This window comes from Lissotriton helveticus, chromosome 7 (genome assembly GCF_964261635.1).
Source record: "Lissotriton helveticus chromosome 7, aLisHel1.1, whole genome shotgun sequence".
NCBI classification, from domain to species: Eukaryota; Metazoa; Chordata; class Amphibia; order Caudata; family Salamandridae; genus Lissotriton; species Lissotriton helveticus.
This window is the reverse complement of record NC_136068.1, coordinates 1,568,289,418-1,568,433,596: the sequence shown is the minus strand read 5'-3', so window position 1 is coordinate 1,568,433,596 and position 144,179 is coordinate 1,568,289,418.

Here is a 144,179-nt window from a genome sequence, read left to right as displayed (position 1 = left end):
CCTGCTTGTCACAAGTGCATACCTGTGCCAACCAGAGACCCCCAATTCTAACATTGGAGGCAGCGGAAAGGATTTTCGAATTTGCATTTATGATTTATGTACAGTAAATTATTGATCATCACATAGTGAGTGCAGATCTATAATGCAGCCACAGATTTATTGTTTTTAAAAAAATTTGCTGAGAGATCTCCTATTTCTGAAGTCATGCCTGGTTCACTCCCTGCTGGAAGGGCAGCCTCTATAATCTCTGGAGTGGTTGACATAGATTGGGGAGAAGAAGGACTTGAGAGCTACAAAGTGGAGCAGTTGAAAGGTTTCTGCTTAAAGTTCAGAGTCTCCCAATCAGGATGTAGAAATAAAACCCAGCTCATAAAGGCGCTGACGGCCTGGAAAGAGTCAAGGGAACCAGAAAATGCGGTGGCAGTGGAACTGCCAGAGAGCATTGTTGATTTGAGCAGAGTCCTGTCGACAGAGGAGTTGGCAGACAGAGCAGGAACCAGGGCACATGACGTGGAGATGGCAAGATTAAATGGACAGATGGAAATGGAGAAACAAAGATTGGCAATGGAGGAGAAAAAGCTCCAAATGGATCATGACATGCGATTGAAGGAGTTGGAGCTGAAAGCTAAAAGTTTAGAAACAACTCCCTCTGGTGGCAGCACAACGCCGGTACAGGTAGAGTCAAGAGTGTACATGCCAAAAGATGTGGTAAAGGAATACTTTAAGGGGGATGACATAGGGCAGTGGTTCAAGGCCTATGAGGTAGCCATGTCCTCCCACCGGGTCCCTGAGAAAGTTTGGGGAGCGGGGTTGTGGGGGCGGTTCCTTAGCGAAGGGCGGGACACCCTGCTAGATTTGCCCTCTGAAGTTTACAATTCCTATCCCCACATGAAGGAAGCCTTGATGACCAGGTTTGGGTTAACTCCTGAAATGTATCGACAGAGGTTAAGGGGTTGTACTAAGATTCCTGGGGGTACCTATGTGGAGTATGTAACCTTTTAATGCAGAGCACTGGATGGTTGGGTGAAGGGTAGCAAAGTGAATGATTTTCAAGGGCTTCTTGATTTAATGGCGTGGGAGCACTTGTCTAGTAATTGTTTTGCAGAGTTACGCCAGCACCTGATTGATAGCAAGCTGACTAACCCTAGGAAGTTTGCTGAGGAGGCGGACCGCTGGCTCAGCACCAGGGTCCACAAGGGTCCAGTGGGAGACTCAGCCAAGGGTGGGCAGGGTCCCCAGCAGAAGAGTGGAGGGGAAAGGGGTAAACAGAAAGGGTTCCCCTGTCACCTCGCCTGCAACGGAGCGCGCTGTGCGCACCTCACCCCCTCCCGCCGGAATCTGCACGGAGCGCATTTGGTAGCCCCGGACGGCACATACGTCGACACGTACTCGGCCGCCCCGCTCTGCCCTCCTGCAGTCAAAGGTCTGTGCCACACCTCCAGCGAGCCTCTAGTATGTCCCGTACCAGAGGCCCCGTGCTGCACCTGCCTGCCCATGAACGCAACGCCCCCACAGACCCACAGGTACGGTCCCTGCAACCCGTACTGAAGAAGTACAGCTCGTACGCCACAAACCCGAAGGTAAGCAGCAAAATCGCAAGCATACGCAAGGAGTACGCCACATAGGCCTGAATGACGCCTCGTCCCTTGAGCCGCACATAGCCCCGGACCGCCCGCACCTCTCCTCACCGTCCCGCTTGTCCGCCTCGCACCTCGAGGGGTCTTCGAGCCGGACAACTACGAGTAGAACCACCCGGCCCCGTCCTGGGTCCGCCCTCACCAGTGACCGCATCTGCAACGCCTCGGACTCCACGAGCACGGTACTGTGCCACGCAAACTCGATCAAGGGTTCGCATCGGATCCAGGGTCCGCAACGTTTGTTTTCCCTGTCGTTTTAACAATCTAAGCGGATCGCACCACCGGCGCGAAGCAAGCAGGACGCACAGTTTACTCTTTTTATGAAACGCTAAAGAACTCGTGAATTAAGTATTTTTAAGATCTTTTCAAGAACTCTCCTGACTCCAAAGTACTGTGGCCTCATTTTTCTATCGTTATTATGGTCTTGTGATAAAATTGCATAGCGACTTATTTTTATATAAAGTACACGTATTTTCCTAAATACAACCTTGTGTCCATTTGTGGTGGGTCTTTGATATTACTGTATGTGGTCATAAATGCTTAACTGACTTAGCGCCCTGAGGATTAGCCTTGTCTGCTCGCACCACGCAACCTAAAGGGTGAGCAGGGGTTATTCTGAGGAGTGAGTCCCTTACCCTGATTAGAGGAGAGGGTCCCTGCTTGTCACAAGTGCATACCTGTGCCAACCAGAGACCCCCAATTCTAACATTGGAGGCAGCGGAAAGGATTTTCGAATTTGCATTTATGATTTATGTACAGTAAATTATTGATCATCACATAGTGAGTGCAGATCTATAATGCAGCCACAGATTTATTGTTTTTAAAAAAAAATTGCTGAGAGATCTCCTATTTCTGAAGTCATGCCTGGTTCACTCCCTGCTGGAAGGGCAGCCTCTATAATCTCTGGAGTGGTTGACATAGATTGGGGAGAAGAAGGACTTGAGAGCTACAAAGTGGAGCAGTTGAAAGGTTTCTGCTTAAAGTTCAGAGTCTCCCAATCAGGATGTAGAAATAAAACCCAGCTCATAAAGGCGCTGAGGGCCTGGAAAGAGTCAAGGGAACCAGAAAATGCGGTGGCAGTGGAACCGCCAGAGAGCATTGTTGATTTGAGCAGAGTCCTGTCGACAGAGGAGTTGGCAGACAGAGCAGGAACCAGGGCACATGACGTGGAGATGGCAAGATTAAATGGACAGATGGAAATGGAGAAACAAAGATTGGCAATGGAGGAGAAAAAGCTCCAAATGGATCATGACATGCGATTGAAGGAGTTGGAGCTGAAAGCTAAAAGTTTAGAAACAACTCCCTCTGGTGGCAGCACAACGCCGGTACAGGTAGAGTCAAGAGTGTACATGCCAAAAGATGTGGTAAAGGAATACTTTAAGGGGGATGACATAGGGCAGTGGTTCAAGGCCTATGAGGTAGCCATGTCCTCCCACCGGGTCCCTGAGAGAGTTTGGGGAGCGGGGTTGTGGGGGCGGTTCCTTAGCGAAGGGCGGGACACCCTGCTAGATTTGCCCTCTGAAGTTTACAATTCCTATCCCCACATGAAGGAAGCCTTGATGACCAGGTTTGGATTAACTCCTGAAATGTATCGACAGAGGTTCAGGGGTTGTACTAAGATTCCTGGGGGTACCTATGTGGAGTATGTAACCTTTTTCTGTAGAGCACTGGATGGTTGGGTGAAGGGTAGCAAAGTGAATGATTTTCAAGGGCTTCTTGATTTAATGGCGTGGGAGCACTTGTCTAGTAATTGTTTTGCAGAGCTACACCAGCACTTGATTGATAGCAAGCTGACTAACCCTAGGAAGTTTGCTGAGGAGGCGGACCGCTGGCTCAGCACCAGGGTCCACAAGGGTCCAGTGGGAGACTCAGCCAAGGGTGGGCAGGGTCCCCAGCAGAAGAGTGGAGGGGACAGGGGTAAACAGAAAGGGTTCCAAAAAGGCCCCCAAAGTAATCCCCAAGGGAACTAAGGGAAAGGTTCTCAGCCTCCCCCGCCCCAGAAACAGACCTGGGCGCCGACAGGTAAGCCTGTTCAGAGAGGGCCCATCAACTGTTACAGGTGTGGTGACCTGGGTCATTTTGCCACTGATCCTAAGTGTCGCCTGTTTGGAAAACCCGCACCCACTGGTGCTCCCCCCCCGGCAAATAGCTAGTGTACATTTTGGGGAAGAAGTAGCAGTCCAAAAGGGGGGATCCTGTTCAGATGACCCTGGTCTCTTTAGGAGACAGTGAGATGGTCCCTGAAAACTACTTACCCTCCAACACTAAAAAATATGGGCAAGTAGTGACCGTCAATGGAAAGAAGGTTGAGGCTCTTAGAGACACACGAGCCAGTGTGGCTGCAGTCCAGCTGCACCTGGTGTCTCAAGGGCAGGTTGTACCCCATGCCTACTGCTGTGTTGTCAATGCTGACAACTCAGAGAGTCGTTGTCACAATGGCTCAGGTTCCCTTTGAGTAGGGGGGTCTCTGGTACTCTTCAGGTTGCTCTGAGAACTTCCATGCCTGTAGACTGTTTGCTAGGGAATGACTTGGAGAGCTCCCCTTGGGAAAAGGTGGAGAAGGCAACTCACCTGAGGATGGTGGGTTTACCTGACTGGGCGTGCGTGACTACCCAGTCAATGGCAGCCATTAGGGGTGCTCAAGAGGTCCTGGAGCCTGAGGAAGAGGCCCAGGAACCGGCCTTAGAGGGAGGGCACAGGAGGCGCGGGAAACTGGCCCCTGAAGTTCCCATGGCCCCGGAGGAAGCAGACCTTGAGGGGGATTCCCTGGAGCCTACCGGGGAACAGATAGCCAAACTGGGGGACCTGCCTGAGCTGACCCATCGGCAGCAGGAAGAGGCCCCTCCAGGGAGGCATTCTGCAGGGAGCAGAAAGAATGCCCTTCTCTCGAGGGTCTGCGGCGGCAGGCTGCAGACCAGGCCAATGGTGATCAGTCGGTACACATTTCATTTACTGGGAGAATAACCTCCTGTATTCAGAGCCTAACGTTGCTGAACCTGAGTCAGCCCATGTGCTGGTGGTACCCCAGAAGTTCAGAGCCTTCCTACTGGGGCTGGCGCACGACGTACCCTTAGCAGGACATTTGGGGCAGGACAAAACCTATGACAGGCTTTTCACCCTCTTTTATTGGCCCCAAATGCACAGGAGCTCAGATGCTCACTGTAGGCCATGTCAAACTTGCCAGACAAGTGGGAAGAGTGGGAGGAAGCAGAAGGCTCCTCTCCAACCCTTCCCTGTGGTCAGTACACCATTCCAGCGAGTGGGAATTGACATTGTGGAGCCTCTGGATCCCAGGACAGCCATGGACAACAGGTTCATCCTGGTCCTGGTGGATCATGCCACCCGGTACCCTGAAGCCATCTCTCTGAGGACAGTGACGGCCCGTGGTGGAACGGGCACTGATGGGTATTTTCTCCAGAGTGGGATTCCCTCTAGAGGTGGTGTCTGACAGGGGCACCAATTTCATATCAAAGTATATGAAATCCCTTTGGTAAGAGTGTGGTGTAACCTATAAATTCACCACCCCTTACCATCCCCAAGGAAATGGGTTGGATGAAAGATTCAACCGAACTCTGAAGGGCATGATTATGGGTCTGGAATAACCCATGAGGCATAAGTGGGACGTCCTCTTGCCATGCCTTCTCTTTGCATACCGTGAGGTGCCACCGAAGTCTCTAGGGTTCAGCCCCTTTGAGCTTCTGTATGGGCACCCAGTGAGACGACCTCTGAGTCTGGTTAAGGAAGGCTGGGAGCAATCTCCCAGGAAACCCCCCCAGAATGTATACAGTTACATGCTGGTCTTCAGAGACCAGACTAGGCGATTCAGGCAACTTGCTGAGGCAATTCTGGAAGCCAGCCAGGAAGAGATGAAGCGGTGGTACGACCAGAATGCCTCTCTGGTAGAGCTTCAACCTGGACAAAAGGTGTGGGTCTTGGCCCCAGTGGAGCCTTGTGCACTTCAGGATAAGTGGACAGGTCCATTTGAGGTTGTGGAGCGCAAGAGTCCTGTCACCTACTTAGTGGACATGCAGTTTTCCAGGAACCCCTTGAGGGTCCTACATGTTAACCGCCTGAAGCCCCACTTGGAGAGGTCCGAAGTGGGCATGCTCTTGGCAACCGATGATGGGATGGAGGAGGAGACCGAGCCTTTTCCTGACCTCTTGGTAGCCTCAGAACGAGATGGGTCAGTGGATGGAGTTAACCTCTCACCCACCCTGACCCCTGAGCAACAGAATGACTGCCGCCAACTGCTGGGGCAGTTTTCTGATCTGTTTTCCCTGGTTCCTGGTGTCAGAGATTGGTGCGTCCATGATGTGGACACAGGAGACAGCTTGCCTGTAAAGCACAAGGCTTACAGAGTGACTGACAGGGTCAGAGCCTGCATCAAGGAGGAGGTCTCAAAGATGCTTGTTCTTGGGGTGGTTGAGTCCTCCAGCAGTCCTTGGGCCAGCCCAGTGGTCTTGGTCCCAAAGACTGCAGCGCCGGGAGCCACATCTGAACTCCGGTTCTGTGTGGACTACAGAGGACTCAACTCAGTCACCAAGACTGAAACGCACCCCATCCCCACAGCTGACGAGCTCAGAGATCGGTTAGGGGCTGCCCGGTACCTCAGCACGTTTGATTTGACGTCTGGGTACTGGCAGATCGCCTTGACCGATGGGGCCAAAGAGAGATCAGCATTCTCCACACCAGATGGGCATTTGCAGTTCCGGGTTATGCCTTTTGGGATGAAGAATGCCCCTGTTACCTTCCAGAGGTTGGTCTTGCAGGTGTTGGCTGGGCTGGCTGAGTTCAGCGCAGCCTACCTGGATGACATCGCAGTGTTCAGTGGTCCTTGGAAAGAACACCTGCGCCACCTCTGGGAAGTGTTGAAGGCACTGCGCAAGGCAGGCCTCACGATCAAGGCAAGCAAGTGTCAGATCGGGCAGGGTTCCGTGGTGTACTTGGGACACCAAGTGGGGAGCGACCAGGTGGGGCCTCTCCAACCCAAGATTGAAACCATCTTGGCTTGGGAACCCCCAAGGACCCAGACAGAGGTGAGGGCCTTTTTAGGACTCACAGGGTACTACAGGAGGTTTGTCAAGGGGTATGTCAGCATTGTTGCCCCCTTGACAGAGCTGATTTCTAAGAAGCAGCCCAGGAAAGTGATCTGGACTGACACCTGTCAGAAAGCGTTTGACACCCTGAAGACTGCCATGTGCACGGCGCCCGTGCACCTGGCTCCTGACTTCTCCAAAGAATTCCTAGGGCAAACAGACGCTTCAGAGCATGGTGTAGGGGCTGTCCTCTCACAGATGACTGAGGAGGGCTGGGACCAACCTGAAGCCTTCATCAGTAGGAGGTTACTTCCACGGGAACAAAGATGGAGTGCAATTGAGCGAGAAGCATTTGCTGTGGTCTGGGCATTGAAGAAACTAAAACCCTACTTGTTTGGGTCTCACTTCCGGGTTCAAACAGACCACAGGCCCCTCAGATGGTTGATGCAAATGAGGGGTGAGAACCCAAAACTGTTGAGGTGGTCCAATTCCCTACAGGGTATGGACTTCACGGTGGAACATCGCCCTGGCACAGATCACGCCAATGCTGACGGTCAGTCCAGATTTTTCCACCTTAGTGATGAGGAACTCCCTGGGGTAGGGTAGTTCTCCCCACATTTCAACTGGAGGGGATACGTGTTAGACCTGGCACCTTGGCGTGAGTCTCCCTTCCACTTTTTGCTGATGTGCCTCACGCGTTTTGCTGGTGTTAGTTGCTCAGGGCACTGTGCCACTGCCAATCAGTGCCACAGTGCAAGTGCTCCCTATGAAAAGTGTATACATTGATTGGTTTCCATGATTGGCTTATTTGGTTTACTGTCAGTCTCCAGTAAAGTGCACCAGGAGTGCCAGGGCTTGTAAATACAAATACTGCTGGTGGGCCTGCAGCACTGGTGGTGCCACCCACAGTGGCCTAGTAAAATGTGTCTAAGGTCTGCCATTGCAGAACCTGCGTGCAGTCTGGTACTGTCATGCTGGCTGGGCAAGTGCACCCACTTGCCAGCCCCTAAACCTTCCCTTTACTTCATGTGAGTCACTTCTAAGGTAGGCCCAAGGGCAGGGTGCATTGTAAGCATAATTCAATTTTTTTCAATTTATTTTTTATTTATGATCTTGGAACTCCGAAGAGATCCACATAAAATTTGAAATTTACATTTTCGAAACATTCAATTATAATATACAAATGTTTTAAATATAAAAAAAACATCAGAGTAAAACCAATTTTCACTAAAATACCCAGCATATACATGCTTCAATATATATCTAAAAAACACTTAAAAAAGTTAAAAATTCTATGACAAAATATTGTATTTGGTGGTACATAGATGGAATCTGTCAGAGCCCGGGCAGAGAGAATAGATAAAGAAAAACAAATAGGCCTTATCCATTTACGACGACATGTTTCAATATATATCTAAAAAACACTTAAAAAAGTTAAAAATTCTATGACAAAATATTGTATTTGGTGGTACATAGATGGAATCTGTCAGAGCCCGGGCAGAGAGAATAGATAAAGAAAAACAAATAGGCCATATCCATTTACGACGACATGATAGTAGAGCAGGAGAAGTAACTAATACATGCATAATGTCCTGGACAGGATTATTGCACAAATGACAGGCTGAAGAGGAACCATACCATTTAGATATTAAGTTGTTTAAGGGGAGTAAACCTTGCCTCAATAATAACCAAAAACGGCGCACTCCATGAGGCAGATTCCAAGTAATATATGCCTGTGCTTTGTTCATCATACAGGAGTCAATAGACGGATCAGTGCCTCTCTTTAAGATGCGGGCTTCCCTATCCCTTGAAAAACTTAATTTCCAGGTAGCCTGTTTCAGAGTCGCTTTTAATTGATATGGTGTTAGGGTGAAAAGCGCAGTTACATCTAGCTGGAGTAAGTCTACCGCAGCTCTAAAATGTTTAACAATTAGAGAATGCTCATTTAGACTTCCCAGTAATTCTTTCCGAATAAGACATCTTATTGTACCTATCTCACCCTTTACAAGACTTATAACACAACGTACTATCCCCGCAAGGCCCTGTACCCAGGTACTTCTTAATCCAAATTCCAATCCTAAAGCGGGCACGGGACAAGCAGAGTTAACTGAGGCTAGGCTCCGTAAAATTTTGTCTTCTGTTGTATTTAGGAAACCCCATTTTCCTAGGTCAAGTAATTCCATACCATATAACAAGGAGGCAGGAATTTTAACACGAAAGACCTCCAATAGCATTCCAAAGTGTCTCCTTCCAGTTGATCTGTAAAGGGAGTCCAAACTTTTCCCCTGTGTAATTGCTTTAAGAGAACTATTTGCTATGTGTGCTTTATCACTTAAGTTGCTACACACCGTTTTCCCCAAGAAAACATAGGATTTTACAAGTTCTAGTTTTTGCCCACCTACAGACCAAACAAAGTTTCCATACTTCACCTTTTTTCTACCATGCATGCACATTACTTTGCTTTTAGTTACATTTATCTTTACAAAATGGGCCTCTGCATATTCATGGAGCACCTGAAGACGACTATTTAATCCCCTCGGGGTCAGATCCAATATTAAAATGTCGTCTTCATAAAGTAAACAAACAATTGATTTTCCCCCCAATAATGGAGCAATGCCTTCACTTTGAGACAGAACATAAGGAATGTCAGAGATATAAAGGGAGAAAAGTAGGGGGGCCAATAAGCATCCCTGTTTTAGGCCATTTACAGTGGGAATTATTTGGGAGAGACCTCTTTCCCCTCCCAATAAGACTCTACACCATGTATCTGTGTAGAGGGCATGGACCAACTCCCAGAGGATGGCTGGCATACCCAGGTTCGACAATGCTGTGGAGAAGTCTATAAACGCTGTGTACACTCTTCCACCTCTGACCCTAACATATTTTTCATTTATTACCTGTAAAGCCGTTAGATTATCCATAGTTCCATGTTTAGACCTAAACCCTGTTTGTTCACAAGGTAAAATTTCAGCCCCGTTTACCCAATCATTTATTTGCATCAGGAGGCATTTGGCAAAAACTTTACCTACTGCGTCTAAGAGGGCAATTTGACGATATTTTTTTGGGGCATCTCGGTCTCCCTTCTTAAAAAGGAGGACCACTATACTCCCCTTCCAGGATGGAAGAATCGTTTTGTTTACATAGCAGTAGTTAAACACCGGATAAAGGATTTTACTCCACATTTTACTGTTTTGTTTGGAACCGTAATCGAAAGCTCATCCGGGCCCATCGCCCCGGAGGACCGCATCCCCTTGATCGCCATTTCAATATCTTTTTCAGATGACGAGCCATATAAAGATAGATCTTCCTTTAATGCAGTACATACCATTGTAGCTGCATTAATCGCATATAGGTCCTGTATATAACTAACCCATTTATGCTCCTCAATAGCAATTGGGAGAGGACATGATCTAGCTCCACATCCCTCCCCAATGAGAGACCAATACTGGATCCTGGAGACATTGGGATCAGCAAGGTATTGTAACACTTGGGCAAATAATGGTGATGGATGTATGCAGATCATTGCCTGATTTAAGGCTGCGTTATTCACTACAGGAAGGGCAAGAATATAAATATCTTCAGGTGGTAAATACAATCAGATCAGTAAGACCCCGAATTAATTTGGGGAAAAGGAGTAATCTACTGGATTATCTGAAGGGAGGCGGGCGAAAAATTAATGGACTTTACAAAATCCTTATGGAAAGCTCTGCAGATGACATGCTTAAGACCGAGGAAGCTTGGGCTGTAAAATTGGAGGATCCAGAGATTGATTTGGATAGAGCTCTCACCTTCGACAAGAGATTTCTGCGCTCCTCCAACCTTAGAGCTCAACATTTCAAAACCCTATTTAATTTGTATTATACCCCATCCAAGCTGTTCGATTGGGGGATGAGGGCTGATAGTTATTGCCCCAGATGTGGCAAAGGTCCTGCAGATATTGTACATATGTTTTATGGGTGCGAGAAACTAAACCCAATTAAAACGGAGATAATGGCTTTCTTAGAGGGGCTCCTAGAAGTCAAAATAACTCTATCCCCAACCCTATTGATTATTGGATGCGATATCAATTTAAAATTAAGGATCGAGGAGGAAGCTTTAATTTTTATAGCAGCAGCGGTACTCCGGATATTAATAACAGCCGCCTGGAAAGATGTAGAGGCCCCAACATTTCAAATGTGGCTATGTAGGCTGCTGGGCATCCACAACATCGAGGTGCTCTATATGAGCTTAAGGGCTTAAAAACAAGAGAGATGGGGCTACGGCTGTGGGCACCAGTGGCCAGATGGAGAACTATAAGGATGAGGGGTCAGGGGAACGAGAATTAATGGTGTTTCTTATTCTCCTTTTTAGTCTCTTCTCTCTATAATCTCCTTCACCCTAGTTTGATGCCACCAGAGATACTGAATATAAGAACCGGTTATGAGTTAAAATGACTCAACAATGAAAGTTTTTTCTCCTCTTGCATTCCCTGTTTTATTTATATGTCCATACATGTTTATAATCTGTTTAGGTTTGCTAGTTTTGGTATATTGTATGTTTATATCTGGAATGAAATGTATATTGGTTTGTGATATGCATACACGTACTCTCAATAAAAAAAAAAAGAGAGACCAATACTTTCTTACTTGGCGTTTAGACACAGCTTCTCTCAAGCTTATCCAAATTTGATCTTCCCTCTCTTTTCTTAACTTTGCCTTTGCCCTAGTCCTCCTCCTCTTTAATAGCAATATTGTGCGATATCTATCAGAGGAGTAGTGAAGGTACTGTTCTCTAATCAGCTTATTTATTACAAGATTAAATGAATGTAAGGATTTAGGGGCTACTTTAATACTTCTTTTTTGATTATTTGACTTCCTAGCAATAGCTATCAATTTCATCATAAAATCAATAAAACTAGCAACGTCTGATCCATTCCAGTTAGCCAAGTTCTCCACAGTAGCCTCTAAGATAGCATCCAAACCCAAAATAGCCTTGGTATCCCAATAGCATTTCCCGGAATTCTTAGTGAAACTATCTGCTTTACCTTTTAGTGACCATGGGTCACACCAGAGAAGATCTAAATTTACAGTAAGAGTTAATATCTTATGGTCACTACAGAGAGAATTGGAAACCTTAAGATCCTTCAATAAGAAAAAGGATATACTTCCCACTGCCACATAATCTAAAATAGATTCTCTGTTATTAGATTTACAAGTAAAATTCGCCGGTGTATCAGAGGGAAGTCTTCCATTTACTACAATGCCATCAATTTTTGATAACTCATCCAAAAGCATTTTTCCCCTCTTATTTGTCTTAATATTTTGTGGGAGAAGAGCTTGTGGGATCTGTAAGGATTCTTTTTTTTCCTTTTTTCGGAATATGTCCAAAGTGGAATTCGAAAATTTACAGTTCAGATCCACTACCAAAACTATATGAGAGGAGAGTTCTGCTTCATTGACTTTTTTAATATAAGAGAAAACCTTCCTCAAAAGTGTATCATGACAGGCGTCAGGAGGAATATAAGCATTTATCAACGTCAATGGTTTACAATTTACATCATTATCAGAGTTATATAACGTTATTGCCAGAAAAAGGTTACTAGGATCTTTATAGCAGTTATAGTTCCATTTTATCTTATTTGACAACAGGCATGCCATTCCTCCCCTTGCATGTCCTCACCTAGATGGAACTGCCAAACAATCTAAAGTAAAATAATCCTTACATGGAAATTCCTCTTGTAAGCATAAGGTAGGACAAACCCTGATGTGTGTGGCAGGTCCTAATAGTGAATTACATCCATTTTCGTTTTTCACTATTGTAAGGCTACCTGTTCTCATAGGCCAGAATGGGCTGCTGGAATTATTACACTCTATAATCCCAGCAGGCTCAGGGAATATGGTAGAAAGTCAAGTTTAGTATGCCTGAACTCAGAATAATAAAATACTTATTTTAGTAAAGTTTATTTTAATATCCTGTGTTTACAAATGCTAATTTTAGAAAGTTATTAAACAAAAGAATTGCCAATACTGTACTATGATTTGCCTCTCAGTAAACTCAAAACATACGAGTTAAACAATATGCTTTGTTTTCAGACTTATGTTTGATTCAATCTTTTTTATTATTTTGCAAAATTTCTTTACTTCATGATTTTGGTTATTATTTCACCAATTTTCACAATTTTCAAGACCTTCTGTACACAAATTATACAATCACAAAAAAAAAAAATTTAGACATATTACCTTATGTACATTTTCCATTCATCATTCATTCAAACATACCCTCTCATTCACCCACAGACATCAAACATTATTATATTTACACTGGAATCACAATATTCACAGAATGCCATAGAAAAATCCTTTTCTTAGATAAGACAATTATTTAGAGCAATTCAGAATGACTCCTTGTGATTTAATGGCTCTAACAGTCTACGCGTTTCGAACTTGCGATGTTTTTGGAGTTCTCGTCAGGACTAAAAGCTCTATTATTCAGAACTTGTATGGTTGCTTTGAATCAACCCGGCGCAAAACCAGTCTAATCAGGATAAAACCAATTTGTGTTTGTAAATGTGGAACTTTCAAATTGAAATGGCTGCCTGGATTGTTTTATTAGTGCAGGCTGCTGTGTACAGGGCATTCTTGTGGGCGGGATCTGCCCAGGAACGCAACGCCCCCACAGACCCACAGGTACGCTCCCTGCAACCCGTACTGAAGAAGTACGGCTCGTACGCCGCAAACCCGAAGGTACGCCGCGAAGCCTCGTCCCGTGAGCCGCACATAGCCCCGGACCGCCCGCACCTCTCCACACCGTCCCGCTCATCCGCCTCGCACCTCGAGGGGTCTTTGAGACGGACAACTACGAGGAGAACCGGCGGCTCCGTCCCGGGTCCGCCCTCACCAGTGACCGCATCTGCAACGCCTCGGATTCCACGAGCAAGGTACTGTGCCACGCGAACTCGATGAAGGGTTCACATTGGATCCAGGGTCCGCAACGTTTGTTTTCCCTGTCATTTTAACAATCTAAGCGGATCGCACCACCGGCGCGAAGCACGCAGGACGCACAGTTTACTCTGTTTATGGAATGCTAAAGAACTCCTGAATTAAGTATTTTTAAGATCTTTTCAAGAACTCTCCTGACTCCAAAGTACTGTGGCCTCGTTATTATGGTCTTGTGATGAAACTGCATAGTGACTTATTTTTATATAAATTACACGTATTTTCCTAAATACAGCTTTGTGTCCATTTGTGGTGAGTCTTTGATATTACTGTATGTGGTCATAAATGCTTAACTGACTTAGCGCCCTGAGGATTAGCCTTGTCTGCTCGCGCGACGCAACCTAAAGGGTGAGCAGGGGTTATTCTGAGGAGTGAGTCCCTTACCCTGATTAGAGGAGAGGGTCCCTGCTTGTCACAAGTGCATACCTGTGCCAACCAGAGACCTCCAATTCTAACACGCAGATTAAAGATGTATGGGGTAAGAATTCAGTACTCACGTTTGAATCCCTTGTACAGCAGTATAGTTTACATCACAAGTACTTTCGTTATCTGCAGGTTAGACATGCCCTTACCACCGATGTTCCTAGGGGTATAGAGATTCCGGAGGACCGTGTGCTGGATGGTCATATTCCCGAGAAAACCATCTTGTTGATCTATAGGAAATTAGTTAATAACTCGGATGACCCATTGGTGCGGCTTAGGGCTCAGTGGAGTGCAGATGGGTTAGAACTTGATGATGAGGTTTGGACCGAGGCGGTGTCGTCCCACAAGGTAGTAGCTAACCAGATGCGGCTCTGGCTGGTGCAGTTAAAGATATTGCATAGATCCTACATAACTGGGCCTCGTCTGGTACGAATGGTGAGAGCGGAGAGTGGAGTTTGTAGAAGAGGTTGTGGAGAAGTCGGTACATTGATACATATCCCTTGGCATTGTGATGGTATCCAGAGGTGATGGACAAAAGTCCACGAGGAGTTGGAAGAAGTTCTGGGTGTTGAGATGCGACCGGAGGCCCGTAGATGTCTGCTGAATGTGTTGGGGCCAACTGACTTGAATGTGTATCAGAAACAATGGGTGACTCTGACCTGCATGGTGGCCAAACGTAATATTGCTCAACTCTGGGGTGCCAGTCAGCCGCCCCGAATTAATAAATGGACGGAAGATCTTGATTGGTGCATGTTCCGGGAGAGATCGGTGTATGTGGCCAGAGGTTGCCCGCAGAAGTGGAGGAAGGTTTGGGGTGCGTGGAATAGTCACAGAGGAGGAATTTGTGAGCCACCAACGACGAGATTCGACTTAGAAGCACAGGAATCCCCTTGACCCAAGTGTTGATTGTTGATATTTGATCCTGTACTGTGTTGATTTGCTCCATGCTTTGAAATTGAACTCACTCACCTGAGAGTTGATTTCTTTTTTGTAATGTCCTTTTTGTTTAATAAAAAGATTTTTTTTTAAAAAGAATATATTTTCCACACGATGTACCTAAATGTAGGACAAGGTAAGAAGTAGGTTCTGTATTCTATAGAAATAGAATGGTATGATATAGTTTAGTTATAGTTTGTGTGCCAAGAGTCCCTCTAGGTTCTAGTCAGCTCCATACCTTAAGAATGAGAGAGGTTGAAATCTCTTACCGGGTCTCGAACTCTAACACCCCGTGAAGGGAGTCAGAACACTGGAAGCTGGATTCTCTGTGAGCAGGACTGACAGCTTCTTGTCAGTGCATCAGGCTGGGACACGGGCTCCTCTAAGTCGAGGTCTCCTCCTTACTTGCTGTACTTGCCGTAGCTAGGGAAGTTATATTTATACCTGGTAGGTGGCTAGGAATGTTAGCATTGATGTAAAGTCGGGTAGAGGAAGATGCCAGGAATGAACCCTTAGGGTATAGCGGTTTATGCATAATAAATGAGTTCTTGGAGAAATCAATAATCCTGGGCTATAGAAACTCCCAATAGCTTAAGGGCCTGTTTTCTAAGAACTCGTTGTGACGTTGGGGTGGACAGATGTAGGTGACCATGCCTGTATTTGGACAGCATGGATAATGCCTAAATAAGGATTGGTATCTTATGCCTATATATGGGCAATGCGAATTGTGCCTACATAAGGACATGTATCGGGAAAACCTATATACGGACACCTAAGGCGGAATACAACACCCACTCCATTTTCAAATGAACGATTGTACTAAATGCTAAACATTAAATGCTAAATATTAAATTGAGTACCACATGTTGCCAAAAACATTCGTAAAAGCATACTAAAAGAAGTTAAAACATTTTTTTCTAAACATGTAATGCAAAAGTACAGTACATTTTAAAGCAGTTTTTTCATTCTAAGCATAAACCGGAAATATGAATGAATAGAAACATGTACATATGACTAAATGGTTGACAATTATTAGAAAAAAACAAAGCCATTACATAACATGGTACTAAATAAATTTGTTGTAAATAGGGTGACAATGTGTCCCTGGAAGTATTCAAAGAAGTCCGTTCTATATGAATAGTTCTACTGTAAGCTGATTGAATTGAATTGCCATGTATTTTCAAATTTAGAACAAAGTCAATTTTAGGCGGAGTTCCAAGTTTTCGTTCTGTTTTGAAAATATGGAGGCCAATTTCATAGCTTCCCAGGTACACTGTGAGCCGAATCAAAGTCAGTGTAAGGGTCTGGTGAAAACATGAAATCATCTACTTCTGTAGACCAAAGGTCATCTACCGATGTTGGTGACAGTTGGAATACCTTGTTTAGAAAATTAACTGCACAGAGATGTGAAGCATTAACTTCAGCATCAGATGCCGCAGCAATGTTCGCGTCCGTTGTTAACGTTGTTACCTGTATGCCTGTTGATCCATTTCGTACCTCAACAGTAGCATTTTGCATCTGTGAGATCTCAACGAATGCCGTCATCAGGATTGGTAGCCTCTGGGGACAAAACAGAGTATGGGCCATTACCGGGTCCAGCATAGTATTGATATCCGTTGGCTTGACTGATGGGAGTGTTAGACAGATGTCTAGCACGCATTATTTACCGCAAACCAGGCAGCGTAGAACAGGTAAGATGCAATCTTACCAGATTGGTCTAAATGACAGAAACCAAGTATTTAGTTTCTGTAGATGAAGTATGCCCAAAAGTTTGGAAAGGAGGAGACCTCTCGGTCACCCCGAATGTATGGCCGGGTCCCCCGACCGCCCGGGAAACCTTTGCAGGCGGGGGGCGTGTTCCCGGCTGGTATGCCCGAAGTGGCGTGGTTGGAGCACGCCCCCGCCGCCTAAAAGGGTTGTCCTAACCCCCGCCCGGAAGTCCGTGCACTTTTGGGCGGGAGGGGGATGCCGCCCCGCCTCCCCGTTGCAAGTTAAAAGGCGCGGGGCCCCAGGCAGGCGTCCTCTTGTTCCCGCGCTCTGAAGGCTGCACCACTCGTCGCTCGTGAGCCCTCTAGGGAACAAGCAGCAGTTTTGATTTGAACGTGGTAATCGTTGTTTTTTCTGTTTCAGTCGTTGGGGCGTATCTGCAATCCGAGGAGCCGCGGGAAAACAGGATAGAGGAAAACAGAACGTCGGATATGCCTGGAAAGGAGAATGGGAAGAGCTCCGGGATGGAACGGATGCTTCGCACACTGGTAAACCGAGTGTCGGCGATGGACAGAAAATTTGGTAAAGTAGACCGATTGGATCGCGGCTTAGCGGCGCTCCAGAAGAAGGTGGAGGCTCAGGCGGGGCCCTCAGGGAGGCCTAAGAGGGTTGTGGGGCCCGCGTTGCCGAACGTTACTACGGGGGGGGGGGACAAGGGGAAGAAGAGGAAAGAGAAAAGGGGTCCTAGAGAGGCCCCGGTCCCGAGGGAAGTCCCGCTGGCCCCGATAACCCCAGCGGCCAACCTGGTGCCCGCACCGAATGGGGGATTGCCAATCCCTGTGATTATCACACCACTAGATGAGGGACAGGTACCCCCTGAACTGGCGATGAACCTAGCGGCGGTGTTGCCCTGGCTGAAGAAGGGAGCGGGGGGATCCGCGGGTGCGGAGGACCCAGCTGAAGAGGCCAGGCAGATTATCGACCAGCTCAGGCGGGCGAGGGGCTCAGGGGCAGGGAACATGCCTTCTATTCCTCTGCAGGTGGCAAACCCGGCCGCGATCGAGAACCAGAATAAGGCGACGGACACGACCGGAGATACGACGGAAATTGGTAAGAGGTCGCTCCCAATAAAGGGGGAAGGCGCTGTGCCGTCAAGGCGGGAATGCCTGGCGCAACATGTCCTGATGGCCACGAAAGAGATGGTGTGGGCCAACAAATATATCAATATGTTTTCATTGTTTACGGACAACCGAGAGTTAGAGTATGCCAAAACCCAGAAGGAATGGTTACACCCAAGTGAATGGAGGGCCAAAATGGCGGAATTCAGGGTGGAGGAGTCTATGATGAATTGGATTAGGGCTTTTTCTGTGTTTGTGGCAATTATGGGTGAGCGAACACCAGACTTGTTGGGAGACCTTGCTTGCTACCAGAGCAGGATCACAGGCTTCCATGGGAAATATGGTGGGGACGCATGGAAAGGGTACGATGTGTCGTTTAGGAAAGCGAAAGAGTTTAATGAGTCATTGACTTGGGATTGTTTGGACACTATATCTTGGCATGCGCAGTTCACGCCAGGCTCAGCGGCAGGAACTGGGTCGAGTGTGAATGGTTTCAGGGTTTTTCAGCAGAAACAACCGCAGCCCTTTCGATCAGCCCACGGGGGAGAATCGCAGCCGAGATCGGGTGGGAACGGGAACAAGCGAGGGGTATGTTGGGGTTTTAACAAGGGAACGTGTGTAGTAGGCCGCAGGGCACATGCAGGTTCAGGCATGCCTGCGCAGGTTGTGGTAACACCTCCCACCCCGAAACCAGCTGCCGATCCAGAGGCAATGTTACCGGGGGAAAAGGGGGTACCAAGCAGGATTGACACGGTGGCCCGGATGACTAAGCAATCGCCCGTGGAGATTTTGGCTATGACCCCCTGGCTGAGCAGATACCCTGATCGTGTGTCCGCCGGGATCCTGCGGGATGGCTTCTCGTATGGCTTCAGGATCCCGGCGGGTGATTTTCGGGGGCCCCCCTTCTGCAGGAACCAACTGTCCGTCACGCACAACCCGACTGTGGTCGCCACAAAAATTGCAAAAGAGGTTCGCTTGGGGCGGGTTGCGGGACCGTTTTGGGAGATACCAGCTGCCAATTTTGTGTGTTCCCCATTAGGGGTAGTTCCCAAGAAGGAGCCCGGCGAGTTCAGGCTCATACATAATCTGTCTGTGCCAAAGGGGGCTTCCGAGAATGAGGCAATCACGGGGCACTGTTAGCAAAATCGGATATTGAATCCGCATTTAGATTACTGCCGGTTCATCCTGAGGATCAACATTTGTTGGGTTTCGCATTCCAGGGAAAGTGCTACATGGATATGTGCATGCCGATGGGTTGTTCAATTTCCTGTGCTTACTTTGAAATGTTTAGCTCATTTCTGGAGTGGGCATTCGCAAGGGCCTCAGGGCACCAACATGTGATGCATTATCTCGATGATTATCTGTTTCTCGGCCCGGCGGGCTCTCAGGACTGTGCACGGGCATTGCAGGAATTTTGCGTGCTCATGCGGAGTTTCGGGGTTCGGTTGGCGCCAGGTAAGACAGTGGGGCCGACTACCCCCCTGGAGTTTCTGGGTATTGAACTAGACTCCGTGGAGGGTTGCTTCTGTCTGCCGGCTGAAAAAATAGCCAAATTCAGGGCCTCCTTGATGCAATGTCTTAAGAAAGACAAGGTGACACTGCATCAACTACAGCAAACAGTGGGACAGCTACATTTTGCGCTGAGGATTATACCGATGGCCCGCCCATTCTCACGATCCATTGCCCAGGCCATGGTTGGCCTCAAGGAAGGGCACCATCGCACGAGCCTCATCAGCGGAGTTAGGTTTATGGACTGACTCTGCGGGCAGTGTGGGGTTTGGCGCAATCCTGGGTAACCGATGGTCGGCCCAGAAGTGGCCGGCATGGTGGGCGGCAAGTGGCTTGACGAGCAACATTGGTTTCCTAGAGTTAGTCCCGATCTGGGTAGCATTGTCGGCCTGGCCAGAGGAGTTCCGAAACCACTCGGTGATATTCTGGTCTGATAACATGACTGTGGTAGAATGCATCAACCAACAGGCAGCACGCTGCAAATGGATATTGCGATTGCTGAAAGAAATTGTGTTGAAATGCTTGAAGCTAAATGTACAATTCAGGGCAAAACATGTGCCTGGAGTACTGAATAACGCAGCTGATGCGCTCTCTCGTTTCAAAATGCAGGCATTCAGGGATTGTTTACCCTCAGCAGAGCTAGCGGCAGCGCCATTTCCCAAAGCACTATGGCAGGTCGGTGCTCCGGACTACTAAACCTCGTGGCAGCCAGCCTAGTGCACAGGACAAGGAAAGCTTATGAAGGGGCGTTCCGCTTGTACTGCGCCTTTTTGGGCCCTGCATGGGAGCAGAGATGGGGTCATGAGGGGTCCTTTACCCAATTTTTAGTGGCACTTCATGAGGAGGGCCGGTCGGCAGCAACTGCCAGTCAGTATAAGGCCGCCATATCGTTTATGGCGCAGCTTCAAGGGACCGGGGATCCGACGGACTCCTTTATAGTCAGAAAGGCGCTGCGCGGCTGGCGGCGCCTAGAGGGGCGCAAGAAGGACACCAGGCATCCGATAGGATTTGACAGATTAACCGCCTTGCTGGCGAAGCTAGAGGAGACATGCTCCTCTCCTAGTGAGGTTGTCCTATTCCGGGCAGCATTTGCACTGGCATTCTATGGGGCCCTGCGGGTAGGCGAACTAGTGGCTGCCAACAAGAGGGATACCGAAGGGGGTCTGCGTAGGGACTGCACGCCAGTGAGGGGGTATTCCCTGCTCATCACGGTTGCCAGGTCAAAGACAGACCAGGAGGCCCAGGGGAGTAGCATTGTGTTGCAACGTGCTCCGGGTAGTCCCTGTTGTCCAGTGATGCACGTTGAGGCCTACCTACGACAGAGGGGGTCGACGTGGGGGGGGGCTTGCTACGGCATGCTGACGGCACCCTGTTAACAAAGTTTCAATTCCAAAGGGTGCTGGCAATCACGATTGCAGCTGCGGGCTTGAACCCGGGTGATTTTGGAAGTCATTCATTCAGGATAGGGGCCGCTACAGAAGCGACGGCCGGGGGTCTGCAGGCAGACAATGTTAAACAGTTGGGGCGATGGTCTTCAAACTGTTTCAAACGTTATGTGCGGTTGCACATGTTGTGACTTGGTGAAGATGTGCACTCACGCTTGTTGTCTTTTGTTTGGATTACAGTTTCACGAGCCTGTGATGCAGGGCGGAAATTGGGACCGGCCCAGTATCAGCTAACCACCACGTCTGGAGCGAGGAATGGACGACGAGTGATCTGGGTCATGGGCCACTCATACGTGAGACGGCCGCGGACATATTCAGGGCAGGTGATGCGATCCACACATCTGAGGAATATGGTTTCAGGGTGTCCTTCCATGGGAAGGGCGGTTTGTGTATTGACCAACTACACGGTTTTGTCGAAGAATTGTTAGGGCGGCACAGGTCACCGCCATCAGTAGTCATAGTGCACATTGGGGGCAATGACTTGGTGAGATTGGGCAGACGGGCTTTAATCGAACACATACTTTCGGCAGTCAGTTGGTTGGCAAAGACACTCCCGGGGTGCACAATAGCTTGGTCACACATGATTCCGAGGAGGGTATGGACGGGGGGTGGTCCACGACAGCGTTGAACCATTCGGTAAAGAGGGTCAACAAAAAAAATGGAGAAATTGTTTCGATCTAACCACCTCCAAAGTATACCTCACGGGTGCATCTGGGGGGACCGTTGTTATTCAGACGATGGGGTACACCTGTCCAGGGTGGGGAATGACATATTGATAGGAGACATTATAGCTTGGCTAGTGGGATTGAGGAGGCATGACCTATAGGAGTTGTGGGGGGCCAGATAGTCGGTCAACTATCTGGCCTGTGGCGGTAAGGTCATGATCGGTGAGCAGTGATTTCAAGGTCCCTAGTGGGGGCGCCACCCATTATGGATGGGAGCGCCCGGGGGGAGGCGGCCATTGGCGCCTCCCACGGGGGGCGGCACCCATTACGGATGGGATCGCCCAGGGGGAGAAGGCCATAGGCCCCTCCCAGGGGGAGATGGCTATATGCCCCTCCCACGAATTTCCCGGGGGCCGGATATCCGCTGCGGCGGAAGGGAGTGCGGGGAAAGGGGGGGAGTCCACGCTGTCCTTCTTACGGTTACCCCGCACGGGAACTCGGACGACCTTAAGATGGCGCCGAGTGGAAGGGGGCCCCCATGGCAAGGGAAGTTACGGTTGGCTACGAGGGTAAAGTCCTCTGCGCATGCGCCACTCTCACGAGAGGGCGGAAATTTGGTGATAGGGATCTGACACCAGTTAAGACCTTGCCGTTGGCCCTTAACGATAGGATGTACAAAATTCGTATACAATGCATGATGTCATGATGTTAGACTCGGTTAGGAAAATCTTTGTATTAGAGATTTGTTAAGGTTAGCCTGGATACCTGTCTTCATCAAGTGTAATGAAAGTTGAATTTTGTACATGATAAATGAAACGTTTTTAATTTAAAGTTTTACATTTTGTTTCATATTTTAATAAATACGGCCGGGGTGTCGTGAGGCCCCCCTGCCTTCCAAAAAGTCAAACTGTGTCTGTCTCCTACCATTGGGAAGTCAAACTGTGTCTGTCTCCTACCATTGGGATTGGTGTTGGAAGGGGTGGCGGGCATCCCGGACCATAGCACTATGCACTCACAGCACTTCCGTTCTAGGATTCTAGGAGAGCTTTCTCGAAGTTGCAGGGAGTGACGCAGGTAGATGGGATTGCCATAGTGTAGTAGTAGGAATAAAAATAGGATTTCTGCAATGAATGCAAGAGTTAAGGGCAGACCACCAAACACCGAATGCACAAAGTTTTGAATGATTCCGAGGACAGCCTAAAAAGGTGTTAACAGTCCTGAACATATGCTCTTAAATACATGTACAATGCCGTTCGTATCAGACATGTTTAAGATATGTCCCATCATTTCTATGAAATGTATAGGGCAGTTTGTACTTATTAAAGCCTGTATGTCATCCGAAGTCCTTGCAATTTGTAGATCATAGGTTTCATCGGCCGAGGTCAAAGGCACAGTTTGTTGCAAAAGCATGGCTTTCATTCTGCTTAAAATATCAAATCGTATAAAAGATACATTCAATGAAGGCCATAGAGGCGACTCCCTGACTGTGTCTATTTGGCTGAACAATACTTGCATACAGCAAGTAACTCTGGGCTCAACTCTTACCAGATATGGGAATCCTGTCAGCATGCCACAGCAGCTCTGATCATTCAACATGAGGTAACTCCCATTTGAAAGTTGTCCAAACGTTAGATTAATCACAGCAACGGGTTTACCCTGCAGGTGGCAGGACAGGTTTGCCACAGAACTGTTACAGGCCCCATGTAAACTAATGTCTTGACAAATGAGTGATCCGCTCAGTGCATTTTCACAGTGTGAACCGCTAAGAAACACTTCCCGACCCCCACTCCAACATCTGTATTCGTAAGGTAAATTCCAGGATGTCTTAATGTATTCTTTACCCAACCTTTCATATTTGCCTGCTTGCATTTGTTTAAGGCAATACTGAAAATGAAAAGTAGTGACAGGCATAGATATTTTTCCATGTATAAGCCATTCTGTAGCTGGTTTTTCTGCTAAATGGTAATTTTTCCAGTTTTTCAATGCTCAGCACTGTATACTTTGTTCCCCTTTGTTCCAGTTTGATCTGTTTATCAGTGAAATTGTATTCTGTAAACAGATACGACGTGTTGAGAAAATGCCAAGGCACCTAACCGGGAAACATCCTTTACAACGCAACTTTTACCACGCAGTGCCTTTACGACGCAACTTTTACAACGCAAACCATTACAACGCATTGCGCTGGGGGGCGCTCTAGGATAGGGAATAGGTTTAATTTACTGTCCAACACCTTCCCTACTATCCACGGGGACTGGAGTTGGAATAGTAAATTAAACTATTCACTATCCAGCGCCCCAAAGCACTATGCGTTGTAATGGTATGCGTTGTAAAAACCGCGTTGTAAAAGCATGCGATGTAAAAGCATGCGTTGTAATGTCATACATCCAACATGGCAAAATAATGTTCCAGTATGTTAATAGCAGAGAATACAATGTTGTATAGGGAATATATCCTGGATGACAAAGTTGTTAAACCATTGTCGACCACAGTGAGAGATTTCTCTAAGTTAATACTATCAAGTTCACGTATTCTTTCTGTGGCCGCTGCCTGTGAAGCCTTCCATATTTCATTATAAGCAGCATAGATGCCGGCATATATGAAAAGTTTTTGATGCGGTTTTCTTGGTCCTAGCAAGAAATCCCTAAGCTCTGAGCCTTCTTTAAGTAAAGTTAAGTGTTGTTTCACATCCTCGAGTGTAGATTTTTGTAACCAGTCGAGGTACAATTTTCCTACACTGTATGTTTTTACTACCCCTGGATGCTGTCTTTGAACATAACGTGGGTCTGGACTATTGATAGTAAAGCCCTGTATTCTATCCAGGAATCTTTCTTGACAGATGTTTGTGTCTGTGGGCCTGAGCAACTATTTCTTCCATTCAGGATCTGATCTTTTGTGTTGTAGTATGGTGTCTACTGTGACCGCTTCCTGTGTAGTGCTATTACTTGCAGGTGTTGGTACAGAAGGTGTGTTCATGTCTTTGATCTTGGCTAATCCAAGGCAAGATGTTTGTTGCACAGTGTCATTCTAAAGCATTATTTGCTGTGGGATGATACAGGCACTAAAAAAAGTTTCTATCCCCTGCACTTGCCAATCTTTAGAACCCCAGACAGATTTCGTGTTAATTGTGTCTTTCCAAAAGTCAAACCCTTGTCTAGACAGTTGGGCAATAAAGGCTGCAGAATAAATCTGTTTTGTAATCGTTAACATCATTTTCTGTCCTGTTTTGTTTACATTCTTATAGAAAAATGTTTCTGGATCAGATGTACTGTATCCTGAAAAATATGGAAATTTATTTGCAAATGTTTTTGAACTACACTTTGGTGGTGTAGGACAATGTTCCCATTGGTTAAACATAAACACATTTCAAGGTGTTGCAGATTTATGCTAGAAATGATGACCATAATGGTTATAACATTAAAGCTGTTCGTAGTCTGATGAACCCTCTAAGTTTTCATTATTAGAAAATGCAGAAGACCTTTCTAGATCAGACATCATGTTATTAACTGCCTCAATGTCCCAATCATCAGAATAGGTACTAGAGGTAATAAAGTCACTTAATGAAATTTTAAATAAGTGTGGAATCTTCAAAAGTTCCGACGGGCCGAATATATCATGATCCGTTTTACCCCAAACCATCATGTACAGGACCGGCTGTGATGTTCACTGCTGACAAGTCTTTTGCTTCACAATGGAATGATTTGTGTGGCTTTAAAAGTAAGTTCACATTTTTACTTTCAGTGTCCAAATAAATATATCTGCCATTCAAAAGCATGCTAACAGTCCTTACTAAAGCTAGCCAAAGCAGAAAGAAAAATATTCCAGAAATAATCCATAGTTCAATCCATGGTGAAACCAGATATGTCTCGTTCAGAAAATGAAAAAAGTCTTGTACTCGTTCCTTGAAAGTTTTTTGGGCTGGCGTTGTTTCGGGCTCACTTGGATCCTCAGAAAACATATCAATGTTAATGAAGTAGCCAGAAGCAGTTCGGTAAATTGTTGGAATTGCATCAGGATTCGTTGAAATCACAGGAACCAGTTGATCACGTGTTACATTGGTGTAGACAGGTGTATCTGGACGAACTGTTACTTGAGTTTCAAGAGGGATGAGTTCCATAGCATTGTTGCTTAGTCCTTCATCTGTTACTGCTGAATTCTCGATGGTTATGAGCCTTTCAGTCTGAACCTCTTAGATAGTAGCTAGAGGAGTGCTTCTGCTACTAGTTCGGAGTCCACGAGGCCTACTGTTCAGTTTTGGCCACATAGTGGGGTTTGTAGAGGTCGATTAACACAAATCTTTTCTCCTTTCTCAAAGGGGAGGCAGAAGTATTGTTCTTTTTCCGTGGATGGCTAGGACAGGTACTGGTTGTCTGTAAGAAGGCTCAAATTCCTTATTGTCCGCAATTTTCTCTCTGACTAGATCCCCAAGCTTTGGGATCCAGACATGCCTCGCTGGGACAGCTGGTTTTCCCCAGTGGTGGTTGGCTTCAGTAACACGTTGCTTTGTTTCGATCTTAGTTCATTTAAGTCCTGTAAAACAGCCAAGCGATCTTTGATATCAAAGGGCTTATTTTCCACCACTGTGCCTTTTCATTCGAGATCAGGAACCCACATTCTTGTCCCAAATATGACCTCATATGAAGTGACCCCCCTAGAGAACTTCTTGGCAAATTATTTAATGAGCGTTGGACCCCATAAAGGTGTTTGACCCACCCATCACCCGAACCTAATACTCCAGCTGTTATAGTCTGCTTTATGTCCCGGTTTTTCCTTTCCACAACAGAATTTTCCTCAGGATGAAATGGAGAGGAGTACCGCAATGCTATGACCAAACTGGCCATGGCTTCTTTGTAAGCCAGAGAGCTAAACGTAGGGCCATGGTCAGAATGTAGTGTGCCAATTGGGTATGCGCCGATAAAGACTCGCAAATCTTTTATAACAGTTCGAGCATCAACCGAGCGATGAAGCTACATCCATAGGAACCTTGAGCACGAATTCACTGTGACCATGATATATTTATAGTTCCCAACCCTTTTCAAGGGACCACAGTGATCCAGGTAAACACAAGCTAAAGGTTTATCTGAAATTAACAGGGGCGTCTGCGCAGGACGTTTCACTGTGGAGACTTTCATCTGTTGGCATAGTTCACATTCCAAAACATAGCTTTTGGTCTCTTTCCTAATGACAGGCCACCGATATCTTTGTTTTAGTAAAGATACAGTTGCAGAAACACCTGCATGGTCAGAGGCTATCCTTTCATATGCTGCTAGTATCAGTCCTAATCTGTGTTCCTTGTTTGGAATTACCCTATCCGCCACACCAGGGATTCGAGCAAAAGTACTTGAGTGGAAATTGTTTCAGTAACGCTGCACCACTGCCTTTGCTTCAAGCATTGACAGCCAACAATATCTCACGGTTTATTCTCGTTTTTGAACGAGTGATCGCAGCTACGGAAGCCGTTTACATAGCCCCCTTTGCGGCTTCATCAGCCAACGAATTCCATGCAACGTGAACGCCATCACGTTGATGACTCAGCGTGTGTATCACGTGAGTGTTTTGTAGTCTGTTTCGCAACTGAACTACTTGTTCCCAAAGCATTATATGCTCTATTGTGCCACCTTTTGCATCTTTGAATCATTTTTTAAGCCAATTCTGCAAATATTCATTATATGACTGAACACAGTAAAAAGAATCGCACACTATAAGTGTGGGGAATTCGTGATCCGTATTTTCATGTGCCAGTTTGAATGCTTGTAGTTCAGCTCGCTGAGCTGTATAATCTCCTAGAGATTGCGTTTTAGTGACCGTAGGTCAGAAGATACCATCTCACATGCGACCTTTAATGATTGCGCATGCTGCACTGTAAGCTTGCTTACTCCTTACAGCGGGTTGTTCTGATCTGTCAGTATAAATTATAAATTTGTACTGATCAAGAGGCAGAATTTCAGTGGGCAGAGGACATTCATGTTCATATTGCAGGAATGTTTGTGATTTTAAATCAGGATCAAAAACAGATTCAACATCTGTTGCAGTAAGAGAATTAACCCATTGTATCTATCTAGGATGTAAAGATTTGGATTCGGAATGCTCGCTTTTGTAACTGCCTCTAAGGCTGGTACTGAAGTCACGACAATAATGTGTTTCCCCTGAGCTAGAGCTCTTTCTTTTGCTACAGCGGTTTGAACTGCTGCCAGGATTTTTTCTGTTGAAGTAAAGCGCATTTCTGCTTGTGTATACAAATGTGATTTGTATGCAATTGGTACTTTTTAAGCCTCATTAAATGTTAAATAGGTGAAGCCGCATTGACCTGAAATTATTCGGATCACTAAATTTTGTGTATTTACGCATGTTTGTAAGTAATTTGTTGCTAACATGTTGGCTTGGAGTGAACACAATATTTCTGTGTGTTCTTGTGACCAAGGTTTGATTGAAAAATCAGGTTTGATTAATTCGTAGAGAGGTTTAATCCTTTCTGCAAATTTAGAATGTAAGTTCTTCCAAAATTTAGGAAACCTAGAATTGACTGTATATTTTTCAGCGTTTTTGGAGGTTGGAACAGAGCACACCTTTCTATAAAGTTAGCTGCCAGGCTTTTGCCTTCACTTGAAAGCTCATATCCTAGGAAAAGGACATTGACGTGGGCAATTCTGGAGTTTTTAAAGTTGAATTTATAGCCCTCAGATGCGAAGCCCAGTATAATGGTACTCACCCTGTTCAAGTGCCTATCTAAGTCATCGCTCGCAGATAGATGTCATCGATATATGACAATGCCTCGTCATCATAAATTTGTAGCAACTCTGTTACTCTTGCTGAGAATAACCCCGGGCTGTTCTTGAAACCTTGTGGGAGTTGACAAAATTGATTCTAGTTCCTATTATTGAAAAAGCTGTCAAGTACCTGCTTTCAGGTGCTACGTTTTGACAAAAGAAACCATTTGAAATGTCTAATGTGGTTTTATATTTTTTACGCATAATGTTATTCATTAATGCTGTACTATGTGCATTTTGCATTGCAAATGTTTTAGAACCAGTGTTCAAGTGTCTGTAATCTAAAACTAAACAATATGTATTGTTTGGTTTGGATACAGGAAACAAAGGATTGTTCATTGAGGAGGTGCATGTTTCAATCACCCCTTGGTATTCAAGTTGAACTAAGATCTCCCTGACCTGCTTTTTAGCTTCTTGCTTTATTGGGTACTGCCTTTGTGCAGTAGGTTCATTTTTTTAACTGTATTTTGTGGTGAGGGGAGTCCTCATCCCATCCTACATGATTTTTAGGTCTCGCGCATAGCATTGCAGTGCACAGCATTGCTTGTGCAGTGCGAGACATTTAGTAGGAGAAAAATGGGGTTTCAGCACTGACCTAGGAATCGCACATACTCATGCGTGTGCTTTTCCTTTTGTGCAACACCATTGGCGTTTGCGTGCGTCTTTTTATAAAAGGCTGTACGCAATTGGCCAAATTCGGGCACATTGCTCCACCCACGGCCTATTGGTGTTTGTTACAAGCACCGGCCGTCATGTGGTTTCAATTCTCAAGCCCAGACACGGGCACGATAATTGAAAGCACATGCCTCGCTGTGGGGCGTGCGCACGCACCACTCACGGGATTGTTGTCTTTTTGGATCCATTTCATAATGAAGCAACGAAATGAAAGAACCGCTGACATCTTGTTTTCAAATACTAGTTTCACTAAATGGATTGCTTTCGCGAAATCCTGTGTCAATTGTTTGCAGAGTGCCTTGTGTCTGCGTACTACGGACGGCACACCTGGGATCTGTCTTTGGGGTTTGTGGTTACAGGCATGGATAAACCTCCTAGAAATGGAGGCTAGAAAATACAGAGTCTGTCTTTCCGCACCTACAGGCTAGCTTTGAACCGGTGTGGGGTGGGGGGTCTGAGACTTAACTCACCCATAGACAAGAAATGTGGTATAACCCGCTGATCTATCCACATTCCACATCCTGAAATAGAGCTAATTCTCACTGCACCGACCTACCGCCCTGTCCCCTCTATCCCACTTGGAGAGAGGTGAGGATAAAACATCACAGGGGGGAGGCCCACTGCTCTGGTGCTTCTTGCCTCCTCTGGCTTGCCCCTACTCATTCTGGCTTTATCTCCTGTCGACTGGGTGAGGGGGTGTGGTGGTGGAAGTGGGAGTTCATAAGGCAGCGAGGGTCATGCCGTATCTGGGTATGACACAATGATGGGGCACTGGAGAAGGAACCATTTTCGAGGGGGAGGTGTGTGGGGGTGGGCAAGGAAGGGGTGAAGATAGGTGTGTGTCCTAAAACCATAATAAGGAACGACAAACTGGAAACTAGAACTCAGCTCTCAAGCGACTTCAGCACCCATGGTTACCGCAGGGAACATAGGTACAGTAGCTTGGGCAAACCCCGGTACATCCTGAAATTCTATACTTTCTGATGACTGTCAGTTTGGTGCGGATACCAGCGTAATTTGCACCACATTTACACCTGAATATTAAGGAATAAAACAAAATTGGTCAAAACTCTGGACATTCCGTTCAATTTTACACCAGCACAAAACATAGAGATGAGTAATATTTCCTACTGGTTTTAAAGGGAGCAAAGCAAACACATTTTGCTCCACTTTTGAAATGCGTTGGACAGGTTTACAAAGGAGACAAATTCAGCTTGCTTTGCGAGTACTCGATAATCACAGAGCAGAAAATACAGCACAAACTGTATTTTCTCATTTTTCGCCAACCGGCAGACGTAAAACAAAAGTAATCAAACTCTGTTTGCTGCACCTAGGCGTTCATAAGGCGGCCCAACGCTGCTTATGCCACAGAAGCGTATCCATGTTTGCCTGTCATTTGATTTTGTTTGTGTTGCTAGCGTTCTGCCTCTGTCGTTTGTTGCTTTCAACTTATGGTATCCATAGGTCACAAGCTGAAACCATGAAAAGGCCAACTGAGCTTTTCATCCTTCCGTGGTCAATAAATTAAATACTTTTCAATTAGGCAAAAGGAATGCCAATTTACAGCGCTTACAATCAGAAGCAACTGCTCCCTCACACGGCAACCTGTCCCCATAAAACATCACAACCTACCTTTGCATTTCATGGACTGGAGAGTATTCCAATTAATGCTAGAGGTGGAAATCGAGAGCTCATGTTGAGACAGGCAGAAGTGCATTGGATAATTAGATTGCATGCAGTAGAAAAGGGCATAAACATTGACAATGAGATGCAGTACTTTCTGGGATGAAAATATAGCATTTGGGATATAATGTTAACAGTAAAGGTGTGAAAATGTTTTTTCCATCTCCAGTTTATATACTTATAAATGTTTTTCATGAACTAACTTTAAATCAAGGATGTGTGCATCTACAATTTTGTCTCTTTCAAATTAATTATCTGAATGTTCACATAACACATGATGTGAGAATAAAATATAGGAGGATAAAATAACTAATAACCAGTTATCAAAATAAGGATGTATTACAAGAATGAATTGTGTACCGAACTGTAAGTCTTCATTTGCTTGATTCACTTTCTCCTTCTTCACGATGGGGCTTTTATCTTTCCCACGTTTGCTATTCAAGTATAGGACCTTTTTGGAATATTAGCAATTGTTTCAGGATCATCACTATTAGAACTTAATATAATTACGTTATATACACATTGATAAAACCCTAATTCATAGTGTTATATTTACCTAATGAAGATTTAGTTATATTCAGGAATTCGGGTAGAGACTGTGTTAAATAGGTTGAATAACACCATTCCAAGATGGCGTCCAATTTCTGAACGATAGTCCTTCTTCCCTTGCAATTAATGATATAATTTTTAATTTTAAATGAATGATGAATACTGTGATATAGTAGGTCCCGGAAAATTAAAACTTAAATATAAACAATTGTACTGTTTGATAAATAATTATAAGGGATAAATGTGGCGATTTAAGATATAACTAAAAGTTAGAAAATATGTCGCGTAAATAGAGTTGGGGTGAGGAATAAGGTATTATATAATATAAGATATGGATAACAATGAACAAAGGTATGAGAATATGGAAAACATTCAGAGTTTTATAGTTATCGATAATCGCCATGCAATAGTCCTCTTTCGTTAGTTAATGGTGAAGGTATAAAAGCGTAATTCAAAATGGCGCTGTTGCAAGACGCCGAGATACGAAGGGACCGATATGCAAACAACCAGTACATTAACGGCTAAGTCTGCAAAAACTGAGGATTAGGAATTGATGTAATCTAAGTTAGAGGTCATTATTTTATAAAAGTATCTTAGCGTTAAACTTCATGATAAGTTGTTGTGATTTATTGCAGACGAAAATCCTTTTGTGAACTACAATTAGCCGGAAATATACTTAAACGGGAAACCCAGAGGACGTTACACCTCGAGTTGAGGTAATTGACTTAATAATAATGATGTTACAACTAGATGCTGGTTCTAGGTTCCGCTTTTTTATTAAACTGTTTAAAAAAAAATATATAAATCTTTTTTATTTAAAAAATGGGATTTAGCGACCGCAACGCGGAAATCAGTCAGTCAATGTGGGTCAGTAATAGGAGACCCATACAATATATTTAATATTGGCAACACTAGCCAGATGACTAACTTTTGCAAAACTGGATGTAGTTAGATTGCTCCCCCAAGTAATTATTAAAAAAGGAGGGTAATAGTCTGTGATAAGAAATGCATTTTAGAATAAACTGCTCATTGCATTAATGAATATTTATATGTGTTAACGCAATGTAGAAAACGGGATGTAATTCTCGATACCAAATAGGATTAATATTTTAATTCTTAGAATGAATAGAATTAGGAAAATTAGTGCATCTCGTTTGACACTGAGCAATAATATATTTTATAAAACAAATAAATAGATTACAGTTTCTATATACTTAAGGTATTATATTTAAAGGTGAAGAGTTTTAGTTTGTGTATGCTAAACATGTAGCTTTCGGAATCTAACTGAATATGGTATATCCAACTGTAATGAACCAGCAATCTTAACGGTATACTACTAAACTTCTCCCAATAGGAATTTGATATTGAGAATATCATCTTTTAAGAGATCTTATCTAAAAGATATTGAGATTGGTAAGTTACGTATAAATTATGTTAATAGGAATTGAAGAATCGGTCTCTAGTCACGCGAGAATGGTGTAATCACATGATCTAGAAAAGTTTTTTGTTCACACTGCTCTATTAAAATCACATCACAGCTTTCTTCCCTATTTTAGGGATTTCTCTAATTTATTTCTTCGGTGGAGGTATTATCTGATCTATCATTTCATCAGTTGAATTTATTCTACTATTTCCCCTTCTTATAAAGTCTGAATGAAATATCACTACGATATCTTAGTAACTGGGAGTCGTAGGGTTCTTTCTATTTATTGATTAGTTTTCATCACTAGACTTCACTTCCCTGTAAATCTATTCTAATCATAATCAGTTGCTCTATTTTTCATCTCTATTGTCATCTGTACTATTCTTGTTAATCAAGAAAAAATGTATTATGAAAAATTAGGCGTTGTACTTACAAAAGGTAATAGAATGTATATTCTATCTGTTTTTAGCCCTGGTGAAGTCACTTGGCTGTAAAGCCAGACGAAACACGTGTTGGCAAAGATCAGTTGGCTGTTTTGTATATGAAGATGTTTGATGATTTGTACCCAGTGTACCCAGGGACTGGATCTATTTTGGAGAAAATAAAGAAGATACAGAAAACAACATAATCTTTGGAAAACTATTTTGATTGGACTTTGTATATTCTCTAGAGTTGCTCAGGTTGAGTGTTGTTGTTGAAAACTTTATTGGCATACTTCGTATACCTTTTGTTACAACCCATGGCAGTAGTTGTATCTCTACCTTAGAGCATATGGTAGATTGGCTTACAAGCAATAGATTTTGATGCACACTAACTTTGCGCAGCGTTCCCTACTGCCATCAAATTGTATATAGTTTATATATTATGGGTCTATGCCACCACTATTGCTTTGTGGTCATCAAATTTGCTTTGGGGTGTATGATTTTCCCACTCTTTTTTCAGAGTTTTCTCGGGGGAGAACCCCCTAAACTCCCATTGTGACGGTCATGCCCACTAGCCTAGCTCGCTCGTGATGCAACACACATCAACGGTTTTTGCGCCTCACTACTTTCCAATGCAACCAGCCACCACTGATCACCATAGCTCTCTTATCTCCTATTACAGACCACTAACAATTTTGAAATAAAAAGAGCCATTTTTTTGTGAGTTGGGGTGTAACATTAAAAAGGTGTAAAGAGAAATGTGTCTCATTAGAGGCCTTTCCTTGAACCTCATTGTATCAGTATGTGTCTAGATTTATAGCTCATTTTTCTCCAGAAAGCCCATCCGTACATGTCAACAGTGTTGGAATTTCCCTTTACTATACAGCATATACTCTATATTCTAAAATGGGCCACGTTCGCCCAATTCTCAAGAACCCAGTGCTGGCACTATTGTACTGGACAACTGAAGACCGATCATGGCCCTCCCATTCTTCTCTAAGATATTCTTCAAGTGTGTCGGCAACAGTTTACTGTTTTATATGTGATTCAGCAGATTGTGAACATGGAACAACCTGGTAGGGGGAGCAAATGGAGGACTTTGAGGATACATGAAAATCTATAAAATGTACTAGTGGCTTGATCCATCGGGCAGTGGCGTGAAGGACGATCATATGTGATGCTTGGGCACCAGCAAGTGTGGCATTGACCCTGTTCAGCAGAGAATGGGCCAGGCTTGGGCAGATGTTTTGAAGTCTAATCAGAGAAACTTGCCTTCATTAACCCCTCCCATGCTCATGACGAGCTCAGCTCGTCATGAACCACGGTGCTTCGGTGCTCATGACGAGCTGAGCTGGCCATGGCCCGTGGAACGCTCGCACGCTGGGCTAATTCCCCTGCTGTACTGAGCGTTTCATTAAATGGGCGTGGTCATGACGAGCTCAGCTCGTCATGAGCACACGAGCGCCGTGGTTAATGACGAGCTGACCTCGTCATGGGCACCATAGCGCTGTGCGCGCCCCCCAGCACAGCAGGGGAATAGCCCCAGCAGCCAAGGGGTTAAATGTGTCCTTTCCAGAGATAGTGGTACTAGGAGAACCTTATGCAGGAATTCTCACTTTCTGGGCAAGTCACACAAGCTATGCAATGTACCTTATTTATTTTTTATATGCATTAACAATTGCTTGTGAGTCTTTTTAGCAGTCCTGTTCATCCTCGGGTGACAGCCGACATAACCTGATTTCCTCCTTTCATCAGGAATATCATGTGTCATTGAGCACTGGGGCTCTATGAACCTTTTATTATCTTTCTGCACATAAATAAATGGCTTTGTGATTTACAATGCCAATAGCTCAAACTCTAATAAATGCGAAACATATTGCATTGGAAATGCTTGTTGTATAATGCTGGGGCCTAGGCAACTGCCCATTTCCTGCCATATGTATATTTTATGTTAATTGGAATATAGTTGGAAAAGGCTTGCATAATGATGTCCTCACCATGTGGGCTATCCCTGACAAATTCTGGTGGCCAGTCCCTTTCTGCTAGAAGTATATCATAACCCCTTGAAAGTTTCTCCCAAAAGAGTGCTTTCACTTTTCTTGGTGTGTCTCCCTCCATTCAGAGTGTTATTTCATATAACCTTTGTGGAGAACTAATCCTGGTGTCTACAGTCTCTACTGTAATGTACTCATTCAAGTCCACTATCTCCAGAAGTTCCTTCAGGTTCTGGTGAGCTATTGTTACTTCTGCTGAACTGATCAGCATTGTCTGAGCCCATTCTCCATTCTTGAGCTGTGTTCTCAGAATTCCCTGCATGTCTGATCTTCAGACCTGCTACCTTCTTCTTGATGAATTGAGGTTTTGATTTATTTTTCTGAACGTGTTGATCGTCTTTGGACTTCACGCGTTCTTCTTTGTGGTCTGACCGTCCTCTTCTTTCGGATGTCTGTGACGATATCTGAACGGTATGAGAGGAACATGTACCAGTATCCTGATACCTGTCAGGTTTTCTCAAATTATCCTTATTCCTGGGGTTATACCTCCTTTCAGAGGGCTCCTTTTGAGGAGACCTACCTCGGGATTGAGAACGTTTCTCTTTTGAATTTTGTTTATTAGTTTCCCACTTCTTTTTAGAAGATGTAGGAGTTTGTTTATTAGAATCCTTTTCAGGACAGTTATGTCTCTGCCTAATTCTGCATAAGATTTTTCTATTATTCTTGGTAGTTCATGTTGATGTTCTGTTACGTCAAATTCCCTTAAATGTTGGCGGATCGCCACTGATGGTGCCTCCCCTTTAATACTAGATAATATTATTGTTGAGACCTAGTCAAAATCTTTGAGTAATTTCATATCTAAATTCAGAGCAGGCTCTGCCCGTATTCGTTTGGAATTTGTTTCAGGATATCTGGTATTACCGCAATTGACGGAACACCATGTGTTTTAGTATAGATGGCAGCAAAGACTGTGCCCTAAGTGGTGCAGTCTTCCAGTTGTGGTGTGATCCCCATTGGTAAACAGATTGTTAGAATTCTGTGTTTTCATAAGGGCTAGTAATACTTCTTTGATTTGAGTAATTTTTTGAGCTATCCAGAATGGAATTTGTTCATGTTTTGTGGGCATTTTACCCATGACTGCGTGTAAAGTCTGTGGAGTAATTTTTAGTGTATTACCCTGTTGAGGAGTTTGATTTGGACTGGTCAATGGTGGTTTGACTGTGAAAGTCTGCATAACATATTGGACTAATTGTCTGTACATTTTTATTAACTCTTTTAGATGAGTAAGTAATTAATCCATTGACATCTCTTCGATGTCAGGGTGAGGTGTGAACCCGGCTAAAATCGGCCATGTTGCTCCTGGTCTACCTAGTGGACCGAGCCTAGTAATGTATTTGTGATGTTTTAGGGCGCCTTTAAACCAGAGCTCATGCTCCTGGTATGAGAGTGGAATTTCAATATCTTCGAAAGGAGCATATTCCTCAGGTGGTTCATCTTCTTTAAAGAAGTGAAACACTTTTGTTATTGGATTTGATTCTAGGAATACTATCCATGAATAGAATACCTCTGTCTGAAATGATTCATGTGTCTCTATCACGAGAACTGCTGTACCACCTCTTGGTGTTAGGCCATGTTGTATAGGTTTTAGAGTGATGGCTCTTCTCATATTCGGATGGATGTGTATCGCATCCTCATTGGTTTTATTTAAACCAGTAGAATTTACAGCGAAATGTAATGCTTCGTCGACTGGAGTAGCCTCAGCATTAACCCGTTTATTGGACATTGTTTTTTGAAAAATGTAGAACAAGTTTCAAGGAAACAAAGATAAGGTGCACAATCTTTTGGCACACTGTACCCTTCAACGTTGAACAAGCCAAACAGCCAATATAGGATTTTTGTCCTATTCAGTTTTGGCGGATACTTAACCTTACCCACTCCAGACCTCTTATGGAGTATGTGAGTAAGGGTCTCTGAGAAAAGCACAACTGAGTTACTTCAGTATCTAGCGTTCAATTACTTGCTTACCAAACTGTTGGGCACCATGTAGTGTAGTTCCTATTTCCCTAATAGGCTCTGCGCATTGAAATAATATACACTATAGTTTTGGCATAGGACTGAGGTCAGTATGCCCCTTTTGAGTAAATTAAATTTAATTGCCAATTAATTCAGAGGCCACTAGAAACTCCTTGTAAACAAGAAGGGAGTAGTTTCTGGCAACTGCATAAACATGACAACTTTGTTTCCCTTTCGAATCGGAATACTCTCAGAATCGTGGAAACAATAGATAACAGTTTCACTCAGCTAATCGTGCCTTCTCTGTTTCTGCCGAGTTACAGAGAAAGAATAGACGGGCGTTTCAATAAAAAGGATTCATTGAACAGTCTTATTTCTCGTGTAAGAGATATGTACTGTTACAATCATAAGACAGTATGCAAGATATATTATGTACAGCGTAAGAAGTAGAAATAAATAATACTGCGCTAGCATTATCTTTTAGCTATGACACATATATTCATATACATTAATAACATAGGCCACAAATGGGAGTACTCATACGATGCGTTCTCTAACTAATTCTACCCCAGTGAACCTAAGTGTAGGACAAGGTAAGAAGCAGGTGCTATATTCTATAGTATGGTATGCTATAGTTTAGTTATAGTTTGTATGCCAGGAGTCCCTCTAGGTTACAGTCAGCTCCATACCTTAAGAATGAGAGAGGTTGGAATCTCTTTCCGGGTCTTCAACTCTAACACCCCGCGCAGGAAGTCAGAACACTGGAAGCTGGATTGTCTGCGAGCAGGGATGACAACGTCTTGTCAGTGCGTCAGGCCGGGACACTGGCTCCTCTAAGTCGCGTTCTCCTCCTTACTTGCCATACTTGCCATAGCAAGGGAAGGTATAGCAGTTCATGCATAATAAATGAGTTCTTGGCGAAATCAATAATCCTGGGCTAGGGAAACTCCAAACAGCTTAAAGGTCTGTTTTCTAAGAACTCGTTGTGACGTTGGGGTGGATGGATGTAGGTGACCATGCCTGTATTTGGATAGCATGGATAATGCCTAAATAAGGATTGGTATCTTATGTCTATGTAAGGGCAATGTGAAGTGTGCCTATATAAGGACATGTATCGGGAAAACCTATATACAGACACCTAAAGCGGAATACAACACTGGTTGTGGTGGTGGTTGTACTGGTGGGGTTGGTACTGATGGTGGTACTGGTGGTACTAGCGGTGGTACTGGTGGTGATACTGGTGGTACTGGTGGTGGGACTGGTACTGGTGGTACTTGTGGTGGTGGTACTGGTGGTGGTACTGGTGGTGGTGGTACTGTTGGTGGTGGTACTGGTGGTGGTGGTCATGGTGGTGGTGGCACTGGTGGTGGTACTGGTGGTGGTACTGGCGGAGGCACTTGTGGTGGTACTGGTGGTGGTAGTTGTACTGGTGGTGGTACTGGTGGTATTGGTGGCAGTGGTGATGGCACTGGTGGTGGTACTGGTGGTGGTGGTGGTAGTGGTACTGGTGGTACTGGTGGTGGGAGTACTGGTGGTGGTGGTACTGGTGGTGGTGGTAGTACTGGTGGTGGTGGTGCTAGTGGTGGTGATACTGGTGGTGGTGGTACTGGTACTGGTGATGGTACTGGTGGTGGTGGTACTGGTACTGGTGGTGGTACTGGTGGTGGTGGTGGTACTGGTGGTGGTGGTAGTGGTACTTGGGGTGATGGTATTGGTGGTGATGGTGGTACTGGTGGTGGTAGTGGTGGTGGTGGTGGTACTGGTGGTGGTGGTAGTGGTGGTGGTAATGGTGGTGGTAATACTGGTAGTGGTGGTGGTACTGGTAATGGTGGTACTAGTAGTGGTGGTGGTACTGGTGGTGGTGGTACTGGTAGTGGTGGAGGTATTGGTGGTGGTACTGGTCGTGATGGAGGTATTGGCGGTGGTGGTGGTGTTGTTGTTATCAATAAAACAGGCTTTTGAAAACAAGCCGTCAGGTGGCTTTAGTACAGATGATATGTAGCACAGATGTGCTGTTGTAAGCTTTAGCCCATTAGCATACGTTTATGTGCTACCTGGAATTCACAGTACTGAATTTGCTAATCCTTTCTAAATCCATGTCACTGGGGGGTTGAAAACAACAGGAGATAATTCAGGTTAAAGTTATTGAAAGCAGGCGCCCGTGGTATGGGGCGGCCCTGCGGTTTAAAAAAACACAAGCATTTGCAATGCAATAGGTCTCAAATTTATGCGAGTTTAAGCTATTGGCATTGTAAATGCCTGGAGAAGATTCCGGTCACGTGGTACGCAGAGCGAGTGAACCGGGTGAGCCGAAGAGCGGTCGTGGCGACTGCCATGATGTTGCTGCATCGGAGGGCTGCAATCCAGAAAAAACCTGGAAGCCACGGTGCAGTGAATGGTGGAAACGGCTGCAGGGGGCAAGTGTGTTTGCAGAGAGCGCGGCCGCCATGAGCAGCGGCTGCTGAGTGTGAGCCCGGTGAGTCAGCGGAAGCAGCCCAACTAGGTTGGTTGCAGATTGCACAGGGCCAGACTGAGAACCAAAACCGGCCCTGGCAAAGTGCTCGGCCGGCCCCTTGGGTAACATCCTCATCCAAGCGGCCGTACCACATCTTAATACCTTCGAACTACATTTCAGATCCTTGGCCATCCAACTTTCCAATTCCACCAACTGTCTCCCATACTCTCCACCTCCTCTCTCCCCACCTCCCCAGCCCCACCAGCCCACCTCTCCCGCCCCTGACCTTTCAACATCCTATGACACTATGCAAACGTTATCACCCATCACCTCCTTCCTCACTATGACCCCCCTCTCCCCTTGATCCTCTCCTCACCCCCTCACTCCCAATCACCCTTGCACCCAATCAGCCCACCCATTCCCATCCCTATTACTCCTCCCTCCTGGCCCTCTTTCACAGTCTCCCCTTCCATTCCTCCTCCAACCCCCCTCACTCCTCCTCTCCCAACTCATCCTCACTCCCACCGAATCACAATACTCCTCACCCAGATTCCCCTTCCATTCCTCCTCCAACCCCCCTCACTCCTCCTCTCCCAACTCATCCTCACACCCGCCGAATCACAATACTCCTCACCCAGACTCCCCTTCCTTTCCTCCTCTACCCCCTCATTCCTCCTCTCCCAATTCAGCCTCCCACCCTCTGAATCACACTACCCCTCACCCTTCTTCTCCCAACTCACCCTCTCCCTCCCTGAACTACACTCTTCCCATTATCCCCCCTCACTCCTACACCAATCCGCAACTGTACCTCCTTGCTATCTCCACACTTCTCATCCACAGAGGTCTCATCTCCCCCCTACCCCGACATGCCACTCCTTCTACCCTTCAACTACAGCCCTCCCTGCTCTCCTGCCTGCATCGGCTCATCTCCTCCTCAGAACAGGCCTCCTGCCTGCATCTGCTCACTGACTCCTCAGAGCAGACCCCCCCTCTGCAGCTAACTCCGAACCCCATTTGTCCTCCTCCCCCACACCCTACTTACCCCCTCACTCTTATCTCAAATTCCCTTTGCAACATCGAACTTAACCTCTCCACTCTTACCAGAGATCTCTCTCGTCTTAGGAACGATTTCTACAACCTCAAATCCAGCGACCTCCATCCCCAAAGAAACACCGCTAGCCCTGGTCTAATAAGCCCCACCACCTCCAAACCGTGGAAAACAACGCCCTTGCTCTGCCGGGCTCAAAGACCACTCCGCACCACTTGCACCCTCTCTCACCGGGAGATTTCCGACCTTCAAAATTCCTACTCTCCATACTCATCAACCATGAACACACCTCCCCCCTTCTCAAGCATCCCCGTCATATTGGGGACTAGTCGTATTCCCCTCTCACCTGTCTCACCTAGACCCCCTCCTCATCTCACCTCCATCCATGCCCGCCCATCTCCCAAACCCACTCCCAAACCCCTCACCTGCATGCTTGACATGCTATAGAAATCTCTGAAACCATCCTTAGCGAATCCATCGACATCTCGCTCCTTACAGAATCCTGGCTTAATGACCACTCTACAAGCATTCTAGACCTACTCTCACCCCGGGCTACTCCATCATTAGGAAAGATAGACCCTTCCGAAAAGGCGGTGGTGTAGCTATCATCTACAAAGACCAACTACAGCTCTCCCTTATCAATAATGCAGAATATGCCTCCTTTGAATACCTTGTAGCCGAACTCAAAATACAGGGTTCTCCCCCCATCCACCTTCACAATATATATATCCGCCTGGAAATCACTATCCATTCATTGACGAGCTATCTAACCTTCTTACCCAATCCTCAATTGCCTATTCTAAAAACATCTTCCTGGGAGACTTTAACCTCCATTGGAATGATACCAAAGATCCCTCAATCTCCCTCCTCTCTGACCTTCTCGAAATTAATCACCTCAAACAAATCTGTCAGTCACCAACCCATTCCAAAGGAGCCACCCTTGACGCTATCATTACCAGCAAGGATATAGCCCTCCTATTTAACATCATTCCCATTGACTGGTCCGACCATCACCTTATCCTATTCTCCATAACTACCTCCCCCTCCCCCCTCCTACCAAAACTATTAAACCCATGAAACTGATCAGAAATCTCAGTCATATCCCTCCCAACTTACTTGAATCCAAACTTCATGCCCAACTTCTCGCTATCCCTCCCTCCCTTAACACGAATGAACTTACCGAACAATATAACAAAGCTGTCACTGCTACCATTGACCTTCTAGCCCCTCTCAAACTCAAAAAACAAAGAAATATCCCCTCCAAATCATTGTTTAACACTGACCTTAATAATGAAAGACGCAGACTCAGACTGACTGAAAGATTATGGATTTTGTTTCCAACAAGGAGTGAGGTAGGGAGAGTAGAGCAACACTCTTAGTCCCCGGTTATAATCACTAAACAAGAAAAGAGTGTTGGGTGGTTCACACAGACCACAGTTAGGAGCAACTTAGAAAAGGGGTTTTGACTGCCAAGTTCAGGACGTTTTAGGAAGGCCCTCACTCACCACCTAGTGATGACATGCTTCATCATCGGGCCCCACCAAAGAGACAGAGTGTCTCTTTGGTGTGCTACGACGCCAGATTTACTGCGGAGCAGGATAGTGAGATTCGGGCGCGTTGTGTAAAGTAAATTAAACTAGTGAGTGGTGAGGATTTAAAATAGTCAGTAGTGTATCAAAAACAGCTTTATTTACAAGTTATTAAAATTATGTGTTTGGAAAAGAGTCCACAATTAATTGAGTGGTAGTTTCCTTATAAATCAGTCGACATGTTTCAGCCATGAAATGGTGTAATGTTACCAGGCATTCTTCAGGACTTATAGGTGTATTAAACCCTGGCGGTATGGGCATGCTAAGGCCCACCCTTACCTAGGGACGTGAAAGTGAAAATAATAAAACAAAAACAAACATCTCTCTTAATATCCCACCCTCCATCATTACCCCCCACACCCACTACTGCCCATCATAACTCTGATCTCCCTCACCCCCCTTGCCCTCCAATTTCCTGGACTCCAATCATCCTAATTCTCATCCTAAAAACAATGCCGCATGGCTTAACTTCCAGCCAGTCACTGAAAGAGACGTCTTCAACATAATTACCAAACTCAAGCCTTCCTCCCACACCAAAGACCCTCTCCCCTCCAAACTTGTCCAAAACCTCAAACACATCATCACCCCTTCCTGGACCTCTATTATCAACAGCTCCCTTGCCACCGGCTGCGTCCCCACTTCATTGCAACTAGGCCAAATCACCCCCATTATCAAAAATCCTCTGGCAGACCCAGCGACCTCAATAACCTTCGTCCCATCTCCAACCTTCCCCTTCTTTCTAAAGCCCTGGAAAAATGTGTCCTTCTCCAACTAGATAGACACATTGAACACTTTAACTTACTAGACCCCTTCCAATCTGGCTTTAGGAAAGGATGCAGCACTGAAACCGCCATGCTAAACATTGTTGACGACATCCACCACTCACTCGACAATGGTGAATCTAGCCTTCTGATCCTCCTTGATCTCTCTGCAGCGTTTGATACTGTTAACCACTCTGCTCTACTCAATGTTCTTAGAGATCAATTCGGCCTGAATGGTACGACACACAAATGGTTTGTCTCATACCTACAACACCGTTCTCACCATCTCCTTAGGAGTTCCACAAGGATCCATCCTCTCTCCCTCTCTCTAACCTTTTCATGGAACCCCTCACACTCATTCTTAAACAAGCCAGGATCAACTACCATCTCTACGCCAACGACACCCAACTCTATTATAAGATTAAAACTCATGCTGACATCCTTCACCTCATCCAACACTCTCATCAAGGTTCAAGCCTGGTTCCACATTAACCACCTCAAACTCAACGCTAAAAAAACTGAAATTATTATTTTTTCCCCTAAAAATAACCGGCTCCCCATTCAGAATTGGATCTCTGACCTTAATGCCCTCAACTGCTCCTTATCTTTGTCCTCCTCAGTCAAATCACTAGGGATCTCCCTTGACAACCTCCTAACCCTCAAGGTACACATCAACAATTCTGTCAAAGGAGCCCTCTTCACTCTCCGCCACCTTAAGAAAATCAAGCCCTTTATCCCAATCGATGATTTCAAACTAGCAGTCCAATCCCTTGTTCTTTCTCGCATCGACTATGGCAATGCCATTCTCACCGGAATTCCAAAGATCCACCTAGCACCTCTTAAATCTGTGCTTTACCTTGCAGCTGCTTACCTCAGACTGCAAGCGATTCGACCACATCTCCCCTGCCCTTAAAACCCTTAAATGGCTCCCCATTGAAGGTAGGTCCACTTACAAAACAGCCTGCATTACTCACAAAATTCTCCATCAGAACACACCGACCTACCTCGCTAACAAACTCACTAAAGCCGGTTGCTCCCGTTCCTTGAGTAGTACTAAAACCCTCCTTCTTATCCCCCCCTTCTAAAAAAGAAAACCACCCAGTCACGATCCTTTTCCGGCAACGCGCCTTGCATTTGGAATGCCCTTCCAACTGACCTTCGCTGCAACCCTTCCTACTCTAGCTTAAAAAAAGAACTCAAACTACATCTCCTCAATAAATACTGGGGACCCTAATCCCTATCTGTTCTCTTCCACTGGCCACATCTGTCCGACCCTAGATGCACCCGCCCTCCCTTTTTCAGCCTTACTCGCCCTTCCTCCTCGTCACTTCCCCCTCCCTGTTTACCACCTTCACTCCTCCTTGCACCCCCCCTTCCCCTGTCCACCCTCAGCCCTCATCCCCTCCAACCCCCCCATTACTGCCCCTCCCGCTCTCTTCCTTACCAACCTAACGGACCACTAACCTTCCTATCCTGACTGTGCAATTTTCCGGCTCTCTTTTCAATTTGTGCCTTATGTTATTTTTGATTATCACATCTTCCACATTTTTGTGTGCTTATTTCCCATATTTATTATTGTGAAATCTGTCAGGCAGAGACTTTTATGTTGTTTATTTACATTGATGCTATGTATGTCCCCTGTCTTATTGACCTTCTTGTCTCAAAAATGTAAAGCGCTCTGATACCCCTGGGTCCAGCCAGCACTATATAAAACCTCTAAAATAAACAAATAAATAAATAAATGAGGGAGGAGTTGTGTACATTGAGAGCACATGACATGTGCATGAACACAGGCTGCACATATAAACATACCTTCAGACTGCTCCATCCTGCTGCAGGCCTCAAAGGGTTAGAATACCCTAGGAAGCATGCTAAATCTTTGAGGCACTCTTGCATGCTGGACTGTGCAGAGCAGCTGTTGTGCCTTTTAGTCCTGCACTGCCCCCCACCGCTGTTTGCACTTCCAGTCTTAGAGGGGCCATTGTCTTCTGGGTGGTGTAAGATGCTGCCAGAGTAGGTTTACCATATCTTAGGACCCCACAACTGGGAGATTTTGCAAAAATAGAGGAAGGCCCACAATTCTACAACAGCAAAGTGGCATAGAATTACAGCCCTTAGCAACACACAAGACGCACTGAGAAGACATATATAATGTCATTTTTAAAACCAGCATCATGCCTGTTCATTAAATGACTTACTTATAAAAGATGCTAACTAACCCTGCTCTGGACCCCCTAAAAAAGTGATTCTCACTCTTTACAGTTGACCCACTCTAAAAACCGGGACATGAGCCAAATTTGCTGAAATCTACGGGGGCAGCTGTTGAAAAACCAAGGCTGTCCCAGCAATTCTGGGATGCCTGGTCAGCTATGCCAGGGCCACAGAGCCTTCATTCCATAGCGCAGTCCTGCTATTGTCGGAACCCACACATACACGCTTTTGTTCCTAGCGGCATAGATACTGACATCAGGGACATGAGGGACCGGGACATGAGCCAAATGTGCTGAAATCTACGGGGGCAGCTGTTGAAAAACCAAGGCTGTCCCAGCAATTCTGGGATGCCTGGTCAGCTATGCCAGGGCCACAGAGCCTTCATTCCATAGCGCAGTCCTGCTATAGTTGGAACCCACACATACACGCTTTTGTTCCTAGCGGCATAGATACTGACATCAGGGAAGGCTTGCATGATCATCAGGCATGGCCGCGTCCCTGCCTGCTCTCACATTATGCACTCTATCTAGGTGATTAATTAGACTGCCACACAGGAGACAGTGCTGAGGAATAGGCCTGTCAGGGCCTTTTCAGAATTGTAATTGTAGCTGCATTTATATAGCGCTTCCTACTCCCGACGAGTGTGGCACTCAGTCGTGGAGGGGATTCGGCAGCATTACTCCTCCTTGCATCATCTTATACCTCTTTTACTGTTCCGATCCCCCAGAACAAGCCTTTCTAAACCTTTCCCTCTGACTTTTCCCACTACACCTCCCTTTTACTCATTCCAAGTTCCAAACAAAACAAAAAAAAATCCTCTTCCATCCCTCCACTATCCTTTTCAATCCAAATAACAAGCTAACATATCCACCACTCAAATATATTTCATTTTTCACTATACTAATTCACCACTAATCCTTTATTGGTTCTGGAGTAGCATGCTACTCACCGAAAAAGTGCTTCAACACCCCATCAGGGGTAGCAAGCGCTATATGAATGCAAACCTTTCTCCCTTTTCTATCCCTACACTATCCTTTTAAATCCAAAAAACTGACTAATATATCCACTACTCAAATTACTTTCATATTTAACTATACTAATTCACCACTAATCCTTTATGGGTTCCGGAGTAGCTTGCTACTCACCTAAAAAGTGCTTTGACGCCTCGTCAGGGGTAGTACATGCTATATAAATGCAATTACAATACAATAAAAATTAGAGTGGAGTCAAAATGGGCAGATTGATTTTATTCACCCAAACGCATTAGCAGCACTTTACTGAGTTTGAAAGTGAAGCGCTACTTTTGTTTTCTCGTCTTTCTTTGAACAAGATTGTTTTCCATGGGTGGAGAATTGCACCATTCCTGGAGGTACTGACTCGGGTGGGGGCGTCATGTTCGCAAGTATATTATTTTTCTAAAATCACAATCTGCCTCCTTCCTGGCCTCCAGCAATTTTCAGCAACAATAAAAATTTACTCATAACTCCGTTGATTAATGTTCTTCATGGAGAGGGATGGAGTTTTGTCATGTGGAAGATAAGGTCCATGGACAGCCACCTTAGCTTCAGAAAACTACACAAGATTTGACTCTTCCTCACATAACCACCATAAGCAAACAGACATATACAGCATATCCGTCTGTACAAAAGCATTTATTTGTACAATAGATATATACCTATATATGCATATTGCTTTGTATAAACGTGTAGAATAATTGTTTGTCATTCATGTTTGAACTGATCTTGTGGAAAAAGGGAGACGTGCTGATGAAAAAACTCCATAGCTCAGAGACAAATGGCTTGTGATTCCACTTTTAAGCGTATTTGGGACATTCTGTGATTGGAAACGAATCCCACTTTGTGAATGTATTTTAATGTCAATAACTCATTAAACCTTAAATACATGTGTATCCATTGGTTGAATTAAATAACTTAATAAGTTGCTACTAGGTAGTGAAATGCCAAACAAACACTAAAAATAATAATGATTTGCTCTTTCTAGCCACACCTCTGACTCCGCCCACTGACCCAAGCCTTAGGTTATTCCCGCCCCTGATCTCCGCCCACAGTTCCCCTACTTTTTCCCCCCACTTCGACCACTGATCCCTACTCAGTTGTAGAGCTTAGCTGAGCCACGCCATGTGCCACGGTGGCCATGGGCAGGCTCTTCACGACTGAGAAGATCTGTGCAGAAGTCGTTGACGCCACGCCACTCCAAGCCTAAGCCCTCAGGTCCGAGAGAGGGTGGAAATTGTGTGATGTGGCAGCACCGGTTCTCAGGAGACTTTGGGAGGTAGATTCTCACAGGCTAGAGGCCGTGCTGCAGCCCGGTCTAACCGAGGCGGCCGGCGATAGGCCGATGCATATTGTTAGCTGGTGCAGCACAACAACTGCAACTGCAATTTTAATTTATTTCTGCACCCCCATCAGGCAAGGCTCCGCCAAAACCACCACAAGACGTGATCCTTATGACAGCGATTGAGGGAGCAGGTAGGACTCTTGGGGAGTTTTCCCGCGGCCCTGAGCTGCTACACCACGCTCCACCAGTCCCCACCCTCGTAGCCCTATCAGCTTAAGAACTCCCCCCCTCGAATCCAGAGACGACCAGACGCCCGAGGCCTGAGGCTTGTGGCAGGAGCCGAAGCAGCTGCAAAGGAGAGGGGTAAGGAGGTGTGTGGTGCATCAGGAGGGGGGCTCAATCAGCTTAACCTAACCACAGTCAAAGTCCGGACATAAACCAGGTACCAGGTATTGTTCAGGCAAAGAGATAATGCAGGGCACAGCGCAAGTTAAAGGGAAACGTTGTTCAAAGATGTTTTAAGTTGGAACGTCCTTAAGAAGTGAGAAGCGCCTATAAAAACAAGCATTTACAATGCAATGGTCTCTGCATTATTAAAGGTAGAGCTATTGGCATTGCTCATGACATATTTTTTCATTTTAAAAAAAAAACATAAATAAATGGTATTGTCATTTACAATGGCAATAGGTGAGCATTAGAGAGTAGTAGAGAGTTTTCTCGGACACAGAGCCACACACACAGCGAGCCCCAGACACAGCCAGCCACACACACACACACACACACACACACACACACAGCCAGCCACACACACATACACAGCCAGCCACACACACACAGCCAGCTAGCCACAAACACACAGCCAGCCAGCCACACACACAGCCAGCCAGCCACACACACACAGCCAGCCAGCCACACACACACAGCCAGCCACACACACACAGCCAGCCACACACACACAGCCAGCCACACACAGCCACACAGCCACACGCACACAGCCACACACACAAAGCCACACACACACAGCCACACACACACACAGCCACACACACACACAGCTGCACACACACAGCCACATACACACAGCCACACACACAGAGCCACAGACACCCAGACAGAGACACACACACAGACAGAGCCACACACACACAGCCAGCCACACACACACAGCCAGCCACACACACACAGCCAGCCACACACACACAGCCAGCCACACACACACATCCAGCCGCACACAGCCACACGCACACAGCCACACGCACACAGCCACACACACACAGCCACACACACACACAGCCACACACACACAGTCACATACACACAGTCACACACACAGAGCCACAGCCACACAGACAGAGCCACACACACACAGACAGAGCCACAAACGGTACACTTAGGGGGATACAAATACCCATAAATCATTGTAGGGAGAAGTAATTTCTTTTTGTGACACAAAATGTGTAATTACTCTGGTCTGCACATGCTGAATCAATAAAGTGGTTGGGGTGGAGAGGGATGCCTACTCTGGTTGTATGTCCTTTTGCTTGCTTTTTGAAGTGACTGCGTTCTCGGGTACAGCTGACGAGGAATTACATTACGGGTAAAATGTACTGAGACGTGTTAAATCTATTGTAAAAGGGACCTCTCAATCATTCTTGAGCTCAGAATTGGGGAACACATCCTGAAGTTTGGTAGCTGCCAAAACAGCAGCAGATGACTGATTCAGGTTACAAAGAGCAAACCCCAGGGCTGAAGTCGTCAAAAGACCTTTCAATCCATTTAAGACAACTGCATTAGACCATCTTTTAAAGCTTGAGACTTTTTGAGTAAACGGTATTTTAACTTATTCTCCCATAGTATTTAAAGCTCAACTGGAGAAATATTCATTGATTTTCTGTGGTTTCAATAATAATAATAATCAATCTATGTTTATGCTAAAATAATGCCGAACTTAACAGGCGTTATGCAGAACTTACTCCACAAGTGTATATGGTTGAACTTCTAATGTTCCCGGTCAAAGAAGCTTTTATCAGATTTTACATTCGAGAACTGTTGACGATACTTTCACCTTGGTTGTTTTCAACTACCTAGCACAAAAATGCTGCATACTATGCAAGACAGACCAAGATTCTGTATCCCCAAATTAATTAGTTGTCCTCATTTACCAATCATTCGTTTAAATAACTTCGAACAATCGTAGTAATTCATAGGGGAAAGAACAGCAGAATGGACTCAGCCGTTGCAAACTATTTGGCGATTCCTTCAAAGATACTAGCTGAATGCATTTAAAGAACCATTAATGTGGTGAATAGAACAGGAATAAGCAAGTGGCGTATGGTATGGTGACTAACATATATTCGTTTGTGAGGACCAATTAGCACTTGACTGTTAGTTTGTAAAGCGGCTGCTAATTGAGGCTTACCTAAATACCATCTGATAACATGCTATGACTATCATACTGATAGAAGGGTAAAGTTAGCAACAAAACGGAGACAATGTTGGGGTTTTGTAAAGAAGGTCCAATACGTCAGGTTTTTCAAAGAATTACCAAATGTTTCCCTAAATACTACAAGCTGCTGGATGTGATGTACAGTTTGGGCTGAAATAAACCTGACATACAGGCTCTGACGTGCTTTGTGACTGAGGACGGAAACCGAAGCCATCAGCAAGCTACTACGAGGCATTGAAGTCTTCTGGCTCATCATCATTGGAGGAGGAGTATTTGAGAAAAGAACTGGACCAACAGGCAACCTAACCTTAAAACGCACACTCCAGGCAAAGGCAAGGTGGTGGCCATATTTGAACAGACTATTTCCTTTGAAACATACTGATCCGCTGCAGTAAACGGTGAATGTATCAAGTCGATTGTACAATTCAAAACAATAATACGAAAATGAAATCCTAATACCCCAAAAGATATTGTAAATACGATAATTTCATAATCAACAGTACATTCGCTGAGCTGTAATTGCACCTACATATCAATTTGAAATGGTTGTTGCCTTTAACCTGCATATTGTGCGCTCACTGATATTTTACCTAAATACCATCTGATAACATGCTATGACTATTATACTGATAGAAGGGTAAAGTTAGCAACAAAACGGAGACAACGTTCGGGTTTTGTAAAGAAGGTCCAATACGTCAGGTTTTTCAAAGAATTACCAAATGTTTCCCTAAATACTACAAACTGCTGGATGTGATGTACTGTTTGGGCTGAAATAAACCTGACATACAGGCTCTGACGTGCTTTTTGACTGAGGACGGAAACCGAAGCCATCAAAAAGCTACTACGAGGCATTGAAGTCTTCTGGCTCATCATCATTGGAGGAGGAGTATTTGAGAAAAGAACTGGACCAACAGGCAACCTAACCTTAAAATGCACACTCCAGGCAAAGGCAAGGTGGTGGCCATATTTGAACAGACTATTTATTTCCTTTGAAACATACTGATCCGCTGCAGTTAACGGTGAATGTATCAAGTCGATTGTACAATTCAAAAAAATAATACATAAATTAAATCCTAATACCCCAAAAGGTATTGTAAATACGATAATTTCATAATCAACAGTACATTCGCTAAGCTGCAATTGCACCTACATATCAAGTTGAAATGGTTGTTGCCTTTAACATGCATATTGCGCGCTCACTGATATCTACAAAAAAAATATACTTGTCATTGAATCATGCTAAAAAGAATATGTTATTATAAAACGTTCATGCCATTACATTTGTATTTTCATTTTGAATCCTTTTCCTAGACATGTTTCTTGATATTCGATGGATATACGTGTTTTGGGCTTCTTTTGGTAGGATATATACTTGATTTGGGCTTCTCTCCGAGGGGAGTGGCGCTTGTATTTGGATTTTCTGATCCATTTGGGAAATATTGTCTAGCACCTATCAAAATAGATATTTACAATTCCCTTAGAGCATAGCTCACATATCCCTTTGTGATATACCTGAAGAGTCTAGCTTGTAAGGTTAACCGGATTCCCCTGGATATATTGCGTCGTGGCTACAGAACCGAGGCCCGATCCCCGGCCTTGCGTACTGACCGCCTCTGGTGCAGACTCCATGGCCCCTCGCTCGCAGCTGGAGAAGGCCGCCTGGCGCTGGGCGGAAACAGTGCGGCCGAGGAGGTTTCCCAGGAGCATAAAGAAACAGCATACAGGGTGTTATTTTCCCTCCAAATTTGGGACATGCTTTAAATTCCATGCGGGCAGTTGCCTGCATTTGTCTCCTCCATCCCTGGGCATTACCGAGCAGCAAAATGGCGTCCGCAACTCCGAAAATTTCAGAATCGGGGGCGTGTTTTGGCGTTCTGAGTGACGGATCGCATAACAGGGCGAAAGAACGCCAAAAACACGCCCCCGAATCCAAAAGAGACGGGGCTTTATTGGAGTGACTCCTCTCTCCTCCAATGGCTGGCCTCCGTTTAGGAAGCCAGCCAATGGAGGAGAGAGGCGGGTTCAAGCCCCCATTCTACAAAACATTAAATCTCCTCCCGGAGACTGCGCAAGCGCACCCTTCGGTCCTCGACCTAAAAACAGCAGGCAGGCAGACAAAAATCATAGACTTCCTAATTTCACCAGGATTGTGAATACAGGAATCTACCACAAGTATTTTGTCTCCAGCTGCATCTACAACTACATCTAACATTCTGCTTGTGCGGACCAGTAACTTGCTAGAGGCCAGCTTAAGTAACCCAAATATTCGGAAAGCAGCCGGCAATCAAGTAATTGTGAAAGCACAAATAAATGGAAATGGAGCAGCACAAATAAACGTATATGAAGCAGCACTTCAACAGCACATTAGAAGCCCCTCATAACCTCCTGTCTTCATTTTTGGGGCCTCAACATGCGAAAGTCAAGCACATGTCCTGTCCAGGGACAGACAGGACAACAACGCCATTGCCACCAAAGAAGATAACGCTCTAGGGGATGTGTTAGGGGCCCTGCCAAAGGTCGTAGTGGAATCACAGGAATTCTTAATTAGCTCCTTTGAGCTAACACAGAAAGCCCAGGAGGAAGAAACACTTCCACCTAACGCAAAAATAATCACTGGGCCCCACCACGATTATAACACCTTCCTCTCTCCAATAAAGACCCACCTAGGGCCTGGCTTAATTATTCGATCAAGCAGCGGTCCGGTGCAGGATGTCATGGAGGACAACATGACCAAATCAAGCGATTGCATCCATCTAAGTCAGCGCATGGATGCACAGCAGACAGAGCATTTTTCACTTATCGCAGACCCGTTATGGTCCCCTTTCATCAACATGATGGAGACCATCTCTACTGCACTCTTTCAGCACTCAGAACAACGAGCGCTGCAAGTTGTTCTCCTGCAAGCTCTGAGGTTTCACGTTTCTGGCATTGAGAAAAAAATTCAAGTCCTAAACTCCATAATTGAGCGGGTGCAAAAAGATCCCCACACAACACATCATGAATGTCAATGTACCAGCACTATGAATCAACTGAAGTCCATCCCGGCTACTCTGACAGATATTCTGGCAGAAGTAAAACCACGGAATACTGTCTCATCACCTAGCGTTCCATCCAATTCAGGCCAGAGTAAACAGAATTTCACCACTTCCGAGAAAAGTGAGAACGAAATTGACTGCATCACAAGAGACTCAGACTCAGATGAAATCCAGTCAGTAAATGACATCTCAAATAACGCCCTCGACTCAAATAAATCAAGCAATGTGGCAGCCTGTTGCCCCCCACAGGAGTCACAATTCTGCAGCGGCAAAAATCCACTAACCCATTAACAATAAGGGAACTCAAGCGTCTGTGGAAATCAAGGAACAACAAACAGAAGAGGCAGCAAGTAATAGTCCAGACACCTTGAAATCAGTTACAAGAGTTACCTCGAACGCCGTACACTATAAGCGGCCAGCACGCGCAATCACAAAAGGTAAACCTTTGAAACAGGGTCTTGGGAAAAATGGTTAACACGAATTCCCCTAATAACATGTTTGATCTCAAACCACAAATAGATCACGTTAGAAAGTTCACAATTCCTTCAGTTTCAACAACGTCTAAGATTAGCATCCACAAAGTTACTTTGCCATCATCTCTCAACACTTCAGACCAAAAAGAACATGGCATTTCATCGCACAATTCCCTGTTAGAACAGCCAATTATATCCCAATATTTCTCAAAACAATAAAATGCACATAGTAGAAAAGGTTTGGATGAAAAGCAGCCATCAGCCAAAATGTCCCATTACTCGGCAAACCTAACAGTTCTGTGTTCCACACTCAGAGAGCAAGCTGAGGGCCAGATAATATCACCAGACTGGACAAAAACAACTTTGATTCAAAATTCAATCGAAATGAAGCCCTCAATAGAAGAACGTAAATTGAATGGAAATGTTGCCGGGTCATATCCTCACAGTGCCGACATGCATTCAAGTAAAGATGGATATATATCATCTGAAGGTTTATTAACATTAGAATTGATTCCTCACTACAACTCAAGAGGATGCCATGACATACTCAACTGCAGCACGCTCCACCGAAACATTAAACATCTTAACACAAATGATATTGACAGTGTAAAATTCAAACCAGACAAAAGCACAAAAGGAAGAGAAATTATGGTTGTAACCTGGAATGATCCAACAATCCCAATGGAAGTCTGGCACCACAGAGAACTCTTCTCAAAATGTGGAATTGATATAAAAAAATTGAAACTGAACGGTATCCAGGCCAGTTATGTCCAACAGAAGAGGCCAGAACGCTAACTGTCAGTGGATTACCAGAGGGGGCCACGGGGCCTACCCATAGCGCCCTGGAGAGCCTGTCCAATCTACGCATAACTCATCATACTACATCTGGAGCAGCTATTCAAAACAGATAAGTTTTTATTATAACAGCTTGGGGTACTGCAATCACAAAGAGTGAGGCATGAGTAAGCGATTTAAAATTGTGCTCTTGGAACATCAACGGCTTTGGTAGCAAGATAGAGGAGGTCGATCTTTTAACTTTTCTTTACAAATTTGACATCTTATTATTCCAGGAGACCTGGGCCTTGGTACCTACACCGATCAACGGCTTTAAAGAATACCACCAATACCCCATCAAGGGAAAAGCATCAGACAGAGCGTCTGCTGGTTTATCCATCTACCTTACCACCAACATACGGTGGAAATCGGAATTGAACAAGTTAGGCCAGACCTGGGTCCAATGTATTAAAATCTCCTTAGCATAAAATCCTCTTAATGAACTGTTACGCAAATATGAGAAAGATTAATTACTAATATGTAATGTGTATATCCATCCGGAATCAAAGGAAAAATCAGAGAAAATCGAGTTCCTAATAGCCTTACTCAAATCGTTGCAATTCACCTATCCGCAAGCGGGGATCATGCTGTCAGGTGATTTAAATATGTTCTTATTACTATCTGGCCCATTTCAAAGCAAACAGTAAAACAAACTTAACTGGAAAAACATTCCTTCAGTAATCAGAATTTGAATTAAAAATTTATAGAGCGCATGAATCACCCCATAAGGGTATCTCCGCGCTAAGACTCCATGGCACTCCGTCAGACAGATCAGAAGAGCCTAGTTTTCAATTGTCTTCTGAAAGTCAGGAGGTCAGGGCACTGTCGAAAGCAAATGGGGAGACTGTTCCAAAGCCGAAGGCCAAGATGGAAAAAGGCCTTGCCTCCTTGTCGTGATTTTCTAATACGTGGAACCTTTATTAGGGCTTTATCTCCAGATCGGACGATATACTGGGCACATAGTTTACAAATTTCTCATTCAGGTAGCTAGGACCTAGTTTGTAGACCGCTTTAAAGGCCATACAACAGATTTTAAAATGTATCCTCTTACGTATGGGCAGCCAATGTAGCTTCTCAAGCAAAGGGAGAGAGGCTGTCCTACGTGGAGCATCTGCTACAAGGCGAGCCGCCGCATTTTGAACTACCTGCAATCTATTAATGTCCTTGTCAGTAGCTGAAATTAAGAGCACGTTACAATAGTCCAGGCGACTAAGAATTAGCGCCTGTATTAAGGTTTTTCTAGAAGACAAGGGAAGGAAAGGAAATACTCTTCTAAGCATACCGAGAACATGAAAGCAGGCTCCGATGGTCATGGAGACGTGATCTCTCAAAGTGAGTTTTTGGTCTAAGCGAACTCCCAGATTTTTCACCACTGATTTAGGGGAGGGAGTAGGGCCCAATTCCTCTGGCCACCAGGTGGTTGACCAAACCAAAGTGGCCTCACCAAAAAGCATTATCTCTGATTTGGTGGCATTCAGCTGGAGATAATTGTTTTTCATCCACTGTGCTATAGATTTCATAGCATTGCCAAAGATGGTTTTGCAGTTAGCGTCAGATTTGTCTAGAGGCAGGAGTAAGCTGGGTATCATCCGCATAAGATATGGGGATGAATCCCAGTTTTCTCAATAGTCTAGCCAAGGGCGCCACATAAACGTTGAACAAAGTAGGGCTCAGGCATGAGACCTGGAGGACGCCTTTGGTGACTGTTGAGGTTTTGGAATGGTAAGAACCCAAGTTAACGGTCTGAGTTCTATCTGTAAGAAACTCGGTTAGCCATTCCAGAGCAAGCCCAGTGACACCTATATCACTCAGTCTCCTGAGCAAGATTTGATGTGATATGGTGTTGAATGCTGCTGAAAGGTCAAGCAGCACCAACAGTACTGCCTGACCCTTATCCAGCAGCATCCTGATAGTATCTGTCACTGCCACTAGAGATAACTCTGTACTATATCTGGGTGGAAAGCCAGATTGAGAAGGATCTAAACTATTAGTGGTTTCAATGTAATTAGAGAGGTGTGTGTTGACATGTTTTTCAAGGATTTTAGTGTGAAGAGGAAGCAGAGAGATCGGACGATAGTTCGTTATGTCTTCAGAGGGAAGTTTAGGGTTCTTTTTAATCGGCAGAATCTGTGCGGCTTTTCAGGCTGGAGGAAGGACTCCTTCTGTCAGAGAGCAGTTAATAATATTACAGATGGGGGTCTCAAATATGATTGATAGTGCAAATTCTGTGCCTCATCATTAGCCAAAATAGGGATGCTAACCCTAAAAGGTTATTTACCACAAGACCAACCAGCCGCACCAACCAGAATATCGAGGCATGCTAACTCCGTTTTAGATTATACAATAGTGGACACATTGTTACTGTCAGGACAGTGAGGTATAGTGGCAGAAAAAGGCAGTCAGTAAATGCAATCTTAACTAAAATTGGCAGAATAAATAAGAAGAAAGGTGGATCAGTTAAAACCTTATCTCGATTAGACACCAAGATGGCAGCATAAGGTATAGTGCAGAACAGTCAGGTTAGCGCTCTAGTTCTTGCAGCCAATCACGGAGATGCAGGTGGAACGCCCGTTGTGTGGCACACTTAACCTGAGCCTTGAGGAGGAGAATACGTCTGAGGAAGAAGCGCCGCGAAAGATAGTTTAGGGAAAAATCTATGTCGCATTTTGTTTCCGTTTTGAATCTCGGAGTAGCATTCTGGCGAGGAGTTCAAAGAATTCAAGTAAGACTGTTCCAAGTATATTTTTGTTTTGAAGAAGCATGCACAGAAATTATTTTCCCCGAGGTGAAAATAAAGTGGTGGTTGCGCAGTAAATACGGCTGTGTCCATTGTGCGAGCTTGCGTGGACTTAGCTTCCCCAAAATACAGTCAGCACAAGTATGAAAGTCAGGCTGACTGTTGTAGTGTGGAACTGAGATTGCGCAGTGAAATTCAGCAGTGTACATAGTGCGAGCCTGCGCATAACCACAGATGAAAAACGTGCAGAGTCAGCACAAGACTTTATCGGTAAGCAGACTCTCGGTGTGAGGAATTGAATTAAAAGCATATTAAGGAGATTTCAACTGTGAGAAAAATAAAAGGAAGTATAGAACTATCACGCAATTTATTTCTGGCAGTGCCATCAACTGCAGGAAAGACTTATTAAAGAAAAAGGTCATACCAGCCAATTGTAAATATAAAAAGAAAACAAGACCAGATGAAGCAATTTAGCTTAAAAGGAAAACAACGAGGAAATACTTACCAATAGAATCCACTAGAAGGAGTAGCTGTGATTCATTAGGTGAGAAAACCTGGAGAGGAAAGAAGAAATAAAAGATTAGAAAAGACTATACCAATTTAAAATTAACCCGTTTAAAATCTCAGTTGCAGCATACTAAGGAAGAAGAAAAAGAAATAGCAAGAATAGAAGAGGAGCTTACGTCACACCAAGTCTGGGTAGTGCACAGGTTAACAGTTAATTAGGAATACAGAGAGAAGTAAGGTGAAGATTATAACTTGTACTTATTATTGCAGTGAATTCAACCCAGTAGCCAGTGAAGAAGAAAGATGTCTGAAGCTAAGAAGAAGAAGATTTTCAGACGCAGTGTGGCAGTCTCTTCTCTGTCCCATCCCCTTTCCCCCGAGGGGCTCTTCCGGCTACTAGGTTTTGACTGGCTGGTGGCTGGGGAGTTCTGGGGAGGAATTGGGAACTTGCGACATTCTGCTCCTGTGTGTACTGAAGAGCACGATCTGACAGTTCCTTCAAATGACTTCCAGCTACCAAATTATCTACCAACTAGAGAGCCACCATAGTCTCCAGGCAATTGATTTTCACATTCATACCCTGAGAGCTGCTGAAACTAATGACCTGTTGTCAGTCCCAAGCCCTTACAACTTAAAAAGGCTAGCGTGGAACGCCAAAAATGCTGGTGTATTAATGAATTACATACAAAATATGACGGTAAACAAACAAGCACCAAACGGGCAGCGGTCATGGGAAAACATGGTAATGATGCTTATTTCTAAATTCTCATCACACAACAAGCAACACGAAAACAGAACCCGGGAAAGTAATACCAGAGTTTGTCACCTCGTTAGCAGGGAAAAAAAGGACGCTCCATGGGGAAATAAGAAGACTTTGCGGCAATGCACTAACAACAGGTGAAAACGTAAATCACCAAATCAATCAGTTAAGGCAGAAATACAAACAGGAAGTATGGACAGCAAAGAAATTACATCAAATAAATATCTGGCTCAAGCTGCTGCAGACAAGTAAATCAAACAATAACAAGAAGTTCTGGACAGAAATAAACAACATAGCAAATGGCTCCTTCCAGCATCACAATGCAAACATCTTTGAGGCAGATTGGATAGCTCATCTGAATCACAACAACAAACATGTAGCTATGGACAAATATCATCACGCCCAGAACCAATCGAAAATTGAGCACCTAGGAAATGTGTCCAAGGGTAATTGGATTCGAACTAATCAAGTTGAGATAGTCCTAAATAAACTTAGATCTAGTGGAGCCTGCTCCCAAACGGCTTGCCTAACGAGCTTTTCAAGTTAGACCAACATCTCTGGACCGAATTCTACACGCCGCTGTTCAATCACGCTTTTCAATCAAACTGCATACCAGCATCATGGAGAGGCAGCATTCTGTACCCGAAATTGAAAGCTGGCAGCAGATCAGACCTGGCAAATTACAGACTAATTGAGCTCATTGATCTAGAAGTCAATGCATCAAATCTCCTCATTGACCTCGAAGAATGGGTCACCTCCAGCAAGATCTTTCCAGTTTCACAAACAGGATTCAGACCAGGCACAAGCACAATGTGTAACCAATGTGGGATCACACTGCTTCACCTCCCAGTGGGTTCGCCCCTGAGCATTGTGGTCAATGCAGTTCACCAAACGTGTGTGCTTGCAGGATTGTCTTGAGTAATTACAAAGTTGTACTGGCCATCTCTATACAATTGTTTCTGGATCAATATCCGTCATCAGTAGAGATTAGGCATCAAATATTTAGGGTAGCTGAGCAGGCTGGAAAAGTATTCTCAGGTCACAGTACCTCTCAAGGCGCGCAGGTGCCTCTTCACGAGCTCGTCAGCTTAACCGGCTCGAGGGAGCCTTTTAAACAGAAACAAATGTGGGATCACACTGCTTCACCTCCCAGCGGGTTCGCCCCTGAGCATTGTGGTCAATGCAGTTCACCAAGCGTATGTGCTTGCAGGATTGTCTCGAGTAATTACAAAGTTGTACTGGCCATCTCTATACACGTGTTTCTGGATCATTATCCGTCCTCAATCGAGATTAGGCATCAAATATTTGGGGTTGCTGAGCAGGCTGCCAAAGTATTCTCAGGTCACAGTACCTCTCAAGGCGCGTAGGAGCCTCTCCACGAGCTCGTCAGCTCAAGCAGCTCGAGGGAGCCTTTTAAACAGGAAAACAATGTGGGATCATACTGCTTCATCTCCCATGGGTTCGCCCCTGAGCATGGTGGTCAATGCAGTTCACCAAGCGTGTGTGCTTGCAGGATTGTATCGAGTAATCACAAAGTTGTACTTGCCATCTCTATACACGTGTTTCTGGATCATTATTCATTGTCAGTAGAGATTAGGCATCAAATATTTGGGGTTGCTGAGCAGGCTGCCAAAATATTCTCAGGTCACAGTACCTCTCAAGGCGCGCAGGTGCCTCTCCATGAGCTCGTCAGCTCAACCGGCTCGAGGGAGCCTTTTAAACAGGAAACCAATGTGGGATCACACTGATTGACCTCCCAGCGGGTTCGCCCATGAGCATTGTGGTCAATGCAGTTCACCAAGCATGTGTGCTTGCAGGATTGTCTTGAGTAATTACAAAGTTGTACTGGCCATCTCTAGACACATGTTTCTGGATCATTATCCGTCGTCAGTAGAGATTAGGCATCAAATATTTGGGGTTGCTGAGCAGGCTGCCAAAGTATTCTCAGGTCACTGAACCTCTCAAGGCGTGCATGTGCCTCTCCACGAGCTCGTCAGCTCAACCGGCTCAAGGGAGCCTTTTAAACAGGAAACCAATGTGGGATCACACTGCTTCACCTGCCAGTGGGTTCGCCCCTGAGCATTGTGGTCAATGCAGTACACCAAGCATGTGTGCTTGCAGGATTGTCTCGAGTAATTACAAAGTTGTACTGGCCATCTCTATACACCTGTTTCTGGATCATTATCCGTCGTCAGTAGAGATTAGGCATCAAATATTTGAGGTTGCTGAGCCGGCTGCCAAAGTATTCTCAGGTCATAGTACTTCTCAAGGCACGCAGATGCCTCTCCACGAGCTCGTCAGCTCAACCGGCTCGAGGGAGCCTTTTAAAGAGGAAGCCAATGTGGGATCACACTGCTTCACCTCCCAGGGGGTTCGCCCCTCAGCATTGTGGTCAATGCAGTTCACAATGTGTAACCTTTTGGCTCTGAACCTCCCTGTCGAAAAAGCGCAGCGAAAATCCATCAAATTGTATATGTATTTCATCGACTTGAAAGTGGCATTTGACATGGTACCTAGAGAACTCCTATGGCCAAAGATGGAAAAGGGGGGTATCCCGCCACGACTACTAAGGGCCATAATCAATTTGTACTCAGCCACCTGGGTCAGATAAAGCTAGGAAAAGGAAAAAGAACTACAGCAAGGATCCTAACGCACAGAGGCCTAAAACAAGGGTGTGTGCTAGACCCCAGCTTATTCAGCATATCTAGATAAAAGGCTCACAGAAGTCCAAAGCGACCCTCCAAAGCTAGCACATTGCCAAGTCAGAAGTGTGCAGTATGCAGATGCCATTGTCCTATGCAGCCTGACCCCGGTTGGCCTACATCGCCTGATTACGAAGCTGTTGGAATACACAGAGGAGCCGGGACTATCTCTAAGTTACAACAAAACAAAGGTAATCTGTTTTTCTGCAAACACCGGGCCCCACAGAAAAAAACATAAGTGATATGCAGCAAGGAACAGTATAGAGCAGAGTGGCTCTAACAAATATTTAGGAGTGGTGGTAGATTCCAGAATCACACTTAAAGAGCATCTAATTAAAAGACGAGCACAGGCGAACAAATTACTTTTTGCACTAAACACTCTAAGACTGAAATTAATGTGTCCATCCAACTCCCATCTTCTAAAAGTAATTGCAGCTAAGTTTCTTCCAACCCTTACTTACGGCTCCAAATTATTTAAGGGCCAAAATGCCCACTTTTTAAATCTCCAACAATCCAGCAGCTTCAAACAGATTTTACGGATTCCGCAATTGACTTCCCAGGCACAAGTTTGCTTGGTTTTGGCTACTTAATCAAATCCCGAAAAGGCAAGCAGGAATACTAAAATTGTGCTCCAAGTTGAGAGCAGCTCAAGAAGAATACTTGCCAGGCCTTTGCTGAATGGAACTGAAGAGCCAGCCAAAGGGAAAGAATGACTGGCCAACTGCACTTGACCAAGCGTTGCTCACTCTCAACTTACACGAAGCATGTGGCACAAACAATAGCTTCCCTGCATTCAGACAAATAGCAAACAACGCTGTAAAATAAAAAGCCTGACTATTGGGCCAAGCTGCCCTGTGTAAGAAAAAACACAGATGGATGTTTTTATCTTCATATGGGTCTGGTCACCGCAGCCTTATCTGGTTCAACACATAACTCCAACTATACAGCATTTCTACTCTTGATTTGTCTGGGAGCTTTTTGCTCAAAAGATCAGGCTCCTACATGGGGAAACGAACATGACCGACCAGTCAGTGCCGACTCTGTGAACAGGCGGAAGAGTCACTTTTACACCTCCTGTGTATCTGTCCAGCTGTGAACAACTGGAGAGGGTATTTTTTACTTCCAGCTTTCCGCTCTTTCCGGATTCGATCATGCCAACCTGCCATAATGGCATTACTAAACAGCCAGTCGTTACAGGTCTCTTGCAGGGCAGCCAAGTTTTTGCAACAAGTCAGCAAATATCAAATGAATAGTGTTTAATCTGGTGCTTTTTATTACATGTTTGCTTCATCAATTTGCATTTTTGCACAGAAACTCCAATAATGTGGCTGCTACAAAGGCCCCAGTGCAGATGTACACAAAATCATAACAGAGCACAACAGTCATCTGGTATCAACTTGCACATAGCACATTTTCCCCCTGTTTTAGATGCACTCCATGCCCCGCTGTTTAAGGTTACGCCATTTACTAAATGTTCATTACATTGATTCACATATTTGCACACAAACTCCAACTACGTGGCAGCAAAAAAGGGCACTGGGATGATGTAAACAAAATCATAATGGAGGACGACTGTTATCTGGTATTGACTTGCACATAGCTCACTTATTTTCTTTTCCCGGTTTTAGATGTATACCGCCAACTTTTTTAGAACCGGTGCTAAGAATTGAAATGACTTATTAGTAGGGACTTAGAGCTTGCCTACAATCACTGCGAAGCAGTCAGCGGACATTTCTACAGTAAGGATTTAAATGTGCTGACCTGGTAATAGATATACTATGTTCAATGTTTCATTTTAAGAAGATCGAACGATCTTTCAACTCTGCAGAATTCAAAATGTAAATAGGAACGTTGTCACACTTGATGATTTTATGCTGAAATTGTAATGGTTTTAACTAACTACACAGTACATTCTTTATTATACTGCCTTTTATTTATGTTTTAAAAACAAAAACAAAAATAAAAGGTATTGTTATTTGAAATGCCAATAGCTCAAACTCGCGTAAATGCATTGCAAATGTATGTTAGACTAGTGAGTAGAAACGCTCCCTTTCAGCCGGCATGGCAAATTAATTTATTAAACAAGCGCGTCGCTAAAGTGAAAGCGGACCGCGCTGCAAATAAAAAAAATAGTGCTTACCGACTTATGTAGGAGACCGTGTAACGCTACAAGTAAAAGATCCAGTCCTCATGGGAGGTAACAAATGGCGACAAGGCGCTAACAAGAAGGGACTAACAAGCCTCATTATTAATTGGAAGCCAGAACTTACCAAGGACAATGACACCAGCCAATGAAAAATATGGGTGGAGAGTCGGCGAGGCTTCCACAGCAGACTCGACTACTGCTTGCCTCGCAGAGCGAGCAGCGCAAGCTCGCTGTTGCTAGACTCGACCTAAAAACATTGGGATGATGGCCTGCTGGGGACAGCAGACGACCATGTCTATGTTTGCCTTTAAATAAAGCAAAGCTTTTTATTTTATTGCAGCCCATACACAACGGATTTCAAAAAGAAAAAATTTACATTTCAGTTTACATTTTTTAAGAGTAGGCCGTGGTCCTCAGGACCACAGCCTGCTCTTCAAAAACTTTTTCGCATGCATTCACAAAGAGGAACTTCCCGTTTGCCAATAAAAAGCAAATGTTTGGCGACTGCATTTCGGTTGCAAAACATTCGTACATGGCACAGCGAGTCGCTATTAGGAAGGGACGCCCTTAACATGCCCATTCCTAGTACCGAATTGCAAAACCCTGTAGTGTAGTTCCTATATTCCCAATAGGCTCTGTGCATTGGAATAATGTATCCTGTAGTTTAGACGGAGGACTGAAATCGAGTAGGTCTCTACCGAATATACTAGATTTAATTGTGTGTGTGCCAGCTAGCTCAGAGGTCACTAGAAACGTTCTCGAATGAACAAGAAGGGATTAGTTTCTGACAACCACATAACTCCGGTTGGGCTGGAGTGTATACTCCACTTCCCCCAGGATTATCCTCGTCTGCCATTTGTTAAGAAGTTTTGCAGAGCAAGTTTCAAGGAAACAAAGATTAGGTGCACAATATTTTGGAACACTGTATCCTTCAACGTTGAATAAACCAAAAACAAATACATAGGATTTTTCTCGTCCTACTCAGTTTAAGGCGGATATTACATACTTTAACCCACTCCAGACGTCTATTGGAGCATTTTACGGGAAAAGGGGTCTGTTTGAAAAGCACAACTGAGTTACTCTAGTATCTAGCGTTACATTATCGCCTTACCAAACTTTGGGCACCATGTAGTGTAGTTCCTATATTCTCAATAGGCTCTGCGCATTGGAATAGTGTATCCTGTAGTTTAGACGTAGGACTGAAGTCGACTAGGTCTCTACCGAATATACTAGACTTAATTGTGTGAGTGTCTCAGAGGTCCCTAGAAACTTTCTCGAATGAACAAGAAGGGATTCGTTTCTGACAACCGCATAAAACATGACAACTTTGTTTCCCAAGAATTAGAAATGCATCTCTAAAGTCGCGGAAATATAGATAGTTATTTCACTCAGTCAATCGTGCATGCTTCGTTTCACCAGAGGTGCAGAGAAATAGAGAGACGGGCGTTTTCAATAAAACGTATTTATTGAACAGTCTTATTTCTCAAGCATAAGAAATGAACTGCTACAATCGTAATACTTGTAAAGTACAATGCGTACAGTATGAAGAGTGTTATAAAATAATACTGTAAAAGCATGATATGGTTTCTAAGCCATAAAATATATAAAACACATACATTGATAAATAATGACTAAAAGTACTCAAATGGTGCATCTAAAATATGCCTACCCCGGTGTACCTAACCTAGGCCTAGTACAAGGGAAGAAGTAAGTGAGGTGTAGCTTAGTTTCAGTATTCTTTGGCAAGAATCTAATCCAAGAACTCTCTAAGGGTCTAATCAGCTCTGTACCTTGGTTTTAGAATGTAGGAGGTCTGGTATCTCTCCTTCAGGACTCGATTTCCCAGCAACCCGCAAGGGTAGCCTGGAAACACTGGAGCTGGATTTCTCGGCTGGAGAAAGTACAGCGTCTCTCAGTGCGTCAGCTGGAGGGTCGGCTTCCTTCGGCACTTGCTGCAGCAGGGCGCGTCGGGCAAGTAGATAGTCGAACTGCTCCAAACCACCGTTTGTTTGTTTGGACAAGTGTGGGCATATTTATACGTTGAAGGTGCCGAGTTTGACGTAAGATTGGACAAAATAACGTCGTTAGAAACTTAATTCTCTGAAAACTCCATGAGTTCTTGGATAAATCAATATTCATGCAGGGGGAGGTCCCTGACTGCTGATGGCGGGTTTTTCCAAGAAATCGCTGTAGATTTTCGGAACTAGTGGAAGTAGCCAAGCCATATTAGGACCAAGTGAGCTATGTCTTAATATGGTTATGATTTCTATGCCTATATAAGGATAAGGTACTTTATACCTTGATAAGGTACTTTATACCTGTATAAGGACATGAATCGGGAAAATTACACTAGGGTCCTAAAACGCTATACAACACCCACTCCACGTATTATGTCTAATATTACTAAATCTATAAGCATATAAAACATAACTAAAGCATGTGTTCCTAATCCCACCCAAAATACATGAAATGCATAAAACATGGTTATACACACACATGAGTATTAGTCTTGCACTCATTTTACAAGCAATAGCTATCATTTCAAAAATGCTATCTAAATGAATTATGAAATAACATTTATGAAATGGCACTAAATTTACAGAAGAAAAAGGTCGAGACCATTCTATAGCATGATATATAACCTGTTTATAGTTTTCATAGGATAATGCCAAATATTGTCTATAGGAAGTATCAAATGAATTTCTTGTTCTCTAAGAATAGTTCTACTTTAAGCAGATTACTATGTGCCAAGGGAAAAAAGTTCTATTCTGAAAAAAGAAAAAACTCAAATGTAGATTGTAGAAACATAGAGTTCCCAAGTTAGAAAGTTTGTTTTGAAAAAACGAAGGCCGAATTTCATAGTTCATGGAACGCTGTGTGCAGTTTTCAAAAGTTATTCTCGGTGTCGGGAGAAAACAACAAATCATCTAAGCTGGCAAAGAAACCGTCTACCACAGTCGGTGAAAGTGGAACTACTTTATCAAGTAGATCAAATGTGCACAGATGTGAAGCATCGCCGTCAGCGTCATCCGCATTAGCAATGTTCGCTGTAGATGGTACCTGGGTTATAAAAAACAGAAGATGGACCCTTAAAGGCAATTCTCAGGGGGCAAAATCAGGGAAACAGCAACACAATAAACATTAGAGAAGGCCCCCTCAGTACAAATAACATTGAACTAGTCCCACACAGACAGCATCACAAATAAATCACTTTTTTGTGTTTTGCTATCAAAAAATATATATATTATTATTTCTTATACTCAATAGTCAATACATTTTCAATAAATATTTTATACATAAAATTCATACATTTACATATGACTCACATCCAGATCCAATTTGTGAGAGTCCAAACAAAGACGAAGCATCGAAAAATTGAGGTGCATGTCTCAACAACAGGAAATACAAGAAAATGCTACATACATACAAACACCACAAAAAATCAGAAAAAAGTGTAATAATCAAAGGAACAAAATACAGTTTACAAAAACATAATAAACATCATAAACATACAAAGCCACAACAAATTGCGCCCAATGGTACCTCTGTGCCTGTTGTTCCACTTACCTCACCAGTACCTCATCAGTAGCTAGATTCGCCGGCGAGATCTCAATGAATGCCGTCATCAGGATTGGCAGCCGTTGGGGGCAACACGATGTATGAGCCGTTACGGGACCCAGCAAAGAGTCAACATCCGTTGGCAGTGCTGATGGAAGTGTAAGACAAATGTCTAACACGCATTCTTCTCCGCAAAGCAGGCATCATAGAACAGGTAAGATTCAATCTTGCCAGATTGACCTGAATGGCAATAACCAAGTGGTATTCAGATCTCTTAAACGAGCCAAGCCAAGAATCTGTGTAATTCTGTCACTATACCGCATGGCTAGGAGAGCTCGTTCCATGGTAGTCTGGGTATCGTTGGTGACTGGACTTGCCATATCGGAGCAGAAGGAACAAAAATAGAATTCCTGCTAGGAGTCCCAAAATGAGAGGCAAACCACCGAACACAGAGTGCACGAAATTTGTAAAAAATACCGAGGACTGCTTTGAATAGTGCTAACAATCCCGAAAAGATTGTCTTAAATACATGTGCGATGCCACTGGTATCAGACATGTTTAAGATTTGACCTAACATTTCTGTGAAATGTACTGGGCAGTTTGTTGATATTAATGCATGTATCTCTGTAGAAGTCCTTGCAACTTGCAGGTCATACGTTTTTTTAGATAAAGTCAGTGGCACAGTTTTTTGCAAAAGAATGGCTTTCGTTCTGCTTAAACTATCAATTCGTATAGAAGAGATATTCAGTGAAGGCCACAATGCAGACTCCCTGTCTGTCTTGCTTTTTGGATACAATACTTGCATACAACAAGTGACCCTGGCCGACACACTAAATAGATAGGCTATTCCTGGCAACATGCCACACAGCTGTGATCATTCAGCATAACGTAGCTGCCACTGGAAAGCTGCCTGAAAATCGGGTCTATCACTGCTGCTGGAGAACCGTGCATGTGGCAAGAAAGGTTATTTAAAGAACCTTCGCAGGCTCCATGTCAATTAATACCTTCACATACAAGTGTACCGCTTAGTGAGTTTTTACAATTTTGTGTACTAAGAAATACCTCCTTTCCCCCACTCCAACATTTGTGTGTGTATGGTAAATTCCAGGTTGACTTAATGTATCCTTTACCCAACCTTTCATACAGACCTGCTGGTATATGACATAAACAATACTAAAATTGGAAAATTGTCACTGGTATCGTGATGGTGCCATGTATTATCCATTCCACGACAGGTTTCTCAGAAACAGTTAATGGTAATCTTTCCAGTTTTTCAATGCTCAGCACCGTATAGTCTGCTCCTCTTTGTGCCAAAGAGATTTGTTTATCTATAAGGTTAAAGACAGTAAACAATGACGTGGTATTGATTAGACGCCATGGCACGTAGCCTGAAAGGAGATTTTGTAACGTCCAGTCTAGCAGCATTATAGAACGTAATTGAGACTGGCCATGTTGTAACATTAGCAAATCCTGTTCTATTATGTCAATGGCAGATGATACAATGCTGTCCAGACAATAAATTCTGGAGGACAGAGTCGTTAACCCATTGTCCACTACAGAGAGAGCTTTCTCTAAATGAATATGATCAATTTCTCGTATTTTTTTTGCAGTTTCCATTTGTGTTATTTTCCAATCTTCGTTGTACGCAGCGTATATACCGGCGTATATGAAACGTTTTTGACATTGTTTATGAGGCCCAAGTAAGAAGTTTCGTAAGTCAACGCCTTCTTTAAGTAAAGTCAAGTGTTGTTTAATTTCTGGAAGTGTGGATTTCTGTAGCCACTCAAGGCATAGTTCCCCTACACTGTATGTTGTTTATATCCCTGGATGTTGTCTCTGGGTGTATCTTGGATCTGGCCTATTCACTATGAACCCTTGTGTTTTGTTCATGAATCTATCTTGACAGTTATCTGTGTCAATGGGCCAGATTAACCATTTTTTCCAATCAGGATTAGTTCTGTTGTGTTGTAAAATCTGTTTTACGTCTACCTCCTCATCTGCAGTGTCATTACTGTTAGGTGTGGGCTTAGGTATGGACGGTTTGTTTAAATCTTTTATCTTAGCTAAGCCAAGACATGATGTTTGTTGAACAGTGTCATTTAAAAATATTATTTGTTCTGGGATAATGCAGGCTTTGAACAAGGCTTCTAAACCTTGCACCTGCCATTCTTTTGTGCCCCAGACAGTTTTTGTCTCAATATTGTCTTTCCAAAAGTTAAACCCTAATGTAGACAGCTGAGCATAAAAGTTCGCAGAATAAATCTGTTTAGTATTGGTCAACATGTTTTTCATTCCTGTCTTATTTATATTTTTAAAATAAAACGTTTCTGGATTTGTCACATTAAAACCTGAGAAGTATGGAAACTTATCATAAAATGATTTAGAGCTGCTTTTTGGCGGCGTTGGACAATGTTCCCATTGATTGTAAGTAAAAACATTTCTAGGATTTACAGATTTGTGCAAATAACGGTGACCATAATGATTATAACAATACAGTTCTTCATAACTTGATGAACCTTCTAAGTGTTCATGTTTCTGAAATTTTGCTTACATTTCTAAGTCTGACATCATATTATTAACAGTTTCAAAGTCCCAATCATCTGAGAAAGTGCTAGGTGAGACAAAATCACTTAAAGAAACCTTAAACTGGTGTATAATTTTCAACAATTCCACCTGGCCATGAATGTCATAATCAGTTGTGTCCCGTGCTATACCACCAGGTATAGAAACGGCTGTGATGTTCACTGATGACAGGTCTCTTCGCTCACGATGAGATGATTTGTAAGGTTGCAGGAGCAAGTTGATGTTCTTACTTGCTGTGTCCATTGTACTGTATTTTCCATCTATCATTTGTCCCAAACTTAAAACAAGAATGAGCCATAGCAGGAGAAAAAGTACACCTAACCCAATCTAAAATTCAACCCATGGTGAAACCAGATATGTTTTCTCAAGTTGATGAAAGAGTTCTGTTAGTCTTTCTTTAAAAAATATTTTCTCTGGGATTGTTTCAGGTTCACTGGGATCCTCAGAAAATGTTATCGAAGTTGATAAAATAGCCAGAGGCAGTTCTGTCAATACTTGGTATCGCATCCGGATTCTTTGAAATCGCTGGAGTTGATTCCTACTTAGACATGTTTGTATAGTCAGATGCTACATCATTGTACACAGGAGTTTCTTGTCAAACTGATATTTGGGTATCAAGAGGGACGAGTTCCATGACTTTGTTGCATAGTCCTTCTTTTCTCACTGGAGGTTTATCAAAGGTGATAAGTCTTTCAGTTTGAACCTCTTGTATAGTAGCCAGATTTGGTCGTCTGCTACTTCTTGGGAGTCCACTGGGCCTACTACCTATTATCAGTCACATGATGTGGTTTTACCAGGTCGATGGATACGGTTCTGTTCTCCCTTTTTCCAGCAACGTTCGGTAGTAACACTCATCTTGTTCCAAGGATTGATTAGACAGGTAATGGTTTTCTATAAGAAGGCCCAAATTCCTTCTTCACCGCAAACGTTTTCCTGACTAGTTTCCCAATCTTTGGAATCAAGACAGGTCTTGCTGGGACAGATGGCTTTTCTTCAGTGATCGTTGGGCTTTGTGTTGTGTTACTCAGACTTCTTCTTGTTTCATTTAAGTCCTGTAAAACAGCCAAACGATCTTTGATATCAAAGGGTTTCTGTTCCACCACTGAAGTTTGACAATCAAGATCCTGGATGAGAATTCTAGTACCAAATAGTAATTCATATGGAGTGATTCCCCCCACAGAATTTCTTGGCAGATTGTTAAGACTACGTTGGACACTGTTTAGATGTTTGACCCACCCGTCACCCGAACCTAATACCCTAACTGTTATAGATTGCTTTATGAACAACAAAGAAACCTAGGGGTCTAACAAAGAGGATATCAGAAGGGGCCTCAATATGTCATCGACAATGTCTAAATTAGTACAGCGATGACCAACATTTAGCTTGTAGAGTAGAATAAACAGTGCTTAAAGACAAGGTCTGTGGTGATTGTGAATAGAACCCACAAGGTGTTCATAGGATACCCATCAAAGTATTGTATGATCAATTTTATCATCTGATCATCCAACAGAGGTAATAAGTCTCTTGATCATTGAGACCATATTCTTACCCTGTAACAGAACGGGGTCACTGCCCACAAGCACTTTATGACCGAGTGATATTGAGCTGATGAGTAAAAGTGCAGTGCAAGAAAATCATAAATGTGGTGAATTAAAATGGGATAGAGGACAAAAAGAGGAGCAATTTTATTAAGAATATGACCTCTTCCTGGTTAAAAACAAGAACAGTGCAAGAAAGCAGTGCTAAGCAAATAACTGCGTAAGGGCCAACATGTTTCAGCCTAGATGGGGAAGATCCAAGGCTTTCTTCAGGGCCTCTGTTTGTGACGTTGCTACTGCAAAGTGAAAAATAGTCAAATCAAGACCAATCAAATGAGATATGAAAAAAGTGAAAAAACCCAAAGGATACAATAGATCAGTTACATATCCTCCGTGTCAGTGGATCCTTTATTAGATCTGGAACAGCACAAAATCAAACAAACCCAGTGTTAAGAAAAGAATATGCTACTCACTTCCCTCTCGGTGTAATAGGAATGACATTCACCCAGCATAACCGGGGAATAGACCTCTCCTCACCTGGACACAGACTCAGGAATAATGAGGCCACGCTCTAGCAAAATAAGGATACATATGCTTAATGCAAGCGGGTGAACGAGCTAGTTCCACTCCCCTATGCACTCATCAAAATAACAATATTGTTATCCTTACTCCTGGACTCTTTACCATGCAGGTAACCACAAATCGCTAGGGGCTCAAACCTTCCTAGAATACTCTCAACTAGTGTTATCATTTAATAATGTTTACTCTTAAAAAGCCTACCACTACAGAAGTGGCCTCATGCACCTCTATCACTGTTAAGCAGATTCTAACATCATAGGGCACAATAAGCGTCTGTATATATCGGGCATTTTAACTTTACCTCTCCGTCGTTGCCTCTGACAAATCCCAAGTCAGGGGGAGGCAACGTCCGGATTGAAATGGGGAACTGTAAACGCCACGATAATCATTAGGTGACCAATCATATGCTCACTCAACAGTTCAAAAGGGTAAAGGCAAACCGTGCCTCGTATTTTACAATACAATGTCAGTGGCATCAGTGCTTAGCGTATTGGTGTTACTTAGACAACTTATTAAGACAAATGTTTAAAGGAAACAGCTTACCCCGTCCTTCACCGGCTCTCCGCGATCCCATACCGGAAGAGCAAGGACGGGCGCATAGTCTCGCGATGTTACGAGAACTACGAAAAAACGTCACCATCATGCAAATGGTAGTTCCATAACGGGTCAGAAGCGTCCACTGTGCGCATAAGATCTGTATATAAACCGACCCACTGTTTTCAATAAGCATCTTAAGCATAAAGTTAAAGACTTAGTAACACGATCAAAAAAGAGAGATCTATCAGCTATTATGACGTGTTATGGAGTGGCTTGGAGACTGGGACCTGCTCCTTAGATGTTAAATTGTAATGTAACACATCATCATCTCTACCCCAAAACTTCAGATTGTAATATGTATCCAAAACACAGACAACCATTGGGCAAACCTTACGGCATATAGATATAACGTGTGGATAATAGTACAGTGTATAACACTGACATCCAAGCCTTAAGATAGTGATGTATAGCCAAGTCACAGCCATCAGATGTAATTAAATACAAACTTAATGTGAGTTCATAGATTGGTCCAGGGTATTTCATCATTCAACCCCTGACTATCCAAGCGCAATTTATATATCCATCTTTGTTCCTTCATGAGAAGAAATTTGGACACATCGCCAATGTGAGACGGGATATGTGGTTTTTCCAGGACAGTCCATCTGAACTCAGTTTCCTTGTGATTATGCTCTAGGAAATGTTTGGTTAATTTTGACACACTCTTTTTGCATCTAAAGGCGCTCTTATGCTCTAGCATGCGTGTGCGAACCTTACGGGTTGTAATCCCAATGCATCTCTCATTGCACGGGTAAGTCAATTGATAGATAACATTGGAGCTATTACAATTAGAGAAATGTTTGAGTACCCAAGGGCGACTAGTCCCTATATCAATCTGAATGGTTCTACACGTCTGAGCACAAACGGAACATCCACCGCAAGGGTAGTGTCCCTGTACTGCTGGTAGATCCCACAAAGTGCCACTAGTTTCTTTTGATATCTCCTTTGGACGGGTGTGTACCAAACAGTCTCGCAAATTCCTTGAACGCTTAAAAGCGAACAACGGGAATGGTTATGGTAACCTATCCAGACAGGAAAGTCAGGCATTACAAACTTTGTCACAGGACCCCACCATAGTGATTAAACCTGCTGACAAGGGGGGGTCTATTGTGATACAGGACACAGACACTTATAGGAATGAATGCCTACGCCAATTAAGTGACAGGACAGCCTACCTACCTCTGCGAATAGATCCCACCAAAAGGTTGATGAGTGAGATTCAATCTTCAGCGGAAGATGCCCTTATGGAAGGTTGGATCACTCCTTTGGAATCACAATTTCTGCAGGCCCAACATCCAGTGGTACTTTACTTTTATACTCTGCCGAAGGTACATAAAGTTCAGAGACCTCCTCCAGGCAGGCCCATAATATCTGGGCAGGGTTCTGTTTTGGAGCCACTTTCTGAGTTTGTTGACTTCTTTTTGAGACCTGTAGTGCAGACTATGCCCATCTACCTTAAAGACACAAAAGATGTCCTACGATTAATTCCCGAGATTGAATTCAACCAAGAGACAGATTTTCTGATCTCTCTGGATGTTGAATCTCTATATACCTCTATCCCCCAGGGTGAGACTTTAGACACCATTTGTTCCATCCTGGAGTCTACTGATTTAGATACCATTACTCCTATTCCTTTCATAATGGCGCTAGCCAAAATCGCCATGAAGGAGAACTATTTCAGATATGAGGATAAGCTGTACCTTCAAATCTCGGGCCCGAGTATGGGCAGTATTTTTGCGCCAAGTCTGGCTAATCTCTATGTTCATACTTTTGAACAAGAGCAAGTACTAACAGCCAGCAATCCATTCTTGTCGTCAATAATATGGTGGAAACGCTATATTGATGATATTTTGGTGGTATGGCGAGGAGAGGAGGATTCAATAACACTTTTCCATGAGTGGCTTAACCCCCGCAACAGGTTTCTGCGCTTTACGGTGGAGGTGCACAGGGAGAGAATTGCCTTTCTGGATCTCTCCATATATGCCACCCCGATGGGACTTCAGAGTGAATTATTCTGTAATCCTATGGCTAGGAATTCACTCCTGTTATATGAAAGCCAGCATCCCAAGTCGCTTCGCGACAATCTTCCTTACGGGCAGTTCCTTCGTGTACGGAGGAACTGTTCTACTACAGAAACTTTTTCTAGACATGCGGCTAATCTCACTAGTCAACTTCAAGCCAGACACTATCCTAGGCATTTGATTAAACGCTCCCTTAAACGAGCCAGTAACAACAACCGTGAGGCCCTTCTGGAGTCCTCGATTGAGAAGCCACCCTTTACACGGTTGACCTTTGTCAGCACTTTTAGTGCAAAATCTAATCAAATTCAGAAAATTGTATGACGCCAGTGGCGAGTACTTAATTGCACAAATGACAAGATTGAGCAACCGTTGTTCGCTTTTAAGCGTTCAAGGAATTTGCGAGACTGTTTGGTACATACCCGTCCAAAGGAGATATCAAAAGAAACTAGTGGCACTTTGTGGGATCTACCAGCAGTACAGGGACACCACCCTTGCCGTGGATGTTCAGTTTGTGCTCAGACGTGTAGAACCACTCATATTGATATAGGGACTAGTCGCCCTTGGGTACTCAAACATTTCTCCAATTGTAATAGCTCCAATGTTATCTATCAATTGACTTGCCCGTGCAATGAGAGATACATTGGGATGACAACCTGTAAGGTTCGCACACGCATGCTAGAGCATAAGAGCGCCTTTAGATGCAAAAAGAGTGTGTCAAACTTAATCAAACATTTCCTAGAGCATAATCACAAGGAAACTGAGTTCAGATGGACTGTCCTGGAAAAACCTCATATCTCATCTCACATTGGCGATGTGTCCAAATTTCTTCTTATGAAGGAGCAAAGATGGATATATAAATTGCGCTTGGATAGTCAGGGGTTGAATGATGAAATACTCTGGACCAATCTATGAACTCACATTAAGTTTGTATTTAATTACATCTGATGGCTGTGACTTGGCTATACATCACTATCTTAAGGCTTGGATGTCAGTGTTATACACTGTACTATTATCCACACGTTATATCTATATGCCGTAAGGTTTGCCCAATGGTTGTCTGTGTTTTGGCTACACATTACAATCTGAAGTTTTGGGGTAGAGATGATGATGTGTTACATTACAATTTAACATCTAAGGAGCAGGTCCCAGTCTCCAAGCCACTCCATAACACGTCATAATAGCTGATAGATCTCTCTTTTTTGATTGTGTTACTAAGTCTTTAACTTTATGCTTAAGACGCTTATTGAAAACAGTGGGTCGGTTTATATACAGATCTTATGCGCACAGTGGACGCTTCTGACCCGTTATGGAACTACCATTTGCATGATGGTGACGTTTTTTCGTAGTTCTCGTAACATCGCAAGACTACGCGCCCGTCCTTGCTCTTCCGGTATGGGATCGCGGAGAGCCGCTGAAGGACGGGGTAAGCTGTTTCCTTTAAACATTTGTCTTAATAAGTTGTCTAAGTAACACCAATACGCTAAGCACTGATGTCACTGACATTGCATTGTAAAATACGAGGCGCGGTTCGCCTTTACCCTTTTGAACTGCTGAGTGAGCATATGATTGGTCGCCTAATGATTATCGTGGCGTTTAAAGTTCCCCATTCCAATCCGGACGTTGCCTCCCCCTGACTTGGGATTTGTCAGAGGCAACGACGGAGAGGTAAGGTTAAAATGCCCGATATATACAGACGCTTATTGTGCCCTATGATGTTAGAATCTGCTTAACAGTGATAGAGGTGCATGAGGCCACTTCTGTAGTGGTAGGCTTTTTAAGAGTAAACATTATTAAATGATAACACTAGTTGAGAGTATTCTAGGAAGGTTTGAGCCCCTAGCGATTTGTGGTTACCTGCATGGTAAAGAGTCCAGGAGTAAGGATAACAATATTGTTATTTTGATGAGTGCATAGGGGAGTGGAACTAGCTCTTTCACCCGCTTGCATTAAGCATATGTATCCTTATTTTCCTAGAGCGTGGCCTCATTATTCCTGAGTCTATGTCCAGGTGAGGTGAGGTCTATTCCCCGGTTATGCTGGGTGAGTCTCATTCCTATTCCACCGAGAGGGAAGTGAGTAGCATATTCTTTTCTTAACACTGGGTTTGTTTGATTTTGTGTTGTTCCAGATCTAATAAAGGATCCACTGACACAGTGTGGAAAATTAGTACGATTTTGGTAAACATTATCTGCGCCATCTTGCCTTTTCCCGGATGCCACACTTTTGTCGTGCGCACCCGCCATTTTAGGTGCCTCGGTCAGAACCACCCTCTGCACGCCGCTGGCCCCCAGCTTAGCCCTTCGCCCTCGCACAGCCCGCGCGCTAACAACCCCCGCTCTCACATGCCTTGGGTCATAAACCCCTCTCTAGCACAGCTCTGCCTCAAAGCCTCATCCTGTTCCCAGCGCGACCCCTCCCTTCATTCTTTTCATAGTCCCCGGCCCTTTGATGCAAAACCCCTTTTCCTGCGCCCGTTTGTCTTCCTCGTTCCCAGGCCGACACCTAGCTCTGCCGATACTATTCCTTGCCCCTCCCCGTACAGTAGAAAGCTTCCCTCATCAAAGGACCCCCGAGTTGATCAAAGCCTCCACCCCATGAGATCCGATCGAACCCCCCACATTCCATGAATCGACGGAATGTCCAGCTGCGCGATAATCATCACCTGTTGCGACCGGGGTGGGGGACTTCTACTGTAAATGTGTGTGGGAACGGGCCCGAAGGGGAGATTCCGGGAATGTCTTTCCGTACATCAAAGCATTGCCATGAATATGTAATCTATAATAAAGCAATAAAACCTGTATATAAGAGGCCAGGCCTCAGAGATGCAGTTAGAGCACCTCATGACGATACCTGCTGTCTAACTGACGTGTTCTCCTCCGGAGAGAATAAACCTTGTTTCCTGCCTTCCCGTCTCCAGCGCCTGCCTCTTCATTGATTAATAATTCGTGGGTTACAGAGGCGATACCGCCGGGCACAGATATCGATTGCCCCTGACCTTAGTTTCTACAATTGGCGTCCCAAGCGTGGGGCCCATCAGCGACTCGTGGATCCAGTGGGAGAGGTCCTGACGACAGAGTGAACGACTGCAACGATCGGGAGAGCTCTTGCCCAATAGACCCTCGTCTGGCAGCCGATCATCCGAACTTCACTAGTTCCGAACAGACCTCTCTCGAGTGATCTACGGTCCTGACTGGGAACCATTAGCAGTGCTGCGAGGAATACGAAAAAAGAGGACGATCGGGCGCTGGATTCGGAAGACAAGAAACTGTCCATACGGTCCGGGTAAGGTCGTGTAAACACGACAAACTGCAAAATAATTGACCGATTGTTCAGAAAATACTAGTATTACTCTTTGTTACCTTATTTGGAGATTCACTGTCTGCACGCGGAGAAACAGTAGGCTCTTTCCCTTTTGCAAACAGTGAAGGATAGGTAACGCAGCCGTCGTGCCTATTTTTCTCCCCCACTGAATCCTATTATTTATTAACGGTTTTCGGGAGATTCCCTCTCCCACACTGATTAACTGGGTTCTTTGACCCCGAACTACTGTTCACGGATTGTTTTCTGGAGATTCTCTGTCTGCAAACAAGAAATAACAGATTCCTCTTTACGGATAGTGAAAGGGTAGAGGACGCAGACTTTTGCGCCCTACTTATTCTCCCCACTGACTTTATTTTTTTTTTTTTATTGGTTGTTTTTTGTTATTGGTTCATGAGGTATTCACTGCCTGCAAACAACGTAGAATAGAAATATTCTGTCTAGTCTTTGCACACAGTGATAAGATAGGCAGTGCTGACTTTTTGTCCCTCGTTGCGAGCCGTCATGTCTGTCTTCTCCCCACTGATTGATAGCTGGTTCAGCCCGGACCGTTTATTAGAGGTGGATCATCTAGCTCCGCTGGAAGGCACCCCTAATAAGGACATGTTCATAAACTATGGATTAGTTACCATAGCCTATAATAAATTGTGGCACAGGTATACCAAAGAAAGTCAAGACAAACAGTGGCCACTGGTAGGATCCTTCGATCTTGATAAAATAGAAACGTTAGAAATAGCCCTTCGTAATAATAAGACAACGCCTATTATGCTCGACAGTCTCGGTATGTGGCGAAAAGAGGCAATGCAACGAAAGAGAAGAGACGAGGACAGAGTAGGTAGAGGAATATATCAACAGGACAACCCCTGGACACCACGACCCGAAAGTTACCCCCCGACACTACGCACAGGACGGCCAGACTTAGGGCAAGACCAATGTGCTTTTTGTAAATGTATCGGACACTGGAAAGCCCAATGTCCGACTTTACTGAGCGAGAGTAGGAACAGAGGACCGACAGGAATAGCAGCCCGGAAGAAAGGGAAAAAGCGCGAGACAAAGAGGAATCAGACTGACATGGTCAGGCCAGATAGAACCACCACGTTTGATTATGCCCGATGGCACAGATTTCGCCAGACTGATTTCAGCGACATGTTCGAGTTTTCATAGATCGAACAATGTTAAGACGGGAACCCAGTCTAGCTCTAAATTAACAGACGGAGAAGGATAATTATGGCCAATAACTGTTTTATATTTGTCTTGGGTCTTTGTATGTCATACTTGTACTGTCTCCCCGTCTGAGTTTGTGTGTACGTAATGTATGAATCTGCGTCATCCCTCTGCATGTGCTTCCGTGTTACATAAACTCTGTTAACAGAAATTTTAGCATGAAACAACCTGGAAAGAAAGGAATGGGAAACGAAATCAGTAAGCCACTGATGAACACGAACTTTTATTTAACATAACAGGCAAGAACAATAACGTTAGAAACAAGAACGGTAAACTGTAGAAAATAAAAAGTCAGCAGAATCCCCCCCCATTCTGGAACCTTCCAAAGTAGGGCAGGGTTACGGCTACGCCCAACCGGCGGCAACCCATATAAGGCGGGCCCTGCTGCCAACACTCGGTCAGGAAATCTTAACATATGGGGGAGCCGGAGGAGAGGCAGGGGCCAGCGGAGTCCGGCCGCAGCGGCCCTGGATAGCTGCAGGTAGTCCCGCCACATGTCCTCCCGGTCCGGCCACCAATGGCCAGGGACCGGGGCCAACTGAGTCCGGCTGCAGCCGATAACCTAAGGAAGCCCGGCCCAGAGAAGGACGAGACACCTCTTCCTTTTCTCCTCCGTTGTGGCAGCAGCAACACGCCAGGCGCCACTTCTGTCATGAACAATGGCCGCGGCAACTCTGGACGGCGGGATGTCCTGTTCGTACCTCAACGGAAATTAGTCCAAGTTGGGCTGGGAGGGAGAGGCGACGCTGATGAGCCTCTCCCACCTCCATGGATAGGAGGTCTCCCAGCCCCCGGCCCAGCGCCGAACTCCCCCAGCCAGGCGGTGGTGCCAATACCTGCGTAGCACCGAACATACCATGGTGGCGCCCCAGTACTTGCGCAGCACCGAACATGCGACGGTGCCCATATTTTCGGAGCACCGAATATGCAATGGCTGCACCGATACTTGTGCAGCACCGAATGTGCGCCGCAGGCGGCCATACTTCCACAGCACTGGGCATGGGCCTTGTGGAGCACAGGGTGTGGAGAGACCATCGTGCATGCCCATGAAAGAGAGCGGCCTGGAGTGCACCGGGAGAAGGAGACGGCACGAACGAGTCTCCCTCGCCCCCCAGGTGGGGGCATCACAGCTTCACCCCAGCCGAACGTCCCGCTTCCACAACACAGAGTTCCATTCCCTATTTGTCCTCAGAAAGGTCTCTTCCACTCTTGCAGACTCGACGAGAGGGGACTGCTGCAGGGCCTCAAAATGGCGTCTGGGCCCGCTGAAAGGCGGGTCTCGGCCGCTAGAGTAACTTTGAACGGCAATGTAACTCGATCGCTCGCCCACCGGAGCACGAGCCCCCACCTCCGACAGCATCTCCACAGCCTTGAAGATTCTACGAAAGTCCCAGGAGCCCTCGGCCCCTGCAGGCTTCCGGTAAGGGACAACTGCCTTGATCGCTAAACGAAATAAGCATGGCATAGCCACTCCTTCTGTTAGCATGAATTCTTGAACTGCCGAAAAGGACTCTGGTCCAACTGCCAGTTGTAGGAAACATTTCCTTCTCTGATGCTACTTCCGGACTAACCCGGCCCCGCCCAAAATGGCGCCGGTATCAATAGGAACTTACGAACACCTCGTGGTGTTCCTTCGCACTAATACAAACTTGATGTTCCAAGACATATATATGATCCTTTTGTACACTTAACAAGAAAGAAGGAGAGCTCACTCGACGAACATGTAAAAGGATCCCGTTAAAAATGTTGGTTACAAAATGTACGATGTATTATATTTTTTATTTATAATTGATGTATAACCTCGCTTATGACGCACGCACACGGTATGCATATTGGAAATCTGATTGCAGCTAGTCTGACTATGCTTCTAAATTATGAAATAAATGCCCCCGATCCCCCCAACCAATTGATGGACGTTTTAGTTACCTACGAATGACTGAATAAACGTTTCTAAATGTTTTTTATTGCTGCAAAACAACACCCCCACTGTACGCACTTTCGCCATTGCCGTGTCCGGCCAAATACGACTCCACCCTCATAATCTACGTACTGAAATGATTTTGCAAAAATAAAGGTTTTCGAAACTATGAATGGGTATTGCATGCTTTATTTAAAATGTGGGATCGGCGGGAGAGTTTTTGTGCACCCTACTTTGTTCTCTCTTTAAGGTTATTAGAAGGTGGTTGCCCAGCCTCGAATGAAGGATCGGATCTAAGACACGATACTCTGCCTTCGGACACGCGACTGACCCATGAACTCGCGCATGGAGGAAGACCTCGACTTCTGAGGATGGGTAAAACGAAACGGTATAAATGATGGAATGTAAAAGATGGGTAAAATGAAACGATGTAAATGTTATAAAATACAACGCTCAAAGGTACTAGGGAACAGAGTTGATCGAAGAACTAGTAAACCTTAGAACACCACTGCGTTGAAAGAGATTTAAGGACCCCGATAGCTAGATACACCTACCAACTAGATACCTCGCACTAGGTGCCTTTGGTTTTCTTTTTTAACGTTTTCCTACACCCGACCTATAAGGGCACACTGCCCCCCCCCCCGACTCCAGAAACCATACCCCAGGGATTCTACCCCGAGGAGGAAAGACGAGTATGAGGTAGGTAAAGGACTCTTGAATCCATGTATTTTGATATATGCGAATGTTGTCCCCCTCCCTTCCCCTCTTTTCCCTCCCTCTACAGGGTACATCGGAGATCACAACCGAGGTATGGCAAAGATCTGAAGCCCCGCCACGTCTGATACGCGAAGCGAACTAACGCCGCAAGGTGGCGCCTAAGCACACCCACAAACTACTCATGTAGCGAACGAGCCAATAAATCGTATGATCTGATGGAAAATGATCGCCCTTAATCCATGCTGCGCGAATGAACACACGTCACGTATGTCTGAAACTATGAGAGAATGTGTGTGTGTGACCGAAGCGTTGACTCAGCTGGTCAAAGGACCGAGAATGCAAGAAGTGCGACACCGTGGTGCCCTTTTCCCTTTTTCTCCAAGCATGGCCTAATGTTTGCCCGTCCTGAACCGCATGCATTCAAAATACTAACACCGACCCGCAATGTCTTGTGTCGAGTAATGCGCTGAATGGCTTATCTTGATACACGGCCGCTCCCTATGTTGCACGTGTACTATCTAGCCTATTGTTGCACTCTCTCTCTCTCTCTCTCTCTCTCTCTCTCTCTCACTCTCTCCTCCACACTCTCACTCTCCCGAACGACTAGCGCAGAAATTGGCAAACCACCACCCCTAGCATACCACCCAATTGGCTCCAAATACCGCCGGTATTTGCACAGAAATTGTCTTTAATAAAATCACCCTGACGCCGTGTCACTACCTCTCCTTTCTGCTAAAGTTGATGAAACCGAGATTTGGCCATAAGGGAAAGGACAGGTAAGACGACTGAGGTTCCCTAATCCGACCCGAAATAAGGGAACTACATGTCAGCGGCTCCTATGTTATTAAAAAGATGCCTCAGATAAACGCGACCTTCCCCTGCCCGAATTGTCGAAATACCCAAACAGGATGATCGAAACATCCTCATGTTCCAGGAACGCCCCCTGTTTCGTATCAGCTGCCCCAGACGAGAGTTATAAAACTGTCCCTCACCCCCGGTCATAAGAGATGGGTCTACTCACGCCCTTACCACAGTTTTCTATGTCCCTAGTTGTTTCCCATAAAACCCCTGTCTTTTCTAATTGAATAATCAGGCCGTAAGAGGCTACGTAGGAACCAGAATGGTGTTTTACAAGGTTAAAGACTAGACCAAAGTGAAGAAATCATTGCAATGAACCCTGTTAAAAGCGAAAATGTTTAGTTGAAAGGCAGGATGCATTGATAGAATAGAAATGTTTAGCCTATGTTTGTCCCTCAGCAAAATACCTATTTAGTACCATGTTGATAGCTCACAGTACCCTTTGTAAATATAAAACCCTAGGGAACGGTATAGCTTTATAAGGCTCGTATCACAAAGGTGGGTCTCCATCAGAGGAACTGTTGTAACTGTAATACAATAAAAGGTACCAGATCCCACACCACGACCAACAAACACCTAAAGGAATAATTGTGAAGGGAAGTCATAGTAAATCCAGCAGGTCCATCTTCAATCATTTATATGTTAGTTGTGAACCCTAATATAACGGACGTTTTCATTTTTGCCTGGAGCTGGGAGAGAAATAGACTTATGTGATTACCTTCCTCTGCCAATTCTCTAAAGACTGTCTTTTCAAACTCATTTAAGGGTACGGTTGACGGAAGAAAGAAGGACCGGATGTGGGAGCACGAGGCCTGACTACAGACTATGGAACACCTGCGACTTTGGCCAAGGCGAGACCGCGACAGTAAGGAGCTGCAGGACAAGGCACTGTTTTCGACAAAATGAGAAGAAAGGGCCGACCTGATGCCCCTGCTCGATGTCCAGTGTTTGCCGACAAGTCCCCGCTCTCTGAACTCGGTCATGAGCCCGCCTATCTGAAATTTTCCGTCCCCCTAGTCTGTCCCCGATCTGGCCCTGCTCCATCCCCCTTTTTCTCCGACCTACCCTAGAGGACTGCTCACACGCACCCTTCTTCCATCTGAACTTTTTGACAATCACCTCAAAGGACACAGGGCGAAAAGGACCTTTCTGACCAGGAATGCGAGGGAAAGGTCGTGCCCTGCAACGCGGGACTTAGAATAGAGCTGGACCCGTAGCTCCACCGCCGGTGCTCCACAGCGCCAACAAAAGACGACAAAGAATACTGAGAACTCATTAACTTCGAACATTTGACACCCTCAATCATCGTTTCTGCTACGCCTCATTTCTCTCCCAGCCACCATTGTATTGATTATGCTCCAATCCAAATCTGATCAGAACTTGTATATGTAATAGCCTATCAGTTCACATTATGAAATGTACTCACTGCTCTCGCTACAGAATCGTTTTTGTATTGCATTACTATGACTTTCCTGCGAACAAGTTTTTCGATAGACCCGCCTCCTAAAACAAAAGATTTTAAATGTACTGTTTATGGCTCCTCCACCTGGGTTCCTACTTACTTATGATCTCCACAATAGACATGGTTAGGAAATAGACCAGCAAGATGTCTTGGATATGTTAAAGGGAGGACTGTGGAAAATTAGTACGATTTTGGTAAACATTATCTGCGCCATCTTGCCTTTTCCCGGATGCCACACTTTTGTCGTGCGCACCCGCCATTTTAGGTGCCTCGGTCAGAACCACCCTCTGCACGCCGCTGGCCCCCAGCTTAGCCCTTCGCCCTCGCACAGCCCGCGCGCTAACAACCCCCGCTCTCACATGCCTTGGGTCATAAACCCCTCTCTAGCACAGCTCTGCCTCAAAGCCTCATCCTGTTCCCAGCGCGACCCCTCCCTTCATTCTTTTCATAGTCCCCGGCCCTTTGATGCAAAACCCCTTTTCCTGCGCCCGTTTGTCTTCCTCGTTCCCAGGCCGACACCTAGCTCTGCCGATACTATTCCTTGCCCCTCCCCGTACAGTAGAAAGCTTCCCTCATCAAAGGACCCCCGAGTTGATCAAAGCCCCCACCCCATGAGATCCGATCGAACCCCCCACATTCCATGAATCGACGGAATGTCCAGCTGCGCGATAATCATCACCTGTTGCGACCGGGGTGGGGGACTTCTACTGTAAATGTGTGTGGGAACGGGCCCGAAGGGGAGATTCCGGGAATGTCTTTCCGTACATCAAAGCATTGCCATGAATATGTAATCTATAATAAAGCAATAAAACCTGTATATAAGAGGCCAGGCCTCAGAGATGCAGTTAGAGCACCTCATGACGATACCTGCTGTCTAACTGACGTGTTCTCCTCCGGAGAGAATAAACCTTGTTTCCTGCCTTCCCGTCTCCAGCGCCTGCCTCTTCATTGATTAATAATTCGTGGGTTACAGAGGCGATACCGCCGGGCACAGATATCGATTGCCCTGACCTTAGTTTCTACAACAGAGGATATGTAACTGATCTATTGTATCCTTTGGATTTTTTCACTTTTTTCATAGCTCATTTGATTGGTCTTGATTTGACTATTTTTCACTTTGCTGTAGCAACGTCACGAACAGAGGCCCTGAAGAAAGCCTTGGGTCTTCCCCATCTAGGCTGAAACATGTTGGCCCTTACGCAGTTATTTGCTTAGCACTGCTTTCTTGCACTGTTCTTGTTTTTAACCAGGAAGAGGTCATATTCTTAATAAAATTGCCCCTCTTTTTGTCCTCTATCCCATTTTAATTCACCACATTTATGATTTTCTTGCACTTCACTTTTACTCATCTGCTCAATATCACTTGGTCATAAAGTGCTTGTGGGTAGTGACCCCGTTCTGTTACAGGGTAAGAATATGGTCTCAATGATCAAGAGACTTATTACCTCTGTTGGATGACCAGATGATAAAATTGATCATACAATACTTTGATGGGTATCCTATGAACACCTTGTGGGTTCTATTCACAATCACCACATACCTTGTGTTTAAGCACTGTTTATTCTACTCTACAAGCTAAATGTTGGTCATCGCTGTACTAATTTAGACATTGTCGATGACATATTGAGGCCCCTTCTGATATCCTCTTTGTTAGTCCCCTAGGTTTCTTTGTTGTTCATATATTGTTTATGAGGAGTACAACCTAGGCATGGTCTTTAAACATCCCTTGGACCCTTTCTCTATTTGTATGTTTTGATATTATAGATTGCTTTATGTCAAGGTTTTTTCTTTCCACTACCGTATTTTCCTCAGGATGGAATGGACTCGAAAACCGCAATGCAACGCCCAAGCTGGCCATGGCCTCCTTGTAAGCTCGAGAGCTAAACGCAGGACCCTGGTCAGAATGCAGCGTGCAGATTGCGTATGTGCCGATGAAGACTCGCAAATCTTTTATAACAGTTCTGGCGTCAGCCGAGCGCTGGGGCCACATCCAAATGAATCTCATGCAGGAATCCACTGCGACCATGATATATTTATAGTTCCCGTCCCTTTGTAAAAGACCACAGTGGTGCACACAAGCGAATGGATTATTTGAAGTCAGAAGGGGCGTCTGCGCAGGTGGTTTCAGTGTAGAAACTTTCATTTTTTGGTAGATTTCACATTCTAGAACATAGTTTCTAGTTTGTTTCCTCATGCGTGGCCACCAATATCTCTGTTTTTACAATGATACTGGAAACTCCTGCGTGTGCAGAGGCTAGTCCTTTGTGTGCTGCTAAGATTAGTCCTAACCTATGTTCCATGTTTGGGATTGCCCTATCCCCCACTCCAGGGATTCGAGCAAAAGGAACATTATTTGCATCAGTTATATATGAGTACTTTACATGATAGCCTTTCGGCAGTGTTTTACCACTGTCTTTTACTGAAGCGGTGACAGCTTGCATTATTTCGCTGTCGATTTTTGTTTTTGAACGAGTGATTGCAGCTATGGAAGCCGTTTGCACAGCTGCCTTCGCGGCCTCATTAGCCAATGAATTCCCTTCAACGTGAACGCCATCACGCTGATGACTCAGTGTGTGAATCACGTGAGTCATTTGGAGTTCTTTTTGCGAAAGAACTACTTGTTTCCAAAGCAATTTCTGCTTAACTGTGCCACCCTTAGCGTCTTTGAAACCGGTTTGAACACAGTTCTGCAAATATTCATTGTAAGACTGAACTCAGTAATACGAATCGCACACTATGAGTGTGGGGAATTCGCAATCGGTATTTTCAAGCGCCATCTTGAAAGCTGTAGTTCAGCTCGCTGAGCTGTACAGTCTCTGAGTGATTGAGTTTTAGTGACCATAGGTCGAAATTTACCTTCGCGCCAGCGACCTTTAACAATCACGCACGCAGCACTATAAGCTAGTTTACCCCCAATTGCGGGCTGTGCTGATCGGTCTGTATAAATTATACAGCCGTAATGTTCAAGGGGCAGATTTTCAGTCGGCAGAGGACTTTCTAATTCGTATTGTAGAAATTCTTGTGTTTTTAAATACGGGTCAAAAACGTATTCAACGTCTGTTGCAGCAAGAGAATTAACCCATTGTATCCATCTTGGATGTAAAGCTTTAGCATTTGGAATGCTTGCCTTTGTCACTGCCTCTAAGGCAGGTACAGGTGTAACGATTTTAATGCGTTTACCCTGTGTGAGGGATCTTTCTTTTGTTACAGCGGTCTGAACTGCTGTCAGAATCTTTTCTGTTGAAGTGAATTTCATTTCAGCTTGTGTGTACAAGTGTGATTTGTAAGCTATTGGTACCGTCTCACCTTCGTTAAAGGTTAGGTATGTGAATCCGCATCTCCCTGGGATGATTCGATTCACAAGGTTACGCACGTTGTCGCGTATTTGTAACTGTGTTTTTGCTAACATGTCTGTTTGCACTGAAAGCAAAATTTCTGTGTGTTTTTGTGTCCAATTAGTAAGTTGGAAATCAGGTTTGATTAATTTGTTGAGAGGTTTAACCCTTTCTATGTAATTTAGAACATAAGTTCTTTCAAAATTCAGGAAACCAAGAATTGATTGTAAGTTTTTCAGCGTTTTTGGAGGTTGGAGCAGCGCACATTTTTCTAAAAAGTTGTCTGCCAGGCTTTTGCCTTCACTTGATAATTCATATCCCAAAAATAGGAAGGTCGGGTGGGCAATTTGCGATTTCTTAAAATTGAATTTATACCCTTCTCACGCAAACCCAAGTATTATGGTATTCACTCTTTTCAAGTGCACGTCCAAATCATCGTCTGTAAGATAGATGTCATCGACATATGATAATGCCTCATCATCGTATTTTTGTAGTAATTCTGTTACTCTGGCTGAAAATAACCCTGGACTATTCTTGAATCCCTGTGGGAGACGGCAAAATTGTAATGTGTCCCGATTATTGAGAAAGTGGTCAAATACCTGCTTTCAGGTGCAATGTTTTGACAAAAGAAACCATATGAGATATCTAATGTGGTTTTATATTTTTTGCGCACGATGTTATTCATCAGTGCTGCACTATGTGCATTTTGTACTGCAAAAGTTTTGCAACAAGAGTTTAGATGTCTGTAGTCCAAAACTAGACGATATGAATATGTCTGGTTTGGAGACAGGAAACAAAGGATTGTTCATTGATGAGGGGCATGTTTCAATCACCCCTTGGTATTCAAGTTGATTTAAAATCTCCATGACCTGTTTTTTAGCTTCCTGTTTTACAGGATATTGCATTTGCATTGTCGGTTGTGTTTTCAACTGGATCTTATGGTGAGGAGAATCCTCATCCCATCCTATGTGATTTTTGTATAGTGCTGGGGCCTGGGTTACAGCCCATTTCCTGGCATAGGTGTATTTTTTATGAATTGGAATGTGATTTGAAAAGGCTGGCATCATTATATCTAGGAAGTGTTTGTTTAGTGTTCTCCCACTTCTTTTTAGGAGTAGGGAGATTATTTTTAATAAAAACTTTTTCAGGATTTTTAGTTAGTTGGGGGTTTACTGGTTTCCCACCCAAACTATCGCTGCCTAGTTCTTCATATGATTTTTCAATAATTCGGGCAAGTTCAAACGGTCGCTATGTTAAATCTGTTTCTTTTAGTTTTTGGCGGATTGCCACAGATGTTGCTTCACCTTTGATGTTGGCTAATAGTATAGCGGGGACCTGTTTGAAATCTTTCAGTAATTTCATACCCAGATTTAAGGCTGGTTCTGGACCATATTCATTTTGAATCTGTCTCAGAACGTCTGGTATTACCACCATGGACAGAACACCATGTGTTTTAGTGTAGATTGAAGCAAAGACTGTACCCCAAGTGTCACAGTCCTCTACATGTGGTGCAATCCCCATTGGTAAACAGATTGTAAGAATTCTGTGTTTCTTATAAGGTGTAATATCAGGAAATACTGCCTCTATTTGTGTAATTTGTTTAGCTAACCAGAACGGAATTTGTTCCCGTTTTGCTAGTAATTTACCAATTACTGACTGAATAGTCTGTGGTGTAATTTTATTTGTGTTCCCCTGATGAGGGGTGTGCTGTGGAATTCTTACAGATGGTTCGACTGTTAAGGTCCGCATGACATATTGAACGAACTGTCTATGTATTTTGATTAGCTGTTTTAGCTGAGCTAACAGTTCTACACCTGTCATTCTTTCAATGTCAGGATGTGGTGTATAGCTGGCTAGTACCGGCCCTATAGCTCCTGGTCTACCTAGTGGGCCAAGCCTGGTAATGTGATTTTGATGTTGTAGGGCGCCATTGAACCAGAGCTAATGCTCTTGGTAAGTTAGTGGAATTTTGACGTCCTCGAAAGGAACGTATTCCACTGGAGGTTCCTCCATTTTAAAGTAGTGGAACTCGTGTGTCACTGAATTGGCTTGTGGAAAGACAATCCATGAATAGAATACCTCTGTCTGCCGATATTCATGTGCCTCTATCACAAATATTACTTTACCACCTCTCGATGATACTCCATTATTTATGAGCTTGTAAGTTATAATTTTTCTTACATTTGCCGGGATGATTATAGCATCCGGGTCATTTTGTCGGAGACCTGTGCCGTCTAACTCCGGTTGGGCTGGAGTGCTTACTCCACTTCCCCCAGGATTATCCTCGTCGGCCATTTGTTAAGAAGTTTTGCAGAGCAAGTTTCAAGGAAACAAAGATTAGGTGCACAATATTTTGGAACGCTGTATCCTTCAACGTTGAATAAACCAAAAACGAATACATAGGATTTTTTTCGTCCTACTCAGTTTAAGGCGGATATTATATCCTTTAACCCACTCCAGACGTCTATTGGAGCATTTTACGGGAAAAGGGGTCTGTGTGAAAAGCACGATTGAGTTACTCTGGTATCTAGCGTTAAATTATCGCCTTACCAAACGTTGGGCGCCATGTAGTGTAGTTCCTATATTCCCAATAGGCTCTGCGCATTGGAATAGTGTATCCTGTAGTTTAGACATAGGATTGAAGTCGACTAGGTCTCTACCGAATATACTTGACTTTATTGCGTGTGTGCCAGCTAGCTCAGAGGTCACTAGAAACTTTCTCAAATGAACAAGAAGGGATTCGTTTCTGACAACCACATAAAACATGAAAACTTTGTTTCCCAAGAATTAGAAATGCATCTCTAGAGTTGCGGAAACAATAGATAGTTATTTCACTCAGTCAATAGTGCATGCTTCGTTTCACCAGAGGTGCAGAGAAATAGAGTGACGGGCGTTTTCAATAAAACTTATTTATTGAACAGACTTCTTTCTCAAGCATAAGAAATGAACTGCTACAATCGTAATACTTGTTGTAAAGTGCAATGCGTACAGTACGAAGAGTATTATAAAATAATACTGTAAAAGCATGATATGGTTTCTAAGCCATAAAATATATACAATACATACATTGATAAATAATGACTAAAAGTACTCAACTGGTGCATCTAAAATACGCCTACCCCAGTGTACCTAACCTAGGTCTGGTACAAGGGAAGAAGTAAGTGAGGTGTAGCTTAGTATTCTTTGCCAAGAATCTAATCCAAGAATTCTCTAAGGGTCTAATCAGCTCCGTACCTTGGTTTTAGAATGTAGGAGGTCTGGTATCTCTCACTCAGGACTCGATTTCCGAGCAACCCGCAAGGGTAGCCTGGAAACACTGGAGCTGGATTTCTTGGCTGGAGAAAGTACAGCGTCTCTCAGTGCGTCAGCTGGAGGGTCGGCTTCCTTCGGTACTTGCCGCAGCACGGCGCGTCGGGCAAGTAGATATTCGAACTGCTCCAAACCACTGTGTGTTTGTTTGGGCAAGTGTGGGCATATTTATACCTTGAAGGTGCCGAGTTTTACGTAAGATTGGACATAATAGCGTCATTAGAGACTTAATTCTCTGAAAACTCCATGAGTTCTTGGATAAATCAATATTCATGCAGGGGGAGGTCCCTGACTGCTGAAGGCGGGTTTTTCCAAGAAATCGTTGTAGATTTTTGGAACTAGTGTAAGTAGCCAAGCCGCATTAGGACTATGTGAGCTATGTCTTAATATGGTTATGATTTCTGTGCCTTTATAAGGATACGGGACTTTATACCTATATAAGGGGATGAATTGGGAAAATTACACTAGCGTCCTAAAACGCTATACAGCAACCCAAATTGCAATTCAGTAAGTTACCAAATCGCTATTTGAGCTTTCTACATGCCAAAAAGCCTTTTTGCATTTTCAAATGGTTCGATTGTACCTGCGGTCCTAAATCTCCTTGCTCCTGCAAAAACAAAAACAAAAACATTGGCAAAGGCAATAAGTCTCGCCTTTTTGATTTCCCAATGAAGACCTATTGACTTTACTAATGCTGTTTAGAAAAAGAAAAGGATAATGCTGATCAGCATTGGGAAAAACAAAATAGACACAATGATGTATATGCGCACATGTGCACTTATGCACCATGGTGCTACAGCGGACCAGCGTTATAATATATATGTGCTTGCATGGTGATGCATGTGTACCCATCATTAGGCTAGGCTGCTCTAGTGTCATAATGGTAAGTGTGCATGCACTACTTGGCCCAGCATCGATCTCATACAGCCATTGTACTGATGATCCCTTCAAAGACCCCGGCAGGGGCTGTCAATTAGGTGCATAGGGTTACTGTCATGAGCAATTCTAGGAATTCCTCTTTGATAAAAACACGAAATAAACACATACTCTCTCTCTATTAACACCTTCGCAGCGTCGAACGTTCAGCGCCCAGTGCTGAACATTCGAATAACGAATGCTGGCCCGTCGGCCAACGGTCGTGCACAGCACTGGGTAGGTAGTGCTTGTGACGACCGTTGGCCGACGGCAGCACTTAAAGGGTTAAGCATCAGTATCTGTGTGAGCAACAGAAAGATATAGGTTCATGTCAAGTAAACAGATGGCCTACCCTTCAGGGGGATTAGCACCTCAGGCCATTAGTGCCTAGAAACAGTTACTAGTAAATGTAGCTCTCTTTAAGCATACAATAACATAGCGCAAACAATCAATATAGTACAAAATAAATTACATTTACCACAAATATTACATCAATTGGATAGCCAGCTTCAGCTATACCTTCACTTTCAAACTCATCCAGGCATTCCGTCTCCCCCAACCCCATTACAATTGTTTATATTGTTATGTGTTTTTACAAGAAAAGTGAAACTCGACAAGAAGCGCTGAACATCAGATTAGCACAGAAACCACATAAAATCAAGGCCGTAGTAGTTGCAAAGTGTAGGTGCTGCTGCAGACAGAAACGCATATATTTGTTGAATAAACCTTGCTACAATGACCAACTGCTTAAGCCCCCTCTTACTTTCCCCTCCCACTGAAAATCAGAGCCATAATACTTCAAGCTGCACCCCTGCCCCTTTGTGTTATACCACCTATCCTTCTTTGTTCTCAAACCTGGAGAGAGGAAGTTTTAATCAAAATCACTTCTATAGACTGCAGTGGAACAACAACGGATCAGCGAGTAGAAACAGGCAGCTGTATTGTAAATAGCGGATGTATGACATTACAACGCATGCTTTTACATTGCATGCTTTTACAACGCTGTTTTTACAATGCATACCATTACAACGCATAGTGCTTTTAGGCGCTGGATAGTGAATTGTTTAATTTACTATTCCAACTTCAGTCCCCGTGGATAGTAGGGAAGGTGTTGGATAGTACATTAAACACATTCCCTATCCTAGAGCGCCCCCCAGCGCAATGCGTTGTAATGGTTTGCATTGTAAAAGTTGCGTCGTAAAGGCACTGCTTGGTAAAAGTTGCGTTGTAAAGGATCTTTCCCTAAATAGCATATAAACTGAAGTGTTTGGCCAGGGTAGAACACATATGTCACTTCAAATTGTGTAGGCATGTGGTCACATCTTATGGGAAAAGTCAGTAGTCAAAAACTGAAATCACATGAGAGGGCAGGGGGAGTTGATATATATTATAATATTTACTTTGAGAATCTATTAACTAGCCACGGCCCGTCCATGCGGGCTATGGGTACCACCCCCTTCAACTTTTGCCCCTCAAGAAGAGTGTCTGTCAAGCTGAGAAAAGGTTAGCCTGACAGACACTCAGGTCAGGCAGCCATGAGCTAGACATGCACTAAACTTTGATGAGCTGATGATGTCATAGCTTCTGTGGGCGTGGCCTCCTCAGCACAGCAAAGGTCCTCAAGGCCCTCCTTCTTGTGATGAGGGGGTGCGTCGCTCATTGCCTCAGTCTTGGGCGCTTCAGTTTCAAGCCCTGAAGTGCCCAGGGCCGAGTGTCAATCGGTGACATCTCGTCATTGAGTGGGGGGGCAGTTTTCCCACTGACCACATCCCACTCTATGAAGAGGTTGGGAGTCCTGCCTTCCCTCATTGGCTGACCTAATGTTAGCCAATGAGGGAAGGCATCAGTCCCAACCCTCTTGGGACTTCAGAGGAAGAGCTGCAAGTAAGTGTGATTTTTTTCTTTATTATTAATGTTTGGTGCATGCATGTGTGTATGTTTGAATATTTGGTAAGGATGTGAATGGATGTGTGTGGGTGCACATGTGTGAATGCATGGATGTGAGTGAGTGTGTATGTCTGCCTATGTGTCCAGTTCGCTCCCCGCCCTCCTAAAATTACTGGCTGCCACTGTTATTAAATTTCCATTTTAAGTTGTTAAAATCAGTAGTGACAACAAAGCACTAGCAAAACAAAACCAGAATTTGTAATGAAATTAATTAAGGACAAAGTCTAAGTCATTAAATAACATCCACAGGCAATACGGATGAGCATAAGTCTCTTCACTGTAAGTGCATTAATTAAAAAGGCATATTCTCGAATTGCATGCCGATAAATGCAAGTTCTTACGTCAGATACAAAAAAACAGAATGCTCAATTTTATAACAGTTCGTAGAATTTGAGAGTTTAGCAGTTCAGAAAACAACGTCGCAATATCTAGCATGGTCAGCGACTGGCTGCCGCCCCCCCCCCAACTTACCACACCAAACCCCGGATACAGGATCATGAAACACGGTTAACTTTTGGAAGGCGAGGGGTCGCGAAACCCCCCGGCCGTATTTATTAAGATATAAAATCATAAAATTTTAATTGCATGGTAAACATTTTATACAAAAATCAGCAGGACATTAGATACAATATTGTCAACAAATTTGAGAGCCTAACCTTAACAGAAACTCTAATACAGATTGTTTCCTAACCGAATCTAACATCCTCATCTAGATTTTTGTATACTACATTTCTGGCCATATGGCAAGGTCGCTAACCGGTGTCAGGTCCTACGAGCTGCGCCTTACCTAGAGATGTGCGCATGCGCAGCCGGGCCCGGTAATTACCCGGTCCACGCTGTGAACTCCATTTACCCACTAAAGGAGGGCCCTTACTTTGCGCCATCCGGTGACGTCATAAGTATGCGCGCGCGGGGTGGCTACCAGCCTAAGGAAAGCGTGACTACTCCAACCCGCGCCCCTTTGAAGCACCAGTTACCTTGCCCCTGAAGTTCTAGGAGGGGCCAATGGCCCCTCCCCCTGGGCGGGAACCTCCATGGGATGATGCCCGCCCCCTCAGACCTAAAATTAGCTGCTCACCGGTCATGACCTTACCGCATGCCCCATACCTAATAAATACGACGACCTATGGGAAAAATTCTAATGGACCACTACTCTTAGCTAAATCACATCACGCATCAACGTATAGCTACAAAGGGAAACAAGCATTGGAAATGCAATAGGTCTCGCAGCATTAGAGTTAGTGCTTTTAGAATTGTTTATGGGTTTTTTTTGTAAATCTTTAGCATTTTTGTTTCCTGTAGCCAATGCTAAAGAATTTCAAAAAAAAAAAGCCATAAACATTTCTAAAAGCTCTGAAATGCAGTCTGAAATGCTGGATATATATTCAGTACAGATACACTATATTGTTAATGAAGACATAGGATATAATATGTTGTACTGTATACACACAATTAGATGGGAACGTGCTGTGTGTGTCAGCGATTGAAAGAGACTGCACTCAGAGTTGCTGTGCGCATCAGCGAAAAGATTGCAGAGTAGACACGCAATACTTGTACTAAAGTGTTGTGCGATTGTACTGTAGGCACGCAATTTAAAATCCAGCTAAACGCGTCAGCAGAGTTGCTGTGCGCATCAGCGAGTGAACTGTAAACTAGACACGCAGTTTTAAAATCAAGATGTGCGTATCAGCGAAAAGATTGCAGGGTAGACGACCAAATACTTGTACAAAAGTGCTCTGCGTGTCAGCGAAAGAACGTAAAAGTCTGCACTGGGCACTGCTGTGCGAGTCTGCAAGAAAGCATGGAGCTGCTGTGCGCATCAGTGAGTAAACTGTAAAGTAGGCACGCAATTTAAAATCCAACTGTGCGCGTCAGCGCCGCGGAGTTGCTGTGTGCATCAGCGAGTGAACTGTAACTTATACACACAATTTTAAAATCAAGCTGTGCGTATCAGAGAAAGGATTGCAGGGTAGACATGCAAATACTTGCACAAATGTGCTGTGCGTGCCAGCGAATGAGCATTAAAGTGCACACAGCGTCGCTGTGCGCGTGAGCGATAGAGCATGGAGCTGCTGTGTACATAAAATGGACACAAAGCTGGTGTGCACGTTAGTATTGGCACAAAGCTGTTGTACACGCTGTTGTCCGTCTGTAAAGGCTGCTGGGTGTGTCAGCCAAGGAGAATGAAGCTGGTTTGCGCGTCAAGGTTTCTAGGTGCGCAATCAAAGAGCAACGTCGGGTCAATGCGTTGCACGTTGCGTTCCAATGACGAATTTCTGGAATGCCACAGTTATATGGAGAAGTCCTAAAGTTCACAGAGGAAAGCACAGTGCCAGCACGAGGACGGGCAGTCACGAGCAGGTAGTTAAAGAAATAACATGGAACCACCCGGACAGTGGTAAAGTTAACAAGTGAAAGCGGGATGTAAGTAGGGGGGAGGAGAAGTCTGGGCAGGCAGGATGACTCAGGGGAGGGGGCGGAGCGGGGCAGAGCGGCATGTGGGTGTGAAGAAGCCGGGCCTTTGAAGTGAAGCTAAGCTTCACTTCAAAGGTGTCGGAGGAATGCGGGCGGCTGTGCACGCGCTTTTAAGCTCAATGCACATGCGCATTGAGCTTAAAAGTCACGGGCACTGCAAGGAATCGCCACGATTCCTTGCAAGTTGGATAAAGAGTGGATAAGCCCCCATAGTCTCGCAAGCTCGATGCGCATGCGCATCGACAGGCGAGACCTAAAAAGGCCTAAACACAATCGGAACAACAAAACATATCTCAGCACCTTTCCGTAAAGGGGAAAAAATTCTTAAAAGAAAGCATCATCAGCAAAATATACAAACCACATATAGTTCGCTTACGCATGGAAAATTGATAACAATAACCTAGCAAATTTACACCTAAACCAAACTAGTACAGCATCGACCATTTTTGTTCCAGGGATGGTGGGAGGGGAAACAAGAAGCCCCGAGCGCGGGGCACTACACGCTGTGGGGGAGCGTCCAGGGAACAAGAGGGTCTCCCGGGCGCTCCCTGCTTCTTTATCCGTAAGGGGCCCGGTGGGGGTGGCTACGCCCCCACCCGGCCCGTCCTGCGGCCCGCCCCCCTGACCAGGAAGTTCTACAATGACATCCGGGCCAGGGAGGGCGCCAACCAATCGGTGGTGAGGTGCGCCCGGAAGGGCACGCCCCACCACCGAGAGGCACGGAGGGGGAGGCGGTCGCCACGCCGCCATGTGGGCGGGGGGGGCCAAGAGCCCCCCCTTTTCATTACTTTCTTTTTGATGACTAAACAACCTTTCTTTTTCAGCCAATACAGTGTAGCCATTAGTCTGGTGCAATAAAAAACATATACGTACCGGAAACCAGGATAAAAAGGCAGGGGAGTGGGAGGGGCACGAAATAGTCCCTCAATCACATCATGAGTAGCAGATGGGCACTGCTTAACTTGAATCAATCTGTGCTTTGTCCCTGCTCCACAGAGAAATTCGGAAGTGATGTTTCGCCAGTACTGGCCAATTAAAGAGGCTGCAAAGACGAGTGGCACTGGAGCCAACCAATGGTTAGCAATGGGCTGACTCTAAGCACTTTTTGTAAACAATAGTTTCTAGCAAGTAACACTCGCAGGCTCGACCCTAAAAATGAATGTGTTCTTGCGTAACGTAACTGGTGCTCATGTAAAGCACTCCAATACCTTTGGTTCGAGTTTGCAATCCATAAAATTGTTAAAAAATATCTATATACTCTTCCTTCGATACTGCTTTATTGCGAAGGTTGGTTCAATAAGACCATTTCAATAAGACCATCATTCATGCTATAGGTTCGTTACTGTGAAATGTTATGTTTCTCTCTTGGTGTGACATTGACTCCTAAGCAGAATGTATAATTTTTAAATGCTCAGACATCACTTAACAAAGTATAACTTTTGAAATGGGCGTTCACTGTTTCTGCACATACCTTTTGTTCTAAAATGGGTAGTTCACCAAATGTGGAAAAGGCCAAATATTCCATGTCGTTCTACTATGGTGAGTTGATCTGGTATTTGGGCATTGAGTCAAGAATTTTCACCTACAAAACATATTGTTTTAGGTGTAGTAGTCTAGTTAGTCCAATTGAAGAAAAACGGGACAACAGCACCCAGAAAGCTTATGTTATCACACTTCAATGATGATCTGGTGAAGATATCGAAAACCATCCTGAAATATGTGTTAAGGGCAAAATATTTAAATGAGATGACTCCAATAATCATAATAACTACTTCAGGTTGGTGGTATTATGTCAGTAGAAAACGCAATGATAATTAATTTCTGCAGGATGATCCCATGATGACTTCAAACTTATCCAATAATGATTTCTATTTGGGGCTGGGTGGTATACTTCGCTCCTCCAGCGGAGTTTGCGGATTATTGCTCACTCCTCTTGGAATGCAGAGTTCAGCAAAATTCTGCCCACTGCGGCCTGGCGGAGTTTACTGGCACCTACCACAAGCTTCTGGTCTGCCCACCAGGTATTCTCTTTGCTGCAGCACTCAGGACTTGTATAAAACAGATGTCCAGTAGGGTGTGGGCAGGTGACACACTGGAGGCTGTCAGCTGAAGAGTTAATACTTCCAGCCCGGGAGGGAGGCAGTGACAGCAGCTAGGCACGCCGCTCCGTGATGACTTGTAAGCGAAGCGCACAGTTCTGCTCTGCAGTAATTTGGTGCTGTGGAAGGGAGGGAAGGGGGATAGGGTAGGGGGTTTGGGGGGTAGCGTGGTCAGTGGCTGGGGTAAAATGGAGTGTGCAGTGAAGTCCCGGAAAACCTCTTGCATGCGGGGAAAGGCTTTGGCCTTCACTGCGACGGGCTACCAGAAGAGGATTCAGGCCTCACCGGCAATTACTGCTGTGAGAAATTCAGTCCACCCGCATCTGCAGGGGCGTAGGAGACACTAAAATTCTGGGGGGGACAGGGACAACCTTGTGGACTTCCCAGTGACACTATACAAATCATCGCCCGTTAAACAAATACAATCGCATACTTTTGAAGTGAAATATCGAGAAAAGCAGGCATGTTGTCACAGTTTGCATTTATGCTTGTTTGTTATTTCATATAGTAATCAGACCAAATGTTAAAAAAACATGTATATGAATCTTGCATCTTCATGCACCAAGCAAACAAAAGGTCACGGACTTAGGGTGGGGGCGTCGTGTTTGCAAGTGCATTACAGTTTGAAAAATACCTGCTGCAGCATTCCTGGTATCCAGCAATTTTCAGGCAACAATAAAAATGTGAAGATAACTTTGGTGATTAATGTCCTTTATTGAGAGAGATCGGAGGTTTGTCTAGTGGAAGTTTTGACTCTTGGTAAGGTAGCCACAGTGGTGTAATATGCCTGCTGCAAAGAACGTGTACCACACACATCACAAAATGCATATCATGTTAATAGGTCAGTGAGTTACTGCTTTTGTCTGAGAGATTCTTTTGGTATTTGCAGTTTATAAGTTAAAATCCTAACATAGAACAGTGAGCTATTACCATCATCAAAGAACTGCACGAATACTTCAAGGTATAGATTAGAACGTTATGATTTTTCCCCAGTCTTTCCTTATCCTAATGTTAGAAAATGGGTTCATTAGGATAGAAATCAATTCTGATTATTAAAGAGAATCCCACAACCATGGTGTTATGTTTTAAATTCTGAGTTTGTGTTTCTTTAGTGTTGCAAAGCCATCCTCTGCCCTGGGCCCTCTCCAACGTTTTGCTGACTGGTACTGGTGGTACCTGTCTGACCCTGGCCTCTGCCTGAACAGTGTTATTCTGAAAGAGACACCTAAAGATACTGTGAAAACACCTACATACACTAGGGTGCACTATGGGTTAGGGTACCCCTATGATTGGCATGGCCTCTCCTATAAGGCCCTAGTACATAATAGGGCAGAGGGATTAGAACTACCTTTAAGTCCCTAGAATATAATAGGGCATGGCAGTTTTGAGGCCAGTAGCCCTTTCTGCATTTGCATGTGTGCACTGCTGAAGCCTGGGGTCAGTTTACAAGTAGCCCTGTGTTGTAGGACTGCTTTTAAAATGAAAATTGTGCCCAAACTCGACTTTTCGGTTTGGGGAACTTGCAAATTGATCAACTACAATGCTGGGGCAAAAATAAATTAAGTGGAAAAATGTTTTCCACTTAACTATGCCTGTGTCATATTTGCCACATAATACATCATCTGCTGCATAATCTAACGATTTGACCAAAAACAATTTTGTTGCTCAAACGGATCAAAAATTACTAAGAGAAATGTGACTTGTGTTGCTGTGAAGTGTAGGGCCCTTTGCAAAGGTTGACTGGTCACCTTTCCCACTGCTGCATTTTTATGTTACACAGGTACTAATGAGGCAAAAGCTTTGCAGAGGCTGTTAGTATGTATAAATATGTCAAAATAATAAAGTATCATAAAATGCACTGCATTACGCTGCAGCCTTTTTATTGTTGCATAATTTAGTCAACACAGCAACATCTTTTTGGCCTCCATTGCTGCATAACTCCAGTGGCCCGAAAGAAGGCTGCACATGTTAAAAGTGTTTGTGCATGAAGCAGAGACCATGAAGTTTGCAAACTTGGAAGCTGATTACGATGGCAGGAGGACTTCAGTCCATCCGCCATCGAATCGGGGAATGGGACCACTGGCCTTCAAGGTGGCGGCCCCACGATAGGCATTACAATGTGACCGCCACTATGGCATTCGCAGTGCCTATCTTTTACAGTGCAGCAGGTGCTGCTGGCTGCATCACTCGCCGCAATGTGAAAAAGGACATGTTACATATATCACTGCACTACGTGGCAGGCACAATCAGGTGCCTGCCACATGGTGCAGTGATATGTAGGGGGGCATCTTAGATATCCCCTGGGTCCCATGTCTGGGGGCTGAGGGGACAGGGGCCTGCTACGGGCCCCCAATGTCCCTTTCCACCAACTTTTCCATGGTGGGTGAACGCCCATGGATAGGCTGGCAGGTAAGGGGTATCGTAGTCCCTACTGTGGTGGCTGGTAGGCACCACCAGCATTGTAGGAACCACGAGCTCCTCCGCCGCACTGGCGGGCTCAAGGCGCCTGTTGGGTGTGTGGCGGTGGTCTTTCCGACCGCCAGGGAACCACCCGCCATTGTAATATTGCTGGCGGTAATGCAGTCAACGATGGCGGTGGAACTGCCACTGACGGGGTGACAGGGCAGTCCCACCTCCATTATAATCACCCCATAAGTTTGGTGTGCATGCAAATCCTTCATTACTGATCGCTGGTGAGTTGCACCACTACTGCTAAAAAAGGCCTATGGAGGTACCAATGGGTGCGGTGAACTGGCCTCAAGGATCTTGTGACCTCAGTGACAGTCACTGTCGATGGTGTGTCTAGGGTGTGCTTCTTTGTATGCCTGCTCGCAAGACTGGAGGTGAACTGCAGTATGGATTGTGGTGGACAGGCCTTCAAGGTTAACTCACACTTGCCGCCATTAGGGTCCACCTACGGGTGCTAAGACACCAGGGCTTCTAAGGTCTATCGGGCCTTCTAAGGTGTATCATCGGAATGAGCCTTGTCAGGAGTGTGGTCTGGTGGACTGGTCATGAAGGCTGAAAATGGTGCTCAAGTTCCAAATTCAGCAGCTCTGGCCAGAGTGCCACATCCTCTCCCACATTGAACACCATACTGCCCCACTGAGAGAAACTTGCACTGCCTTAAGCTACAACGCAATTGTGCTGCAACTATATTTAAAGTATGCACTAGACAACAGTAAAATGCTGCCTGAAAAAAACAAAGAACACCCTGGAAAAAGCAAAAACTCATAAGGAATGCAAGAATAAGCAAAGCATGTGAAATGTAATCAGGAACAACATGGTTACCTTAACAGTTTTAAACTCATTATTCAGAAATCAGTAAGTGATTTTGCCTGTAAATTTCAGGACATGGCTACAGGACCAGTCAGGAAGGGACCCGTTTCAATATCCATTGCTTATATTCTTTTAAAATGTAAGCAGTTTGGTTTAAAAAAAGACCACATCCCCGAACACAGAGCTGCAGTACACATTTTATAATTAAAACAGTGGAAAACGATCATATTAAACGTTTCTACTCCACTCATCAACCAGGTTTTGCAGTCCCTATAGGGATGGTGCACTTCCCCACCCTGGGAAAACAATGTTCTTCAAAGAAAGAAGAAAAAATGAAAGTAGCGCTTTCACTGGCAAACTCTGTAAAGTGGTGCTAATGTGTGTGGGTGTGAATAACAATCTGGCCTGTCTGCTGACCACTCTGTATCGCTTTATTTAGGTATTTAATAATTTTTTCTCTCTGTCCTAAGGTTTTTCTTTGGAATTATAAAACCATCAGCAAATGGGGACATTTCCAGCCAAAGTGTTCTTCCTATTTTGGATCCATTTCACAGCGAAACAAATAAAGATAAAGAGAGGCAAGAGAGAGAACGTAAGAGCTGTCTCGAAATCAGAACGTAACGAGGAGGAAAACAGAGACAGAAAGAGATAGAGGAAAAAGAAAGAGAGAGGGGGAGGAGGGCCGCTGCCAGAGGCAGATCAGGACTCAGGAGAAGTTGACACTGTGCTTGCCTTCTCTGGGCATGAAAGAAAAGAGACAGAGTTGTCTTCCTTCTCTGCCCTTCCCAGGACGCCGAGCCTTCCTGCAGCATAACAAAGGGCAGAGGGCAGGGGTCCTCTTTGACTCCGGGCAGGTCAAGTACAGGGCCATTAGGTAACGCTTTCCCGCGCTAATGGCTCTGTCAATAACAGAAGGGAGAGGGAAAATTCTTTTGTCCCACGTGTCCCCCCCACTTTAAAATCTGGGGGGATATATCCCCCTCGTCCCCCACACTTCCTACGCCCATGAGCATCTGCCTCTGCCGCTTGACGCAAGGCCACCTTCCAGAGAATGCATGTCTCTCTGAAGGCTGCCTTAACACTCAGAGCCTCGTGCTCTTCACCCCAGCTGTGAAGATCGGAATATCACCAGGGTGGTACAGGTGGAGATTTAGTTGAGTGGTGTCGACCTAAGCCACATTCGATCGGAAAGGCTGATTCTGAGAGTGTCCCTCAAGGGGTAATCTTGTGCTGCGCTGCCTGCAAGTTGAGTGTGTACACAAGAGTCTTACAAAGGACTACATTACCTACACACATTAGGGGATAATAAGATACCCTTTTGTGCAAAAGATAAGTCCAAAGCCATTATTATTCCAGCACGTCATTCTCTACCTCTTAAAATATAAATATACTCGATGTTAGTCTTACCAGTATAGCAGCAACTTTTTAGGTCTCGGCTGGCAAAAGCAGCACACATGCGCTGCTCTTGTCATACGAGAGCATCTTGGAATCAATACAGATTCCAAAGCTCTTGGAGGCAGAGGTGAAGCCCCGCCCATCTTTCTCATTCGCTAACTTCTAATTGTAAAGGAGGCCTCTTAGTCCCTCCTTGTTGCCGCCTTGTCTCCTTTTAGCCCCGCCCATTGGGATTTGATCTTTTCCCAGCAGCGTGACACTCTCTCCTTTATTAGTCCCTACTCACTATATTTTACTCATTGGGTTTTGGAAAACTCATCCGTGTGGTTACTTTCCCATCAGCTTTCACTTAAAGTGAAAGCGCGATGCGAAAATAAACACGCGGCTGACTTTGCGGTACAGCGCTTGTTTTATTTTTATCCTCGCTTCCCCTCTCACACCCACGAGAGGGGGGGGCGCCAGCTTTGAGCACTGTAAAGCGCATGCAGGCGCTTACACGTGGGCTCTCTTTCTCAATAGAGGACAAGGTATGTGTTTACAATGGGGACTGAGGCAGCCAGTAGCGAGAGCTAGTGTGTTATGGACAACTTGTTGCTTTCTTGGAAGATCATTGTTACCAGGTATATTTCAACCCCACACTGGATTGTATTCTAAATTACACTGAAGATGGGGATTTTATTTTTTTGCTATTTTGTTAATATTAACTCAGTCATCAGTTGCTTGAGAGTTCAATATGGTCCATTAGGCGCCTCTATATTAAATGAGCTTTGAAAGACAAGGCTCCTAAGCTTATCAAAATGAAGAAAGTAAATAAAATATAGGCCATAATAGGAAGCTATATTTGTCCTCTGTCCAGCCGGACAGGGTATTTATTTTAAACAGTTTCAAAACACTTATATGAATAATTAAAGGCACAGTCCTGTACCCTACTCAAGAAAGACAAACAACACATGGGACAAGGTTTCCACGGGCAAAGAAGAGCAATACTGGCCACTTTTACATCAGTGTTAAATTAAAGTTTTTGCCAGTCAGTACTCAACACAACTAGGGTACAGCACAGTGGCTAGGTTGTGGAAGTACTGCTTATAGTCGACGTTTCGATCCCTTTTCGCTCTAATTACATGGGATCATCATCAGGACAACATTTAAAAACATTTGCCTGTTTGTATTTACAATGCGACCGCCTGTTGAGGAGGAAGAAGGAAAGAAAAGAGGAAGAAAATCATAGCCAAAGGCTTAAGTTAGAAAGTGTACCTTCAACAAGTCAAAAAAGTCCATCTACTTTGTACATCTCACAGTTATTCGGAATCGGCTTAACGTGTTTATAATTGGTGTGTTTAAAAATAATGTGACGTCTCGGGGGCTTCCATAACCGAGTGCATCTGTGAATGGTGGCAAATGCATTCGATCTTCAACTGACAAAGTTAATCTAACTTTTTATTTTAGGTTCATGGAGTTAATACGACCATACCTACGGTACAGTTCCCTAACAGGCACCCGTGTACAATCATACCGTGTCCGCGGGGAGGGTGGCGGATTACGCTTACTCGTATACAACTACACTTACTCGTAAACAGCCGGTTGTTTACCGCTCCTTGACTCTCAGTGGGAGTGAGGGGTATAAGGGTACGGCTGGGTGCCGACCTGGTTGTCATGGACTTTGGTTTGGCTGTTGTGCCTACAGGAATAAAGGTGATCATTAAAGTGCCCAGGATGTTCTTATAGCGTGCTGGGGTAGTGCAACAATTTTTACCTGCACGTCCTCCGGATCTAGTTTCCAATACAGGTCTGCAGGGGTGAAGACGCTGCATCTATTGGTAGGGATAGGTAAGAGGAGGGGGGGGGGTTGGGTCAACTATCACTCGAGAAACGCTCTAAACAATAATGGAATTAGTGCGTTCTATAGGCAGTTCTGTAGGCAGTATCTTACCCACGTGGCGTGTTAGCCACGCGACGGATGGGATTCTGGGGAACGGGATGGACAAAGTCCTATCTCTTCATCGCATGTATGGTGAAGCTGGTATCAGCGATGCGTCTGTGGACGGAAGAGAGGATAACTGGTAAATGAATGGCTTTGAGGTTAAGCCTCGTGATAGCTGCTATTTTTAACCGGTATTGCGTGGATTATGGCTTACCTTTTTGTTTCAAATAATCCGAGGTAGTTGGGATTCTGGTGGACGAAGGAACGATGTCCTATCTGTCCGCTGCTATGATTGCAGTCTGGATGGGCATGCAAGACAACCAATGCTCCTTTGGGGGACCATTTCGAGGAAGCGGGGCACAGTGAAAATGATATAAAATGGACAATACTAAAAGTGGTCAAGCTACCGGCCAGAGGTGGAGACATTGCCCAAATACTCAATCGAGAAGAGCTAAAGACAATGATCCAATTCGATACAATAAGGAATGGTTTGAATCGAGCAGAAGACTGGACCACCTTAATATAACCAAGAATTTTCCTGCTCCTTGTCCCGGAAAAAAGCAGACAAACGGACTGTGTTCATTCCAAAAATTGGCACTAATGCAGGTTGTTTTGACAGAACCTAAATTCGTATTTTTATGTTCTCATGTTTTATAAAATCTCCAAATCGGCACAATTATGGTCACAGAATGAACTTTCACTCATGCACGCATCCCTACAGTAAGCACTTCCCCCACCATTTGCACTATCACACTAGCACCTTTTCATGTAAATAAATTAGTCCAATCGCCACCGCTATGGCCGGTGAACAACCGACCCATTCCAAAATGGCCGCCAACGTGGCAGATTGACAGTTCTATAATGGCCGCCACAAGCTGGCCCCTTTCTATTTCCATTAACATGCTGCCTTAAGCAACACAAAGGAAATGCCCATCCAGACTGCAATCATAGCAGCGGACAGATAGGACATCGTTCCTTCGTCCACCAGAATCCCAACTACCACGGATTATTTGAAACGAAAAGGTAAGCCATAATCCACGCAATACCGGTTAAAAATAGCGGCTATCACGAGGCTTAACCTCAAGGCCATACATTTACCAGTTCTCCTCTCTTCCGTCCACAGACGCATCGCTGATACCAGCTTCACCATACATGCGATGAAGAGATAGGACTTTGTCCATCCCGTTCCCCAGAATCCCATCCGTCGCGTGGCTAACACGCCACGTGGGTAAGATACTGCCTACAGAACTGCCTATAGAATGCGCTAATTCCATTATTGTTTAGAGCGTTTCTCGAGTGATAGTTGACCCAAAACCCACCCCTCCTCTTACCTATCCCTACCAATAGATGCAGCGTCTTCACCCCTGCAGACCTGTATTGGAAACTAGATCCGGAGGACGTGCAGGTAAAAATTATTATACTACCCCAGCACGCTATAAGAACATCCTGGGCACTTTAATGATCACCTTTATTCCTGTAGGCACAACAGCCAAACCGAAGCCCATGACAACCAGGTCGGCACCCAGCCGTACCCTTATACCCCTCGCTCCCACTGAGAGTCGAGGAGCGGTAAACAACCGGCTGTTTACGAGTAAGTGTAGTTGTATACGAGTAAGCGTAATGCGCCATCCACCCCGCGGACACGGTATGATTGTACACGGGTGCCTGTTAGGGAATTGTACCATAGGTATGGTCGTATTAACTCCGTGAACCTAAAATAAAAAGTTAGATTAACGTTGTCAGTTGAAGATCGAATGCATTTGCCACCATTCACGGATGCACTCGGTTATGGAAGCCCCCGAGACCGTCACATTATTTTTAAACACACCAATTATAAACACGTTAAGCCGATTCCGAATAACTGTGAGATTTACAAAGTAGATGGACTTTTTTGACTTGTTGAAGGTACACTTTCTAACTTAAGCCTTTGGCTATGATTTTCTTCCTCTTTTCTTTCCTTCTTCCTCCTCAACAGGCAGTCGCATTGTAAATACAAACAGGCAAATGTTTTTAAATGTTGTCCTGATGATGATCCCATGTAATTAGAGCGAAAAGGGATCGAAACGTCGACTATAAGCAGTACTTCCACAACCTAGCCACTGTGCTGTACCCTAGTTGTGTTGAGTACTGACTGGCAAAAACTTTAATTTAACACTGATGTAAAAGTGGCCAGTATTGCTCTTCTTTGCCTGTGGAAACCTTGTCCCATGTGTTGTTTGTCTTTCTTGAGTAAGGTACAGGACTGTGCCTTTAATTATTCATATAAGTGTTTTTGATCCTGTTTAAAATAAATACCCTGTCCGGCTGGACAGAGGACAAATATAGCTTCCTATTATGGCCTATATTTTATTTACTTTCTTCATTTTGATAAGCTTAGGACCCTTGTCTTTCAAAGCATAATTCCCCACGGTCCTCAGCCAACTGTTTGGGTTCCCTTGTTACATTAAGAATCTATATTAAATGAGGTCCTGTTATGTAATCAGTCCTCAAGCGGACAGCAGTGAGGCAGAAACCACTTGGTAGAAAGCTGATGTGTCCCCAGATACCAAGTGTATTCCAGTGGGCGGAAGTGAAAGCGTGGGTTGCACAGATGAGGCGCTGTACAAGTTGCCAGGCGCGTGCAAGGACATGAAAAGGCTCTTGCAGGAATGCTGCCTTTAGAATTCAAAACTACCCCTCTGAAGGGTTGTCAGGTGCCCACAACATGTATGTTTAATTAAACCTTCAATGATGTGATGCTCTTACGTGTGAATTCTCCTCATGTGCCAATTTGCTACAGTAATGATGGGTCCGTGATGGGCAAGGGTTTTGATAACATGCTTGGAGTGTAAGCAAGAAATTTCGAATTTTTTAACCTGCTACCTTTCATGCCTGGACGTACCTCTTGGGACTGAAAACCATCGAACAACGGAAACAGACTTTATCTGACGTTCAAGTCAACTATAGGAAATCAATGGAAAAATAACTGACTATACTACCAGTTTATCCCCTGATGACCCTTCCAGGAATTCCACATGTAAAAGTAGAGACTTGCGGTGGATTCTACCTATTCCCTTACAGTTTGAGGTAATGCATGAGTCCACACTGAGATCCAATTTCCAGACTTCTTTTTAGTCCTGTTACCAGTGTTTCACGTCACATCGACAATGTTTAGGAAAACACACTGCGCCCCTCCCAATAGGGGAAGTGCGTTTTCTTAAAATGGTATCTGAGTGATCTGGTATTTAGGGCTAAACAGGTTTTTTTTACTTTTCAAATAAAACTTACAAGAAAAAAAAGTGAAATGCTCCAAAAGTATGAAAAGCTGCACGAATTGTTCCTAAATATAGAAATAAGAGGTAGAATTAACAGTTCGGTAGTAAAAGTGATGACAGGGTAAAGAAAACTATCCTTATTCAAATGCCAGTACCCAACACTGGTACGATTTTAAAATATGTACAGACTGGTTATATCATTCTTTTAACAAGCATTTACAATGCAATGGTCTCGGCATTGTTAAAGTTAGAACTATTGGCATTGCTCATGACATTATTTTTATTTATGTTTTTGTTTTTAAAACATAAATAAATGGCATTTTCATTTACAATGCCAATAGCTTAATCGCTCGCAAATGCGAGACCTATTGCATTTTCACCCACACAGAGCCACCCACACACACACAGAGCCACCCACACTCACACAGAGCCACCCACACTCACACAGAGCCAGCCACACACACACAGAGCCACACACACAAAGAGCCACACACACACACACAGAGCCACACACACACACACACCCACAGCCACACACACACACACAGAGCCACACACACACACACAGAGCCACACACACACACACACACAGAACCACACACACACCCACAAAGAGCCACACCCAGACCCACACAGAGCCACACACACACAGAGCCACACACACACAGAGCCACACACACACACAGAGTCACACACACAGCCACACACACACAGAGCCACACACACACACAGAGACACACACACACACAGAGCCACACAGAGACACAAACACACAGAGCCACACACACACACATACAGAGCCACACACACACAGAGCCACTCACACTGAGTCACACACACCCACAGAGCCACACACACAGAGCCACACACACACAGAGCCACACACACACACAGAGCCACACACACAGCCACTCACACCCACACACAGAGCTACACACACACACACACACACACAGAGCCACACACACACACAGAGCCACACACACACAAACACAGAGCCACACACACAGAGCCACATACACAAAGCCACACACACACACACACACACACACACACACACACACACACAGAGCCACACACACACAGAGCCACACACAGGGAACAGAGGTCAGAAAAACGAGGGAACAGGGGGCAGGAAAGCAAGCACAGCGAGGGGGCAGGAGAGCAAGCACAGCCAAGGGGCAGAAGAGCAAGCACAGCCAGGGGGCAGGAGAGCAGGCACAGCCAGAGGGCAGGAGAGCAAGCACAGCCAGGGGGCAGAAGAGCAAGCACAGCGAGAGCTATTGGCATTGCTCATGACATTATTTTTATTTATGTTTTTTGTTTTTAAAACATAAATAAATGGCATTGTCATTTACAATGCCAATAGCTTAATCGCTCGCAAATGCGAGACCTATTGCATTTTCATCCACACAGAGCCATCCACACACGCACAGAGCCACCCACACTCACACAGAGCCAGCCACACACACACAGAGCCCCACACAAAAAGAGCCACACACACACACAGAGCCACACACACACACACACACAGAGCCACACACACACCCACACAGAGCCACACATACACAGAGCCACACACACGCAGCGCCACACACACACAGAGCCACACACACACACACACACACACACACACACAGAGCCACACACACACCCACACAGAGCCACACCCAGACCCACACAGAGCCACACACACACAGCGCCACACACACACAGAGCCACACACAAAGCCATACACACACAGAGCCACACACACACACACACAGACACACACACACACACACACACACACCCACACAGAGCCACACAGAGACACAAACACACAGAGCCACACACACACACACACACATACAGAGCCACACACACACAGAGCCACACGCACTGAGTCACACACACCCACAGAGCCACACACACAGAGCCACACACACACAGAGCCACACACACACACACAGCCACGCACACACACACACAGAGCCACACACACACACAGCCACACACACACACACACACAGCCACACACACACACAGAGCCACACACACACAAACACAGAGCCACAAACACAGAGCCACACACACAGAGCCACACACACACACACACACAGAGCCACACACACACACACAGAGCCACACACACACAGAGCCACACACACACAGAGCCACACAGAGGGAACAGAGGTCAGAAAAATGAGGGAACAGGGGGCAGGGTTCTTGCAGAGCTCGGATCCAGGGGCGGCAGAGTTCGGGGGACAGCACCCCTCGGGGTGAGCAGAGCTCGGGTGGAGGCTCGGGGGGCAGGTGACAGCGGAGCTTGAACCGGGGGCTCGAAAGAGGGAACAGCGATCGTGGATATGGGTGGGGGGCAGAAATCAAAGATCAGGGTGGAAGGTGGCCGAGGAGAGGGCAGCTCACGGGCATGGGGTGCACACGGGTGGAGGGGGCACCAGCGCTCTGACCCAGACGTTGGGAAGGAGTGGGAACTCAGTCGGCTGGGGAAGGGAAGTGCCCGGGCAGGGGGGAGGAGTGTGGGGGCACTCGGGCCGGAAAGCAAGCACAACGAGGGGCAGACGCACAACGAGGGGGCCGGAAAGCAAACACAATGAGGGGGCAGACGCACAACGAGGGGGCCGGAAAGCAAACACAACGAGGGGGCAGACGCAAAACAAGGGGGCCGGAAATCAAACACAACGAGGGGGCACACGCACAACGAGGGGGCTGGAAAGCAAACACAACGAGGGGGCATACGCACAAGCCAGAAAAACAATCACAACGAGGCAACAGAGGCAAGAAGACAGAAAGCAAACACAACGAGGGGGCCGAAAAGCAAACACAACGAGGGGGCAGACGCACAAGCCAGAAAAACAATCACAATGAAACAACAGAGGCAAGAAGAGGCAGCTTCTCTACTTCTTCCACCGGCGGTCCAGCAGAAATGGCTTCCGAAAAGCCCCGACATTTTTGGATTCGGGGCGTAGTTTTCGTTCTCCCCTCTTCCCATTGGCTGGAATGTAAAATTCTAGCCAATGGGAAGAGAGAAAGAAAACAGAAAGAAGCAAAAAAACACGCCCCGAATCCGGTCTTCAAAGGAGTGACGCCCCTCTCCTCCAATTGATGGCCTCCGTTTAGGAAGCCAGCCAATGGAGAAGAGGGGCGGGTTCATGCTCCCATACTGAAAGACAAAATTTCTCGCCAGCGAAAATGCGCAAGCGCAGCCTACGCAGTCCGAGACCTAAAAATGTGGTGACCCTAGACTTGTGTTGCAGCCAGGAGTTGGATACAGGGCACTATTCCCTGCCTTAACCAGGAAGTGTACCATTATAGCAGCAGGTTGCACCTGATGGAACACAGAAGTTACTACGTCAGACAGATTTTTGCAGTAATCCTGTATGATATCATCATTTATGCTCAACAGTTTATTAACTGGTACAAATGTTTGTCTCATTACTCTTCCCATCAAAATCTCATGAGGGCTTAATCCTGTTCTTCTGTCAGGAGTACTCCGCAGGGTCATTAGAACACGTGGCAGTGCATCGGGCCACTTTAGTCCTGTGGCCAAACATATTTTGGAAATTCTGTTTTTTATTGTTCCATTTACTTGTTCAACCACCCCTGAAGCTTCTGGTCTGTAAGCACAGTGCAACTTTTGATGGATGTCCAATGCTTCACAAATCATTTGCATTAACTTGTTGTAAAAATGTGATCCACGATCTGTTTCAATAGTTACTGGGAAACCGTAGCGTGGTATTATCTCATGTAACAGGAGTTTGGCAACAGTCACTCCATCATTCCTCCTAGTGGGGAATGCTTCAACCCATCGTGAGAATAAACAAATGATCACAAGTACATACCTAAGTCTGTTACATGGAGGAAGTTCAATAATATCTAACTGCATTATTGTAAATTGGCCTCCCTCCCATCCTATGGTTCCCAGACTCACAACAGTTTTTCTTCTTGGATTCAGTTGTTGACACACAAGACATCTTTGACAAAGGATTTCAGCAATCATTCTAAACAAAGAATTGTACCATGTCTGTCTAAACAATCGAATCATAGCGTCTCTTCCAATATGAGCTTGACCATGATACATTCCGGCCATATTTGAGATCATGTTATCTGGCATTACTGGCCTTTCATCTTTGTAAACCCAGCTTTCATCTTCTTCTCTTTGTCTACATCCTGCCATTAACCAGTTATCCTTTTCTTCTTCACTAGCTTCTTCCTGCATTTGTTTAACCTCCTGCCATGTTTCCACTACTGTTGTTAGCATCAAAGGACTTGAAACATGTTCAGTTTGTCTATCCCGATTAATATATGCAAGATTTTTGGCAAAGTATTTTGTAATTGAATCCACATATTTATTACCACGAGTAATATAGTCATCTCCCTTTTTATGAGCTGTACAGCTAGCTTATCTGGCAATTGAATGGCATCAAACAATATTTTCACAAATTCAGCATTTCTAATGGGGGATCCTGCCGAAGTCATATGACCTCTTTGGGACCACAGTTAACCTTTGTCATGGACAACCCCAAATCCATATTGACTGTCAGTAACTATGGTGATCCTTATTTCTTTTCCCAACTCACATGCACGAATCAAAGCAATCAAATGCAATTTGAGCTGAACTGATTCCTTTCAGACAAGATGCTTCCAAGACATCTGCTACTGTACAAACAGCAAATGCAGCGCTCAGTACACCCTCATCTGTTCTCAGACATGATCCATCCACAAACATCACATAGCCAGATTCAGGTAAAGGTACATCTTTGATATCAGACCTTGGTTTAGTGCAATATTCTAGAACATCCAGACATTTGTGGTCCACTTCATTCTTACTTCAACATTCATGACATCAGGTAATAATGTAGATGGATTCACATTTACACATCTGGAAATTGTAACATTGTCTGCACCTAGAATTGTCTTCTCATTTGTTGTCATTCTGTTATTGGTAAGGTAGTGTGTCTTAGTTCTAGTGAGGAGAATCTCCACCGAATGAGGTACATACACTCTCAACGGAAATCCCATCACTATACCTTCACTTTATTCAATATTCATGCTTGTAGCAGCTACTGCTTTTAAGCATCCCGGCAATGCCCTTGCAACGGGATCCAGAACAGCAGAAAAGTATGCAATTGGCTTTCTCAATTTTCCATGTCTCTGTATTAAAACTGACAAAAGCACATCCTTCCCTCTCACTGCAGTATAGCTCAAACTCTTTTTCATAATCTGGCATTCCTAAAGCTGGTACTTCACATAGACTTGTTTGTAGCTGCTCAAAAGCTTCCAGTTCTGCCTTGTTCAGAGTTATTGGGTCTTTTACATCTGCTTTTGTCAATCTCTGTAAAGATTTAGCTACTAGTGAAAACCCACTAATCCATTGTCGACAGTATCCGACCATCCCAAGAAACATTCTCACCTGTCTCTGTGTTGTTGGAGGTTTCATTCCCTGTATCATTTTGATCCTTTCTAAAGTGACTTGTCTGATTCCCTTTGCAATCTTGTGGCCCAAATATTGTACTTCTTTCTGACAAAATTGTAATTTTGACAGTGACACTTTATGTCCTTCATCTGCCAGATGATATAACAATGTAACAGTGTCTGAAACACATGCTTCTTTTGTTTTCGATGCCAATAACAGGTCATCAATGTACTGCACTTAAACTGATTCTCCAGGTGGACTAAGATTTCTAATGATTTCTTTAACAATTGATTAAAGATTGAGGGACTTTCAATATACCCCTGAGGAATTCGACACCATGCTAAAATACGATCTCTGAATTGGCACGCAAATATTGGTTGGCTTCAAGGGAGTAATGGAACTGTGAAAAACGCATTACATAGATCAATGACTGTATACCATTCTGCATCATGTGGAATTTGGTATAAAATGACTGCTGGGTTTGGCACAATTGGACAACATGGAACAACTATTCTATTTACCTTTCTCAGGTCCTGTACTATTCTGAATGTTCCATTAGGCTTTTTCAATCCCATTATCGGTGAATTACAAGAACAGCTTTCTATTTCTCTCAAAATCCCTTGCTCAATCATTGCTCAATCATTTTTTCTATCACTGGCGTTATTCCTTCAATTGTTTCAACTGTCATCTTGTACTGAGGAATATTCGGATAACTTATCCCTTCTTTCACAGAAACTTTTACAGGATCTACGTTTTTTTTCATCAATCCAATATCTTCTACTGTAAAAATCCTTTTTCAATTAATCAGGTATTTTCTCTCGATCAAACACAGGAAATATGCTATTCTTTTCTGCTTCAATTAATGTCATTGTCATTTTATACAGACTATCCTCATCTGGAGTTTGGAGCTCTATGCCATCTGGTGAGCAAGAAATGGCACAGTTCATTTTACACAGTATGTCCCTTCCAAGGAGGTTGACAGGACTACTGTCACACACTGCAAATCGATGCATATCTTTGAAAGTTCCAATCTCTATCTCAATTGGTTTTGTTAAGGACGTTTTATTCTGCTGATTTGCTACACCTACAACTTGAATATGTTCACCCGAGAGAGGAAGATTTTTAATTTCCACTGATCTATCAGTAGAACGAGTAGCACCTGTGTACACTAGGAAAGTCACATCTACATCATTCACCTTTCCATTCACATGTGGACCAGACTGATCTACCTCTAGAGTAGCGCCAAGCACGCACTCTTCTCCCTCTCTCAGGCACCATCATAAACTGTCATCCGATTCGCTTCCGTCCTCTTTCAGCCAATATTGCAGACTCACATGCACTCTATTATTTCTTGTTACCTGGTCTCCTGCGCAGAATCCTGTCTCTGTACTGTATCTCTGTAGGTTTACATTGTGAGGAAGTGGAGGTTGTGGCACCTGACACTGTGGATTAACTACCTGTTGCTGTGGCGATCGTTGCTGAATGATCTCATTCTGCACCTGTGGATTCAATGATGTATTTACCAGATTAACTTTCGGTGGATACTTACACTCTTTTCTCCACTGTCCCATCCTACCGCAATTATGACATGGATATTTCTTCTTTAATTCTTCTATATTTCCAGTTAGTTTTGGCTTACTATAATTTCCTTTTACTCTATTTTGGTTCCCTTCTGCAATTTTATTTTCCAATTGAGCTACTTGATGTTCTGCAACTTTTACTTGTGCACACATTGCTTTCTCTTTGAGTTTCCTTTGTTTTACTTCAATTTCATCACTATAGTATTTTGCATGTCTCAGAACTTCGTCCACACAACATGATTGCCATCCCATGTTGGCCAGTTCACCATAGTTTTTTACTCTGACCATAGATCTGCTGGTACTACTATGTCAAACAACCCATCTAAATCTTCTCACAAAACTTTTGAAACTTTCACAAATCGATCTACTTGCCTATACCACTCTACTGGTTTCTCTCTCAATCTGGGAAAAATTATTTGTGAATTATAAAATATCTTGTCTGCTCCAAGGTATATGTACATATCCTCGTCCGGGTATTTCTCTCATAGGGAATTCTTTTACCACTTCTTCCTTTTCTCTTACTGGGAATGCTAATGTGGATTTGTCGCTGCTTTCCTCTCTTTTCTTTGTCCAAATCATTTTCCACTTATCCATATCTTCCCATTTTCTCAATAAAACAATTAATTCTTTTATTTGAGTAATTCTCCCTGCTGTGTTCATGTTTTCTATATCTTTGTCAGTAAAATCCACTCTATAAGGTTTCTGCAATATTTTGTATTTTATAAAATCCACATCCATTTCACTTGCTAGACTTACAAACCGAACATGCATGCTTTTGGTTTACCACATAATACTCTTGCACATAAACGTGATATTATCATCCTGGTAATTTTTCAATCTGTCTGTACCAATTGTTCCAATTATTAGTTCCTCCATATCAACTTTTAACCTGGCTACATCTAACAATCTTGGTTCCGTTTCTTTCAATTTTTAGGTTTTGATCCAATCACTTAATTCCGGATGTATGACGTTACAACGCATGCTTTTACCACGCATGCTGTTACAACGCAGTTTTTACAATGCATACCATTACAACGCGTAGCGCTTTGGGGTGCTGGATAGTGAATAGTTTAATTTACTATTCCAATTCCAGTCCCCGTGGACACTAGGGAAGGTGTTGGATAGTAAATTAAAACTATTCCCTATCCTATCCTAGAGCGCCCCCCAGCGCAATGCGTAATGGTTTTCGTTGTAAAACCTGCGTTGTATAGCACTGCGTGGTAAAAGTTGCGTTGATTCTTCATAAAACCATCACCTTACCCCACGGAGCTATTTACTATTTTCTCTCAACTGGGCACATTACTCTTACCTTATATTCATTCACACATTTACTCTGCTCCGAGGATTCAGTGAAGACCCAAAAGGAAGTCGCGGTGCTATTGCAGAGTGCTTAAACTAAAACTTTATACATTATTTACAACTGTAGTTTTATTTCTAATCCCATGGTTTTCTGAAATATGAATTTTAAAACACCCCACTGTTCATCTCTTTGATGGATCTGCTAGTAAAAGTTAACTAAAGGACTCCTGGGGAGAGGAGCTGCCCTCGGACCTGGTGATCTGGGTTCGAGTCTCGGTAACGACGCCAAAAACCTCCTGTGATTTTGGGCAAATCACTTAATCTCCCCGTGCCTAAAAAAAAAAGTAAAAAAAAAAAATTAAAGTGTGTCCTCATGTAAAAAACGTAACTTGTGCTATGTAAAGCGCTCTGATGCCTGATTCGGTTTGGGTCTAGTTCGCGCTATCTAAATCTCCCCAAAAAAAAAAAAAAAACAAGACCTGCTTAATTCTCCAATTATTTAATTTTTATTTAGAGATTTAATCTCCTAGCATGAACTCTACGTTTTTCTAGAAGGAAAATAATTCCGTTATGCATTAAAATCCTGAAAGAAAGATTACATTTTAATAACATTCATTTATTAGCATGACAGTTTAGAAAAATAAGTCGGAGACATATTACCCAGATATAGAGACGCGGACATCAGCATAGAACAAAATAGTTCCCATCGAAAACCTCTCTGTCTCTCTCAAAGGACTTCGCACCCATTCAAAAGTTAAAGTTCAGAAAAATGTCAAAGTCCCTGTGCCATAGGAAAAATTGCTCAGACCAATAGCATCTCGGGGTGCAAAGATCAGGTCAAAAAGGCGAGTTCTCCCAATGTCCAAATGTCCTCTTTTATACCCTTTTTCACTAACTTATCTATCTAAATTCGCAACTCTTAAGTCCTAGAATGTCCGTGATTGGTCAATTTAGAGTTGGATGAGCATCACCTCATCATTTTACTGTTCAATTTGTGCGGAGTCATACTTATGTCACGAAAAATAGTAGTGCCATTGTCCAAACTTTTACTTCCTTCGAAGTGTCCTTTAAATTGTTATTCAATGTTCTTTTCCCACGAGTCAACTTGCTGACTTCAACAAACTTGGCTTGAGCCCCATGAAGTAAGCTACACTGTCCTTGACCCATACTGCTCAGTCACAGGCAGCTCTCATCTCCAATCTGGCGCCTGCGCACTTCTACCGCCTTCTCGGAATTTCAGTCAGCATCCATCTTTGTTGTCTCATATAGGCCTCAATTTAGGAAGTATTACAGAAACAAACACAAATAAACGTAAATTTAAGAAATAAAGCCCTTTCTGTTTACCTCCCCCCTTTCTAATGATATCCCGATTAGTATGTACCTAGCTTAAAGCAACACATATGCGTTATTTGACTTACAGATCGTCATGATTTATGCCACAAATAAACAGACAAAAGCACATTCATGCAATTCTCAATTAGATTACAACAAATGCATACTCTTTATGACACAATATACTACAAATTAGTAAATTATGTTAGGCAATTCCATGAAAATGAGTATCCCACGTGTATTTGTGTGTGTGCAATCTATTCTATGTTGGTTAATTTCAAAACCACACGTTTAGTACGTATTACTGTTATGGAAAGTTAATTTCATAAGGGGTATACAAAAATTTTCGTTTCCACCCTGCTCCATCACCACCCTTCTCCTGAAACCTCCAAGATTCAAAAAGAAAAGATCGCACAACCGTGCATTCTCTGATCTTTCTCCAAGAATTTGGAACTCCTTGCCAACAGAGATAAGATCAAATCCTTCCACTACTTCCTTTAAAAAACTGGCTAATAGACTACTAATGAACAAACGTTAGCGAGATGATCATGTTAGTGCGTTTTGTTAATAACCAAAATCTTGAAATATTTCTCACTGATGTTCTATGACATATTTTTCCCTTCTTTTTTTCTAATCCTAGATAGCCCCTTTAACTGCATCAACTGTTGATTGTAAGATTTTTTTACTCGTAGCGCTAATTTGCACCAACGATACTAATGTAATACCTGCCTAATGTTCTGTATAATTGCTGACTACAACGCTGTACAGCGCTCTGATACCCCCTTGAGTCTTATTCGCGCTCTATAAAACTTTCAAAATAAATAAATAAATAAATTTCTCATACATTCTAGAATCCAAGCCGGGATCCGATACCAATTCCCCCTCCATGTGACTTAAACACCCGGAGTATATTGATATGCTACATTGGTTTCTATAGTGAAAACTCTACGTCTTACTTTAAGCCCTGATGAAGTTCCTGTTGCACAAAGGAACGAAACATGTTGGCTGTGTGCCATTTAAAAAAACTATGTTTTAAATAAAGAAGACTTATGGACTTAATTTGTTCTTTTGATTAATTTCCTGGTGCACCTTCCTTTCCAAAGAATCCTTTCGTGACAGTGGCACTCATCAACAGTGAGTGCTGGAAGTAGATGCATAGAAGACTCACTATAAAAAGAAATTGGCATTTATGTGCTTAACCCTGGTCAGCCATTGTGTGCTTTTCTTCTTTAATATGTTTTTAAACGTGATTAGGCGCAAAAAATGTATCGTTATTACTAAGGCAACAAAATGAAATGTTACCATCCACAATATGTAAGCATATTTGTATCCTGGGTGCTTGTTTAGTCCTTCTTTAACGTGGGAAGAGCATTCTTTTGCATATCAAATATGGGACTTGCACCGGTATGACTTGCAGCAAAGCCGCAAGTATAAACACAAAAGGGCAACCCAATATTTCCTTGAGAGCTTGGGTAAATATAGTCTAACACACATGCTTATACATAAATTCATAAATCATTCAGTGTGTCATTAATTGACACTGCAACTTAATTGGAGGTTATTTTCAAATGTACTGAAGAGAAAAATAATCTTAAGAGCCTAGTATCTTTTGCTTGATAGGCTTAACTTGTGTATATAGGAGGTGGATAGTTGATACATTGTGATATGGTACTTGAATCTGTATGCAACCCAGCAGTGATCATGGTCAATGTGTCAGGATATTTATTTTTGTGTACTCCTGTTACAATATAAATGAAGATTTGTCTCTTTCAAAATAAAAATTATGCTCTTGAAATTCTTTTTCTCTTCAGTTCATTTGAAATGAACCTTCAATTAAGTTGCAGTGTCAATTAATGACACTGAATGATTTATGAATTTATGTATAATCATATGTATCTAAATAAATTCCTTGCTAGCGCTAGTGAATTTACAGGCAAGCCAATTTTTGTCACCTAAAGTGACCAACTATCAATGGAAAATCCAACAGTAACTCCCATCCATCCCTCGCCTTCCTTCTTGACCAATGAGGCCTCTTGCCTCCAATAGACCCACTTCTAAATAAAAATGCCCTTCACCCCCTCCTCAACCTGGTCTTTTTTGTCTCCAAGATTCTTACCTTCTGATGTTTTCCCTTCATGGCAGAGCCTGGGGGATTTCAATTAATGGATCCCTGGCAGTTGTGGTGCTTCTGGTGGCGATTCACCAGCATTGTGGTATTTTCCAGGTTTCTCTTCAGTGTAGCAGGGAAGGATCGCTGTTGGCAGTTGTCAGATGGAGTCCGGTGGTTCTGCTGTGGCTGGGGCTGTGTTTCCGGATTGGTGTCTCTGGCGAGGCAGGATGCATTTTGGAGGGGTTTTTGATTTCGAGGGACAATAGGAGCAGATTTTGTTGCCTGTTTTTCTGTGCTCTTATTGGGTGTATTGCGTGGGGGGATTGTGTTGCTCTCCGGGGCCCTGTGCTGCTGGCATCCCCACATTTTTTTATTTTGGGGTGTTTTTACTGTTATTGTGGGGCTCCATTTGAAATTACTCACTATGGCCCAGCGTTTAGGGTCTCAGACTCTTGCCCTGAAGGTTATGTGTTTGTTTCCTTGTGTTTTAATGATGGCACGTGCTCGGTTACGAGGATGGTTAATGGTACTTTAATTGTTAAAGGTTGGAAAATATTGGGGGAAAAAAAGTTACATGTCCTATGTACATTGCGTATCTCGGAGTCTGGAGTTCCTCTCCTCCGCTTGTGGCTTAAGTAACCCTCAGAGTCCTGGTGCGGGGTTGATGCCCCTTATGTCAGGGATGAGATTCTAAGTTTGGTTTGAGCTGCAGCAAATAGCGTGTGTCCTTCAGACATAGGGGCACATTATGATGGCGGACGGACCTGAGTCCGTCCGCCACCATAGAGCAGGAGGGAACCTCCGCATTGCCTGCGGAGTTCCCTCCTGTGCAATTAGGATGTGACCGCCACCCTGGCGGTCACATCCTCTATTTTTAACATTGCGGCGGGTGCGGCTTCAAGCTGCACCCGCAGCAATGTTAAAAATGCACGCATTGCATTTGTATGTAGAAAGTGGCAGGCACCGCGTGGTGCCTGCCGCTTTCTGCATACAAATGCAGGGGGTACGATAGGTACCCCCCATGTGCACCCCCCACCCCCCTTCACCTAGGGCCCCCGCAGTGAAGTTACACATGCTTTTCCACGACGGAAAAGCCGCCGCGGAAAAGCATGTTTCAGAGCCCATCCTAATCTGGCTGACGGTGTCTGAGAGACACCGTCACCATATTAGTGCTTTTCCGCCGCGGTTGTAAGCCAGTTTCCAGTATTCTAATATGCTTCCAGACACTCCCCTGTTTGTATATCCTGACCTCCAGGCATTTGCACATCATTTAGGAATTGACATGTATTCCCAATCCATGCCGGGTTTTGTGGAAGCCAGTCTGCTCATGCTGGAAACTCCTATAATCCCCTGCTCACTGCTTTGTCTCCACCCCTACAGGCCAAGAATGGGTGGAGGAATTCAGCTCACCTGTGGCTGGCTGCTGCTAGCCTGCTCACAACTTACGAACATGAGTATTGTGAGCTCTTTTTAAGGCCCAGCTCCCTACAGCCCAGTGTTGGTCATTGTAGCTGTTTTCCGGTGAGACTGATTCTTGATTTCTGAGCTATAGTTAATCCTTGTTCCTGGATTCTATGAGCTATAGCTATTCCTTGTGCCTGAATTAGCACTGCATACAGTGCCACCTTGTTTCATTAGTTCCTGAGCTATAGCTATTCCTTGTGCATGAACTAGCACTACCTGCAATGCTACCTTGTTTCCTGAGTTCCTGAGCTATAGTTATTCTTTGTTCCTGTTCTTGGGCTTCAGCTATTTCTTGTTCCTGATTTGCACTGCTTGCAGTGCTCTCTTGACTCTTTGATTCCTGAGCTGTAGCTATTTACTGTTTGCTTGAACCAGTACTGTCTGCAGGGCTACCTTGACTCCTGAAGCTTTAGTAATTCTCTGTCCCTGAACCAGTACTGCCTGCAATGCTACCTTGACTCCTGAAGCTTTAGTAATTCTCTGTCCCTGAACCAGCACTGCTTGCAGTGCTACCTTGACTCCTGAAGCTTTAGTAATTTCCCTGTTCTTGAACTAGCACTGCCTGCAGTGCTACCTTGGCTCCTGAGCCATAGCTCAATTCTTGTTCCTGCCCCTCCAGCACTGCCTTCTATGCTACTTTGTTTTCTTGATTCCTGACCTGACCTGCACTATTCTAGTATACCATTGTAGCCTCCCCTTCTGTATATCATTTTCCAGTCCCTGCCTTTCGTCCCATTTCTTTGGTTCCAGTTTTAGTTTGCTGTATTTCTATTCTGCTGTCTTGCTTCAGGTACCTTGTATGTTTTTACCTGCTTTTTGCCAAGTGTGCGGTGTGATTTCCTTCCTTTCCTGTTAAGCACCCCTCCTTTCTAGCTCCTTGTCTATTGTGCTTGTGTTTAGTTCTACCCCTTTGCTGTTACTGCCTTGCGTGTTCCTGTTTGATCGCCAGGATCTGTGGACACAGCTAACTACCTAGGTGGTGGTTCTTCTTTACTGTGAGTATTGTCTTTGAGTTATAGTTATAACATCACCATAGGAATAAGCTCCACAGACCCTGCCATTGCATACATATCCTATATGTGGGTAATGTCAGTCAGCATCTGTAACAGCAATTGTGGGTGAGAAGCTTACTGATTTTCAGTCTTACCGTGTCCTGCTCCTGAGTGCTTTACCCCACATTCCCTTTATTGTTAATGTTGTATTATGTATATGTCTTGCACGTCCGTCCTGGGTGTAGTTAGTCTGAATGCTAAATTGCCTTGTGAGTGCCCTTCCTTTCTGAGTCTTAGCCATCATGTACAGGCTTCTCCTTTGGATCCCTTTTTCTTCTCTGACTCTTTGTGTGATCCTGGGCAGCGCTGTACTACCCTTTCTGTGCATGGTACATTTTCTACCCAGTCCTTGCTCAAGTCCCTGACTGTGTTCCCGACATAGTCCCGGACAGTCCCTGACAGGTAGTGGAAGAATGCTGATACAGTTCATGTTCCAAGGCTGCTGCATAGGTTGTCTCTATTGGGGTGGAGGCGTTTGCCTCTCTCTATGTCCGTTCCAGGAGTGCGAGATTCCTTGATGTGGATTCCTTTTGTGGCTCTGGTTCTCATTGGGGTAGGTTTGCCATGTCTTATAGAATGTTGTAAAAATGGTTGCTTGCCTTGGCTAGTGAGGGTGGTCTTTGGCTGGGATTGGGTGGACGACATCCTTCATGACATCCCCGAATCTTGTAACCCATCACCTTCCCTTTGAAGGTGTTGATTATTGCCTTGCCTTTTTCCTCAGTGTGATGTTATGACTCAGATGGGGACTCAGATGGGACCTATGATGAAGGGCTCCTGTCCATGTCTGTCATGGAGGCTCTTCCAATGAAAGGCTGGTTCTGACATTTTCTTTTAATAGAGGGGCAGGCTCTATGGGCCCGATTCACAGAACTAACTTAAGACAAAATCCTAAACTTACTACCAGTTTGGTATTCACAGAAGGCACTTACTCATTTTGGTATTCACAGAAAGCACTTACTCATTTCAGTATTCACAGAAGGCATTTAGGAGTCCTAAAGTTACTACTCCTAAACTGAGAAAAATCCTAACTTTAAGACTTTTGAAATTCACAGAAGGCATTTAGGAGTCCTAAAGTTAGGTCTCCTAACTTTAGGATTCCTAAATGCCTTCTGTGAATACCAAAAGTCTTAAAGTTAGGATTTTTCCCAGTTTAGGAGTAGTACAGTTAGGACCCCTAACTTTAGTCTCAACTTTAGGACTCCTAAATGCCCTCTGTGAATACCGAAGTGAGTAAGTGCCTTCTGTGAATACCAAAATGGTAGTAAGTTTAGGATTTTGTCTTAAGTTAGTTCTGTGAATCGGGACCTATGAGCTCTGTGGGTCCTGGTTGTTGGGGATGGTGCCTACGCACTTGAATTTGAGCGCATTTCTCCAGCTACTGATGTATTTCGGTTTCCGGCTCCTCTCATGGGTCTGGGAGGTTTTGCCCACTGCACTGGCTGGCACCTCTGCGTCTCATGCAGCCTAACCTCAGTGGGTCTCCTTGATGCCTATCTACTCGTAACTGGCACAGGGCCCCTTGCAGCAGTGCTTCCTTTGGCAATAGGAGGTTATTTTCCATTTTTTTGATCTTCCCTTCAGCCTCAAATCTTCACCCAAAGCATTTCACAGGTTCTGGCCCCACAGGATAGTGTGCATTGTGTTGTATTCCTCTTTCTTGTTCTTTTAGAATTGTTATGGCTCTAGCTTGGTTCTTCATTCCATATGTGGGAGTTAGGCAGTGTAAGTCTGTCTCCTGAAGATTGTGGATGTACAAGCTGTTCTCCTTCATTAAACCTACTGTCTACTACCACTTCTGTCTCCTGGATTACATCATAATTTTGGCGACGATTTCGGATCTATTTTGAGAACACATCTTTTCAACTATTTTTTTTTTTACTTTAAAAGAAGTGGATACTTGGAGAAAGGATTGAAAACAGCATTCACGCATACCTGAAGTATTTATTTATAGTAAGTGTATATTGATTGCACCTGCGCCTGATTTTTTCTTTATGAATGTGCTTTGATTGCACCAGCGGCCGAATTTTGTTTTATTTCCTGAACCTTCCTTTCATATTTCACGATTTTAATAACTTTTGAATGTTATTCACTATAAAACTTTCCTTATTTTTACCGACATCGCCTTCCTACTAAATACTGATGGAAACTCCAGCATTTCCTGCTTAGAAATCGTTATATTTATTTCGAAAAGTGACTTCACCTTATTTTCCAGTACTGTTTCTGCCGAGCTGTGTACATTTGAATTACTAACATCGCGTGAGCCCGCACGCTCAGAATCTCCATTCCGCCTTCTGTGTTCGAATCGGTCAGTCTACTACGTGAACACCGGAACTTTGACCGCGCCGTCACGCATCACGCAGCGTCCTGCGTCATCGCGTTGTCCGTCATTTTGAAACGCCTTGACAACGCTCCTCAACGCCGATGCACACGGCAGCGCTTTTATGAACCTTGATATTTGACTTTTTTTTTTTTTCTTTACCACAATTTCTACGCCAGCAAGCACAACAGTACATGATTTCTACGCCAGCAAGCAAAACAATACACCTGTGGATTACGATATTACCAAGATAGACATCGGTGACTACCTCTTTTATTTTAGTTTGTTTGTTTTCATTACTCATGTGTGTGTAATGTACTTATTTTTAAGTTTCTTCTATTAGTGTTCTACAGGATTTACATTATATTATATAATATTGCAACATGCTTTCTACTATGTCTAATAACATTGTTTCTCCTGCACATTTTTTACCTGTAGCTGGTGATCCCAAAATGGAATGGGATCTATGGTTTCCTACATTTTTAGCGTATGTTGATGTTGTAGAGGAGGATGGTTGTTATCCTAAAAGGAAATTAGCGTTATTGATAAACTGTTTAGGTGGTGCTGGTCTTAAAGAATTAGAAAATGTACCTCCTATTGAGGGTGCAGGTGATTTAAATGTATTTGATGTTGTTGTTAAACAATTGAGTGCTAGATTTGGAAGGAAGATAAATACTGTCATGGAACGTTTTAAATTCTATTCCCGTGCACAAAAAGAAGATGAATCAATTGAGAACTACGTAGCTGCTTTACGAACTCTCGCTGGTTCCTGTGCCTTTGAGACAATTAATTTTGAACAAGTTCTCAGAGATCAAATTATGATGAGAACTAAGAGTAAAAAAATACAGGAACGTTTATGGATGGGAACTGAAACTACCCTTAAGGTTGTGTTAAATATTGCAAAAGGCATCGAACAGTCTGAATTATTTGTAAGCGAGATCAGAGGTCAGGAACGTAAAAATAAAGTAGTGATTCCTGAAGTTTCAGTAGTAAAGGAATCTTACAATAAAAAAAACGCAGTTTGTTCCCAATAAACCGCAGTTTATTCCTAATAAACAAAAAGAGAATTTTAAAAGGGACATTAAACCTTTTGAAAGGAGAAACCAAATTGTTTGTTACAGGTGTGTAGGTGTTGACCATGTAGGGAGCTACAGAGGTTGTCCTGCTTGGAACAAAATATGCATTAAATGCAAACGTTCAGGCCATTTTAGTAAAATGTGTAGGTCTACTCAAAAAGTGAATTTATTGACAGATGAAGAATCTGATCCCATTGATGGTCTTGGAATAAATAGTTTGTTGTGTGTTGGTGACACCAAATGTAAAGGCTTTCCCAAGGATATAATCTTGATTGATGGCAATGAAATTTCCATGCTCATTGATTCGTGTGCATGGTACAGTATTATAGGCATGGACATTTTCAATAAATTTTGGGGTTCTTTGAAGTTGTCACCACCAGATGTACAACCCGGTGGTTACACTGGTCATAAAATTGATTTGGTTGGTTTCATGTGGGCTGACATCACATTTAAAGGCAGGAGTACTAAAGGCAAAGTTTATGTCGCTACTAATGGTGCTTCCATTCTCAGTTGGCCTCATCAGCATGAATTAGGTATTGCACTTGACCCCAATGCATCACATCCTGTGTATATTATATCTCCTGAGGCTGATGAGTTTACCAATTTCATAAAGAAAAAGTTTCCTGCTATTTTCACCGACAAGTTAGGTAAATTTGAGAATTTCAAACATCGCATTATTCTCAAGGAAGGAGCTATTCCTGTGAGGCACAGAGTTAGAAATGTGCCACTAGCGTATCGTGATAAACTAAAAGTAATTCTATCTGATCTTGTAGCCAGGAAGATAGTGGAACCTGTTGAATCTTCTCCTTGGGTTTCGCCAGTGGTTTTATCCATTAAAAGCAACGCCGAACTTCGGCTATGTGTCGACCTTCGGAGCTTAAACCAAGGGATTTGGGTTGATAGGCATCCGCTAACCAATATACATGAGTTGATTTCTACTCTCTCAGGTGCGTGTGTATTCTCTACTGTAGATTTGGCAAGTGCTTACCATCAAGTACTTTTGCATGAAGAGTCTAAGTTTTTGACTACCTTTATAACGCCAGAAGGTATTTTTCAATTTTGTCGCATGCCTTTTGGTTTAGCCAGCGCAGCTTCAGTCTTTCAAAGACTCATAAAAGAAGTCCTTGAGGGTTGTGAAGGGGCCATAGCTTTTCAGGACGATATTTTAATTTTTGGGAAGAATTTTGAAGATCATGACAGAAATTTAAACTCTGTATTAAAACAGATTCAAGACAAAGGTCTAACTTTAAAATTCTCAAAATGCAAGTTTAGACAGAGTAAAGTGGAATATCTTGGACACGAGATTTCTTTCCAAGGTATTAAGCCAAAGGTCAATCATATTCAAAGTATACTTAAGGCTCCTGCACTTTCTTGTAAAGAACAACTTGTGTCTTTCTTAGGACTTACTGAATTTTACAGTAATTTTGTACAAGATTATTCATCAAAAGTACATTCGTTGAGATTACTGTTAAAGAAAGATGCAAAGTTTTTATGGACTGTTGAACAACAATTTGCTTTTGACCTACTGAAAAAGGAGATTCTTAACGCTCCATTTTTAAGACCTTTTGAGTTGGGTAAAGAATGTATTGTATGTGTGGATGCAAGCAATGTAGGTTTAGGTTCTGTATTAATGCAAAAGTATAGAGGTGAGGAGTATGTTGTTTCTTATGCCTCGAGAACTCTCCAGGGTGCTGAGTACAATTATTCCACTATTGAGAAAGAATTGTTGGCCTGCACTTGGGCTGTCGAACATTTCAGACAGTTTCTTTGGGGAACTAAATTCCGTTTACGAACCGACCACAAGCCTCTAATCAACATGCTAGCGGCTGGTGGTGGGAGGACTCTGACAGCGCGTTTGGCACGTTTGGCTGCGAAGCTGCAGGAATTCCAGTGTGTAGAGGAATATATTCCTGGCCGTTTGAATGTACATGCCGATTGCATGTCTAGATTGCCTTTAGATTCGCAAGTTTCCAATGTTCATAGTGATTTTGATGTTGTGTTTTCCATTGGGGATATCAATGGTGAAGGTAACAACAAATTGTCTGGAATAATTTCAGAAATTGAATGGAGAAATGCCATGTACAAGGACTCCGGTTTGTCTAATGTAGTGACTTATTTACAACATGGTTGGCCTGAGGAACGCAAATTGTCTGGCGATGTTCTATCTTTTTATAAGATAAAGGATGAAATCATGTTTGACCAGGGTTTTGTAACTAGAGGAGATAAAATAGTTCCTCCTTGTGATTTAAGGAAGAAAATGATCTCAATGCCTCATGAAGGTCACATGGGTATGTCCAGTACCAAAAGGCGTATTCGTGAATTCTACTGGTGGCCAGGTATTGATAATATGATTGATAAATGGGTCAGTTCTTGTTTGCCTTGTTCTTCGAGTGATAAATCTGTGAAACCTCTTGCTGTTGGTGTTTCACCCATTGAATTTGTTACGTCTCCTTGGAAAAAATTGGGGGTGGATATTGTTGGCCCTCTTGATTTGTCACCTAACAAAGACGTGTTTATTTTGGTTTTGATTGACTACTTTTCCAAATGGCCAGAGTTAAAAGTTGTGGATAAAATAGGTTCAACTCATGTTGTGGAATTTTTGGATGAAGTGTTTTGTAGAGAGGGCATTCCTGCTGAAATTGTTTCAGATAATGGTCCACAGTTTATTAGCAGAGAATTTTCTTCATTCCTTGAAAGATGTGGTATTGTACACAAAAAGGTGTCAAACTATAACCCACAGGCCAATGGTCAAACAGAACGTTTTAATAGAGTGATTAAAGAGTCCATCCAACTTGCTGTTAAAAGCAATTTAAATTGGAGAGAAGCACTACGTGCCTCTTTATTGTCTTATCGTGTTTCTCCCAATTCCGTTACGGGTTTGTCTCCTTTTTAGATGTTAAGAGGCAGGAAACCAGGCTCTAAACTTTTACCCTGGTGGATGAAAAATAAAATTCCTTGCGAGCATTCTTTTGATCCTTTTAAAGTCAAGGACAAGGTGTTAGCATATCAGGAAAAGATAAAAAGGAATTGTTCTGGTTCTGCCACTCACAGTCCTAAGATTAAAGTGGGTGATTTTGTGCGAGTAAAATTTGGTAGAATGTTTGACAATAAGTGGAATAAATGGTCTGACCCGTGTAAGGTTTCTGAGGTTTTTACAAAGGCTGTAAGGTGGTAAGGTCTGGAATTTTAGAAGGATCTCTTTGTGTAAAGTTGTGGATTCTAAGGCAACTTCGCAATCAAGCTCAAATGCTGAAGATGATGTAACTTTTTCAGCCTTGTTAGACACTTTTGGGTGTGAGCCACAAACAGAGATTGTCAATTCGCCACAAACTGAGAATGTTGATTCGCAAATTGGTGATGTTAACTTATTCATCAATGATTGTGGTACTTTAAATGATAATTCTAATGTGAATGCTGATTATGAAGTCACTGGACATGTCGTTGAGCAATCTGGCAATGATGCTTTAAGGAGAAGTGTTTGTGTTAAATATTCTCCTATCAAATTGCGTGATTTTAATCATTAATCTGGTTTTTTTTTTTTTCAAAAGGGGGAAGATGTGTTGTATTCCTCTTTCTTGTTCTTTTAGAATTGTTATGGCTCTAGCTTGGTTCTACATTCCATATGTGGGAGTTAGGCAGTGTAAGTCTGTCTCCTGAAGATTGTGGATGTACAAGCTGTTCTCCTTCATTAAACCTCCTGTCTACTACCACTTCTGTCTCCTGGATTACATCACATTGCACTGAGGGTGTGTTCATTCCATCCTGTTTTGGCGACCTGTTGTTGCAGCCTCCTGAAATCCCAATTAGTGATTCACATGGATGTGTGGTTGCAAGTCCTGCATGGGCATGGATGTTTGATAATTTAGGTGCAGTTTTCTTTGATGCCCTACCCAGACATGATGGTCATCAGAGTGCGGTTTCTGACTCATTGGAGTCTGATTCCTTGGTCCGGTAGGAGGGTGGTTGGCTTGCAGGTTCCTGTGAGGTGTTTGATGGCTTAGGCAGCGCTATGGCTGTGGTTTGCTTGTGGGATATGGGTCACTTGGCTTCAACAGGGTTTCTGGTTCTTGAGCTGATGTCTGCTGCTCCAGATGGTCATATGGTTTCTCTCTCTGGTCACCAGCAGCACTCGATGTTTCGGCCTGTCTATGGGTGTTGACATTGGCCTGCTGGGTTCTGTGGTGTTGGCTGGACCAAGGTCTTCTATGGGGTTCTCCCTGTCTCCTCCGGTTCCAGTGCTGGTGGCAATGGATGCCTGTCTCTCCTGGTGGGGAACGGGGCCTGGCTGGAGCCTGGACAGGTCCTGGGGTTCTGGTCTCTTCTTGTCTCTCGACGGTCTTTGGACTAGTGGGAATTGTGGATGGCTTCGCTGGTGCATTTCTGGTGTTCCTCATGGGATGGAGGGCGCTGAGGCTGATGCACATTCTGGTGGTGGACTCTTCTGTCTTCAGTAGAGAAACACAGAGTGTCCCAAAGTAACACTAATGTAATATCCTATCAACTGTTATCAGAGCTTATTACAACCCAGTGCGATTAGTTTGATCACACAAACATGAAATGCCGATTATGAGAGAGGCAAGGTAGAACTTGACAAACGGAGAGATTCCAGTCCGGTCGAGGAGCAGGGAGGCCGAACCTCTGATTTTAGAGTTGGTAATTGAACACAGGGAGGTCAACCCCCAAGCCCGCAGTGCCGGCTGTAGCGATTGCCATACTATATACAAAATAAACTTTTAATTGAGAAAAATCTTTCCACATATTATCGGCGGCTCCCCCGGACTGGTCAAAGCTGGCATCAACCTATCAAAGTCCCCAAAATCGATGGGAAATGCCAGCAGACCATTCTCATTACATAAAGAATTAAGAAAGAGCGCAACAGCTTCAGTATATCACTGAGCCCAATACATTTCCACTGTTTTTAACATTGAGAATCTGTCCTGAAGAAGAAGAAATCAGCACACGAAAAAACTCAACTCCTAAAAAAACTAAGGTAACAGAACCTGACCAGGAAAGTGGGGAGGAGTCAAAGGGGAACGGCTCCCAACAAGAAAGAACAGGAAAAGCGGCAGAGCCATCTCTGAAGGATATATTAAGCTCCATAAGTCAATTCCATAAAGATGTTAAATTGGATAGCCACAAGAATCACAAGAATCACATTGCCATACAAAAACAACAAGGTGCAATTAATAAAGTGGGCAGCACTTGTCTGGAGATATCAGAAAGGATGGTGTCAGTAGAAACACGAACTGACCATCTAGAGAAGGATTTCACATGTCTTCAAAACCAAGAAAAAATTCAAGAAGGAATTATAAAGGTCAAAAGGTATACTGATAAAGGTCGAGGACCAGGAGAACAGAGCGAGGAGGAACAACCTGCGCTTCCTGGGGCTCCCGGAAGGCGCCGAGGGTAATGACCCAAGGGTATACATGACTAAACTCCTTAAATCAGCCCTTCCCGAATTGCAAACATGGGAACTAGATAGAGAAGTTCAGCGAGCCCACCGCTTTCCCCTAACGCAACCTAAATGAACACAGAATCAACCTAAATATCCTCGGGCAATGCTAGTGTATTTTGGGAACTTTCTACTGCGGGAAACTATCTACGACCTTGCCTGACCTACAAGTAAGAGAGAATATAATAGCTCCATATTTTTTGTTAGACCAGACTTTGCCCACACGACCGTAGAAAGGAGGTAGAGAATGCGGCAGTTATTTACTCCCTTTGAACAAATTGGGGCAAAAGTATTCTTACAAAACCCTGCTCGATTGGAAATAATTTTTAGGTGAAACACCCGCAGCTTCACAAGTGAAATTCAAGCTGAAAATTATCTGAAAGAAATCACAGGGACTGTTAAAAGAAATACCTGGGAATGATCAAGTAATTGCAGATAAAACTTATACCGCGATGGGGATCGGACCAGAAGTACAATTTAAAGAACGTTATGGGGCTATAGAATAAAGAAGAGAAAAAAAAGGGAAAAAACACAAAGAAAAAGAATAAAGATGGGGAGAATATTATTAAGTATTTATCACATATGATGTAATATATGATAATCTGTATAACTGTAGAAAAACACTTGTTTTTGTAAATTTGTTTCCTACTCAGCTCCAATACTCACGCAGGGTCGGGGAGGGGGTTGCACTGAGGGGCACTAATCAGGCGGACGCACACACCTGGATCTCACCGGACCCAGGACGCCTCAATGGGTGGTAAGGGGGGGATGTGGGGTGGAGGAGGGCTGCAGGGGGAGAACAGGACTCATTATTTCTACAAAGGACACATGAATTTTACAGAGAGTAGCAAGAAGGAAAAACCTAGAATAACAGGGTGCTTTTGGAGATGGAATATAACTCAGCTGGAGGATACGAGAAATCTTGATGGCTAAGATCAGCATACTGTCAATGAATATTTGTGGCCTTAATGATTTAAAAAAGAGACAGAAAGTTGCGGAGGGACTTAAGGTATCTGGAGCAAACATTGTTTGTCTTCAGGAGACGCACATTGAAGGGTCTCAGCAATACCTACTAAAAACACTAGGATATCGACTCATAGTAGCCTCAACGCAAGGGACACGTACCAGGGGAGTTGCTATCCTAACAAAGGGTGGGGGACTACAATTTTCAAGGGCTACAGCGGATACATTAGGACGATTTGCAATAGCAGAATGCCACTATAACAATGGGGAAGGCAAGTTAACAATATGCACTATATATGGTAATGTTAGTGATGATCCGGATGTTTTGAATAATGTCTCTAATGAATTAACACATTGGCCTCTTCCCTTGATTTTATGTGGAGATTTAAATATACATCTGCCTAGCGAATGGTCCATAGATCCAGGGTTTACATTTCAAGGAAGAAAGCGAAAAGTTTTCCAAGCTTTAAAAGATATGTGTACGCTACATGGTTTAATTGACGGGTGGTCAATAAAACATCCAGGGGATCCTGGTTACACCTATTATTCACACCCACACTCAAGGCATGTAAGATTAGATTATATGTTATTGTCTAATTCCTTAAGAACAACATGTCAAATCGATAGACTACCTAGAATTGTATCAGACCATAACCCGCTGGAGCTTAGCCTCATGGTCGTCCCCGAGAGACGCAACATAAACACATGGACATTTGAAAGGGCATTATTGAACAATGATGCATATTGTCAACATATGAGAACCTGGATCTCGGCTTTTTTAGAGGGTAACGTGGGATCTACCTCGATCGACATGGTGTGGGACGCATTGAAGGCCTGTGTCAGAGGTGAAACAATGACATTCTCCTTTAAATATAACAAAGCAGAAAAACAAAAAATTGCACTACTAGAACAAGATCTAAGACGAGCAGAGGAGGAATTGATTAAAGCGGTACAGGCAGGAAGGCCGACAGATAGTGAGGTATGCAGGGTAGCAATCGTTAAAAACTACATTTCTGAAGTGTTAGTTGGAAGAGCAGTTGCTAGAGCTAGCATTCACAGGGAAAAAACATATGAGTTAAGCGAAAAAGTAGGACATCAATTAGCCATTAGAACTCGAGAAGAGATCTCATTTGCACTAATAAAAGAAATTAGAGATCCAGATTTGGGCTTAAGATGTGAACCCTCGGAAATAAGAACGGCCTTCCAAGGGTTCTATAGGAAACTATATCATGAAGAAGTTACAGAATGTGGCGACCCCCAAATATATCTGGATCCACTCACTTCCAATTACCTGGGAACAGAAGATCAAGAGCTTTTAGATGGTCCGATTTCCTGGGAGGAAATATTACTAGCATTAAAATCCCTGGCTCTCGGGAAAGCGGCGGGTATGGATGGGATTCCCACTGAATTTTATACTAAATTCGCTCCACAACTTAGAACTATCATGACAGCACTGTTTCAGTATATTTTTCAGGGAGGGTACCCACCAAGGTCCTGGTCCCTGGCTAAAATAATTGTTTTTCCTAAAAAAAACAAGGATGTCAGGAAATGGGCTTTTATCGTCCCATTACCTTGATCAATGGGGACTCGAAAATGTATTCAAAACTATTGGCAGTACGGCAGGCACCCATTATACATAAAATATTTTCGGAACGACAACACGGGTTCGTTCCTGGACGATCAACAATCGATCACATACAAAGAGTTATTTCTCTTTTTGATTACACGGGAGTGACAGGAGACCCTATGGCGCTTATACTGCTAGATTTTGGAAAAGGGGGGTGGTGATGGACAGAGTTTCTGAATGATGCAGAATACTCTTACCAAGTCAATAGATCATGGTTTTAATCCATCACCGTTTTTTAGCTCACTGCACCATCCCAGCTCAGAACCTGGCTATATGCAAATTAGTCTGTTCCTGTCCCAGTGCATGATGGGAACAGGGCAAACCAAACTACCAAGCCAATTCTTATACTGGGAAGGAAACAAGCTTCCGGGGACCGGTTTCTGGCATCACAGCCTTCTTCGGCCCGGCTTGCTTGAATCCTGATGGTGCAATGAGCAAGGGACTCACTACCTAATTTGTAACAATATATGTTTAGTTCTACCTTGCCTCTCTCATAATCGGTGTTTCATGTTTGTGTGATCAAACTAGTCGCACTGGGTTGTACTAAGCTCTGATAACAGTTGATAGGATATTACATTAGTGTTACTTTGGGACACTCTGTGTTTCTCTACTTATCTCCCCTGGTCCCACAAACCAAGATAGGGGGCCTCCTTATCTTTTTTTTACCTCTTCTGTCTTCAGCCAGGGCAGTACCAGGTCTAAGGGTTTGGCCTTTTTTCCAAAGGACTTCTTTTTCTGGGCGCAGGGTTGGATTCTAACTCTGAGTGCCTTGTGCATTCGGGGTGTGTTGAATGTCTGGAGGAATCTCTTGAGCTGATAGCCCTGGTCCTCCAAAGTTTCTCCCTGCTCCTGTGCCTGTAATTTGTGATTGTTCAGAATGGGTCTTCCCAATTTGGTCTGGTTGGGTTCTCAGGAGTCTGCCATAGTGTGGATTTTTCGACCTTAGGTACGGTGTCCACCGGCTTGGGCAGTGGACGGATTGTCTTGTTATTGGCTTCTGGTGTTTGTCCTTTTGACATTTCAGTGCTCATGTTTCTGGTGAGGGTCCCTCACCTGGAGTGGTGGGGATTGGTCAGGAGTGGGTTCTCCCTGTGGTTCCGTCTCCCCTTTACTTTCTGGCTCTTCCTTTAGGATCACTGGGGAAGTTGCATTTGCCGGCATGGTGGTTGCACGGAGTGGCTTAGCTTCTCTGGGTTCTCCGGAGCAGTTGGCAGTGCCTTGGCAGACCTCTTGGTTGTCTATTCTGCATTCTCATGCCTGCCTTTGGATGGCTATTTCATCTAGGTGTTTGGCACAGCTGATGGTTTCTAGTGTGGCCAGTATGTTTCTGGTTGTGCAGCTTTTACGGGATGGTGCTACCATGTGTCTGTCTGTCGCTACCATGTGTCTGTCCTTCGCTACCACGTGTCTGTCTGTCGCTACTTTGAGGGTTCCATGGGTGGTGATTCAGGTGTTTCGTGGATCTTGAAAAATGTTCATGGGGCTGGTACCTTGTTTTATTTTCCTGTGGCTGTTGTCCCTGTTAGCTGGGTCAGTGCGTTCTTTCCCTGAAATTGGAATTTGTGGTTAGAGTTGGAGTTTTGGCTTTGTCCTCCATTTGTTCCCCATGTGCGACTTGTTTTGGTACTTTTGAAATTTGCACTTGTTTTTTGGTGGCTATTGTTTTTGCCTGGGGCTGAGGGGGCATTGTCCTCTGCGTTTCCTTTCTGGAAGGGTTTCAGGGTAAATTGTTCTGGTTCCGATCCCCATATTTGAGGCTCAGGACAGTGTTACATTTCCTGTGAGTCGAGTGGTGAACACTGGTTCTGCCAGGAGTTGTCCTTGGTTGTGGAGTGTAATTTGCATTGTTTGGATGCATGACAATCTTTGCTCCAGTACCTGGATGTGGATTTGTCGTACCATATAGGGGGACGCAATATGTGTGAATGTGGTCCCTCAAGGAGGGGAATGGCCATCTAAAGCTTCTTTATGTGGATGGATATGTTCTTGGTCTTGTTGGCTTGTAAGGGCATGACTGTGGTTTCTCCCCTTGGTGTTTGTGTGCTGGATGGCGTCTATGGTGGCTGTTTTCCAGGGGACCTCAGTAGTGGAGATTGTAGGCCTGTGACTTCGGCCACTCCTACCTTGTTTGGGGGTTTCTATCGGATTGCTGAGCTGGATCCTCTGGATGATGTGTTAGGTCACTGAGTTTTGTCCTCTGCGAGAGTCGGGGTATTTCTGTCTCGCTCTAGGCATTCCAATTTTTAAGGGTGTTTCCGACTCCGATGTCAGTTTCTATTTTACTTGCTATGTCCTCATTCTTTAAGAAGGAAGGTGAGGGAGGGACTGGAGGAAATGCATCTGTTACTTACCAGTAATGGCATTACTCCTATTCCTACCACGTCTTCCTTCTCTGTCCTTCCCACCCTCCCAGTAAAGACTAAGGGGGTCATTAGGATGGCGGGTGGACTTTGTCCGCCCGCTATCCTATCGCGAAATGGGACCGCCCGCCATAAGGGCGGGGGGTCCCATGGGGGCCATTAGGATGTGCCCGCCACAGTGGCAGGTGCATCCTGCATTCCTGACATTGTGGCGGGCGGTGCACTCAGCACCGCCCGCCACAATTCCAGGAAAGCATGTCGTGGACTTCCATGCACAACATGGCAGACACCATGCGGTGCCTGCCATGTTGTGCATGGAACTGCAGGGGGGTACCATAGGTGCCCCCATTGTGCACCACCCACCACCCAGAGTCCCTGGGGGCCTGTCCATGGCGGCAATGCCGCCACGGAATGGCATGTTTCCGCCCCCATAGTAATATGGCTGGCGGTGTCTAAAAGACACTGCCACCATATTAAACTCTTTTCCGCCCGGTCGAATTGTCAACCTGGCGGAAAAGCGGCGGACGGTCTTTCCATCCGCCGTGGTCCCCCCCGCCATAGTAATATGGCGAGGGGACATGGGTGGCGGGCGGGGTCGGATCTCTGGCGGATCGCCACCGTAATGCTGTTTCTGTACAGGATGAGGAGGGGGCGTCTGGAGTTTCATTTAGAAGAGGAATGGGCCTATTGGAAGCAAGAGACTCATTGGTTAATAAGGAAGGTGAGGGAATAGAACTAGGAGTAACGTCATTACCGGTTACAAATGGGTGCATTTCTGGAAGATTTTTAGTTCCTTCAGGAGGTCTCGCTGCTCTAACCAGTTCTTGGCGAAGGTGTTTTCCTCTTCTAAAAGAAAACATTGGGTTTAGAATATCAAAGTCTGATAGGACATTCGTATTTTTTTGCAAAGTACACTTAACTTTGTTGGCTTTAGGGGTGTAGGTCAACAAGTATTCGAGCGCGTTGTTATTGGTTTTATTTTTGGGTACCAAGAGTGTTTCACATGGAATGCACCAAGCTCTTTTCAAAGCTCCTATGAGAAGTCAGGTCAGTATATGGTGCTCACTTTCGTAAGTCTAGCACTCTGCACTAACCCAGGTTACCGTTATGGTGATTTTAGGGGTTTAGATAACCACGGAAAACTCTCTAAGTGGTAGCTGTGGTGAGCAGCCTTCAGGCTTAATCTAGGAGGAGTGCAGAGCAGCTTGGTTTACCAATATCTAACCCTTTAGTAGAGGCTAAATGAAAAAGAATCACACAGTGTACTTATAAAAATAGATATTTCTTGCAATCACTCACTAACACATTACAATATCACCTACCCGGGGATATACTCACAATGCACAAAATATTTTGGACATAGAATAACAGGTAGCGCCAATATACCAGACAAGACCATACCATATATCAAAAGAGTGGGAAGTGAACCACGACCTAAGTTGAGACTGGACCCATGAGATGTAGAAGAGTCAGGGACCAAAGGCACCACCCAGGTGAGAATCTAGGAACCCCCCAATGGTCGGGTGAGAAGAGGATAACCAACCATACACTCAATACGGATCAGCGGGTAAATCGCAGTTGCAGTCTTACCACAGAAGGTCGAAAGAGTCTGTTGGAACCCAGAAATGAGTTTGAGTCGAAGAGTACCTGAAAGCAGAGGGGCCAGAGCAGATGCCACTCTAGGACGTCCAAGAGGTACGGAAGACGAAGGCCACTCGAGGTCAATGAAACAAGTTAGGTGAAGAGGCTTCAAGTTTGGGTACACTGAATCAGTAGCTCTGCCCGAGCCAACAGGATGCTTAGGACAACAGAATCGGTCCGTCCAACCAACCGCGTTGGCATGGGTCAGTTATAGCAGGGACAGACTCATCGGCAGAACTTCTCGATGTTTTGCATGCTGTTGGCACGAGTCGGTCATGGTAACCGTTGCGGTCCCGGATAATTGAAGCAATGCAGCGACACGTGCACAGGGGTTTTGTTGCAGGGCGTTATACGAAGGATACTGTCCTCAACTCGACAAAAGGACAGCCCAGGCCTCGAGGGAATGCTGGTATGCCACTTGTGTTGCAGAGCCTTGTGGAGTCTGTTGTAGCCCAGTTGATCATGTTACAGTGCCTGCGGATGCAGGGGAGTGACTGGATGTCTTGAGGTGTCCACAGGCCAAGGACAGAACCTGTATGGAGCACGGACACTGATGACACAACAGGCTCACAGGATGCCGAGATCTGGAGTCGACAGAGTCTTTTCAGTTGCAGTCTCAGCCCCAAAGCAAAGGACCATGCGATTAGTTTGGCTCGGTCAGCACAACTCAGCGAAGATGTCCAGACGGTAAAAGAAGACGTGAGGTTGGATCTGAATCAAATCCCACGATAAATCTAGTGACCCACCCACAGGTAAGCCCTTAAGTACCCTAAGGTGAGGGTTGGGACGATTCAGGGGTCCCTCCCAGAGGAGGGGGAGGATACTTCCATGTCCTTTGTCCACTTTCGCGCCCGAGCGGGGGAGCTAATGGCTTCCTGATCTGTTTTGAACTGGAGTACATAAGGAGGGCTCCAAATGTGCCCTTCCTGCAGACTATGTGGCTCTGGCAAGCACCCCCAACACGGCCCAATACACTAAGTCCTGTCTGGAAAGTGGTCACACCTCCCTGTGACAGGAAACCTATTGTCCCACCTTCTCCTGCTCAGGCTTGGCCCAGCAGCAGGAGGGCAGAATTGGGTCTGGAATTGGCAGCAGCTCTAGCTTGCTGTCAGGCCCTGTAAAATCAGTCCCGAGATCATGGAGGGCCTCCTGAAGGGCCCTACTGGGAATGGGGTCATACCTCCAATACCGGATATGGTGTTGGGGTATGATTACAACATGTTTGATACCAAACATGTCCAGGTCCGTTCCAGCCAGTTTAGAGATGGTGTTCGCATAGTGACGCAAAGCCTCTCTATATATCGTAATGGATTATTCACTTACAAAGTCTGGAGAGCCTGGAGAGGGTGGCCTGCTCATGCAGGGCCACCCTCACACTCAGAACCGAGCACCCTGCGTTTGGGACTGAAAGGCCTGCTAAAAGTGTTACTTATAGGTCTTGAGTGCAGTGGCGTTTAGATATAAGGAAACATATCTTTTGTGATTGGTGCATACACCAACTCACACAGGCTGCAATGAAAGGGCTGTAGTGGTAGGTTGGCCTGGGTACCCATGCCCTAGGTACCTTAGTACCCTTTACTAGGGACTTACCCGGGTGGCTCAGTTAACAAATCGGAATATCCCATAATTAATTTAAGGAGGAAGCACATTGACTGGAGTGGGGGTAACCATGAAAGCAGATCCTACTTTCCTACAGCCTCTTTAACAAGTTTTTTGGGATACCCTCTACCAGTAAGTTTGCCAACCAAAATATTTGCATTCTTACAGTAGTCCTCCTAACTAGTACAATTCCCCGTAATCTAGAGTGATTGACCAAAGGGAAGATATTCTTTTAGTGATCTTGGATGTCCGCTCAAGAAATAAAGTGAGGTTTGCGATCTGTGGGTTTGGTATATAGACTCACAGTAAGTTTATCTTCCCTTGCTTTAATCCAAAGATCAAAGAAATTCACTTTATTTAAGTTGGATGTAATAGTGAATTTCAAATCTTCTGTTTTCTGGTTCAAACACTCTTGAAAGTTCCTCATACAAGACTGTGAACCAGTCCAGATCATGAGGACATTATCGATGTAACAATACCAATTTTTAATGAATTGGTTTGAAAGGATTGTCCATGCCAAAAATCCACTTCTGTTTGATGAATGCCATGAACAGGTTGACTATCTCCAGTGCAAAGTTACTGCCCATCACTACCCCTCTGGTTCGTAGAAACAAATACTTTTTGGAGGAGAAAAAAATGCTTTTTTTGACAAATGGAGGTTAGTTTGGATAAGAACTCTACAGGCACTCTGTGGTGGGTATTCTGGAATTCATCACTTCTGTAATAATTACAATTGCTTTATCTTAAGAGATATTAGTATACAATCCTTCTATGTCAAAAGTTACCAAACTCTCTTTAGTGGCATCAAAGGGAGACCACTCTATTTTATTATTAAGACCCATATAATCTTTCACGTACGCTACTATTGTACATGCAAATGGTTTTTAAGAAAGTGTCTATGTATTGGGCTATAGGCTCAAGAAGGGGACCACAAACTGAAATTTTGTGTTCCCTTGTAGGATTGTTGGGGTATTTATGGACTTTTGGTAAAATGTAGATGAATGGTATTTTTAGATCTCAGCATGCGTAGGCTGCGCTTGCGCAGTCTCGCCGGCGAGATCTTATGTTTCTTAGTGTGGGGCTTAAACCCGCCCCTCTTCTCCATTGGCTGGCTTCCTAAACGGAGGCCAGCCATTGGAGGAGAGGGGCGTCTGTCCATTTAAGCCGGATTCGGGGTGGTGTTTTTTAGTTTCTTTCTCTCCTCTTCCCATTGGCTGGAATTTTACATTCCAGCCAATGGGAAGAGGAGAGAAAGAAAAACATGCCCCCGAATCAGAAAATGACGGGGCGTTTCTCCGAGGCATTTCTGCTTGACCTCGGAGAAAGACGATGGTGTTCATGGCGTTATCCCCGTCCACCATGGTACCCCGTACACGGCCCGGCTGGTGCTGCTACTCATCCCCTCCCCCTGCTCTCGGCTCCCTCCGTGCTCCTGTGTCCGGCTGCTGCTCTGGTCTCTTCTACCTGTCCCCTCCGGCTGGCGCTCTTCGCTCTCCTCCCCCTGCTCGCGCGGGCTCCCCTGGTACTGCCACTCGATCCCTCTCCTCGGGCTAAAGATGGTGGTGTTCATGGCGTCATCCCTGTCCACCATGGTACCCCGTACACGGCCCGGCTGGTGCTGCTGCTCGTCTCTTCTTCCTGCTCTCAGCTCCCTCTGTGCTCCTGTGTCCGGCTGGCGCTGTTCGCTCTCCTCCCCTGCTCGAGCGGGCTCCCCTGGTACTGCCGCTCGCTCCCTCTCCTCGGGCTGCGGCTGCCTCCTCCTCCCCCCTGCTTGTCGGGCGCTTTCCTCCCCTGCAGCCCACGCGACGTGGCTGCTTCCCTCCCCCTGCTGCAGCAGGCGCTGCCGGAGCCTCCCTGCTCCGCTGCCTGCGCGCTCCGCCTGCGTTACTGCTTTCCTTCCCAGTATCTGCTAATGCTGCGGAGGGGGCGTGAGGCACACTGCCGGTGCCTGCCCCCGTCGCTTAGAGAGCCCCGCCACCTATTGCTGCAAAGGGGGCGCGAGGCACACTGCCGGTGCCTGCCCCCACCGCTTCTGAAGAGGGAGCCGACCAGCTAGGAAGGGAGACCGGCTGCGCAACAGACAGAGACTCTCCCCCTGAGCCGGTAAGTTTTGTTGCCTCTGTTCCCTGGCTGTGCTCGTGTTTTCTTGCCTCTGTTCCCTGGCTGTGCTCGTCTTTTCTTGCCTCTGTTCCCTGGCTGTGCTCGTCTTTTCTAGCCTCTGTTCCCTGGCTGTGCTCCTCTTTCTTGCATCTGTTCCCTGGCTGTGCTCCTCTTTTCTTGCCTCTGTTCCTTGGCTGTGCTCGTCTTTTCTTGCCTCTGTTCCCTGGCTGTGCTCGTTTTTCCTTGCCTCTATTCCTTGGCTGTGCTCGTCTTTTCTTGCCTCTGTTCCCTGTGGCTGTGCTCGTCTTTTCTTGCCTCTGTTCCCTGGCTGTGCTCGTCTTTTCTTGCCTCTGTTCCCTGGTTGTGCTCGATTGTGTGTTCGTGGCTCTGTGTGTGTGTGTGTGTGTGTGTGTGGCTCTATGTGTGTGTGTGTGGCTCTGTGTGTGTGTGTGTGGCTCTGTGTGTGTGTGTGTGGCTCTGTGTGTGTGTGTGTGTTGTGGCTCTGTGTGTGTGTGTGTGTGTGGCTCTCTGTGTGTGTTTGTGGCTCTGTCTGTGTGTGTGTGGCTCTGTCTGAGTGTGTGCGTGGCTCTGTGTGTGTGTGTGTGTTGGGCTCTGTGTGTGTGTCTGTGTGTTGGGTTCTGTGTGTGTGTGTGTGTGTTGGGCTCTGTGTTGGGCTGTGTGTGTGTGTGTGTGTGTTGGGCTCTGTGTGTGTGTTGGGCTCTGTGTGTGTAGGGCTTTGTGTGTGTGTGTTGGACTGTGTGTGTGTGTGTTGGGCTGTGTGTGTGTGTTGGGCTCTGTGCGTGTGTGTTGGGCTGTGTGTGTGTTGGGACCTGTGTGTGTGTTGGGCTCTGTGTGTGTATGTGTGTGTGTGTTGGGCTCTGTGTGTGTGTGTGTGGCTCTGTGGCTCTGTGTGTGTGGCTCTGTATGTGTGGCTCTGTGTGTGTGGGGGTGCGTTTGGCTCTGTGTGTGTGGGTGCAAATGCAATAGGTCTCTCATTTACGAAAGATTAAGCTATTGGCATTGTAAATGACAATGCCATTTATTTATCGGTTTTCAAAACCAACACATAAATAAGAATTTTGTGATTTACAATGCCAATAGCTCTAACTTTTGCAAAGGCGAGACCGTTGCATTGTAAATGCTTGTTTTATTCAGGAATTCATATTCATTAAACAATCATTCTTCTAACACCTGTTGCATGAGTTATTTGATCGTACCAGCTAAAGTTACAGTGGGATCATCGCTGATGTATTGTTAATGTGCTGTGTTACGAAGCTGAAGCAGAACCTCCTGATCATACTTATCACTGTCAATATATCTCCACCTTTATCGGCTGGTTTGCCTGTAATGAAATAATTTTTTGCCAATTGATGCTTTGCTTGGAGCTCTGATTTCTAGCAATTAAGATTATAATATATCGGACATTATTAAGGTTAACAATTTCTTTCAACACTGCGTTTTCAAATACCAATAGTGGGGGCATGCATGAGGTTGCTGGACAAAAGTTAGATTTGTTTTTACGCCTATTGAAATTGTAATCAATGGGGTCTTTGTTGTCAGATAGTAATATTTGGAACCAAATTTTGCAAAGAAACTTTTGAACCTATGTTTTGGTGTCAACTGGATCTTGCAGTGCCAAGGGGCCAGGAGAACCTTTGTTAAGTACTGATGTTTCTATGTTAGATAGAGATTGTAAAGCTAGCCACTTAGCTAACCACTTATCAGCCAATACCGCAAGTTTTTTTCTGGATCACCCTTTGTGAGATCAGATAAATACTGCACTGCTCATTAACTCATTTAGGGACTTGTAATCTTTCATTTCCATCCCTCTCACCCATTCTTTCATGTTGCCCACTATGTCATTGATCCAATTATAAAATGAGACTCCATATGCCTTCTCGCTCTCACAGAACCTTTGTAGGCATTGGGCTGGCTTTATCTCAAACAGTCTAATAAGACAAATTTGTATTACTCATTAGCTAGATTGTCATTCTCAGGCATTTTTCCAAAGAACTTTGGGATAGATGTATCGCAGAATCGGGCCGCTTGCGACTGGAAAAATGCATGTAACATGTTACCGAATCGCAGTTTGGAATTGCGATACATACCAATTTGGTTTTAGGAATGGGCGTGTTTAGGGTGTCCCTTCATAATACCTAATCGCAGTGGTATGTAAGAATGTTACATTCACATTTTACCACCTACTTCAAGTAGATGGTAATCTATTTGCAAATGAGAAGGGGTCCCTAAGAGACCCCTTCGACTTTGAGAATGTAAGAAAATATATTTTTAGAAGAACAGGCGGTGGTCCCACGGACCATTGCCTACTCTTAAAAAATGTAATTGCAAAGTTCTTTTTCATTGCATCTTATTTTCCTTTAAAGAAAACGGGCTGCATTTAAAAAAAATAAAAGATTGCTTTATTAAAAAGCAATCAAACACATGGTGGTCTGCTGACCTCAAGAGGCCTCCATCCCTGTGATGACTGCAGTTTCTATTGGGTCACAAATTACAACGTACCTCATTTGAGACCCACTAGGAATCGCTAATAAAACACAGAAGAGTTTCGTACATTAGGAATACCGATTTCCTAACTGTGATTCAGAGAGAATTGCAATTAGGAAATCAGTATTCCTAAAGTTGGTACATCTAGCCCTAAGTCCCTTCAAAATTGCCTTACATGCAATCTCAAAGCTTGGGAACCACTCTAGAAAGTCAGTGCTTAGCACATATGTTAAAGAAACTCTTCAGTCAGGTAAATGGAAGTACACGTTTATTCTTAGCTGCCTCCACATGCCACGCCTGCTGAGGAAGCCGTCACCAATCTGACTCCCAACCGCTTTAGAATCTTGGGACAGGAAGTGATCGTCCCGTGGACAGAATGTTGTGGTAAGGAAGGTAAAGGAAGAGGCATAATGGGGAGAGGAAGGGAAGGAAAAATGAAAATACAGAGACATTACAACACATCTCCCTCCTATAAAACAATGTATAGAGGCTAGGGATGCCAATTTAACCAACCGAAAAAAGCATGACCCTTCACCTTGCTGGTAAGTCGCTCCCCCACCACACAGCTCCACCTGTGTGTCCTGCCCCAGCTGCCGCTGCTGTAGAAGTTGAGGCCCTCCTCCACCCGCAGGCTACCACCTGCGCCTCATCCCTGGTGGCCAGTGGTAGGCCTTAGGTTTGTATCACTGTCGCTGTCTGTCTGTCTTCCCTGTACTGCCCATACTGTCTTCTGGTGCCTGTGACCGATGCCCCTGATCGCTGTTCCCGCCACTACTGCCCCTGCGCCCATTCGTTAACCCCTGCCTCCTACCTCCCAGCTGCTCCTCCCTCCCACCTCCCCTTAAAATTATGACAGCTGCACAGTCGCGCAGCAGACGCGCGCAGCGGGCGTGCCGCTGGCACACCGAAAGCGCCAAAGGCAAGCCCGTCTGTGCCCATCCGCACCTGGACCGCGCCTAGTGCCAGAACCCCGCGAACGCCACGACACCAGACTCCACTACGACGC